This window comes from Cavia porcellus, unplaced genomic scaffold, assembly GCF_034190915.1.
Source record: "Cavia porcellus strain 051 isolate PalLab524CR breed Dunkin Hartley unplaced genomic scaffold, mCavPor4.1 scaffold_6, whole genome shotgun sequence".
In the NCBI taxonomy this organism is placed as follows: domain Eukaryota; kingdom Metazoa; phylum Chordata; class Mammalia; order Rodentia; family Caviidae; genus Cavia; species Cavia porcellus.
In genome coordinates, this window is record NW_026947489.1 from 22,263,470 (window position 1) to 22,370,661 (window position 107,192).

At 42.8% G+C, this 107,192-nt stretch overlaps 1 protein-coding gene, 2 long non-coding RNA genes and 1 other non-coding gene across 6 annotated transcripts; all 4 read right to left on the reverse strand.

Moving 5' to 3' along the window:
- Positions 1-790: 790 nt before the first annotated feature.
- Blm (BLM RecQ like helicase) lies at positions 791-81,878 on the reverse strand. Of its 3 annotated transcripts, none has more exons than XM_003475754.5 (22): positions 81,739-81,878; positions 56,934-57,035; positions 54,728-55,425; positions 52,289-52,445; positions 48,342-48,466; positions 44,928-45,060; positions 43,991-44,622; positions 41,525-41,716; positions 38,987-39,105; positions 37,730-37,843; positions 35,724-35,822; positions 35,263-35,411; positions 24,705-24,811; positions 23,387-23,547; positions 20,329-20,524; positions 16,262-16,452; positions 14,792-14,942; positions 10,684-10,883; positions 9,707-9,899; positions 7,046-7,168; positions 5,033-5,234; positions 791-1,616 (listed from the first exon to the last, which is right to left on the reverse strand). In XM_003475754.5, the coding sequence occupies exons 2-22, from the start codon at positions 57,029-57,031 to the stop codon at positions 1,439-1,441; spliced, it is 4,218 nt and encodes a 1,405-aa protein (XP_003475802.1). In that variant the 5' UTR covers positions 57,032-57,035; positions 81,739-81,878; the 3' UTR covers positions 791-1,438. The 3 variants fall into 3 exon arrangements, with proteins under 3 accessions (XP_003475802.1, XP_063106137.1, XP_063106138.1); XM_063250067.1 differs by lacking the exon at positions 81,739-81,878 and adding an exon at positions 81,039-81,694; XM_063250068.1 differs by lacking the exon at positions 81,739-81,878 and adding an exon at positions 81,039-81,691 and having other exon boundaries at positions 54,761-55,425.
- LOC111758507 (small nucleolar RNA U13) lies at positions 12,097-12,198 on the reverse strand. The gene has a single exon (XR_002792691.1). It is a non-coding gene; the product is annotated as a small nucleolar RNA U13 (small nucleolar RNA).
- A 1,183-nt stretch (positions 81,879-83,061) lies between the features above and the next one.
- LOC106028882 (uncharacterized) lies at positions 83,062-84,356 on the reverse strand. The gene is made up of 2 exons (XR_001202507.3): positions 84,123-84,356; positions 83,062-83,181 (listed from the first exon to the last, which is right to left on the reverse strand). It is a non-coding gene; the product is annotated as an uncharacterized LOC106028882 (long non-coding RNA).
- A 3,885-nt stretch (positions 84,357-88,241) lies between these two features.
- Positions 88,242-97,347, reverse strand: LOC134476383 (uncharacterized). Its single transcript, XR_010047972.1, has 2 exons — positions 96,961-97,347; positions 88,242-93,187 (listed from the first exon to the last, which is right to left on the reverse strand). It is a non-coding gene; the product is annotated as an uncharacterized LOC134476383 (long non-coding RNA).
- Positions 97,348-107,192: the final 9,845 nt, after the last annotated feature.

The window sequence follows — 107,192 nt, forward strand, 5'->3', positions numbered from 1 at the left end:
ACTATCCTGGGCTTCAACTGCCCATTCCCTTGGTTCGTCACTCCTCCTCCCGCAAGGCCCTCTAGCCACAGGGCACCAGTCCTAGTCCATTTCAGGAGGCACCGTAAAGGCGTGCGGGCCTCAGCAGACTCACCTGCCCAGGCCCCTTGGTGACAGCTGAGGAGGTGGAAGCAGGTGACTCCTCAGTGTGCCTGCCGGGTTCACCTCAGTCCAGAGCCCTCAGTGCCGGCTCAGGCTCTGACCAACTACCTTAACCACTGTAGCCCACACTGGGCCTCCCTCCTGAGATCAGGGAGGAGCCACCTAATGGGGCAAACTAAAAGAAATGTTAATATTTGATAAATTCTTGCTAAAAGAATCTGTTTGACCATGTTTGCTAATGGTAAGTTTTTGTGGGTTTTTTTTTGGTACCAGGCATCAAACTCATAATCTTGTGCTTGCCAGCCAGGCACTCATGCCACTGAGCTAAATCCCTGACCGTTTAATGTGCGTTTTGAGACAATGTCTTGCTGTGTAGTTTGGAGTGGCCTACAACTCATTTTGTAGCTGAACTGGCCACCTCCTGCCTCCAGCTGAGTGATGGGATCACAGCCCCGCAGCACTATGCCTGCAGTGCTGTTTTGCTCATTTTTTATTTTTTCTTGAAGGGGCCCATGTTACTCGGCCTCATCTTGAACCCCTGGGCTCAAGTGAATCTCCTACCTTGGCCTCCTGAGCACCTGGGACTAGTGGCACTTGTCACTACACTAGGCTGGTGCTGACAATTCCATAGGCAAAATAATGCACCTCATGGTTTTAATTTGTTTTTAATTAAAAGACAGCATTTTCCATTGATTTGTGGGTTTATATTTCTTCTATTCACAGCTTGTTTAGTTATCTTCTGTGTCGGCTTTTCCTTAATGATTTATACATACTGTCTGTACACTGTACACATTCATTCTTTACAGTACATTTTCTTTTTTGTTTTTTTGAGGCAAGGTCTAGTTCTGTAGTCCAGAATGGGCTTCCACTTACAGCGCCTCAGTGTCCAGGATGCTGGGATTACAGGTCCGCACCACCGTGGCCGGCTGGTGTGTCTTCTCTTTTCTGTGGCATCTGTCTTTTACTTCTCTTGGTGGTGGCTTATGCAAGAAGCTCAGTTTCACAGCGTCCCATGCGTGTCTGCCTTTGCCTTCATGTTATGCTTACAGTTTCTCTGAGATGATTCAGCTGCTGCTTCAGACTTTCTGAGAAACACATTTGCAAAAGCAGCAGCAAAACATGCTACTCAAAAGAAATTGTTTATTTTAAAAATAAAAACTGGCACCCAAGCATTTATTTAAATATTAATAGATATGAGTAAAGATTTCCAATGGTGTAACGAGACTGACAGCTCTGGAGTCACAGATGGTCAGATGCTGACAGCCAACAAAGCTCTACGTACACTGCGCCTGGGCTGTTAGGAAAACGCATATGAAGGCCTGAGAAACGGTCTATTTATAGGCTTTGGTGGCGCCATAATTCCCAATTTTCTACTGGTTCCTGATGCTGCTTGAGAGCTATGCAAGGCTGAGCTGGATCCAATGGTGTTGGAGAATTTACTTTTAGAAGACATCCTTCTGCATGTGGTAGAGCCCCTAAATGTGACAGAGAAAATTAAAATGGTAAATGAAAATACAAGCCAAGGGCCTTTTTCCTCAGCCCTCTGGAGCTACCTCCAGAATTTCCTTAGGCTCATGAATGCCTGTGTCTCCCTGCACTCCTTCCCGTAAGGTAAATTTTGTGTTCCCCAGGGATAAAGGACCACTGTCTATCATACAAATTTGTTCTGAACTTGTCTTTCTCAAATGTCAAGGACTGTTTCTTAACTCTGTAACTTGTGACCACTGTTCCCCCACCCACACATCCCACAGACTGCAGTCAGCTGAGAACCACATATCCTGACCTATTCCAACCATGTGCAGGAAGAGGAAACACCCAGATCCCTGGCTGAGTGGCCATGAGAGACTCTAGAGGTGCTGCACTGCAGTGTTGATCAAGGCAGCTCTGGGCGAGTAGCAATGGGCAGAGAGCTGGGCTCTGAGCCTGGCTCAGTAACAACAAAGAGCACAGCCTCTTCCCAGCCCAGCCCAGCCCAGCCCGGAGGAGGCTGCCAATGCAGCTCCCTGGGGAGGGCCAGGCGCTGCCTCATGCCCTGGTCTGGCACAACTGTCAGGGCCAGGCAGCTGGCAGCTTCTTTGCCTACATCCAAAGATCTGCCAGCTCTGCCCGTGCACTCCCTGCCTTCACGTGCCTGTGAGTGTGTTATATGTGCGTGTGTGGTATACTGGGGGTGAACCCAGGAATGCTCTACCACTGAGCTACATCCCTAGACCTTTTGATTTTGAAACAGGTTCTTGGTAAGCTGACCAGGCTGGCCTTAAACTCATGATCCTCCTGCTCTGCCTGAGTAGGTGCGATTTCAGGTATGTGCCACTATTCTGGGTCCCTTACTGCCTTTTTTTTCTTTTTTCTGGTACTGGGGATCGAACTCACGACTGCCTGCTCGCAAGGCAGGTGCTTATACCGCTGAACTAAATCCCCAGCCTCCCCTTACTGCCGTTTAAAACCAGGGGAAAAGCCCCTTCACAGTCTGGGGTGAAGTCCTTCCTGCACATCACTTGCCTTGCTGACCTGAGGATAACAGCTTTTGTCACCACAAGTAAAACAAAACATACACCCGTGGGCCAGCATCAACCCCAGGGACCCTTTCTGCTGGCTGGACCTCAGAGCACCAGGGTTGGTGAGCAGTCTCCTAGATCTCTTTTAGGGTCCAGAGAAACAGTGCTATAGTCCCTGAATAACAGCATTCCGAGGGTTCTAGGTGAAGAGTGGTTTTTAATATCTAAAACTCTTGCTGAAGGGCAATTTTATTGCAGATCTGCCCAAAAGGCAGAGGTGCAGCCGAAGTTTCCTTATGCTGATTTCCTGCTGAGAAGTAAAGCCCCTGCTGTTTATGCGGATTTCCAGAACTAATCTGCCAACAGCAGCCTTCATGTCTCCACTGGGCCCCATCTCACTCCAACCGCAGCTCAGCACAAGCGGCTCATTGTGCGCTGCCAACTTGGGGCAGGGTGGAGTAAGGGTCTCTGGCCAAGGGCCACACTCACTGCATCCCTGTGCTTATATGGGGATGAGCTGGTAAGCGGGCTGGGGACTGGGCAGCCGTCTGTCAGGGGCTGCTGGAAATAGGCAGAATGAAGTGCAGATGCGTGGAAGTTGCTGATGATAAAAACTTGACAAGAGGAGTGGAGAGGTGTGAGCCAGTGGGAAGCAGAGGAGAATCCCATCGCAAAGCACAGGCGGCTGAAAGGGCACAGGCATGGGTCCTGGCGGTGGGCACAGGCATGGGTCCTGGCGGTGGGCAAGGCTAGGTTTCACTACTTGTTAGGAAACCAGGCTCCAGGGACTCAGCAAGCATCTTACTCCCACAAACACACACGATGAAAATCAAGCAAGGGAGCCAAGGGTGGTGAGCACTGTCATGGTTTGCTTTGTTCTGAGTAAAACTGAGGCGAGAGACCACACACATTCTGAAGGTGATGGGCAGTGACGAAAGCTCTGGAGGGCAGGCGGGCAGCCTGCAGCCCACCTCTGAAATGAGACTAGGTCGCAGGCATGAGCACTCCCACGCCAAGCCCAGGGGAGCAGGAACAGATTGCCTTGCAAGGTCTCCTGCTCCACAAGAGCCACTAAGGAAATAAGTATTTCCTAAGGCAGAGAAATAAACGAAGGAAATAAGAAAATGTCCTCACTGAAGAGTATCTGGCGGTCACTTGCGCACTAAAAACCACAAATTAAGCTAACATTTAGAATGCCCTTAATTTTTGTACTCTGGCAGAAGGATTAGCACATACAAGATGTTTGTTTATGGATTTAACAAGAAATGAAAATTCAGTAACATTTGTCTTCCTTTCTCTTCCCCCACTTGATTTTTGTTTTTTTATTACCCAGAAGGAAAAGAGGTAGAAAAACTGCAAAAGCAAACACAACAGCTTGCAAAAACTGACTGCAGACTTGCTTCCCTATTTCTGCCAGTGATTCTGTTACAATCTGCAGTTATCTTGGGGCCACATTCTCCAGACCTTAGGGATGGTCTCCATCCTGCTAGGTGAAAGGGGTGTATGGGTGCACGGGCACCCTAGGGGGAGTCAGGTGAGAAGACTGTCGCCCGCACGGTAGTCACGAGGAACGAGCCTGCTCCAGGTTGTGAGCCCACCACCTCTGCTCTTGCTGTGGTGTGTGGGGAGCATCCCAGAGCAGACAAGGCCCAGAGGCCAAGCAAAGTGTGAAGGGGCAGAGGGAAACCATTTCTGCAGCCCTGAGGTGGCCAGCAGTGTCCACACCACACACTCCTGCCATACCTGACCTATGCGGTCTCAGCCTATGCACGTGCCCCACATGGTCTGTGCACATCATACCCCACACGCCTGACCTTTCGTGATCTCAGAAAGAACAGGGCTCAGCTGGCCTTTAGGCTGCGCTTTTGTGGCCTCTTCTCTGCTACCCCTGTAAGAGCTGGCAGTTGAGTCTCTTGGGTATTGATGAATAGCAGGGAGGGCAATCTGCCTCCATGAGGAGCATCACAGAATTCTGCAGCCATAAAAGTAGTACAGTAAGGGCCGGGGATTTAGCTCAGTGGCATAAGAGTCTGCCCTGCAAATGCAAGGTCGTGAGTTCGATCCCTGGTACAAAAAAAAAAAAAAAAAAAAAAAAGTAGCAAGTACTGGCAGAATCACAATGCCAAGCAAGGTGTGGTGACGCACATCTGTAGGAGGCTGAGGCAGGAAGACTGCTATCAGTTTGAGGCCAGCCTGGGCTACACAGAGTTCAGCCTGCACTATAGAGTGAGATCCTGTCTCAAAACACCCAAACCAAAAAACCACAAAACAAAACAAACAACCAAAAAATACTGAAGGAATGTTTGTGCTGTGGATTTGTCCTTGATTATCAGCCCGTTAGTGTCCTTTTTTTTCCTGAGACCCCAGGCTGCCAAAGACGTCAAGGAACATACCCCTTTGCTTTGAAGCCACCAAAACTAGTTTTTCTCCTTTTAGGTCTCTGGGAAGCTGGCATCTTCTTCCTCTTTCTTTCATTTCTGGCTCTATTTGCAAAGTAGTGGGAAGACACAGGAATTTCATCCTCCAGCTCCTCAGGGGCCTTCCGCCTGCTGCCGCTGTTGCCGGACAGGCTGATCCCTGGGGAAGTGTCCTCAGCTGCAGAAGGGAGACACAGACATTTACCAGTGACACTGGGCTGTCCCATCTCTCTGAAGACACATGGCTCAGGAGCCCAGTTCGGCCAGGACCCAGCTGCTTGCCTGGTACTTTCCTGCTATTCAGTTCCAATAGTTCAGTAAGAAACAAACATTTCTCTATCATTTCACAAAGCTCCAATATGCTCAGTGCCATTTTTTTTTTTTTTAACTAAAAAGGAGTCAGAAGTTGTTATTTAGAGAATGTGGGATAGTCTTTAAGAGATCACAGAGATACTCAAACTCCGCTGAACTTGACTTGTGTTCTTGTCACTGACTGGCAGTAAATCCTGGCGAGCATTTGAAAAATAGTGCTACACAAATGTTAGGCAACTATTTGTCACTGAAAACATGCTCAAAGAGTGTAACATAAGAGAAATAATAAACTATGTCCTGCCCATTATTCAACTAATATTTCTTAATTAACATGGCATCACAAAATTCCGAACCACGTTTTAACTCTTCAAAGGCAAAAGCATAAGCGCTGTAAACATGCTGCAGGGAATGCGCCTGTGTGAAAGTGCACATTTGCAAAGAAGACGCTCATTTCCATAGGGATTTGTATCCCAAAGCAATTCAAAAGCAAGACATTTCTTTCTAGGTCACCCAGTGACCCTGGCTCCATTTCCTGCTGGCCTGGTACACTCTTTGGGCTACCTACTGCAGAGGTCGGGATCCCACCATGGCACCTTCTAACCCTGATCGAATGGGAAGGGACTGCAGCTCCAGGGCTAAGCGCCCTGGTTTCCTAGTTCTGTGACTCTGGGAAACATAAGCTGCCTCCTCTTCACCTCCTACATGCACAAAGTGGGTGCTGTGAAGATGGAGTGGTACAATCATGTCCTTGAGGGCAGTGACCGCCACCATGCTGCCCGATGTTTCTCCAGAGCTGTCTTGTCTTATGTTGCAAAAGCCCCTTCCAGATCAGTTATCATATGGAACAATGTTAGGTTCCTATCAAGAGAATCTCAAAGATATCCAGAGCATGGCTTTTAATGAAACAATTACCATGTAAAGGAATTTATTAAAATCCTACTCTTCAGCACTTTGCCATTGGATAAGAAACCTGTGGAAAGACAGTGTAAAAGATCTGCTTACTTGTTTCTTGTCCTGCTCGCTTGCCATTGGCCTAGAGAAGGCTGCCCATCCTCAGCCCGCTCCAGAACAGGAGAAGGCTGGACCTGGCAGGGTCTTACAGCACGGTAATATCAATGGAGGGCAGACCATGTCCCACAGCCAAATACCAAATACCTCTTTCAGCCCAACCTTGAGGCTCAGGTGAAGCTACAGCCCAGGCCTAGAGTAGCCTCTGGGGAGGTTTGCTAACAATGCATTCTTATAACAACTAACCACAAGGGCAGTCAGTGATTCAACGTTCACTCTTCCAAAACATGTAAATTCTACTCCTCAGTTTTATCTTTAGATTTTTAGAGAGCACCTTTCTTTCTCTGCTAAGGACACAGAAGCACAGAAATGCTGTGTGTGCCCTGCCAAGGGTGGCTGATATGAGATGGTCACCAGGGCTCCTGACTCCTTGGGCACCTCAGTGGAAGTGGCAGTGCCTGAACTCACAGGCCCACATGTGGGCCTTATCTGTAGGTTTAATGAGTATCTCCTGTGGAAACCCAAATGCCTGCATCCTCTTATAGGTGCCTACTTGCCAAGGGGGCTCCTCTGAGGACTTTGACTTCAGTGTGACCAGGCGAAAGAAACCCTGTAATTCTAATCTGGTGAGATGTAGTGTTTAACACCCAGATGAGCTAAGTACTGAACCTGGCAAGGTCCACTGGGAGTATTTCTGTAGCACTGGAATCACTTCTGCACCGTACTTTTCCAGCTTGTCTTCAGTAACACCATCAATTTGAAGCAAAACCTCAGGATCAGATGATAAAGATTCTGTGCATAGGAATAAAATTAGGAATTTAAATTACTACCCATAGAAAACCCACTGAACTCATGCTCGTTCATTCATTCAGCTCATGTGTGTTCAGTGCCAGCTAACTCGGACACTGAGTGCAGGGGCTGATGTTTTAAAAGGCAAAATCAGTACTGCAGAGGCAGCAGACTGGCCCAGCGGGCAGGACCCACCATCCAGTTCCAGCAGCATGATGAGGAAGCCAAGGCAGCCAACAGCAGTGTGTGTATGGGTGGTGGCGGAGGGTGGGACCTGTGTGGGTGCTCACTTTCCTAGTACCAAGATTTGTCCAGCTGCAACACTAATGTCCCTGCTATTTGCTAAAAACACCCACATTTCTATTTCCAGCTCTGGCCTCTTCTGCACTCCAGATTTGTGCTTCCCACCCAAGGAGGCACGAGCACATGGCCGCTGCCCCCAGCCCAACTGTCCTTCCTCCAGTCTTTCCACAGGGCGTGGAGCAAAGAGCAGGCAGCTTTGAGTCCTCTGTAGAGGCGGGATCCGCCTTGCAGTCAGACAAGCCTGTCACTTAAAAGGTCCCTCAGGCTGTGGTACAGAAAAATGGACCACGAGGGGGAACAGTGGACATCGGAAACTCGGGGCAAGGATTTATTGACACACTGGCAATGGGGAATAAGGGAGCAGTAATTCCTTGAATCTGATTTGAGCGGAGGGTAGATGGGATTTCAGATTCTTTCCAATCTCTGATTTTCACATTGCTCCTATGTTTAGACAAAAGCAACAGACTGTGGGACAGAACAGAAGGGCTATCAGAGGGGCCAGTGGAAGATGAAATGGGAGAGGCAATCAGAAATGCAGACCCTTGTGAGAATTTGTATGTTATCTGAGAGCTGTTGTAGTTTTAATGATTTTGGAAAGATTAAAATATATATCATACCCACACTGAATGTAAAGAGACCAGTTAGGAAGCTGCACTACTAGCCTAGGGGAAACTACGCTGTTCCTGATTGATCTAGAGTCTCACTTTTTCTCATATTAGCATTCTTGAATTTAAAATGCAGCTTACAACTGCTGAAGACCAAACGGGTGCTGCTGCCGCCCAGGTGCATGGGTAGTCAAGGCTAGTAATCAGCAGTCCCTGCACTGCTGGCATCTCACACGCTGAGTGTGATTGCCACATGAAATGTCTTCAAGGCTGTCCTGTGATTAGTGTTACGCAGAAAGGCCAAGGCACAGCAACAGGCAATAAATTTGACACTAACCAAGTACCTTCTGTCTTTGAAGAAATGACCACAGTTTCATATTTTCTTACATGCAACAGCCAAATGTTTTACATGATCTAAAAAGACGCCCAGAGTAGATAAAGTAGGACATTTTGTCACTGAGAGATAGGCAACCTTCTGTTGACACCTGGTATCTGGTGCCATCAGCAAAGTACCACCACCCAAACAGATGGCTGGAAGTACGCTCAGCACACATGAGGCCCTGAGTTTCAGTCTTAGCACCAAGAGAAAGCAAAACAACAACACAACCAAAGCAAACCAATCAAATAAACAGACAAAAAATAAAAACCAGAATGGGCATTTTAGTGATGACCCAAGGAAAAATAAAATCAGAGATAACTCAGTCAGTGGGGCTGGGGATTTAGCTCTGTGGCATAAGCACCTGTCTGGCAAGCACAAGGTCATGAGTTCAATCCCTGATACCAAAAAAGAAAAAATCAAATGAGTCAAAAAGTGATTTGGTGGAAGAAATGGGAACACAAAAATAAATAGGACAGAATCTCATAAATAAGTATGAGATTTGTTTTAGTTTTTGAGACAATGTCACATTATGTAGCCAGGCTGGCCTTGAAATGGTGATCCTCCTACCTCAGCCTCGTGAATGGTGGGATTACAGATACGTACCACCATACCTGGCTCATGATTATGGGACTTTATGAAGGAAGAACACAGAAGGTAATGAACACCAGACCATTACGTTAACAATTTACTTCTCAGAGACTTGCTACTGAAATTCGGCATTGAGCTGTCTCAATCCATGGAAATAACCATGAGCAAATTATTTCTTAATGAATGAGACTGCAATATGCTAGGTCCAGATTTAAAGAAGAACTGTCTGTTTTTGTAAGAAACTTAGTTCTTCATTCAATGCCTTCACTGTAAAGCCATTTATTCAGTAGGACTTTTTTTTTTTTGGTACCAGGGGTCAAACTCATGACCTTGTGCTTGCCAGGCAGGCGCTTATGCCACTGAGCTTAATACTCAGCTAAAGCCATTTATTCAGAAATAAAGGTAATCATAGTAGGACAGGCAAATAATCAGCATGGGTTTCAATTTTCCAAATCCTACAATGTACCTTTAGAGGACGGTATACAATTAAAATTATACCACACATTTACAACTGCATATATATGAAAGAATTTATCTCAAGAACGAGTATACATGGTTTCTCTTAAATTTTAATCCAGAGATTAAATAACAATAATTAACTTTTGTTAATATTCATCACCTGGAAAGCCCCTCAGGAGATGTAGCAGGAAGTGCCCTTGTCCCTACCTGCGAGCTTCTTGAGAGTGGCGGTGTTAAAGATATTGAAGTAATGGACACCAAAAACCTTCCCCAGGGATTTGCAGACCTCTGTAAGTTCTCCAAGGCATTTCTTAACCACCTCTTCCCTCTGAGATACTTTTGCCTCTAAAGCTTTTTGTTTTTTTATGCTGCTGGAATTCTCTGTTTCCATAAAGTCCACCTTGTGAGAGAGAAAGAAGTCTCAGGAGTGGGGAGACACACGTTTTCACCTGAATGATGGGGCTACTTGAAGCTTAACTATACTGATTGTTGCGTTACTACTTTTTCTGTTCTGCCATGTACCTAGCAAGTCTCTTTTAAATAGTTGCTGTACGTTGTTCATCCTTCTATCTCCATGGCTTTGCACTGTGGAGCCTCTTGATAAATGCTTATTTAATGAGTATCTGAAGATTTAGTGAAACCTATTAAATTGATTTTTGTCAGATGGTACACTACTTGGTTTCAATTTTAAGATTTCTTTCTTTCTTTTTTTTTTTTTTTTTTGTCTTTTTCATTTTTTATTGGTACCAGGGATCGAACTCACGACTGCCTGCTTGCAAGGCAGGCGCTTATGCCGCTGAGCTAAATCCCCAGCCCCAAGATTTCTTTCTAATTAAAAGATCAGAATATGTTCTTTTTTTTTTTTTTTAAATAGGTACCAGGGATCAAACCCATGACCGTGCGCTTGCAAGGCAGGCGCTTGTGCCATTGAGCTAAATTCCCAGACTCCCAGAATACGTCCTTACAGGAGAGTATGTACACAGAAATTCAGTATCTGTAAGCTTTGTACTTTGCAGTAATATATTTTAGCTCACTGATCCTGAGACAATAAGATAAACATTTAAAGAGTGGGAGATTTAGCTCAGTGGCACATGCGCCTGCCTGGCAAGCGCAAGGTCATGAGTTTACTCCCCAGAATCAAAAAACAAACAAAAAAAATCCCAACAACATTTAAGATATTGTACCTTTAACTGCCCATTTAGTACTGCCGGGGCTTTAGTTCCCAGCATCAGATAGGCAACTGGTTGGTCATTGGCATTGATATACAGATCTTCATCCAAAATCTTGTCAAGTATTAGCTTCTTAAAAAGTCTTTCGGCATTGTGTCGTGAGTAAGTAGATCCTTTTCCAAAAATACCAGACTGAACTTTTGCACTCTTACTGCCTAGGAAGGAACAAAAAGTTAGGTGAGTAAAACTAGGGGCATCGCAACTCTCACATGAAAGAGGCTAAAAGGCCACTTATTAGCACGTTTAGACAAAAAGAATAGATCCTCTATTCCACAGGAGAACCCATGGCACAAATACACTTTCACATACTCATGTTTGTATGAGACGTGAGTAGAACTCTAAAGTTCCTTCCAAACCAGGGCTCTGTGCACGCTGAGCCCCCACTTTATCCCAGAGCTATACCTCCCGACCACGGTCATTTGTTCTTTCTTTTTTCCTTTCTGGTGCTGGGGATGGAACCATGGGGCTCACACATGCTAGGTGAGTTTTCTACCACTGAACTATATTGGCACCCGCTCCTCATCTTTTTGTAACACACACTTGATCAAAAACCACAACAAAATTATGTTTCTCTTTAAAAATATGAAGCTATTGCCATTTGTAGAAACTGTGATTTTTTTTTGCTCTAAAGTTTATAAAAATGGCAATAGCTTTATGTTACTGTGCCAGATTAGGATGATTGTGCATTATTGATGTAGTCACAGAAATTTTTTGATAGTCAGTTAAATTATTTTGCAGTGCTAGTGACAGAACCCAGGGGCTTGTACAAGCTAAAGAAATGCTCTACCACTAAGCCACAGTCCCAGCCTCTGACAATCAGCTTTATGACAGTTTTTGGTCCTGATGATTAAAACTGCTTGCAAGTTTATGATCCAAGTATTTAAATGTACTTTTTTCGTCACCCTTCCTAAGGAAGCCCATGCAAACTCCCAACTCAAAGAGCAAATTGCCCAGGTGCTCAAGGTAGGAGGTGAGGACAGGAAGGTGGACACAACCTCTTTCTGTGGCCAGCTAGCAGCATCCACTGCTTTGCCTCCCATCCCAGCATTGCAGTTACTAATGTCTCCAGCCTGAAACACAATTTCACTATAAAGATCTACTTTAAAAAGCCTGTGACATTTGATAACAATTCGAATTAACAGTTACTTTGGAAAGCCTTAACTTTAAAGAGGTCCAAATAATTACATTATTGCACATTTCAGATGGCCTTGGATAGCTATGCTGAATTACTGAAGCGTTTTCTTTCTGCAAGTGACCTGCATCAGGGCTACTGCTCTGGTCATGGTGGGTTGGGGGATGTGGACCCACCCTATTGTAGAGGATAACTGAGAAGCTGGATGAACAAAACCGATTTCCTGTTTTTTCCTACATCAGACGGGTAATGTGTCAATGTTGTAACAAGGTTTGAGGGAGGCACATCTGACACACATGGCATGAACAGCCAATCATCACACTCATGAACCGAAGGATCAGAAATGGTTTCCTTAAACATTTTAAGAGTAAGGAGAACTGGGGGTTTAGCTCAGCAGCGTAAGCACCTGCCTGGCAAGCATGAGGTCATGAGTTAGATCCCTGGGACCAAAAAAAAAAAAAGAATCTAGGAATCTATATGTAAGGAATACTCTGAGATAAAGCCAAAGGTTTAACAGTCCATTTATCATACAGTTCTTACAGTAGAAAAATATATCCCCTGAAATACAAGTACTTCAGATTAAAGAACCACTTGTATCTTGTGATGTGCAATGATACAATTTATAATTGCAGTATGAAAAGTGACTGGGGAAGCACAGTGTTTTTTTTTTGGTACTCGGGATTGAACTCACAACCTTGTGCTTCCCATGCAGGTGCTGTTACACCACTGAGCTAAATCCTCAGTAATAGTCTTTTTTTGAGTGCACGTATTTTTTGGTTTTCTACATTGGAATACAGAGCAACAAGTCAGTCTGAGGAACTGAGTGAACTATCTTCTTAGTCCAGGATATATTTTTTAAAAGAATGAAGCAATTAGTTGCCTTGTAGAATTTCAGGAAACCAATGCATGGACATGGGGGGAACGGTGTATGGAGGCTTTATCGTTAAAAGCAACATTCCTCTGTCCTACTTTCTCTGCCTGGCCTTTCCCCTCCAAGAAATTTATTTTTATTTATTTTTAAATTTTTCTTGCAGTCAGTGCTGTGAGTGGAAACCAGGGCCTTAACTGTATGAGGCAAGCTCCTACCATGAGTTGCATACCCAGCCCAGCAGTACCTTTTAAAGTTTTTATTTTATTTTCAGCTCTTCTGGTGGTCCCCTCTACACAGAAACCTCAGTGTCCCACTGTCCAGGGCCACTTGACATGAACTGGCCCCACCCCATGAATGACGGGACTGCCCCTTCACTGCCCCTATTCAAACTTGGTTTTTTGGTTTTTTGGTACTGGGACTGAACTCAGATCTTGCACTTGTGAGGCAGGGATTCATGCTGCTGAGCTACACCCTCCCCACTTTTTGCACTGTGTACTACTGGCTCATCTACTGACTATTCCTGTGCCATTAGAGAGGATCCCTGAGTATTCTTCCACTACGCCAGCATCGATGAGCACTCAAGGCCTGCCCATACTGCTTGTGTTCTTATTTATGCACTTTAATTTCTACATCATCAAGACAGCATTTACCTCCTGTCCTGCCCTGTAATTGAGATTAATCTGTCCCCTGGAGTTTCTAGGTACCCTTTTCCTTTTTTGGTTGAGAAGTCTGTTATTCACTGTTAGCAACACAGAACTATTTCTTACTCTAGCTACTGGTAGGGACCTTTCTTGACTCTGAACCTTAGGGTTTGGGTGGGTGGCGCCTCTGCTTGCTGTGTGTTCCCTTTCCTGGCTGCCCCCTCTTCCAGACTGCTGGGGTCAGTGCGATGCCAGGCTGGTTTTAGTTCCTGTTTTTCTTTCCAAAGCTTCCAGGATTGTCTCTGATAGGGTCCAGAATATGCCACTATGCCATAAAATTTTGAGAAGAAGGCATGTGAGTTCTTCCAATGCTTCATTTGCCAAAAAGCAAAGCCTCCCTCAAAGAATTCAAGCTACTGATTCCCTCCTGCGAAGAATCAGGGAAGGCTGATCTTAAGTCCCCACATCTCACTTAAACAGACTGGTCAAAGGCTACTGTGTGGCCCACCTAGTCTCCTAAGGACCTGTTTATCTTTCCTAAAAGTCAGCTGTTTCCCCACACATGCTGTTCCCCTCTCCTAGGATGGGGTATAAACCCATTTTTGGCTTTTGAGTCAGGGTCACAGTATGCAGTTCAGGCTCGCCTGCAGTGCAAGGATTAGAGAGGTGTGTGGCACTTGGGTTCTTTATTATCATTTTCTTTGTCTTTTTCCTTTTTATCGGTACCGGGGATCAAACTCATGACTGCCTGCTTGCAAGGCAGGTGCTTATGTCACTGAGCTAAATCCCCGGCATTTTGATGGGACCTCAAACAAAGAGAAGACACTTAAGCCCAGGCTGCTCCTAGGCTAGGAGGTCAGTTCCAGGCAGTTCTCCAGGCAGGTTACACCAGCTCACTCAGGTAAATGTGCAGAGGCTTTATGATTATTTCTCCTGTGTGGGAATTCCTCTCATCTTAGTGACTCACAAAACCATATGAAATAATTTGTGTAGCCAGCCACAGTGGCACCTTCTATAATCTCCACATTCTGGGAGGCTGAAGCAGGAGGATCACAAGTTCAAATCTAGTCTGGCAACTTAGTGAGATACTATTTTTAAAAAAAACTAGAAAAAGGTTGGGGATGCAGTTCAGTGTGAAGGCTCTGGGTTGAATCCCTAGTACCACAAAAAAACAATAACAAAAACCACACAAAAATATAATTCATTAAAATATTTCTTTTGTCTGAAAAAAGGGCTGAGATTAGAGCTCAGTGCAAAGGTCCTGGGGGTGCATTCCCAATACTTACAAAAAAAGTTTTATTTGGAACACCTTAAGTTTTATAAGAAAACAGGTAAGAGATTTTTCTATGTACTTATAATTAATTTTTTAGCTTTTTACTTTCAATTGATATAACTCAAATAAAAACACAGATGACTTACCCAAGAAAATGTCGACCAGCATGTTCATAGTAAATCTTCCAGAAGAAGGACCTACATATTTTGCACTTCTTGCTCCTTGCAATGAACTATGTTCTTGAATAAATTTTATAATGTTTTTCACATCACCAGTCACATCTCTTGTCTTATAATCCTACAAATAAAAACATTACCTTCTATTATAATTAAGATAATGATAGCTAGGTTGCTAGAGATGAACATTAACAGTGTGGTAGACTTACAATTCATTTCCAGACCGAAACTAAGATGAAAAAACTAATAAAGTTCTAAGTATTTATTCTTGACTGAGTTGTAGAATAATTAGAATGCTATCATAAGCTCCTTTATTGCTGTTTCACAGACAGGTATCCTTGTCTTTCAAGCACCCGACAGCACTCCGTGGGTAGGAAACACACACACACTCACCCACACATCCCCTCTGTCCTGTATCCTGTCTCCAACAGCATGATGATCGTCGGGATCAAAAAAATCCCAGGGGCTGGGGATTTAGCTCAGCGGCATAAGTGCCTGCCTTGCAAGCAGGCAGTCGTGAGTTCGATCCCTGGTACCGATAAAAATGAAAAACACCAAAAAAAAAAAAAAAAAAAAAAAAAAAAAAAAAAAAAACACCTATGCAAATGTGCAAGTTCTAACCTCTTCTGAGCGGTGCTATTGTCAATAGTTTCCTCTCATATTCCTCAGTTGTCCCCAAACTTTGCTCACTTTTAAAAGTTGCCCTTGCTAGATAATTTCTGTGCCTTCATTTACCCCATTTCTTTATCCTGGCAATAGTGAAAAGTGCTCGTGATTCTGAAAAGCTGCACCGTGTTCCCGTGTGGATCTGTCTTCCAATGGTAAAGTCACCCAGAAGCTATTAGCATGATTATTTATAGTTTTTTTTAAAGGAGTTTAAATGTTTTGAATTCAAAAAGTACATATTATTATTCTCCTGTTGAGAGAATAAACAGGTTACTGTTGAATTTAAAATATTCTACTTGTCTATGTTAGATCTTTTTGGATGTTTATACATTAGTGATATTTCTAAAATAACCTTCAACTAGACATGCACATATGTAATCTCAGTATTTTGGACATGTGCTCCTGACAGTTGTGCTGTGTAGTTCAGACTGGCCTTGAACTATGCAGCCCAGGCTGACCTCAAACTCAAGGTGATCCTCTTGCTTCAATCTCCCAAGTGCTGGGATTACAGGTGTGATTACACGCCCAGCACTCAATATATTTTTTATAGCCTTCTAATGCTAAAGAAAAGTGTTAGGGTTAGGGCTAGAAAAAGAAAAGATATTCCATATAACACTTTATAAATATTTGTATTTGAATGTTTGTATTTGCTTTGTCTCTTGGGACCCACACAGTGGAATCTCTCTTGTATCTACTTTTTTAAATCAAAAGAAGAAAGAAATAGGTTGGCCATTTCCTTAATTATAAAAGGATTCTAAAAATTTCTTGTTTTACCTTTGTTTTACAGCAATTATCACAAGAAACATCAGGGTGCTTCCTACAAAACTCAGGGTTAAATCCATTTTCACCAAAGTACGCCAAAAGCTGTATTCTTCTGCATTCTGTTATGTTTTCACAGTAATGTACCATACTATACAAATTATTGAAGTGAGTCTCTTTTGTATGACGGTTCCCATCTTTTTCCACTGCAAGAGATGAACAGTGTAGTAAAATATTACAGTAGAAAACTAGAGAATATCACAGATATTTGGAATAGATTCATAGAACATTATTATAATTATTATTTTTTATTGCACTGGAGCGTGAACCCAAGGCATGTTCTATCTCAAAGCCATATGCCCAGTCTTTTTTATCTGAAGACACAATGGGGCTCAGTCGTCCAGACTGTCCTTGGACTGTCAATGCTCCAGTCTGACAGGCGCCACCATGTACAGCTTGCAGAGAGCTTTTTTTTGGGGGGTGGGAGGGTGGGGTGAGAATCAAACTTAGAACATTCACTCCTCAAGATTTTTGTCTTATAGGAATGAATGTTAATTTTGTAAATTGGAAATTTTTTTTGCTTGTCTGGGATATTGAGGAATCCAGGGCCTGCGGTAAACTAAGCATGAGCTCCTACCGTTCTGCTACATCCTAGCCCCTACTTTAAAGTTTTCCCCAGATCTTCATTAGCCCCAGTGGTCTTTCATGTATTTATCAGACAAACACATACTGAACTGGAAAGTCAATGGACAGGGCCTGGCACTACGACAGTACCTGTGCACACTCCTATCTAAGGCCAAGACAGCTTAGCCAGTGCTGTCAAACTGTGTGCCAGCAGCTGGGAGTACAATCATGGCCGAGCACTTGTGGAGCCTGTGCTAAGCCCCTGTGTAAGCCCCAGCACTCACAGAAAATGAACAAATGAACAAACCGACCGACCAACCAACCTGCACGCCAGAAGCCTGGGTTGCTGCAGTGAGCTCACAGAGACATTTTAAATTCAGGAAACTGCATTACCTGACATTGTTGAATACCACACACACTAGCGGTCTGAGGTAGTTCATGGTTTTCTAATATCCCATCTTTGTAAAACTAGAATTTTGGGAGTTGCTATGGTTAAAAACAAGTACCTCAATAAAATGAATGTGAAACCAAAAAAAAAAGAATGTGAAACAAAATGAAAATGGCCATGTCTGATTTGATTCCAAGGTTTAAAAACCACAGGTGCACATTTTCTGTCAGTAAGCTATCTTGGCTATTTCAGAATAAAGTAGCTGGGCATGGTGGCTCATACCTGTAATCTCAACACTCAGGAGGCTGAGGCAAGAAGGTCACTGTGATTTCAAGGCCAATTTGGGCTGTAGAGTGAAGTTAAGACCAACCTTTCAACACTTTGTCTCAAAAAAAAATTTTTTTTTCCAGTTCACGAGTAATATTTTTTTAAATGGTTGCTAGGTTATGAGGTGTTAAACACTTGTTAGATTGTTTGGACTTACACAGATGCCCCTTGACTTATGATAGAGCCATATCTTGATAAATGTACTATAAGTTGAAAATATCACTTGTTGAAAAACACATTTAATATGCCTAACCAACCTGCTATACATGCTAGCTTAGCAACGCAGCACAGTATGGAACGTCAACGGTGTACCCTGTGACTGTGGCTGCTGCCCGGCACTGGGAGAGGACTGGACCACACACCACTCGCCCAGGAGGACATCAGAATTAAAAATTCCTGCTGCAGTTCCCACTAACTGTAGACAGCTTTCACATTGTTGTAAAGTCCCAAAATCATTATTGAAAAATCACCACAAATGGGGAACTGCATAGGATTTGTTAAAAATACAAATGGGAAAGCACATGTAAACACTTTTTAAAAAACATTTTGCTGAGAATCATTCCTATGTAGTACAAAAATCATGGATTCCACAGCGTCAAAATTAACCTGGGTGCCATTTGGCTCTGCCACGTACTAGCTCCTGATCCCATTTCCCTTCTCTGTAAACAAAGAAAGTAACAGTCTTTTCATTTTTTTTTTTTTCCCCTCCTCTCCAGTAGTGGGGATCAAAGCTACATCTGCAGGCCTTGTTAAAATTTTGAGATGGCGTCTTGCTAAGTGCCTGGGCTAAGATCTTCCTGCATCAATCTCCCAGTCAGCTGGGGTTATAGGCAGATGCCACCACCCCCAGCATTGTAATAGTTTTACCTTTTAGGATTGTGAAGATAACATGAGTTGACATATATAAAGTATTTAAAACAGCATATGCTCAAATGCTAATGAAACACTACCTATTGTAATTACCAAAACACCAGGGCCACTACTCCCACCGCTCCTGTTGCTACTCCCGTAAGCATTTGGGGGTAAGTTAGTTACAAAATCAGTCTGAAGCTTGCTTTTCTCACAAGAGTACTTCTATTTCAAAAGCTGGTTGTTATGAATAAATAGGGCAATAAGATGATACATTCAGAGTCTGGCATTGTGCTTGGTAAGTGCCACTTGCCGTGCTCAACATCTCTGCCAGAGTTAACGAGAAAGTGGTCTTCCATATAGAGAAATGTGTTTAGGAAATATATTTAACTATCACCACAGAGTAGGAAAATGGGCACAGGAAATCCTAAAATGTGATTCACTCTGACCCAGTAAATCTAAGTCTAGAAACTTATCCTATATACATAATAAGCACTAGCTGGGCATGGTGGCACACGCCTGTAATTCCAGCTCTCTAAATGTCTAAGGCAAGAGGGCTGCAATTGAAGCCCTCAGCATGGCCAACAGTGACTTTGCAAAACCCTGTCTCAAAATAAAAGATAAAGAGCTGGAAATGTAGTCCAGAGCAAAGCCCCTGGGGTTTAATCCTCAGTTCTGCTGACAGTAACAACAACAAAATTGCACAAATATTCAAAAACCATTGAACAAGGATGTTTACTACGATATTTCTGACAAATGAAAAATAATAAATAATCTAAATATCTACCAAGAAGGGATTTAATCCTTTGGAATTTGGACTAATTTAATGTGCCTTTGGAATGGCACGTAATTTTTTTTCTCTTCAAATTCTTGCTCCTTGAATTTTTCTAGGTAAAACATATGAACTGCATGTAAAAATTCAAAAATTTTTACAACTTTTGACATAAATGGGCTAGTAAACAGTAATTCCAATTCCAAAAACATAGTCCTGTTTTCTCATTTACTTTTTTTTTGGTATGGGGAACTGGACTCAGGACCTGCACTTTCCAGGCAGGTGTGCTGCTGAGCTATGTCCCTGCCCTCCATTTACGTTTTAAAATACGTGTATCTGGGAAAGGTAAACCCCAAATACAAGATGTTGTCTGCCTCTAATGAGGGAGAAGAGGGATGAGACAGAACTGGGGTGTACAGGGGCTCCAGCTCTATTGCTGTGTCTTTTCTTTCCTCAAGAAAGAGTCTCACTATGCTGCCCGGGGTGCCACAGACTTCACTCGTCAACTCTTGGCCTCATTCTTCCTAATTCAGCCTTGTTGGCAGTGATGACTGCAAGCATACACCACTGCACCCAATTCGGCTTTATTTCTTCATGGTGGTACATAAGAGTTCATTATTTTTCTCCCTTTTAATCTTTCTTTGGAATATGTGTTGCATGCAAGGATGCTTGAGAAAATTGAGTCTGAAAGATACAAAGGAATCCAATTATTGAAGTTATTTCTTGGGGCAAAACTCTATGGCATTATTTGGAAATTTTTTGCCTTGTATATATCTGCATCATTTGAGTTTATATATATGCATGTACTTGCTTTTATAATAAAAATGAACTAAAATAGAATTCCAATTTATATTCCCCCTCCCCCATTGAGGCAAGTGGTTTAGCACTGGGCTACATCCCTAGCCCTTTAAAATTTTTGAGATAGAGTTTTTGCTAAATTGCTCAGGTTGGCCCTGAACTTGTGACACTGGGTAGTTGGGACTACAGTGTGCACCACGACCAGTTTAAACATTTACTTTGTATTGCTATTTAAGGAAAACTGGACTCAAGAACCACAACAGCAAGAGTACATTAATCTCTTGGGACTAAACATGACAGCACATCCCTGAGAGCTCAGCTTACTCATTATCAGTCTCTTCAGTCTGGTCACATCATGGTAAGTGTAGAAAAGCAGACAGTGAGAGATTTCCCCATCTCTCCCAGCTCTGCCGGACTCTTGGTAGTAACCCTCCACGGACTTAGGGAGAGAGGCGTGAATCACAAATCGCACATCAGGTTTGTCAATCCCCATTCCAAATGCAATTGTCGCACAGATAACCTGATATAAAAGCAAAAGCTTATTAGACTCATTGCATTTAAAGGAACATTTTAATAACTGATGTTTCTAGCAACCGTGTCCTTTATTGCTTTTTAAAATGTACTTGAACATCTAGTTAGACTTGTTCCCACTATTTAGCACAACTAAGATGAATTTTTCTTTTTGGGAACTGGAAATCGAAGTCAGGACCTCACGCTTTGCCACGTAGGCGTCATGCCACTGAGCTGTATCTCTGGCCCTCAGATGAGATTTTCATATTGATGCCTCAAAACTCTAACGTGCCCCAGAAGGTAGAGAGCAGCCCAGTGTGGCAGGCTCAGTGCTCATGAGGGCAGGAATGGGAAGCCACTGCAGCTGGCCCGTTATGTGCCACCGGTGTCTGTCCTCTGCATCTGATACTGGGGTGTTATGGGGCTGCTCATGTGGCCCTGATACCATCCCAGTGGCTGTCCATAAGCAATGTACTGCTCAGGAGCTGTGGGGAGTCTACTGCTGCTCACTCCTCTGAGGGCTCAGGACAGCAGAAGGCAACAGCAGCGTCCTCCCTGCTCCAGCGCTGACCACCACCTCATCATCCCCCACCTCCTTTATCTGGTAGCTGATTTCCAAGTCAAGCTTGAGAAATTTCATTTGAAACACATATGGGTGAAAGTCTGAGAGCAGCTTATACTAAAAAAGAACAACAAAAACAAGGCCAGGGACTGTGGATCTTGGCCTAAGCAAGTTAGTTAGTGAAGCAAGGTGACAGTCACATTTCAGGGGCTCCAAAAATTAAAATACCCATTGCAACAATTGAATGAGATGTCTCTGGGTGAATGACTGGGGATGACAATGAGCAATGTACTATTGCCCCCTGACTGACGTGTTTTGAAATTTTGTTGTAGTTTTTTTCTTTTCTTCTTTTTAATCCTTGAAATAAAATGGCTTTGGGAAAAGAAAAAAAAGAATATCCATTTGGGTTGCCAGTTGAGGACCTACTTAACCCAGAACAAAATGCTGTTATCTTGGATCTAAAGGTCTTGGCAAAAAAAAAAAAACAAAAACAAAAACAAAAAAAACCAAAATGCTGTTATCTACAGGCAAAATTACATTATACAAATAAAGCTGCAAGTCCTTCATTACGGTTTAAAAAAATGAATTGTTGCTGCAAGAAAAGTATTTCAAAAACAACAGGAACATTGTTCAGCCAGACTGAAGCTAAAGGACATGATTTCAGCAGTGTTCATGAGTTCAGTAGAGGATCTGCAAGCACAGGGCCCGGGATAGCAACACCGGGAAGGCGTCGGCCTGTGCTCTTGATGAGTCATCCACGGAGGCTGATGGCACTGTGATCAAAGCATAGCTCCTAGGAAGGAGCCTACTACCGCTTCCGGCAGTGGGAGGCTGCACGGCATGTGTGGCCCGCAGCCGTGCGGCAGGGCAGAGTCTGCGGGTGGCACAAGGACACGATGATGCCAGCCCTTTCTTTTTTTTTTGTCTTTTTTCTTTTTATCGGTGACGGGGATCGAACTCACAACTGCCTGCCTGCAAGGGAGGCGCTTATGCCGCTGAGCTAAATTCCCAGCCCTGATGCCAGCCCTTTCTAAAAGCTCTGACTTCTTTAATTGGGAAAATTGGCTTTGGTGAACTGTAAGTTCCCTTATTTCTGTGCTTTTTAAGAAAACTTTAGGGTGGCATCATTTTTTTATGAAGAAAGACAATGAAGTTTTAATCTATTTTGTGAATCTAACAAGATCAAAGCCGTCCAGGTAGTATAAGCTTACATTACACTGTGATATAAGAATTAGCTAGTCTGATGGCAAACAAATTTGGACCTTACTAATGCTTTTTTTTTTTTGGTACTGGGCATCAAACTCACACCTTATGCTTGCCAGGCACGGGCTTATGGCACTGAGCTAAATCCCCATCCCTTTACTAATGTTTTAAACCCCACTCTCATCCCAGTACTGACACTTATACCCAGGACCTTTGCACTGAGCTACATCTCCAGACCTTTTTAAGATTCTGAGACAGTACTGACAGGTCATTAAATTGCCCAGGCTGGACCTGAACTTGTGATCTTTCTGCCTCAGCCTCCCAGAGTGCTATGGTTACAGGTATGCACCATTGGACCTGGCCAGATATATATTTTCATTATAAAAATATGTTTTTCTTAAATAATATGTATCTTAATTATAGAATACTTATACTAACATAAAGATTTAAAGAACTTGAAAAATGTTATCCTTAATTACATGATTATTTTTGCCAGATTCTTGGTGATTTTTCACTCGGACATTCTTCCAGGCAAACTTTTGAAAAATTTCATCAAAGGAAAGCCCACTGTCATTTTGACTAAATATATTATTAAATATATTAACTTGTTCAGGAAGATGGGAGCCTGTTACTTCAGTGCATACAGATCGTGTCTGAAAAGGCTGTTGTTGACTTCACTGCAAGCAGCAGTGAGCGAGCGTGAGGCTCTCCAGCCCTGTTGGTCTGCCCCGGCCTCTGCGCACGGCCTCCCATGCCCACCCAATGCATGCATGGATCTCTCCAGAGCACTATGTGACTACCCCGATGATTTTCACTATCCTGCTGTCTGCCTTGGGGACATCTACAACTCTTTTTCTTTTTTTAAATCGGTACCGGGGATCGAACTCACAACCACCTACTTGCAAGGCAGGTTCTTATGCCGCTGAGCTAAATCCCCAGCCCCAATACCTACAACTCTTAGTCTTAACCCCAGCTTCCTGTTACCAGTAAGCAACATTTCAACCCCCTTCCATGGCCTCTCATAACATTTCCAGGTTATTTACTATGCCATGGAAACAATTTCAGACTTATTTTGATGTCTGCTGCATTTAAGGTAAAATGTGGTACCTGGCAGCCATCCTGGTTGATCCACTTGTGCTGTACTTCATCTCTGGCAGCATCACTGAGGCCAGCATGATAAGCCAGAGCAGCAAGCCCATCCTTCTGCAGTGTATCTGCCATCGTGTCACACTCCCACCTGGAGAGGCAGTAAATGATTCCGGAGTCATCTGCCAAGAGACCAAAACTGACCAAACTGCCAAGAAACAAGGACTTTCCACAAAAACAATACGGTTTATATTGCGTTTTTTTGGGTTGAGGGATTTGAGCACGGGATCTCATTAAGTAGTTCAGGCTGGGGTGGAACTCATGGCCATCCTCCCGCCTCAGCCTCCAGTGTGCTGGGATTACAGGTGTAATCCACAATGCCCAGGAATATGTAACACTCTTAAAAATACTTGAACCATAAATAGATACCTATACTACTTTTAACAAGATGATCACAAAGAATAATTCTAGCAAGCCATTCATGCACTGGAAATGAGATCTGACTTTTAATCATGTCTCTGTGAATGATTTGTGACATAAACCTGGATATATTAGATATATTATTTAATATATTAGATCCTAGGCCTATTCCACATCAGCTCCAAAATGGGAAGTCATTCTTATTTAAACTCTGTAGAGATCATGTGGCAATACTTACCAAGAAGCTTAGAAATATCTTTTGATATTTCTAAGCTTCTTGGTAAGTATTGCCACATAGATATTTCTAAGCTTCCTCCTAGGAAACTAACAGGAAATAAAGTGATATAACGACTTTTGCTCAAAGTTTTCTTTTAATTTTAAAAATTAGAAAGATTTTAATGGGCAATAGTGAAGATTTTATGGGAACAGTCAAGATAGAAAATTATGGAATAAAATATACTATAACTGTTGAAAGTGCTTTCTAAGTTTACAAAAGACATGGGGAAATGCTCAAGATGTGGAAAAGAAGTTAAATGGAAAACTGCTATGACTTCAAATCTCACTTTAGTTAATATAACTCAAAGGCAAACACACTTGGGAGAAGCTACTAAAACAAAGGGCTGACTTATTCATGCACTGATAAAAACCAGAGGAAAGACACTGAAACCAGGAATTATAAGTTGGATGTGTAGGAGGGCGTATTTAATATATTTTTGTTAGAGCTTATTGTTATCTAACCAAATGAGGTTTTATAATTTCTAGAGTTGAGTTACAATATTCTACTCTATAAATAGCAGTTTGGTACAATCATAATACAAAAAGGAATTGTTAATATGCAATTGTATAAATTCTATTGTGGTGCAAAAAAGACATTTTATCCATTACTTTTAGACATAATTCATCACATGGTTATACTCACATGGGTGATGCTTTCTGATCCATTCTAAGCAATCAAATGCCACCTTTTTAGGCTTTTTTGGTAATACATAGTATTTCAGATTATGTCTGTTAAAGCTCATGCTAAACCTAGAAGAAGTCCCAAACATAAGATGCAATTATTATGAGAATGTACAGCTGTAGCCGCTGTCACAGACCAAATGTGTCTTCTATGTCCTAACCGTCAGGGCTTTGGCACTAGGAGGTGGGGGACGCTGGGAGGTGATCGGGTCCTGAAGCTCTTGGAGTTGTGAGACTAGTGTCTTCATAAAGGCAGGGATCTTGCTGGCAAGCCTTCCCCCACCCACGTATGTGGCTACAGAGGAAGACTACACCTAAAAACCAGCAAGAGGGAGCTAAACAGAGTGGGGACCTGTTATCTCATCTCAGGCTAGGGTGGGCTGTGCAACTGGCAGGAGGAATCTCCCCACCGTGGGGCAGCGGTTGTCTTTCAGGTCTTTCTGTCCCAGCTCACTGCTGGCCAGCCTGACTGAAGATCTATTGGCTCTCATTCTTGACACTGTCGTGGGGTTTTCCTTCACCTCTCTCCAGCTCCTGTTCCAGAATTTACTCCTTAAGTGTGAATCACACGGGCTGGGGATTTAGCTTAGTGGCATAAGCACCTGTCTGGCAAGTGTGAGGTCCTGAGTTTAATTCCCAGTACAAAAAAAAAAAAAAAAAAGTGTGAATCACACCCAAATGCCTGGCTTTTCCCTCTTCTCCTCCACTGACTGCTTGACAGCACACTCACTCATTTAAACTGTACCCACATAACATGGCCATGAACCCAGTTGTAATCCTCAGCTTAGACATCTTCTCAGGGCTCTGGACCACATTCCAACATCTATGTAGGCCAGTGTTCTAAAACTGGGGTCTGCATTCCTCTAAGGCAGTGATGGCAAACCTGTTAGACCTTTCAGCGACACAAACAACCTGTGGCATGCATACCATACGTTTGCCACCACTGCTCAAGGAGTTCACAAAGACTTTCTCAAGGTATGTGTACAGGTGATTTTCATGAATCCAGTCTCAGTTTTCTCATGTACTTTTCCCAAGAGCTGATGCAAAGATGCTTTTACAACTTAGACTCCCTGCTGGTTGCTCTTTTCCCATCTTCCCCTTTTACAATTGTCTTCCCGTGTTCAAAATGCAGTCAAATAAACCCGTTTTCATTCATTCTAAATCTCACCATTATGCCTTGTTCTAAATATAAAAACCTCCAGAACATCTAACAAAACAAACTGCACTATGGTTTGAATAGGAGAGGTAAAACTTTCTTTATTCAAAGCACCAGAAAGCCCACGTAGGGTTTCATGTAAGTTTTACCTATTTTGGTCAAGGCTGAAGAGTAACACTGGGAAGGAGGTACGCGGGCCTTTACTGGGAATTCTGATTCCAGATATATTGAAACTAACACAAAGGAAATTAAGATGATTTCCCACTTAGAATGCTGTTTCACCCTTGACTATGATCACAGAATGCTTTACGCTGAGACTTGTGGGACTACACCACACAGTTTCAGATGGTAGAGGAATGTGTAGCAGTTTGTCCACCACCCTATAAATGGATGGATTTTATCTGGATAAAGATTTTTACAAAAGGTGGTAGACAAAAGCCTGATACAGGCATGGCCTTTTCTTCTGGTGCTGGGGATGGCACCAGGCCTGGTACCTCACCATGCTAAGCACATGCTCTAACCCTGCCCAAGTCCCTCCAAGGATGACTCTGCTAAGTTAAGGAATTAATTACAACCACTGCTACGGCAAAGGGAACTGCAACCTGATAAAAACAACTGCACAGGATAGAAATGATGGAGAAAACCTTGGCATTTATTTGAGCAGCTTGGCAATGCTGAATGTGGGAATGCTACAATGGCTATGCACCAGAATAGTCTTGCCCTCCTTCTACTTTAAGCCACTTTTAATTTCATAAAAATGGGGGCTGGGGATTTAGCTCAGCAGCACAAGGGCCTGCCTGGCAAACACGAGGTCATAAGTTTGCTCCCCAGTGTGAAAAAAAACCAAAAAAACCCCAAACAAACCAGAAAGATGATCTACTTTTTTTTTTTTTTTTTTTTTTTTGTATATGTATTTTTAAAAGCTTTGGGTTGGAAGGAAAGACCAAAACAAGTATTGAGAAGGCCACAGAGGACTCAGAACCTCACACACTGCTGTGGGAATAATGTAAGTGATACAGCTGCATGGTACAGCAATTTTTTAAAGGAAAAATGGGCTGAGGATGGAGTTCAGCAGTAGACTACCTGCCTCGCTAGCAGGAGGCCCTGGATTCAGCTTCCAGCAAAAAAGAAAAGAAAACTAGAGAAGGTGGCATGCCTATACAATGGAGTATTATTCAGCAACAAACATTCAAGACATTATACTAAGTATAGTTGCAAAACACATCCTCTGATTCTATTTACATAAGATAACAAGAACAGGTGAGTCTATACACAGAAAGCAGATTCATGTTTGCCTAGGGCTGGTAGCAGGACATAAGGCAAAGGAGGTTGGCCCGCTAAAGTGTCAGGGTGTTTTGGAGATGATAAAATATGCTAACACTGTGGTGATGGTACACAACTCTAACTATACCAAGCCACTGGACTGCATACTTCTAAGTATGTGAATTGTATGGTATGTGCATTATATCAAAATAAAGCTGTAATTAGATTTCTGATTTGTGACAATTGAAAAAATTTACAACTGCTTACTAATTAATCAAATTACTTTTACTAAAAATAATGATAGATTAGAACAAAAAGTCATAGGTTACAAATGCAATCAAAGACAACAAATATCTCTACCACAAAAGAATGTGGGTCACTAATTAAGAGCAATATTCACATGCTTTGCTATAATGGAAAAATAAATAGACCCTTAAGAGTTTATTATACAAAACAAATCTTTACTTGTTGGAAAATAAGGTGTTGGGAATTATCAAATATCAAATTATACAGTTGCTACCAGTGGTGACTGGGTAAATAAAATGTGGAGCATCTATACAAAGAAATATTGTTGAATCATAAAAATAAGCAGAGCACAGGCCCAGCACTCCAGAGCCACAGCCAGACAGGTGCACAGCACAGGCGATGCTTGCAGATGTCCTTGGTTGGAGGAGTCAGGTGTAGGTGAGGGCCTGGAGAGCAGCTGCTACTAATGAGAATGAGATCTCCTCCTGGGGTGAGAAAAGTGGTCTGAACTTAGTGGTAGTAGGGGCACAGCTCTATAAAAGTATTTTTAAAAGTTTTGCTAAACTGTACCCTATAAATGGGTGAACTGTATATGGATAAAGATTTTTAAAAAACCAACTCAATTCTACACTCCCTTGACTAAGGTTGTACTACGTAGATGTGTCACAGGTCTAGGGTGTCACATTTGGGCCATGTGAAAATGAAGCAAGAAAATTGGGGTCAACAGCTAGGTGTGGTGGTGCACACCTGTAATCCTAGCAGTCATGAGGCTGAGGCAAAAGTCACAAGTTCAAGGTCAGCCTCGGGTACACTGTGAGCTCAAGGTCAGTCTGGACTACATAGTGAGAGCCTGTCTCAAACAAACAAACAAACAAACAAACAAACAAACTCCAAAACAAAACAAAAAGAAAAAAACCAACCAACCAAAACAAAAACAGAAAAATGGAGTCAACTTGTGCTCAGTTTTAGAAACAGAAAATGGAGTCAACTTGTGCTTTGAGAACTGAGAAAGTTGTCATAGGCATGTTTTGCTATATAATTTATGTGAACTGAAAAATGAAGGCAGAATATTTTATGTAGGGAAGTAAATCTAACTGGCTGATTGGTTTGGCAATAAAAACTGGCTTTGTTAATTCTATCAGCCATTCCCCCGCTCTTTTCTTTGAGACAGGGTCTTGCTATGTAACCCAAACTGGCCTCAAACTGATGGCTAGCCTCCTGCCTCAGCCTCCCGAGTGCTGGGATTATAGGTGTGCACCACTACAGTCAGCTTCCATTATTTGAAAGAGCAAATCTACAGGCACAAAGTTTTGACAAAACTGTATTTAAAAGCTTATAAAAAGAAAAAAAAAAGGCCCATGGATTTAGCTCAGCAGCACAAGTGCTTGCCTGCCAAGCACAAGGTCATGAGTTCGATCCCTGGTACCGATAAAAAGGAAAAAGACAAAAAAAAAAAAAAAAAAAGAAAGAAAGGCATATCACACAATAAAAGCATTTATCCAACGCAATCATTCGGGAAAGTACATTGGCACTAATAGGATTTTGATTTCCTCAATTCTTTCAAATACACTGTTGTACAAACTTATATTGAAAGAGTAGCAAAATAATTCCCTGTTAGGTAAGTCCTATGACAGGGAATTTAGCTTGGTGGCATAAGCGCCTGCCTTGCAAGCACGTGGTCGTGAGTTCAATCTCCGGTACCGATTTAAGAAAAAGGTGGTGGTGGGGGGGGAGAATAAGTCCTAATAACGCTTTTTTTTTTTGCAGGGGGGAATCAACCTCAGAACCTTGCATTTATCAGGCAGGTGCTTATGCCATGGGTTATATCCCCAGTCCTTATAATGCTGTTTTTTAAGAATGTATTTTCTAGAAAAAGTAAAGTAAGTAACTAATGATCTTGTTTACTTTTCCAGTTAAATAGTTTCTAATTCTTTGCCTTCCATAAAGTTTGGAGGACCTAACTGAGATGTCAGCTGACAGATCATTAATGATTTTTGATGACATTACAATGTAGTTTTGGCATATACTTCAGAAAGAACTCAAATAACTGAGTGTTACTACTACAATAAAATGCATTCCCGCACTCCCTCTTCATTTGCACGTTTATGTAAGCAAGCAACATTTCTCAGTACTTACATCTTTTTTTAAAAAAAGCAATATGAACTGTTTTAAATTTTTTTTTTTTTTTGTCTTTTTCCTTTTTATCGGTACCAGGGATCGAACTCACGACCGCCTGCTTGCACGGCCAGCACTTATGCCGCTGAGCTAAATCCCCAGCCCCGAACTGTTTTAATTAATCTGTAGATATGAGAACTACAAAACGAAACGTTATATTTAATTGAGGCTTTTTTTTTTTTTGGTCATGGGGACTGAATGCAAGGCTCACTCATGCTCGAGAAATGCTCTACCAATGAGCTATCACCCCAGTCCTTTTTAAACTGTATTTTAAGACAATGGTTCTCTCCATTGCTCAGGCTGGCTTTGAACTTGTGTGATCTGCCTGCCTCAGCCTCTCAAGTAATTGGTAGAGCAACATTCTCATTTGAAATTTTTGCTTAAGAAGTATTTTTATATTCAAGCTGTTCCAATCAATTATGTGTAATTATTTTAATAACTCAAATTTAAAAGCCAAAATTTTTTTAGTTTTTTGAGAGAGGGCCTCACTTTGCAATTTAGGCTGACCTTGAACTCATGGCAATCATCCAGCCTTAGCCTCTCTAGTGCTGGGATTACAGGCATGTGCAATCACCACACCTGTCTTAAAAAACATTTAAAAATATATACTTTCTCTTATAGGTAAGTATTACAGAATAAACAAAAGGAATTCATGTTAAAAAAAAAATCACTTCAGGCATACTCTGGGAAGCTGAGGCAGGAGGATCAAAAGTTTGTGCCCAGCCTGGGCAGCTGAGTAACTTAGCAAGACTGTCTCAAAATAAAATGCAAAGAAAGGACTGAGAATATAACTCGGTGCACAGGCCCTGGGTTCAGTTCCCAGTTACACAGAGAAAGACACACAAATATCCAAAAAACAAAACAAAACAAACAAAAAATTACATATCCATAGGATAAAATTTTATGAAAAAATGCTAGAAAAATGTAAGTTCAAAGAGAAAAAGAATACTGTAAAATATCTGACCACTAAAGAGTTATCCCCATGCCGTTTTTTGGCAGCAGTAGGGACTGAACCCAGGGTAAGCTGCATCCCCGGTCACCTTACTCTCCGCCTTTTAATTCTGAGATAGGCTCTTGCTAAGTCACTATGTTGTCTAGGCTAGATGCAAATGTGTGATCTTTCTTCTTCAGCCTTCCAGCATCCTGGGACTACAGTCACATCTGGCTGCTAGGTAACTATTTTGTTTACAAATGTTGACATTTAGCACATACAACATTCTATTTAAACTCTTGTTGAAAAACTTTAGGTGCCAAGTTAAAAATGTGCAAGCAGTAGGTTTCCCTGACACTCTCAGGAGGTACCTGTAGCAAGAACTTGGGACAGTGGCTACCTCAGTGACCAATAGTTGTTCCTCAGATACCCCAAACACCACACATCTGAAATCCAATTCTTTGTCCATCCTCCGCTCCGGGAATATAGTAGTCACCTGGCCCAGAAACTGAGTAAACTTTGACTGGATCCATCTCCCTGGTCTGAATTGCGCCAATCTCATAGATTCTGCTCTGCCCATCTCCTGACCTTTTCTTCCTCAGTTCCTGACACCACCAATGCCACTGCCACCACCTCTCCTAGGGGAGTACAAGGGACTCCGCTCCTCCAACCTCATCCTCCCTACTCCGTCACTCTTTCACAGCCTGAGCTGACCCTTGAGCTCAGATCAAGCCACCTCCCAGCTGAAAGTGCTTGCAAGGAAGAGTCCAGACATCCACAACCATTACACGCAAGGCCCTGCGGTTGCCCTGAGCTGCCCATCTCTTCCGCTTCCACTTACCACTGGATAAGGCCATTCTTTGGTTTGACCTAGATGTTCACGCCTGTAACACCTTCAGTCCTGGATTTTTATTCCTTCCCTACTTACACACTATTCACCTAGCACTTTCACAAGTGCTGAGGATGTGGGGAAACTGCAGCACCTGCACGCTGCTGAAGGGCCTAGAAAATGATGCAGACACTTTGGGGACATTTTGACAGTTTTTCTTTTTCTTTCTCAGTATTGGGAATTGAACTGGGTATACCCTCAGCCTTTTTTTTGAGAAAGGGTATGACACTGTGCTCAACTTAGTTTAGTGGTTTTTCAAAAGGTTAATCACATAAATACTACATCCAGCGGTCCTACCCAAACATATATATGCATATAATGTGTACACAAATATGTAAGCAGTACCATTTGCATTTCCAAAACAAAGGAAATAACTCAAACATTCATCAGTGATGCATGGAAGAACAAAATGTAAACTAATATTCATAAAAATAGAGTATTACTTGGAAATTAAAAACGATTATGTTGAGAAGCTGAGGCAGGAGGATCATAAGTTCAAGGCCAGCCTAGAATATTCTATTGTGAGATTCTGCCTCAAAATAAAAAATAAATACAAAGGGCTACAGGTATAGTTCAGCAGTAGAGCACTTGCATATCATGAGCAAGGCCTGGGTTCACTGCCCACTACTAAAAAGAAAAAACAAATCAAAACAGAAGAGAAGGAGAAGGGAAGGGAACGAAGTAATGATACACATTATAATATGGATAAATCTTGAAACACGCTTACTGAAAGAAGTTAATCATAAAAGGCCACAGGATTGTATGATTCTATTTAAAGGCTGAGCATCCTTAGGCTGGAAATCTGAATTGTTTCAAAATTCAAAACCTTTGAGTCTCAATATGACACCAAAAGTGGAAAATTCCCACATGCCCTCATGTGATGAGCTGCAGTGAACATACAGGCATCCTACACATATTTATTGTCAGGCTTTTTGCATGTGAGGCATAAATGAATTTGGTATTTAGACTTGGATACCCTTCCCTAAGATATCTCATCATGTATCTACAAATATTTAAAAAGCTGATATGTCTGGCCTGGACACGAAATGTCCAGAACAGGGAAAAGTCTGTGGAGGCAGAAAGCGAGTGGTTGGTTGGTTGTCCGGGTGGAGGGGGAAAGGATTCACTGCTAATGGGGATGCAGTCTCTTAAGGAAGACAAAAATGTTCTAAAATTAGATAGTGGTGATAGTTATACAACCTTATGAACAAACTAAAAAACCCCAGTGAATTGCATATTTTAAATAGGCGAATTTTATGGTATGCAAATTCTACCTCAGCACAGCTGTTTGAACTATTCAAAAAGCCACACCTCCTACAATACTCGCTTCCCTTATAAATGCTATCTGACCCCTCCTCAAAAGTTATTGTTCCAGGCAGACTCAATACCTCTAATCACTTCTTCTTTCTCCAATCTGGAATGGTATTTAGAAAGTTCTCTCTCTGGTTTGTTTGTTTGTTTTTTAGTATTTAGAAAGTTATGGAGCCAAATTGTGTTGGGGTTTTAAGCCCTCACCAACACTTGTTAGGGTACAAATCTGTCCATTTTCCCCTCTGCCTCCCTCTTTTTTGCCCACCTTGTACTGAGGATTGAATCTAAAACCTTCACACTGAGCCACATTCCTTATCCTTTTAGAGTCAGGGTCTCATTAAAACATTAAATTGCCTGGACTGGGCTTGAATTTATGCTCATTCTACCTCAGTCTTCAAGAGTGACAGGGTTACACATGTACACTACCACACCTGCTTGTTTATGCCTCAGTTTCTTTATCTGTAGAATGGTATAAAGAAAAGCTTACCTACCTCCCAAGACTTGTGTGGATAACAGGTATAAAATGCCAAAAGCAGTGCCTGGGCTCAATATGAAGCATTACCTATTATTAGTGCATGGTCATAGCCACCTCCCTCTGCTTGTCTCTTTGGTCTCTTCCAGAGCATCATTGAATGCCCTCAAGGAGTGGCACAAAGCCTGTGTTATGAGGCTTGTTTGGATCTCACAAATACTATCACAGACAGGCAGGGGAGAGGAACATAGGGTCACAGCTCCAATTCTAGGAATGCCTGACTTCAGGTCCATGCACAGCAACAGCTGGGCAAATTTAATCCATACAAGGTCTACTGTCAGAAAAAGATCAAGAAACAGTATACCAGAAAGTGCTCCTTAAAATCTTCCACTGTATGGTTTATACTCACCCAAATGTAGAAGTATTAAATACAGTAAGGCGCCAACAGATACCCCAATTTACACATTTTACCCACATTTGCCAAAATCCCCCCATGTTTCATTTATTCATTCTTACTGAGTACCAGTTACATACAAGGCACTATGTGCTAGCTCCCTGATCTGTACGATTCTGCTTTCCCAGGCAGATCTTCTCCTTATGGGGTCTGTCTCCAAATAAGTATGCTCCCAGTTTACTCAAACAAAATCCTAAATCCTCAAAAATTCTTGCACTTGAGTACGATAATTAGTTCTATAAAAAAAAAAGCGCTATTAGCAACAAAATATTTTAGTAGGAGCCAAAAAACCTAGAGGCTGGAAGAATGCTTGAGTTCCTTCCTTTAGATCAGATAATTCAGAAGCTGCCAATTTAATCTGCAGTTATCTTAATTTCATGACCGCTTTCTTATGGAACTTTCAGTTCTGCTCATGATTTTGAGAGAGATACTGCTGTTATTTTTATTTCTTACAATATTTATAGGCATATCTTATCTTTCTTTCTTCTTTCCTTTCTGTTTCCCTCTCTCCCTCCCCCTTTCCATCCTTCCTTCTTCAGATAGAGTCTTGCTGTGTTGCCAGGGGAACTCCTAAGTTCATGCAATCATCCCACCTCAGCCTCCCGAGCAGCTGAGATCATAGGAGGTACCACTATGTCTTTATTTTCAAATGAACAAAAGTTGGGTTTCAAATATTCTGGAGATACTTTGTTCAGTCACTCTAGTACTGTATTTATCTCAAACTCAAACCAATGCTGATGAATCAGAAGGAATTGTGTGCTGTGTATGTGCATGCGTTGCAGTGCAGTGTTGGGAACTGAACCCAGGGCCTCATGTTTGCCAGATAAATGCTCTACCCATCATAAGCTTCATCCTCAGTCCTTTTTATTTTGAGAGACAGCCTTGCTAAGTTTCGCAGACTGGCCTCAAACTTGTTATCCTCTTGCCTCAGTCTCTCAAGCAGCTGAGAGTGGCATTTGCCACCATGCCTGGTGGAAAATAGATTTTAATTTTGGTACACAAACAGATGTTAAATAAATACCTGATCAATGCACCTACTAAAGACTACATCTCTCTAAAAACAGGTAGATACAAGATAACTAAAACCTAGATATATATGGGAATATGTTGTTTTACAGTAGTTTTTGTTCTGGAGTAATTATGGAAACGAAGACAGAGGGAAAAGCTGTCCTACATGGTTTCTGGACTGCTGTCAGCACTCTGGATATAATGAGGACTTCAGGAGAATGACAAAGCAGAGTTATCTGATCACGTCGTGAAGTATACTCTGTGCTACAGGGAAGCCAAAATAAGATAAAAGCTCATTTATTGTTGGAACTATACCAGGGTCAATAGGTAGTGTATGCAATTTATTCTTATTTTCAAAGTAGGTTCTGGGATAGAGTTTCAAATTTTGTAAGTGAAGAAAAGCCCTAGGGTCCTGGTTCTCGGAATTTGCTGCACACTGGAATACTTCAGGATTTTCAAAAAACACCCTGGCTCTCAGCCCCAGATATTTTCTTTTGGAACTCGTCTTGGGTATGAGCTGGACATTGAGAGTTTTAAAGCCTCTCAGGTGACTCCAATGTACAGCAACTCTGACTGCCTCGGGGCCTTTTAAATACCTCACTTCCAGCAACTTACACCTGCGGCCTGAGGATCTTCAACTGAGTCAGGATGTCCGTCTGTACCCTGGAATTGGCAGTGGCGGTCAGAGCCATCACTGGAACAGAAGGGAACTTCTGGCGGAGCATATTCATTCTTTTGTAATCTGGACGAAAATCATGTCCCCACTGTTACAAAAGAATATTTCTTTTCAGATTATTTGGATCTTCCTTATATAAATTATCAACTCTGGTCAATATATTAAAACCACTTTATTCTTCAGTGAAACAGTAGAACAGTTCACTCAATATGGATTTTCCTCAGTTACAAAAAGATCACATTACTGAAGGTATAAACTTACTGTTATCCCAAGAGGGTCAGGGCTGTAGCTCAGTGGTAAAGTGCTTGCCTATTATGCTTAAGGCACTTGGTTTGGGCTCCAGTCATCAAACAAACCAAAAAGACACCCCAATATATCAAGATGCAAAAGCAATATTTACCTGGCTCACACAATGTGCCTCATCAATAACAAAACGTGCCAAAAGCTTCCTTTCATACAGATTCTCCAGGATAGAAATTAGCCGGTTACTCGCACAAACCTAGACCAGAAACATCCGTGATATCTAAATGTATTACCTTAGTAATTTTGTTGTCTCTTAAGTTCCACTACAATTAGGCTGTGTTAAAAACATCTATATAAAACTGTTTCTTCTTACAGTCTACCAGCAAGAAAGCAGAGTAACAAACCTGACACTTTAGAATGTCTATTCATATTCAGTAAGCAGGTATGGATTAGGTCAGTGGCTATAAAATTTTATTCTGCCTTGATACATCTGAGGAACATCACATGTTTATATTGGTGACAGGATTAAACATATATATTGTGTATGTATGTCTGGGGGAAAATTATATATAAATTATATATATATATATATATATATATATATATATTCTATAAAAGTTAAGTAGAATGTATTTTATAGATTTGTCCATGACAGAGTCTAGAACCAATCACATCCAAATACTAACAAGTACACCTGGCACACACATCTTGACAGGAACATGGGGAAAGGGCACAGACATCAGTTTGATAACCTATCTGACTGGTCAAATCTAGGAAAGTTAGCAAAATACATAGTGATGGTGGAGGATGTAGCTCAGTGAGAGAGCACTTGCCTAGCATGTGTGAGGTCCTGGGTTCAATTTCCAGCACTGAGAAAAACAAATTATATATATATACTGTTTTTATTTATATAAATATATATAAGATCTATTACATAATAAAATATTTATATATGACAACCATTACACTGATATAAACAAATATAAGGGATAAAATGGAAAGATTTTCCTTATGGAAGAATAGCAACTAAATTAGGAGGAAAAAAATTGTAATTTGGCATCCATTACAGTAATTACTGACTTGGGAAAGCATCATCAACAGATGCTAAAATTTGTGAGTAAAACTTTGATGTCTAACAGGCTATTTGCATAGTCTCAAAGTATTCCCAAACTGAGTATTTACTACTTGCCAGGGTGGGGAAACAGACACTACGATGGGGAAATCTTCAAGTCTAAGGTAAGCCTTGGTCAGTTAACAGACACGGGGTCAGTTAACAGACACCACCAGGGGAAACAAGAGATAAACTCAAACTGAGGAACAGTTCTTAGAACTGGCCTTCACATTTCAAAAATGCCAAAACCACAAAAGACAAAAGGGAGCAACTGTTTACCTGAAAGGAGATTAATCTAGGTTTTTATAAAGGGCATTACTGGACAACTGGTTAAACTAGAAGACGGCTTATAGATTAAGGAACATTATCTTACCAATGTAATTTTCTGACCTTGGTAATTATACTAGTGTTATGTGTGAGGGTTCCATATTTTTAGAAAATGTACAGTGAGGGGCAGGGGATATAGCTCAGTAGCACACTGCCTCTCTGGCAAGTGCAAGATTCTAAGTTTGATTCGGAGAGGAGAGGGAGGTGAGGGGAGGGGAGGAGAGGAGAGGAGAGGAGAGGAGAGGAGAGGAGAGGAGAGGAGAGGAGAGGGGAGGGGAGGGGAGGGGAGGGGAGGGGAGGGGAGGGGAGGGGAGGGGAGGGGAGCCGAGCCGAGCCGAGCCGAGCCGAGCCGAGCCAAGCCAAGCAAAGAAAGAAAGAAAGAAAGAAAGAAAGAAAGAAAAAGAAAATAAATGCATAGTGAAATGTTTAGGGTTAAAAAGATATCACGGAGCCAGGGATTTAGCTCAGTGGCATAAGCCCCTGCCTGGCAAGTGGACAAGCGATTCCCGATACAAAAAAAAAAAAAATCATGCCTACAACTTTCAATCAAATATTTGAGAAAAATATAGAAAGAAATAACAAAATAATTATAATAAAAGGTCACCATTTGGGTGTTTCTGGGTGAAAGTTAATATGCTGTACTCAACTACTCTGTTGAAGTTTTAAAGGCATACATAGTCTAGGGGCCTTCAATATTATATTTAAAATAATCATAGAATACAAACCTTCTCTGGAGTAACATACAGAAGTTTTATAATTGGATCCTTTTTTGATAGCTGGAGGTAAATACTTGCAGCTTCAGAGTCAGTCTTATCACCTGTCAAATATGTAGCTGGAATCTAAGTGTAAAAGTAACACATTTAAATTTTATACATTTATCTGAGACAATTACCTTTTTCTTTAGGTTTTATAAATACTTTACAACTCATATATCAAACCTATCAAAGGAAACATACATCTCATAATCAATACATATATTTCTTTTTTTTTTTTTTGTCTTTTTCTTTTTTATCGGTACCGGGGATTGAACTCACAACCGCCTGCTTGCAAGGCAGGTGCTTATGCCGCTGGGCTAAATCCCCAGTCCCTAATACATATATTTCTAAAAAGCTTTAATCAGGCATAACTAAAAACATCCTTCCTATTATTTACTGCCTTTATTTTTTTGTTTTTGTATATAACATAAATATGAGTTTAGCAGACAAGAAATTCCAGTACTAACTCTGGCTGCATTTTTTTTTTTTTTTTTTTTTTTTTGTTTAGTGTGTTTTCTAGGTCTTAAGGCACAGTGACAGCAAGGAGGCCAGAACAGTGGTGTGTGGCTGTGCGGAAGTGCTTTGAAAACATTAGACCAGGGTCTTGCTGAGGTGTGGTGACTGATAACTCTGCAATCGATTCTGTTGATGACAACGTGAAGAATTTGGCAGAGCACAGCCATGTACTTCCCTAAACTGGCATGAGGAAAAAAGACCTGCATGTTGTCACAGACATGTGTATGCATTTTAAGACATAAGGGAAGGAGAACTATGCTGATCTGGTAGCAGCAAAAAAATTCCTTTGTAGTAATATAAAATTAATTAGGAAAATGTGAATGAAAAGTTCTTACTAAAATATACTCATAAAATGAGATCAAATTAGATGGTTATATATATGTGGATTTTCCAACACTTGTGCTTAACTGTACAACTTAACTGTTGTTACTCTCTCTCTCTCTTTTTTTTTTTTTTTTTTGTCTTTTTTGAGACGGGGTCTCACTACGCGGTTCAGACTGGCCTTGAGCTCACTTTGTAGCCCAGGCTGGTCTCGAACTCACAATGATCCTCCCACCTCAGCCTCCAGAGTGCTGGGATTACAGGCGTGCCCGGCTCAACTGTTGTTACTCTTATAATTCAAGAACTTACTTAAAAGTTACCTGAAGTACTGAAATGTAATTATTTCTAACACCCACTTTTATTAGTGTTTTTGTCTTACAACTAACTTACGTCCAATGAAGTCAACTTTTGGACCTGATCTACTATTAGCGATCTCAAGGGAGAAATGACAATAGTGACCCCAGGCAAAACACAAGCAGGAAGCTGATAACACAAACTTTTGCCACCTCCTGAAAGACAAAAGATAGAAAAACTCTGTTGGCTTCTAGCTTGAGAATATAAAGGTAAAAGATGCAAAAGAAATTACATATAATATTCAAAAAATGCATAGGCTACCAAGTATGTTGTCCATAGTGTTGACAATGTGCTATACTGAGTGACACAAACTAGGCAATTTCAATGTGTAAAAGTGATCTTTTAGAACATTTTACTATAGGCACATGCAACAGCAGAAGCAAGATTCAGAGCAAGAAATAAATGCAATGGAACTGCTTAAAAAGTTTACTTGGAATAGCTAAGCATAATAACTTTTTGATTTCTGGCAGTATAAAAGGCTTATAAAAACCATAATACTAACCTAAAATAATTACTTTTTATATAATGCATATATTTTTAAAGAGTTGGAATATAATGAAATATACAGTACTAAAAACTACTAAACCACAACCCAGCACCTCTCTAACTAGAGGCACTTTCAAAACCCCAGCCCCCTTGGCGCTGTGGTGGCACACACCAGCAGTCCCAGCACGTGGCAGGCTGAGTGGGAGGACTTCTAGGAGTTTAAGCATAGCCAGGACTACACAGCAAGAGCAGATCTCAAAAAACAAACAAACAAACAAGCAAGATGTCAGCTCTTTTTTTATTATTAGTATGAGCTTTCCAACACTGGGGTGAGAAGCTTGAACTCTCAGCACTCCTATTAGAGTAATGGTCCTAACCTCCTTTGAAATAAAGATAGGACTATGCTTGGCTGTCCAAACAAGATGAAGAAAAAATTTTGAAATGTTCTTGCCACGTAACCCTAATTCAAAAAGCCAAGACAGTGAGGACACATTTTTCTCCGTCTCCTTCAGTGCTGGGTACAGAACTCAAGGCCATATACATGCTAGACAAGTGCTCTATTACTCAGCTGTGCTGTCAGCTCCATGTGCACACTTCAGAGTAACTGAAATGATCATGCATTATTCAATTTTCAATTTCACTAGTTTAAAATGACAGAAGCTGGTATTAAGCAGTTTTTAGGACCTCAATTTTTTCTTTTAACTATTCATTACACTCTTTTTTTCACATGAATAGTAGGTAAATTCACTTTGCTATATATGTGGAAATGTCAAGGAAAGAACAGGATGTGAAGAATAAAAAGAAGTGCTCTAACACATAATTAGCTATTTGTATGGAGACATGCCATTTACCCTTTAACAGACATTAATTTTAACATCCGCAACATGCGTTATGTAAATGGTTAAAGAATTTTTTTTTTTTTGGTCTAAAATAAACCTTATTTTGAATCGTTACATATGTATCAGTTAAGAAGCTGAAACTGGGGTGGGGACCTTTAAAATGCCAGGATCCTTCCAGTATAGAGTTTTCAAGGGTTAAACCAGGATTGAAACAAAGATATAGAATGATCAATGAGTTAATAAAATTTGAAGGGTTGATTAAGTCAATATTATCTTAATTTTAAAGTGAGCTGGAAAAAAATTCAGATGCCAAGTCAACATTATGTAATAATGATGGCAATATCTGACTTGCTAAAACAAAAGATAGAGAGAGGGCTAATGGTACTAACATTTCAGATTTTCCTTTGTTTTATCCTAATTGCTTATTTAATATTCTTATATACAAAAACTGTTATATGGATTACTATAAATTAGCAGTGTTACAAGCTTTACTGGCAGAGTAAAATCTTTTTTCTGCTTGTTGCTTTAATTTTTTTCAATCAGATTTTATGGGTACATTTTAGATATACAGAGATCACATTCATCAGCAGAGTGAAAAGTCTTAGACTCTTCAAAATAGGGGGGAAGGCCAGGGATACAGCTCAGTGGCACACGTGAGGGGGCCTGGCAAGTGCAAGGTCCCGAGTTCAATTCCCAGTACTAAAAAAAAAAAAAAAAAGTGGGGGACAAGAAGGCACACAGAACACTTTATAGTCACATCTCCACTGCAGACGAAGAGGAAATGGGTGGAGGTAAAGTGTCTTGTCTGAGGTCATATGGCTCAGCAGAAACAAGGCTGCCCTTCAAGCCCACGCTATTACTCTGCAGCCCTTGATTTCTACCACCAGTTACCACTAGACTATATTTTAAAAACTTAGAAACCATCAGGGCCTCTGATAATGATTTTTTTGTTGTTATTCACTTTCTAGGCTTATTTACCTCAGAAAAAAGAAAAATTCCCAAAGAAAAATTCCAGATCAAATCAATACAGTGAGCTTTAAATTAAAAATCTTAAAAGGGCTGTAAACTTTATCATGTCAATAACTAGAACAAAGAATATGAGATGATATACTTCTTAGGATGGCACGGGAGGTTTAACAGGTCTCTAAACGATAGAAATGCTGTGTAGGTGCTCTTTTATTTCTATTAAAGAGCTTTCATTTAACATCTGCCAATGGCTTCTTGCTAATTCATATCTAAAAATACATACCAGTGGGCATCAGGATAAAACAGTCTTCACCAAGCAGTGTGGCATTGATCGCCTCAAGCTGATTAGTTCTAAAATTATGCAGGCCAAATTTTTTGTGAAAAATCTTCATCATTTCTTTAGTATGAGGAAAACTAAGACTCTGGAAGCGCTCCTGGCTTGTATTTCTGGATGCTAAATTTTGTGTCAGCTTGTCTATGAAAACAATTAACATTAAGAAAGACCAGTGCATTAATGTAACTACAGTTTTAGCATTTAACCTTGCCCTGCAGAACCACTGGCACACCTACAGCACTGTGTTCTTTACAGGGCTTCTTCCTGACAGTCCCAAGGCTACCAGCAAACCCCTAAAGGCCCAAATCAAATCTTTGAGTTTTCTGCAGCTCCTACCAACACTACTTTTCCTCTTTTCAATGCTACTTCAACGTTCAAGGGCTTCTATTTGTTTTGTTTTATTTTATTTCATAGTGTGGCAGGCAGAACACAGGGCGTTGTGCATGCTAGGCAAATGCTCTATTACTGAGTTACACTTCCACTCCTCCACTGGCTTCAGATCCCCCTTTTGGGTGCACCCCACTCCTGCTTCTATCTCCTCCACTGGCTTCAGATCCCCCTTTCTGGGTGCACCCCACCCCTGCAGTACTGGGGATTGCACCCAGGGTCTTTGTCCTAAGCATCCCACCCCCTGCAGGGTCTTTTGAAGTCATTAAATTGCCCAGGGTGGGCTTGAGCTTCCCAGTGTTGGGAATACAGGGTTATACCACAACACCTGAATTTTCCTTCTGCCCCTTGAATTTGCCAGACTTCAGATTCTCAGGACTGGGCTCTTCACACACACATTGTTTTTTGTAAATTTCCTAAGTCCTGGTTTTTTTTTTTTCCCCCAAGAAAGTATCTCATTGTACAGTTCAGGCTGGGCTTGAACTCACTTTGTAGCCCATGCTGATCTCAAACTCACCATAATCCTCCTGCCCCAGTTTCCCAAGTGCTGAGGCTGAGGCATATACTACCACACCTAGCTTTTTAAATCCTATGATTTTAAATCCTGCATACAAAGAAGTTTTAGATCTCTCCTGATACCTTCTTAAACCCCCTCCCTACAGCCATCTCCCCCTGTCGACAGGAAATGTCCCAATGAGTGACTCAAGAACACTGCTCCTGACAAATCCAAAATAGCCCTCCTCAGCTTTTCTCCAAACCCACTTCTGCCTCCTGACTCCCTTGTTTTTGTGAATGGTACCAATGGGTCTGAAACCTCAGTTGTCTGAGTTCTCAGTCCTCTTTCACAGTGGCTCTCACAGTCGCCTCTGTGTGTCCCTGCAGGGGCTCCTTGGCTCAGGAGAGAACAGAAGCTCATGCCAGCTCGGCAGCTTCTCTCACCCAACACTCAACTACCTCCAAGATAATTGCAAGGATCACGTATGACACATTCTAACAAGATACCAAAATAAACCCATTAGGACCATTTTAAAGGTCAACAGCGTAGCAGTGAGAACTACCTCCAAGGTATTAAGTCATCAAAAAATAGGGAGGGCTGTACTTTATAAAACTGTGTATATACACTTATTTCAGTTAAAAACAGTGTGATAACTTTATAGGGATTATGTAAAGTTGAAAAATTCTATTTGGCTTTACTCTGGAGTCTTTACAGCAGCCAACTTCACTCCTTTAGAAGCTCTTCTCACTAAATTGGGAGCTCCAAGAAGCAGAAATGACTTGTTCTTTATCCTTCTAAAATCACCAAAACTGCAGCTGGACCTGGTGGTACATGTCTGTACTTAGGAAGCTGAGGCCAAGGCCAGCTTGGGTTACACAATAAATTTGAGGCCAGTATGAACCACATAGAGAGACTCTGTCTCAAGAAAACAAAAAACAAAAACAAAAAAAATCATCAGAACTAGCACTGGAGATAGTACATTGTAGGCATTCAACAAACATCTGTTGAACAAATGAAAAGGATTTTAGGTCCAAAGAATAATCTAGTTGCTTTTAGAAAATTTTTAAGTCATAACCTTCTTAGACCGCCCTATATTGGAGTATTTCAAGACATAAAATGTTGCAGTACTTTATAATCGTTTGTCATCAATCCAGAATTGTAACACACTTTTAGCGGACAAATTTACCTTTTCTTCTTCCCCATCGCAAAAATCATTGAAAACTTGGGCCTCATGAGCTTCACTGTTTTAGGGACTAAAAAATGTTACAGACAAAGCACACTGTAATGACTTTAGAGCTTTACTACAAAAGCTTATAATTACACATTTTATAAAACTACAGCTGCTACCGAGACAAAAGAGTTACTAGCTTTTAAAATTGTGATTTGTAATTCACATTACAGTAGAAATTTGCATAGAAACAATGTGGTTTTCAGGCAGTGATGACTTGCTGTGGTTTTTCTTACACCACTCCTATTTTGGGACAATTTTGTTTTCCTATAATATTTAAGCATTCAATGTATTTTAAACTTACCAGTGTGATGTGGAACAACAGAAGCCCCTGGGAGAGAGTGCATCTTGGCTAAAGCAATCTTCTCTGATATTGACTTAAGTGGCCCACCTTTCTGGATAGGCTGACATGCAGCTGTGGAAGTTTTGTTAGCTGTTAAGTCCTGCATTATTTTTTCCCAGTCATCATCATCATCAAAGTCATCGATATTGAAATTATCAACATCAGGGGACGCCTGGCTTTCTCTTTCTAAGTTATTTACTGAAGCAGCATGTTTTTTCTGATCTTTCACAGCAGTGCTTGTGAGAACATTTCCTGGGAAATAAGAGCTCTCATTTCTTTTTTCTACCCTTGGTGTTTCAGCCCAGTTGCTACTGACAAAGGACTTCTGTAAATGGGAACTGAATAAAGGTCTTTCAAAAGGAGTGCTCGAGGTGGCTGAGAATCCTGTCTTTCCTGGGGTGGTGTTCAGTAAACACTCCCTGCTGAAAAGAGAATTTGAGGGAAGGTGTGGAACATGCGGGCCCTTAATAGAACTCTCTGCAGGGCAGCAGTCATCCTCCACAGGGCTACCAAGTATATCAGGGTTGTGTTTCCACACTGAATCAAGATTGGCATCATTTCTAGCGAAATCTGCTTCACTTAGGAGTTTCCTTCTGGAGAGAAAAGAGAACACTATGATAAATATAAGCAATTTACTAGATTGGCCACAAAAGTTTATCTTCAGTTTTCAACCCAAACAGAAATTGTAATAAAATATAATCTTTTTTTCCTGGTCTCAAAAATGTGACTATAAATCCTAAAGGAAAGTCTGAAAAATAAATTCAGAACTTGGTCATGTGATGATCACCCTTCTGCAATGTCCAGGCTGGGAACCTGAGACACATTTGCCTGTCTATTTTCTGACTCACAGTGGTAGAAAGGCAGCCAGACATATCCCAAAGGAAAGAACTCAAGGTACCTTCGGTTCCGCTGCTGAAGCAGCTCGTCTCCACAATCCAAAGCTTTCAGTTCATCAAGAGGAATAGTGTCAACTAATTTACAGATGTGCTCCATCACAAGAAGAAGCTGCTGCTGCAAACTGATCGGTCTGGCTACAAAGCAATTAGGTTGTTAATATCTTTCACTGGAAGCAAAGACTTAAGACTCTGAAAGTCATGACGTAAAATGTGAAGCAATATAAACACAAAATCATAAACGACAATATATTGTAGTATGATCTGCTTGTGAATTAACTTGAAATCAGATGCTCTATTTTATAGCATGTTTTCATTTAATTTTAAGATAATAATACTCAGGGTAAGCAAAGTCACTGGAAGATACACAGTAATACGATTCTTTTACTGACTTTATGGGTAAATGTCACTGTGACAACACAGGGTACAAAGAAGCCCCCTGCTGTTTTGGCTGCCTGGCACTAGGCTTCCCCCTGATGCTCTCACCACAGTACAGTGCGTAAGTTTTCTTTCTGGAGACCTCCTCTCCCATTTCCTGGGTAAGCAGCTGATAGGAGGCAGCCTGATGAGAATTACAATAGTTCTGGAGTCTCTCAGCTAACTGAGAAAGAACATCTCTTTTCAACAAGCTTGAAAGATTGCTGGTGGCCACCTCTGCCACCACCCAGAGAAAGACAGTACAAAGGAAAGCAGAAAACAGAAACAGGTGGAGTTGAGATGGAAAGACAGGACGGAAGAGGACTCAAGGAGGCGATTCCTGAGATGATGCTTGGACCATGAATGTAGGCAGCCTGCCGACGTGTTTTGTTCTGTTTTTTTATTTTTTGCAGTGCTAGGGATCAAACTCAGGACCTAAAACACCCTCTATCACGAAGTTATGTTCTACTCTCTGGTGGTACAAACAAGATAAGTCACTTAATAAACCAGACATGCTAGTCATGCACATACCTCTAGTGGTTCAAGCTACCCATGAGTGAGACAAGAATTACAGTTCCATCGTGAACATGTTAAGTCAAATAACTAAGAAACAGAATTTCAAAGGAGTTAATGTTTTAGATGAAGGAGAAAGGAAGCAAAGAAAATGCTTAGATGCCTGTTCAACTTCTAGGGCTTAAAGTGTATGGTGTAAAATAGGTTTGTTTATTTTGGTACTGGGAATCGAACTCAGGACCTTGCGCTTGCCAGGCAGGCACTTACGCTGCTCAACTAAATCCCCAGCTCCTGTTTATTTTTCTTGCAGTACCAAAGAGCGAACCCAGTCTCTACACCATCCTACATCCCTGGCCCTCCCAGAAACCTGGGGCCACAGGTGTGTACCACAATAACTGGCTGAGAAACAGTCTACTTAGAGAACAAGGAGAGAAAGAAGGGGGAGAAAGTGTTCAGAGAAGAGAATGAGGCAACATGGGTACAAATTAGGAGCAGTCAGCTGAGGGGTAAAAGGCAGAAAGAAGGGAGAAGTAGAGAGCCCACAGCAGGGCCAACAGAGGACAGAGGAGGGGGAGACAATCATCTGCGTGAGAAATGGGCTTCTACCGTGACTGGAAAACAGGGACGCTGAGATGGTAGAAGTGGATTGCTAAATTCCTGTTACTTCTGTCTTCTATGCAAGGCAAATTAGCATCAGACTGGAAAGAAGAGAATGCACAGGGGCAAGGGGTTTAGCTCAGCAGCACAAGTGCCTGCTTAGCAAATACATGTTGTGAGTTCAATCCCTGGTACCAAAGAAAAAGAAAAAAAAAAAAATGGAAGAAAAGAATGCACAATGGTCTGAGGAAATGGAAGCCAAGATAGGCTCAGAGAGCTATGAATACCCCAGCTAATAGGAAGGGGCTCAAATCTCCTTCACAGAGATTATACTTCAGACTACAAAGGAAACCCACAAACAAGACGGCAGAGGCCTTACCGCTGATATGTGAGGCAGCTAATGAATGAGAGTTGATAAAACATGAGGCCGAGCATTGTTCTAATCTTTTTTTTTTTAAATCGATTGCAAAAAGCTAAAGGCTAGTGATCTTGATATTAAATCAAGCAAAATTCTAGAACATGTTAAGATATTGCCGCTTTGTGAGCCGTAAGAGTAAATAATTACAGAGTAAGCAGTGTTCATGAAAACAGAGTAGCCACCCTGATATAGTCCCTTCTCTGAAAGGATTACTAGACTAGCAGATAAAAACAGCCACCACTTGGCAAGGCCTACAGAATACCTCGAGTTCTGATAACTAGCCAGCAAGGTAGACACTGTTTCCCTTACTTCATAAAGAAAACGAAGGCCCAGTGAAGCTTAAATGATCTGCCATTTGCACACAGGAGAAGACAGGTTTCTGTGGCAGTCTGTGTCCCTCCAGGGCCCATGCTCCTCCTGCTCCCTCTTACTTCCTGGGACTCTCCAAAGAGAAGCAAGAAAAGCCTGGTCAGAAAGTGGATCTGTCACTAAGAGCGATACACGCAATGATCATAGCTAAGAGGGAGGCCCCAGTGACACGCTGGAGAGTTCTGCGTCCTTGGCCTAGGAGCTACTTTATCAGTGAAACTTAACAATACAAAACAAGATAGCCCGGTGGCTATCAGGGCCTTAAGCTGGCCACATTCGAGTCAGCTGCTATCTAACACTGTGACTGTAGAGAATAAGTCCGCTCTCCTGTACCTTAGTTTTCTATTTGTAAGGTACAGAGAATAGAGACTATATTAAAGGGCGGGCGTGAGGATTAAAATTACACTGAAGTTGACAATGTAGGGCTCTGAGGAGTGCCTGGGACACCAACTATTTCAGGAACATCTCTAACAATAAATTCAGAAGTCAAAATAAATAGAATTTCAGAGGAAGCAAAAACACTATATAGGTACATTAGGTACACATGCTATATGCAAAGTACGGCATCTTTCATACTAGATATTTAGTAGAAAAATATTTAAAAAATAATCAGAAACAATGAAAATAAATAGCCCAAAGAGTGTTAAACTTTGAATGGACATCTGGCCCCAGAATATATACAAGGGAGAACCACAAGGATGAAAGATCTATAAACCAGTATCTATCAAAGTTAAAAGACAATATTTAGCCTCAAGGAAACAAAACAAAACCAATTTCTAGAAGCTTTATCTCTACCTCAGAGGGTTCAAGTTACAGAGAGGCAAATTCTGGCTTAGTATGGGAAAGGACTGTCTACCAGTAGCATTTTTAAGATATAGAGAATGAACCTTGTGAGAGCCTTGAGTTTTTTAATTCAAGCAAATACTGGCTAACACATGAACAGGAAATGACTCTTTGATATTAGAACATAAGGCACAATATGTTTTTTGGTCATTTTGTTTTATATGGCCACAGGATGAATATGCAATCTTACTTTGTTTACACAAGCAATTATCTGAGATATGTGATATGTCTAAACATCTGATGGCTTAAAATCATTTTATACCATCACAGTCCATACTGATTTCTGGATTGGGCTCCTGTGTCGTCAATTTCTCTGGTTTCGACAAAAAGTCCTTTGATGTGTTAACGTTCTCCTCGTGGTCAGAGGCATCGAGATCCTTTAATGTACTTTAAAAAAAAAAAGTTCAACCAATCATACAACAGACCAAATAAATGTATAATTCCCCCATAACATTTTTCTATAACTAGTCAGACAATATATAACAGATAAAAGAAGTATGTTTTCATGTCTATGCTAAGCCTCTTTAGTTGGACCTCAAAGTCTTCCCATTTTCTGGTCCCAAGAGATATTTTTAAAGTTCTAAAGAGAATTATGTTCCTTCAGCAAGCCTAGGCTCCAATCATATTGCACCACATTCCTCATAACCCTGTGTTGTCTATTTTAGAGGTTTTTCTCTTTTCTTAATTCCAAAAAACTTCCATAAAGCTCTGTACACAATCAGACCTGTTCTCACAGGCCCAGGCTAAATGTTACTTCTGTTATTTTCAGCAAGGGGTTCCCAACATCTCTCTTTGGCTTCATCCTTGTGGCTGTCCCTCGCATATATTCTGGGGCCAGATGCCCATTCAAAGTTTAACACTCTTTGGGCTATTTATTTTCATCGTTTCTGATTATTTTTTAAATATTTTTCTACTAATATCCAGTATAAAAGATGCTGTACTTTGCTTTTAGCATGTGTACCTAAGAGATTCTAATTCACTTTGTCTGGATTTTTGGTATGTCAAGATGTATATATGTATAGTTGTGGGTCTGTATAAGATGACTGACTTATACAGATTATACAAACAGATATTAACTATAAACATGGTCAGTTGGATTGGATAGAAAAAAATTATAAACAACAAAAAAATTAGAACTGAGTGTTAAAAGAGAGGGTACTGTGGAAACTCAAAGTAAGAACCTGTTTTGGAGTTTGAGCAGGCTTTGCTGAAGAGATCAAATTTGAGCAAACCTTCAGTGATAGGTAGGGGGAAAGTGACTAGGAAGAAAGATAAAAAGACATTTCTATTTGCTTGGTATCCAGGCATCAGCTGTTATTTTCCAACACAGAATTCTGAAGTGCAGTTTTCTAATTAAATCAAAAGACTGATGACTATTTTTGTATTGATTTTTAAATAATAACATATTACCATCAAAGAAAATGGCTATATTTTAGCAATGCTTTTCTGGGGTGACTTGAGGCTCAAAAGAACTTTGGGTTATTGCAAGGGTGTGACTGGAGATAAATCTGAAAAATGAAGCTGGGCACACTCATGTGTGCCAGCACGCCAACTACTTGGTAGTTGGAGGCAGGAGGGACACTTGAGCCCAGGAGTTCACACCAGCCTGAGACACAACAAGGCCACGGGTTTTTTGTGGCAGGGGCAGTTTGGGTCTCACTTTATAGTGCAAACCAGCCTTGAACTGGTGGTAATCACCCTGCCTAAGACTTCTAATTGTTGGAATTATAGGCCCACACCTGGCAATGCCTCACTTCTTGGGAAAAATATTGCTAAAAAGAAAATTTGGAACTGAAAATAAAAGATTTTGAGAGCCAGTGTCTTACTTTTTTTTCATTGCTGAGACAAAATACCTGATACCCAAAGTTAAAGCAGAAAAGGTTTATGTAGCTCAGTTTGCAGTGGTTTCAGTCTATAATTAGCTGGCTCTAAGGCAAGATGGCATGGCAGAGGGGCATCACAAAAAAAAAGTTTATGGCAGGCAAAAGGTAGCCAATAACCCTAGCACTGCACCATGGATTAGTCGCATACTCTAGATTCAGCCACCTCTGATCTATGCTTGCATGAGGCTTTATGGGGATATTCAGACACAAGCCATAGCAGCTAGCTACAGAGGCATTAGAATACAGGAGACAAACATCTCTCTCTCTTCTCTATTATATACTGTCTGACATTCAACCTCAAAAATTCAGAGGATACAATGAGCATTAAAAAATAATGTATATTATACGTATCATTTAAAAAACTATTTCAGATTTATAACATATACAGATATGTATACTAGGGTACAATGTAAAATACAGAGAGAATCAACCTTGTATATAACCATTTTCTAACTGCCGACAATCTAGGTAAAGTTACTTATGCCATGACAATTAAATTGTATAGTCATTAAAGGGAATAAAAATGAGCAATATGGAAAATTTTTTAAGTAAAGAAAAAAGCAGAATATAAAATTATTGTTGCATCTTGATTATAACAATGCAAAAATCAAACACACATTTAAAGAGTCAAACACAAAGAAAATGATTTGCTGAATTCTGGGAGTACAGACATCTCCTCATTCGAAATAATGTATAAAGTGGCTATAATGTCATGTGTGCCATATGCACTTTTTAATAAACAAAGGAAAAAAAAAAAAAAGCGAGACATATAACAAAGTCCCTGGATGGCTTAGGAGGGAGCACTGCACTGAGTCTTTGTCCGTCTGTCATCAAGAGTTTCATCCCAGGCAATTGCATGCTCTTCCCTGAGCTCTGCTGTTTCTCATTAAATGAGAATGCTGATTTAGATGAACTCGTGCTCAGTATTCTACCTTTCTTCATCAGGAAGGAAAAGAGGAAGAGAAGAAAAAAAAAAGAGGAGTGCCCTTATGGTTTTTAGTCTTGCCATCAAACAATAACCACATTTAAACCTTTCCATATTCATGTTAAAAGCACAAAATTGGCGGGGGGGGGGGAAGCTGGGCGTGGTGGCTCACGCCTGTAATCCCAGCACTCAGGAGGCTGAGGTAGGAGGATTGTTGTGCGTTCGAGACCAGCCTGGACTACAAAGTGAACTCAAGGTCAGCCTGAACTGCATAGAGAGACCCTGTCTCAAAGCACAAAACAGGAGAAATGAAACTAGATTATATGATACCTTCTTCCTTCCTAAATTAAGATGATATGCTACAAGGATCTACTTCTCATCAAAATAATGATTAAATAGTATAGTATACACTCCACCACAGAAGTGGACTGTTAAATTAGATTGGGGGAGGCATTAACAGTAATTTTGAGCAGGGCATGGTGATACATGCCTGTGATCCAGCACTCAAGAGGCTAAGGCAGGGCCATTTCAAGCTTGAAACCAGTCTTGGCTACAAAATGAACTAAAGGCCAGCCTAAACCGCCTGCATAGGGAGATCCTGTCTCAAAAGACAAAAAAAAAGTAATTTAAATTATTGATAGGCCTGGCAGAATGTCTATTTCTCTCTTAGGATTCCCAATTAACAATATTGTCATTTACTTACTAAAATTCAGTGAATGACAAATAAATATTCACTTGTAGGACTAAAAAGCCCCAATATATATATATATATATATATAAATTCATTTCTCAAACAGTGAATTAGCTTTGTGAACAAATTAGCTGTGTGAATTAGCTTTTCAAGTCTAGGAGTCTGGAAATGCAATATTTTACATCCCTCATGTCAGAATCAACTACACAAGATTCATTTATGGCCTCATGTAATTAATCTTTTTTTTCATGTAATTAATCTAATGAGTGTTATAATGTTAGAGCACTACTAATTTTTCAAGAATATATAAAGAAGAATTTTTGATGCCTTCATTTAGATGCAAGATAAACTGCAGAAGCACAAGAAGCACAAAGCATGTTTATGTAGAAATGATACTATATAATATATATATATATATATATATATTTTTTTTTTTTTTTTGGGTACCAGGGATCGAACTCATGACCTTGTGCTTTCAAGGCAGGTGCTTAGGCCGCTGAGCTAAATCCCTGGCCCTGATACTATATAATTAAATTACATCACTTAAAAGTATCCCATAACGGCTGGGGATTTAGCTCAGCGGCCTAAGCGCCTGCCTTGCAAGCAGGCAGTTGTGAGTTCGATTCCTGGTACCAATAAAAAAAAAAAAAAAAAGAAAGAAAGAAAAAAGTATCCCATAAACAAATAATGTTTACCATTACTTATTTTACCTAAAGCATTTCAAAGAAGAGGAAGAGGCAGAAATACTTTGTTCTTCTGGAGAAGGTGGGACAAAATCGATATAATCATCGTCATTATGCTCAACACACGTAGCCTTCTCAGTTGAATATAGTTCAACATCTTCCTCATTGTGCTTTTCATTATTATCTAAAGTAAAGCAGGAGGCAAACACAGGCTATTTTAATAGTTAACGAGACAGAAAGAACATGGCACAAGCACTTAGGAGGGAGTGCTCTGGGCAAACCAGGAACAGTTGCAGCACGCCACAAGGAGTCCTGTCCTTTCCCGCATTAATGTTGGCTGACTTCCTTCTAAGAGATTAGTGAGTCAACTGGACTAAGTCCAGTGGACACAGAATTAAGGCTGAAGATTTGCTTAGGGATTTTTATGACTGTCTCTAGTTAAATCAAGAAACCCATTCTTAGTATTTTCTATTTAAGTAAGAGTAACATGCAGCAAACAAATCTATTAGCACTACACTGTTCCTTGTACAGATCTACTTTTCCTAGGCTCCCCAGTTACAGTGCTAAGTCTCTCTTGGACTCAACATAATGTCATGCTGGTGCTATCTAGTTTAGTGCTTACCAAGTGTTCGCTTCAGAAACAGCAACAAAATTCATTATAGCTCTGCTCAGTACTGATTATTTTCCAGAACTCATTTGCCCTACAGCAAACTTGATGAAATTCAGGTGTTTAAAACTCTGAGTGGGGTGTGGAGTTGTATGCTCGTAGTCCCAGCTACTTGTGAGCTAAGGAAGAAGGATGGATTGAACCAGGAGTCTGGCCAGCCTGGGCGAGACCCCATCTGTTCATAAAAATGTGTTTATCTCTTATTTACCACCATTGTCACTTATACATACGGCTATGTCAGTTATCAAATTTTGGACATAGACCTGTGCAGAAAATACTCTAGATATAATTTACAATATAGTCAAATACCACATTTCAGTCAACAGACAACATGAAACATATTTAAAAAATTCTTCTGGTGTTATAAGAAAATGCATTACTCATGTGTTTATGGTGATGCACTTATGCACAATACACAGTAGATGATGTAATGAAGGGAAATATCTATGTTACTGCCTTATGTATTCACTAGGCTATACATTTTATTATTTTAGGGTATATGTCTATTTATTTTTTAAAAAGTTGCTATGAAATAATCTCAGGTAAGTACTGTCATCTACCTTTGAGGAGTATCCCAAACTGGAAGTAGTGGTGCACCCCTATTATTCCAGCACTCTGGATGCTGAGGTAGGAGGATCTCCAAAAGTTTGAGGCCAGCCCGGGCTAACTAGTGGGCTAAGCCAGCCTGAATGACACAGTGAGATCCTGTCTCAAACAAAACAAAAAATGGAATTCTAGGAGAATGCAAAGGTGATGATTGTCCCAAAGACCTTCCAGTGGGACAAGATGTTGAGATAGAATGATTGACCTGGATGACTGGGCCTAAGCTAATGTGCATGTTTGTCTTAGTTTTTAACAATTTTTTTTCATGTAATATTTTAATTTCTCAAAAGCAACATTCACCTGGGGGTGGTAGCCTATGCCTATAATCCCAGCACTGGGGAGGCTGAGGCAGGAGCATGTTTTTGTTTCAAACTAAGAATAATTATAAAAAAAGTCAAAAAGTTAAAAATTAAAGCTAGTAAAGTAAAAAAGTTAGCGTGAACTAAGGTTAATTTATTATTGGAAGAAAACACCTTTCAACCCCGAGTGGCCTCAGAGCACAGTGTTTGTAAAGCAGGCTCCTCCTGCCCCGCCTCACCCACAGAAGCCGCGTCCTGGGCTGGGCAGCAGCAACGAGGGCCCTGCAGGTGCACCCCTTCATCCTTCAGCCTCCTTTTACTGCGTCTGCCCTGCATTTAGGTGTATGTAGCTCCGGGAACTTTTCCCATTGTGATCCAGGTGCCCACTGTGTTCAGTGCAGTGCAGGCCACGCCACACAGCCGTAGGGTGCGGCCCTGGGTTTGCTCTGTGGTGATCACAATTGCGAGATTCCTAATGACACAGTTTGTTAAATACATCATCATAATGACGTGGTGCCTGACTTTACTTCACGGGCATGATTATATTGCATCATTCATCCATATTTGGTGTATCACTTAAGGAATTACACATACTGCAAAGCTCAGGTTCACTTTCCAAGTGTGTCACTAACCCGACACTTTAACTTCCATGTACCTTATTTTCTTCATGTATAAAGTCACCAGGCTACTCTTGGTTTCATGGAAATATATCAGCAGCATAAACCTTCCATTTCATTGATATGTCCTACCTCAAGAATGTGGCCAACGGATTATTCAATAAGCATGTCAACAGATCCTAAAACTCTTAAGGATGAAAGTTGTATGTGTCACTGTCTCCAATGCCTTGTTTTAGATTAGAAAAGATATTCAATATATGGAAATGAAGATAGTTTTTACCTCTTTCATCTCCCAAACGATTCAAAGACTTACTTTCCTGAGTATCTTCACTTGTAAGCACTTGGGGAACAGAGTCATCATCAATGCAAATCATACTACTTTTTAACCATTTCAAGTCATGTTTTTCTTCCTTAGTCAAGTCTACCACCGGCTGGCTTTCAGACTGAGTCAAATCTGCCTTCACAATACTTGTTTTATGAGGTGGTGCCTTAACAAAAATTCTCTTGGCCTTTTTTGATTTCTGAGCAGTGCTTACTCTTATGAGGTGATTTTTAGGTGGTGTAGCAAATACTTTCGACGTTTCTGAGGTATCAAAGTCATCTAAGTCGTCCCAGTCATCCATAGTACAGAAAGAATCTTGGGAAGAACTAAATTCCAATTTCTTGAGAACAGCATCATAAGGTTTCTTTATAGCTGATGTGTTTCGAGTAGCAGGTAAAGCTTCCTGTGAAGTTTTCAACAAATCTACCAGTAACGGTTTTGAACCAAGTCCTTGGCCTTGTTGTCCTGATGTAGCATTTTTAAAGAAGCCATTCACCTTTGTCTGTTGATTTGGAGTATGAGGTGGAGGCTCAGTGAAGGAAAAGACCTCTGACACATTCACATCTTTATCACTTAACACTGGTGCTTTTGCTACTGACACACTAGTTATAGAAGCATCGTTATCTGAAGATGTTTTCTTTTTAAAAGTAAAACCACTGGAAAATAAAGAAATATTGGAATTAGATGAATTCATTTGTTGTTGGTGCTACAAGTTGAACCCAGGACATTGTGTGTGCTAAACAGACACAAATGAGTCAAATCCACAGCCCCTAGAATACTGGTGGCGAACCTATGGTCCATGTGCTGCAGCAGGTCACTGGTATCACTGAGAGCTCTGAACAGTTTGCAAGTACTGCAAAATGAATGCACAAACTCATCCACTCTACAAAACTAAAATTTTTTACTAACTTCTATGGCATGTGACATTAATTATATTAAACGAGCAAAGAATGTAACTCCTTGTGTGATTTGAAAATTTATCAGGTAACTTAAATTATATTTTGTGCACTCTGATCTTTCCCATTCAGAGGCTGGCAACTCAGTTTGGAGCATACCCAGGCCATCCTTATACTTTATTTCTCAGGCTGGGAGCCTTTTTATCAGCACCTCCGGAAGGAAGCAAAGCACATGGAGAATGGGGCAACTCAAATGTGTATACTCTTTGCTCCTCTGGTAAGAATTTCAAAGGGAAAAAAAGAATTAAAAACTGCTAGCTGTGCTGAGATCTGAAGGACACGCAAAGGAGGCAGGAGCTCTGGCTATTTGCCAGATTTTTTTGACACGAAGGTCAGTGGTGACTGTCTAAAGTCAAGCCCCAGCAGCACTGTGTGCCAAGTGCTAAGGGTACAGCATATAATACTAATTACTGTGTTGTTACATATCATTAGGAGCTTAGAGCGTAACTTATAGGAGAGGGGGAGAACTGGAGAGCTACACTTGCCTTATATATTCTTTTGGGAAGCATATTATCCATCTATTCAACAAATCTTTATTAAACGTGCATTATGAAGTATAATAAAAATATGAATGTCTCAATTGAAAGTAAAAATGTATTACAATAAGACACTTTGTCATTAATCCTCCTCAAAATACTCTCTGTCACTTGAACATCTGCCATTCTTGCCCTTTTCTGATGCAGTTCTTTAAGTCTTCTTTTGTGAATGTCTTTCTGTGGCTATCCCGATGTCCTCAATCAATTAAAAATGTTTATGGCAATTTACGTGAACTAAAAAATTTCTGTGTGTCCCATTCATTTACTTTATTCATCAGATCTGGCACTATGAGACTTTTGACTCTTTCTCAAAGTCACAACGACCATGAAAGGTAAACATTTTGAATCAATTCAGGACACTGAGGCAGCCATGACTGTATAACTAAAGGCACAGGAAAGGACTTCAGAGCTGCGACGGAAAGTGGGAAGAACACTGGGATGAGTGTGCTGAAGGGAGGGGACAGATATCCAGAGGAGATTCACGGCAATGTATCTTTTACACAATGAGGTTTCCTTAAATCATGCTCTACCATTGATTTGTAATGTGAGCAGTCACTGAACCTCTGCTTCATCTCATTTGTACACGGAGATGAAAGACGTGAGAGACCTCATTTGTCTAATACAGTAACTTGGTGCCTGTATTGGATGGTGCAAACCATCCAATGTACTTACCAAGATTTTGGTTTTGAAAGACTTGATTGATTATTAAGTTTTCTGGCTGAGTGGCGCTCTAGCTGCTCTTGCAGATTATTTAGAGGAACAGCAGCCATGTTCCTGAAAGGTGAGGGGAAAGCATCAGTAGAGTTAGGTATGTTGCACTACTCACAATGTTTGTAGAACCAGATTCAAACAAGCATTAGTCTCCCTTTACGTTAGGGTCTCACTACGTAGCCCAGGCTAGCCTTAAACTCATGTTCCACCTGCCTTAGCCTGCCATGTGCTAGGTTTATAGGCATGTGCTACCAAGCCCAATTCAAACAGGCATTGTTCTAATTGTGCCCACAGTTATGAGAGGATTCTAAAAATTAGTAAACTCCAGTACCTGGGAGGCTGAGGCAGGAGGGTTGCCACAAGGCCAGTCTGGGCTACACAGTGATTTCAAGGATACCACAAACTACACAGTGAAACCCTATCTCAAAAAAAATTTTTTTTGATCCACATATTGTTTTGATATTTGTATCTAGTGACACATAAAATATATAACCTTTCACTGAAAGCTTTTATATATATATTTTAAAGGTCAGTTTTGCTTTTTTTTTTATTTTAATTTTTTTTTTAATCGGTACCAGGGATCCAACTCACAACGGTGCACTTGCAAGGCAGGTGCTTATGCCGCTGAGCTAAATCCCCAGCCCCACTGAAAGCTTTCTTGAATAACAAAATGACCTCTTTCCCCTTCTCTTCCTCCATACACAAAGGCACAACAGATATTAGAGGAGGGATTTTATTAGGGAAGGGATCACAGAAAAACGGGCCCAGCCAAGGCTCAAAAAGTAAATGGAAATAAACAAGGAGTGAGACAGGAGGGAATGATCAAAGCAAACAGAAAACCCAAAGAACAAACAAACAATTGAATTCTCTGGCTGTAGGTGAAATGGGGAAAGAACTGCACCACCAACGAGTGTGAAGGGTCACCAGCAAGACATCATTCTAAACCTAAAAGAACAACTTTACTAAGCATATTTATTTATGTTCCTTATATAATAAACTGTTGTATTGTTGAGCTATTGCCTAGGAAAACGTATAGCTTATGTCACCTTAAAATTCCTGGAGCTAAAGAAAGATAGTTGTGATCTATGGTCAGCAAAACATTTTATTTCAGCTGATAGTTATAACCTCTTTTTCTGCTGTATCTTTACCAGACACTGGCTTTTACCTTATACTATGCATCTTAGGAGGATTAATAATGCTATATGGTATTTGTGAAGTTTTATGTAAGTTGTGTTTCACTCATTAATTATTAAATTACATCAGTTGAATAATCACCCCTTGTTGAATTTGATAAAAAGATTGTGAAGATTTTCTCCCACCATCTCTGAAAGAGGCATTATTTCTGCTATAGCTTCTTGATATTTAATCATAGAGTAAGCCATTGTGGTATGAGTTACATTTCAACAAAGTTCACACACACACACACACACACACACACACACACACACACACACCTATCATCTAGATTCAACAATTATCAAATTTGTCTAACATTTTTCATCTATACACACACACCCTGAGGTCCTCAGAAGTCCAACTCCAAAAATGGCAACATTCAGCCAGATGTAGTGGTGCATCCTGTAAACCCAGCACTTAGGAGGCTGAGACAGAAGGATTTCAGTGAGTTCAAGGCCTGCCTGGGCTACACAATAAGTTCAGAACCAGACTGAACTACACAGTGAGATCCTATCTCAAAAAGCAAAATAAAAATGGCAATATTCAAATGTAGTCCTACCTTATTCATTTGTTAAGCTTGAAAACATCAATTTCAAAATGATGAGTTCATTCTCTAACCACCTCCAACAGCTTTTACCCTCCCCTCACCCCCAAGCCATTCTGAACTTATAGGTCAAAATATACTGGGTCTATCTCAGCTCGGTAGCTATGGTACTTGAGAATCCTTAGGATTCCCAAATGGTTTTGTTTGGCTAGTGGAAGCCTTTTCAGGAAGGCTCTTCAGTCTTCATGGCATAATCTTAGCCATCTAAGTCAGATTCCATATGGTGGAAAGATGTTCCAGGCTTTTTTTTGAGACACAGTCTCACTATGCAGTTCAGGCTGGCCTTGAACCACCATGTAGTCCAGGAATCCTCACAGCAATCCTCATGCCTCAGCCTCCAAAGTGCTGGGATGACAGGTGTGCACCACCAAGTCCAGCTTCCATTTTGCACATGTTCTTGTTTCAGAGTTGGTTGGAACTAGCCACTTCCCCAAATAACACGCATTTTTTGTTTATTTGTTTTTGGCTGGTTTTGAACCCTCTATGTAGTCCAGGTTGGTCTCTAACTTGTGGCAATTCTCCTACCTTAGTCTTCCGAGTGCTGGGTTTACAGTCATGTGCCACCATGCCCAGCAGCACTGATTAATCCCTGCATATGCTAAGGTGCCTTACAAATTAAAAACCTTTCCTCTTTCTCTGTATGAATCTCTATCTTTATATCCATATATGTATCCACCCTCCCACTTACCTACCTTCCTATCTGCCTACACACTATTTTCCCCCACAGTACTGGGGAGCAAGCCCAGGACCTCGTGAGTGTTTAGGTGACTCCTCTACCACTGAGCTATACCCCCAAGGGCTAAAAAATTACCATGTTTTAATTGACACTAGTGATTATATACATTTATGGGGTATAGTATAGCATTTCAACACATGTATACAATGTGTAGTGATCATATCAAGGTAACTCACATATACTACCTCAAATAATTTATTATTTCTTTGTGCTGCGAACATTCAAAATCTTCTCTATTAGTTATTTTGAAATATTCTGCTAAATGTTGTCGATCACAGTTATCTTACTGTCCAACCATACTTCTTTACTCATTAACTGCCATCTCTCAATCTTTCCCTCTTCTCAAACCTTTCCAAGCTCTGGTAAACCTAGTCTACTCTCTTCTTGTCTGAGATTGGATTAGGCAGTTTTCCTCGAGCTGGGACAAAATACCTAACAACTGCAACTGAAGAGGAGAGGTTGGCGCATGTTTCTGTGGGTTCAGTACATGGTTGGCTGGCTCAAAGGCAGGAGCAGCATGATAGAAGGGCTTAGTAGAGGACAGCTGCTCACCCTGTGGAACCTAGGAAACAGAAGAAGAGGAGCTAACGACAAGAATACACCCTTTCAGGTCATGCCTCCAGTGACTCACCTCTTCCCACCATATGCTTTCAACTACAAACTCATCAGTAGATGAATCCACAGACAGTACCCCCTGCAACCTCAAAGCTCAATTTCTGAACACATGAGACCCAAGGGACATTTTAGATCCAAATCACAAACGAGATCAGCTTTAGCTTTCACACATATGTGAAAACATGTGGTATTTGTCTTTCTGTGTCTCACTTATGTCTTCCAACTCTACCCACATTGCTGCAAAATTTCATTTTTTGAGACTGACTGTTAATGTGCACATATATTTTACCCACTTATCCACTGGTGGACACCCAGGTTGATTCTATTACCTCAGCTATTGTACAAAGACCTGAAATAAACATGGAAGTACAGAGGTCTCTTCATACTGATTTCATTTTCTTTGGATATATACCAAGTTATGGTGTACTGGATCATGTGGTAGTTCTACTATTTTTGAAGAACTTCTATAGTTGTCCTTGATATCTGCACTAAGTTACATTCCCACACACAGTGGGCAAGAATTCTTCTTTCTTGCATCCTTGTAATTGTTACTTTGTCTTTTTGATAATCTTTTTGATAATACTTTGTCTTTCTGTAGATCTTTTTTTTTAAAATCGGTACCAGGGATCGAACTCACAACTGCACACTGAGCTAAATCCCCAATCCTCAATACTTTTGTCTTTCTAATAGGTGAGATAATATATCATTAGTTTTGATTTATTTTGCCCTGTTAACTGGTTGTATTTTCTATTTTGTTTTTTGAGAAAGAGCCTCACTATTTAGTACTTACAGTGATCCTTCTGCCTCAGCCTCCTGACTGTTAGGATTACAGATGAGTGCCATCATAACTAGGTTACTGGCCATGTGTATGTATCCTCTTTTGAGAAACATTGGTTATCCTTCCATTGCTTGTTTATTTGCTTTTCCTTTTTGAGACAGGGTCTCGCTATCATACCCCAGAATGGCCTAGAACTCAGTGACCCTCCAGCCTTAGCCTCTCAAGTACTGGGCTCACAAGTGTGGGCCACATCACCTGGCAATTCTTTCATTTTTAAAATAGGATTGCTTGGAGGTTCTTCATTTCGTTTTATTCCTTTTATAGTCCAGAAATTACTCCCTTATCAGGTGAATAATTTGCAAGTATTTTCTCTCCTGTAGGCTGTCTTCTCTGTGACTGTCCCCTTTGCTGTACTGAAACTTCTCAGTTTGATGTAACTTCACAGTCAATTCTCTTTTTCTGTACCAATGCTTTTGGTGTCACAATCTGAAAACTTTCCCCATACCAATTTATTGAAATGTTTTTTGTTCTTTTCATTCATAGTTTCAGTTTCAGTACTCGGAGATGATTTTGTATATGACATGTGATATGGATCCGATTTCTTTCTTCTGATAATGGATACTCAGTTATCCCAGCTCTATTTATTTCCAGCACCATTTATTCAGAAGACATTCCTTTTCCCAGAGTATATACTTGCTGCCTTTGACAAAAGCCAGTTGGTTGTAAATATGTGGAATTTCTTTTTGAGTCCTTTATTCTATTCCATGAGTCTCTGTGCCTATTTTTATGCAAGTATACGCTGTTTTGGTTACTATACTTATGTAGCATTGTTTGTTTACTGAGACTGGGTCTTACTATGTAGCCCAGGCTGGCCTTGAATTCTCAGTCCTAACATTTCTATCACTAGTGTTTCACAACTTTCACAGCAGAGCTCATTCCCTTAATTTATTCCTAGTGTGATGGTCAATTTGATGGGCTTGAAAGACATCTAGGAGATTTGTACCGCACACTCTGGGTGTGACTGGATGGGTCGTGGGGTCTGACCTTGGAGACTGTACCTGGTCCCAGGTCCTTCCTCTATGGTACCGCTCTCCTACTGCGATTCCTGGATACCATGAGTTGTGCCCTTTTGCCATAGCGGTCCTGCCTTGGAGTCAATCAACAATGGAGCTTTGAGATCACGAGACAAAATAAACCTCTCCCTTTAATTTGAGGGTCTCATGTATTTCATCCTGGAAACAGGAAATCTGACACAAGGATTTTGTGTGGTTGTTTTGGTGACTTGGGACTACTTTCTTGATTTCCTTCTCAGTAATTTTATTACTGATATACAGAAAACCTACTGGTTTAAAATCCAGTGACCTAACAGAGTTATTCATCAGCTTTAATTCTTCGTTGGTATGCCTCTCCCTGCTTTTCTTGAGACAGGATCTCACTATGCTGCCTAACTTGGCCTTGAACTACTGGTATCACATAATCCTTCCACCGTGCCTTCTGAGTACCTAGGATTATAAATGTTTCCCATGGTACACATTTTGAAGATCAACAATAGTGGTCTTTAGCCAGATGCAGTGGCATATGCCTGTAATGTCAGATTTAAAGTTTGAGGCCAGCCTGGGCAACTTGGTGAGATCTTTTAAATAAACTTTAGATAAAATGGACCAGGGATATAGCTTAGTAGTAAGAGTATATATTCAACAAAGGAGACTTCTTGAAGACTTATTGAAGCAGTACGAGAAACCAGTGCTAAAGAATAAATGATTGGGGCTGGGGATTTAGCTCAGCGGCATAAGCGCCTGCCTTGCAAGCAGGCAGTCCTGAGTTTGATCCCCGGTACCGATAAAAAGGAAAAAGACAAAAAAAAAAAGAATACATGATTGAAGGAGTCTTACCTGATTTGACCAGTATCTTAACACTAATAAAAAGTATTTAGACCAGAAGTTGAGATGAGCTTGTGAAGAAATACTGTTAGAGCATTTTAAAGTCACAGAAGGTAACTTTAATCATTAGCTGTAGCCTCACCTTTAAAACTGGCTATTGAGAATTGTTCCAAAGCTGAGAGTAGTGCTGGTATATGCCTATAATCCCAGCTACTCAGGAAGCTGAGGCAGGAGGACTGAGTATAAGGATAGTTTAGGCAACTGAGGGGGAACCTGTCTTAGGAAAAAAACTAAAACCAAACAAATAAAACAATTGTTCTCACAACAAGAATCACCTTAAAAGATTTTAAATGAAGGAACTGATGATCTGAATGAAACAGAATTAAACACACCCTAAGAATATTAATAGAAAAGGACCATCTCCAGGAAGTGCATAATTATTATAAGCTGTGTGTGGCGGCTTATGCCTATAATCTTAGCATTGGTAGCTCAGGCAAGAGGCATACTATGGAGCCCGGCATGGTGGCTCATGCCTGTAATCCCAGCACTCGGGAGACTGAGGTGGGAGGATCGTTGTGAGTTCGAGACCAGCCTGGGCTACAAAGTGAGCTCAAGGCCAGTCTGAACTGCATAGCGAGACTCTGTCTCAAAAAAAGACCAAAAAAAAAATGTTAAAGAGGCATACTATGAGTTCAAGTCCACCCTGGGCTATATACTAGGATTCTATCTCAAAAAACAAAACAAAACACAAAACATGCAAAAATATCTTAATGAAACAAAGTAACAAGGAATGGCAAAAACAGTTTTAGTGGGCAGAATTTTTTTTCTTTTTTTGTCTTTTTCCTTTTTATGGGTACCGGGGATCGAACTCATGACTGCCTGCTTGCAAGGCAGGCGCTTATGCCGCTGAGCTAAATCCCCAGCCCCTTCTTTTTCTTTCAAATAAATGAGATTAAATTTACTATTTTCAGGTCTATCAAAATTAGGACTACTTTTTTCGGGGGGTCAAACTTTTCCTTTCTTTTTACTCTTTTTGTTGTCAGAAGATGGCTATTTCAGGATATCAAGAGAGAGACAGCAAAAAAGACTATTCTAAGACAGCTGCTGCCAGGTAACATTCAGATGTTTGTTTCTAGTCTTCTGCTCAAAGTGGAGCTTCTGGGGGGTGGCTCCTGAAAAATGCAGCCCGTTCTAAAAGCCTTACGAGGTGCCTGTTCAAAGAGGTGAAGATCCCTTTCTTGGAAAAGCAGTGGTGAGTCTGACAGAGAGTAATTATAACTCTAAACCTGAACTTCATCTCAACTGGGCAGCAGGGGCAAGCCACTCTCTCTTCTGATCAAACAGATGGGAATTTTTTTTTTTTTTTAAGTAGCGCTGGGGATTGAACCTAGGATCTTGTGCATTCTAGACCAGTCCTCTACCTCTCAGCTCTGCCCTCAGCACCTTCCTCCCCACTTTTAGTTTTGAAGCAGAATGTCACTACTTTGCTTGGGATGGCCTCAAACTTGTTATCCTCCTACTTTAGCTCCTTAAGCAGCTGGGATTACAGGTGTGTACCACTACGTAGGCACCACCAGCTGTGAAATGGCATGTTTGGCACAGGGGCACTGCATGGTCCCCATCCTCCCGGAGCTGCCAGGTTTCCCGGAAGATGACTGACTCAGCTTTTGGGTCCTTTCAGGCCCTCTGAGCCTTGCTTTCTCTTGGTGCTCCCGGAAGGGTTAAAGTACAGAGGCCACATCAGTTCTTCCCCTTGCTCTACATGGTGGGAGGCAGCAGCCTCACAGTCAGTCTAGTCACTGTCCTGCTGGGTTTGTCACTGTCTCCAAGCCCTGGGAGAGGAGCTCTTTTTTTTTAATTTAATCAGTACCGGGGATCGAACTCACGACTGCCTGCTTGCAAGGCAGGTGCTTATGCCACTGAGCTAAATCCCCAGCCCCAGGAGCTCTTCCTATGGTTGGGATAATTATACTTAATGGGATGTTTGTGAAAATGGGAAAAGACCCACGTAACATGTACACACAGTGCTGAGTGTAGGGTAAATACCTAATAGTGTTTAGCCCTTTTCTTTCCTTGCCTTCAAAATAGAAATGCTTGCTTATGTGAGAGAAGCTAGGACAGAAGAGGGCAGATAGTGCAGTGGTAGAGTGCAGGGTTAGCATCGGTACCGGGGATCGAACTCATGACCGCACACTTGCAAGGCAGATGCTTATGCCGCTGAGCTAAATCCCCAGCCCCCGAAAGTTTTGTAACAGCCCCTTTCAATCCTTAGTTTTCCTGACCTAGCAGCAGTTAACTATACTGTTTTGAAATATAGTTGGTGCCTTCTTTCTGGTGCTCATTCCTGCTCAACCATCCCACATCCTCAGGAAAACCTGCTGTTGCAGCCACAGTGTAACAGTGGCTAAAAGCACAGGCTCTGAGCCAGAAGACACAGGTTTGCATCCCGTACCTGCCACTAGCTCCGTGCCTGTGAACACACCACTTAACCCCTTGGAATCACAGACTCCTCATCTATGAGATGCGGCCTCCCTGTAACAGCTGTGATGCAAACTGAAGAAATCAGTATTTTTGGAGTGCTGAGAATGGTGTCTGGCAGATGGCTGGCAATATTTAGTGTCTCATAAAGTCCCTTCTGATGTACCTTACAGAAACATGGCTTTCCCTGCAGTATATGGGCAATCTGGCATCCACTTCTGAATTATTTGATTGGCTGTTTTCTCCACTAGATTGTAAATATGGGCCTTTATCAGTTGTTTGAGCAATAACATTGTTAAGTGCCCAGAACTCCACCAATATTTATTGAAAAAAGAACAAAAAAACAGTATTAAGGAATACAAAAAAAGATTTTTAAGTGGTTTATAATGATATCAACCATGGTTATTCTCAGAAATGTGAAGTTGGAAATGATGAGTCCTACTCATATAAGACTCTGCCAGGCTCAGTATGGCGCCTGCCCAACATGGCGTCAACCCATAAAGCAACAGCATAGCTCTTTTACACTAACTCCTGTGCTTGTCTTCTGGTCCCAAAACAATAAACTTTCTGCCTCCTTTTCATGAATACACCAAAGGTCCTCCAATTCCCCTCCCAATTCCATTCACTTAGGTACTCCACCCTCTAAGCCAAACAGTCCTCCAGTTCTCTCCCAACATGATGACCTGCCCGCTCACATAGCCTCCACGCCATCCCAATCCTGAAAAAACTACTTCCCAGCTTAGTCCCCTTTGAGTGTCCTTGCAATCTCTAGCAGCCTCCTGTGCTTTTTTTTTTTTTTTTTTTTTAAATCTCTATCTTTGTCTCTCAACTGTACCAAAACACCTAACAGGAAAAACATTATGTGAAAACAGTAATATTGTTTACAGTATTATCTCAACTGCTTAGTAAAAAGTAGTATGATTAGATCAATAGATTTATAAAGCACATATTCACTGAGATATAATGTACATGCAGCAACATTAGCTACCCTGGTGTATAACTGAGTAAGAAACTCAAGGCACACAGCAGTCCCCAAAACACAGGATTCCCTGTACCCTTTCCCAGTTAGATTAACTTTGCTAATCTTTTTCTGACTCCTATACATCATACAACATCGATTATCAATGCATTTTATAAAGGCATCTGATAAAATTCAAACCATTTCTAACACAATAAATCATACATTTTTTAAAAAATCAAAGACCAGCTGGGCATAGTGGCGCACACCTCTAACCCCAGCACTTAGGAGGCTGAGGCAGGAGTATCACTGTGAGTTCAGGCCAGCCCGTGCTACACACAAGACCCTGTCTCCAAGAACATCTGTTGAGTCTTGAAAGCCTGAACATCAGTTTTGATAAAGCAATACTGGAGGAAAAGGAAAGTCCAAGGCATCAAAGTTTTAAGACCCACCTATAATAAGTCTTTCCCTGCAAACCAGCATTCCAAAGAGCTATATCCTTCAAGAGAAGTAAACAAAAGTCAAACCCAACTTCCACTGCCAGGAATCCTAAGAAAAAGTCAAGTTACCTATGGTTGAAGAATAGAAGATGCTGAAACCACAAGTTTTCAAGCAATTTTTATCACCTGGTTTTTAAAAAAAACTCTGCAAGTTATGAATTTAAATTAAGGTGAGCCTACCTCCAAGTTTCAACCTTCTTTCGAAGAATGTTTTTCCTTTTCAATGTATTTTTTAATTTTAGAGAATAAAAATAACAAAATGAAACAAAACAATGAGAGTGATGTTGGGTTTCAAAAACAAGACAGTAACAAATCAAGGATAGTTACTATATTGTGTACTGTTATCCTCTAAATAGTTGTTCAGACCACCAGATACAGGCACACAAAGTTAGTCAAACAATGTAAGCACTAAGCTGTTTCTTTACTTCAGTTGCCACTGGTATGGCAGATTGTGAGAGACACTCGCAGAGGCCCAGAGCTGATACAAACAAGCTTCATAAGCCGGCAGACTGGTCAGCAAAGCCAAGGCACCAACCATGAGGCTGTAGTCTCAGGGGTTTTTATACATTTAACAAGCTCCTCAGCAACCACAGCAATCACATTATTTCACTTGGAATCTTACAAAAGTGCCATAAGGTCTTTCTCAAACATCGGGTGGTTAATCAGGATGGGCACAAGGGTCAGGGGACAAGGGTCAGCATTTTTTATGGCTAACTGGGAGGGGATTTTGAGGAGTTCATCTAAAGATTAACTACAAGTTAAAACGGAATCCTAAAAAAATGGAGTGACTCTTTTTTTTGTAGTGGGAATCGAACTCAGAACTTTGGGTTTGCCAGGCAAGCGCTATGCCACTGAGCTATACTGCTGGCCCAAAGGAGTCACTTTTGCCATGTCACTAACATTTGAGAAATTTCAAGTGTGTGGCTTCTAATTTCTTCTGTGTCTATGTCTCCTGGACTTGTTGTGGGTGGGCTGGACGTCTGAGATTGCCTCTTGCTCCTTTGTCTTGACATTTTCCTGTGTTTCTGTGACTCAGCCGGTTGCTGAGTCCTGGGGACTTCCTGGATTGCCTGTCACATGGTGCAGGGAATTGGGCCAGGCACCTGAGTTCCTCCAATATGAGGTTCCCAGAGTGGTAGAGAGGAGTGGGGCAGTGGCTCACTGATGCTCCCAAGATGGCAGTGAGGCCTTGGGGCATGACCCATTGTGGTAGGCTCACTGTAGGGTACCAGGCCCTGATTTTTTTTGTTGCTTTTTTGAGACAAGGTCTCATGTAGTTCAGGCTGGGTTTGAACTGTGTAGCCCAAGCTGACCTCAATCTCACAGCAATCCTCCTGCCTCTGCCTCCCTAGTGCTAGGATTATAGACAATGTGCCATCATGCCCAGTTTGGAAGAATACACTCTTATTCTAGCCTGAAATAATTAGCACAAGTATATGTTCAAGGACAATGCATAGCAACACAATCATGCACACATGGCAACAGCCCTGGGAATGGACCAGTAGACAGAGACAAGTGCTATCAGGTTGGAAAATGAAAAGAACCATTCACTGCATACTGAGTTAAATAACAGACAAGCTTGGAACTATCTGCAGGAAACAGCTAGAGAATCACCCTGACAACAGAACTCCCAAGAATGAAAAATAATTAAAATTAACAAGACAGTTTTGCCACATTACACAAAGCTAAAGAGATAACCAGTAAACTGAAGGGAAAGGCAAAACCAAGTGCCAGAGTTAAGTTTTTTGGTGCAGCTGAGAGACAAAGAGAAAGAGTCAAAGAGGTTGTAGGCATGGGAGGGTTGCAAAAGAGTGCAAGTTCCCTCTAACTAGAACAAAGAAGTGGCTGGGCTTTTATTAGATCTGATTGGGGTGGAGTCTGGGGAGGCAGGCAAGGACAAATCAGCAGCTGATGGAGGAGTATTGGCATGGGACAAAGAGGAAACAGGAAGTATATTTTGGGCTGCAGGGAGAACAAAGAGGAAGTTGATATGCTGAAGGTTTTTTTCTTTTTTTTTTTTCTTCTTCTCTATGCTGGACCACCTCGATGAGTCAGTGAATTTCATATGGGCAGAAACCCCTCACTTAGGATCTATCCCTGTGGATGTTTCACATTCCTACTTGGTGCAAGGCTAATGAGTGGAGGACATGTTGAGAATACATGGCTCTGGAAAGATGACATCAACCTGGGGTTGCCCCACTGAGAGCCATCTAGGATAGTGCAGTGCAACGCTCTCCTGCTCTTCCCTGGCGACATTTCCTCACAGTGCAGAGACAGAGCCCGAGGCACTTCTCCTCTCAGGTCTCTCTGGAGGGAAGTGTCCATATCCAGCCCTCCTTTAACTGCTCAGCCTCCAAAACTCAGGCACCTCTTTGGCTCTGTCATGAAGTGCATGTGCAGGTATTCATTAGAGCTCCAAACATCACCCTGTGGGAGTGGGTCAGGTGGAAATGATGCAGGACACTGCTGCCTGCTTTTGCTGTAACATACAACTTGTATCTGATCCACAGTCATGACATGCACGCATGCTTAGGTGTGCATACATAAAGAACTAGCAGGGTAGGGCTATGTATGGTGGTGCATGCCTATAATCCCAGCACTTGAGAGGATGTGGCAGGAGGATCACTGCCAAATTCAGACCAGTCTGGACTGTAGTGAGACCCTGTCTCAAAACAACAAACAAACCAACAAAAAAACTAGCAAGCTAAAATGCTAGCTTGATTCAGGCATAGTGGTGCATTCTGGTACTTGGAGGTTGAAGCAGGAGGATCACTGCAAGTTTATGGCCAGCCTGGGCTACATAGTCAGTTCAATGCCAGCCTAAATTACATAGCGAGATGCTGTCTCAATAAATTAATAAATATCTTTAAAATGCTATCTTGCAAGTAGAGCAAGTACAATTTCAAGTCCTCTACAGTTTCCGACTTAATAGATACACACACCAGAGAGAACATATGAAAAGAAACAGGAAGACAAAGGAAAAAGTCTAACATAAATGTAGCCCGAATTCCAGAAAAAAAGAGAAAACAGGGCAGAATTAACATTTCAGAGTGTAACAGCTGGGACTTTTCCAGAATTCATTAAATAACTATTCAAGAAAGTCAACAAATTCCAAGGAGTGTGTATCACTGTGTAACATTTGGCCAAAAGCCCTGATTTCTCACTGGGGGTAACTGCATAGGTATGGAACACATGCTTAGGGGGGTCTGGGACAGACCTCCAGCACCAAATGAACAAAACTTTGATTTCTACTCAGCACAAATGGAAACCAGAACACAGCATGTCATCTTCACTATGCTGGTAGTGAATAATCTAGAATTCTTTTCCCTACAAAAATACCCTTCAAAAAATCAGCGATACTGTGCTGAGTGTAGTTGTGTACACCTGTATTTCCTGTAACTCAGGAGGCAGAGGCAGGAGGATTACTGTGAGTTTAAGGTCAGCCTCGGTTACAAAGGGAGTTCAAGGCCAGCCAGACTGCATAGGAAAATACTGTCTCAAAAAAAAAAAAAAAAAAAAAAAAAAAAAAATCAAGGATACTGGATTGTATACCTCATCTACCTACCAGAGCGATCTATTGGCTTCTGGAGACAGAGTCTAACTATGCAGTCCAAACCACCTTGAACTTGCTACAAAGCACAGCCCAAGTTAGCCTCAAACTCATGACCCTCCTGACTTAGCCTCTTGTGTGCCAAAATTATAAACGTGCACCACCATATGTGGCCATTTTAGAGGCGAAATGTATACTTTATTTTAGTGACTTATTCTATTGAACTCAGGGCCTCATGAATGGGCTCCAGCCCACTGAATCATGCCGCAGGAGGATGAAGGAGGAGAATGTAAAGTTCAAGCTCTGACAGGCCAACTTAGTGAGACCACATCTCAAAATTTAAAAAAAGGAGGGGCTCACACAGGCGTTATAGCTCAGTGTGAAGGCCAAGTTCAATCCTCAGTACTGTCAAAAGAAGGTGAAATTCATAGTATATGAATTATATCTCAATAAAGAGAATTATATATTAGAAGTTTTTAGCTGCTGTGGTGTAAGAAACACAAAAACTTATGAAATAGTTTTTTGCTCATGATATTGCTATAATTACTTATACAACATTGCTAATATTAGAAAAATAAATGTTTGCTCATTTATTAATCTTTTTACTCTAACATGGCCTCAACACTGTATTCAAAGAAAACAGAACCTCCACAAAAAGAATACCAGGGATCAAACCCCTGACCTCATGCTTGCCAGGCAACCACTGCACTAACCCAGCCATTGCTTCTTTTTTGTTGTTGGTTTTTTGTCCTGTTTTTTAAGACAGGGTCTTGGACCAGGTCTTGGCGGTCCTGAGCTCACTATGTACTTAAGGCTGGCCTTGAACTTTCAGCAACCCTCCTGTCTCAGCCTTCCAAATGCTAGGATTATAGGCATGCACCACCATGCTCTGCCCATTATGTTGTTTTTAAAAATGTTACTACAATAAAATTAAAAAATAAAGTTTTGCTACTTATGAAGTCAGTACACAAACATTAATCCTGTTTTCATGTTGCTGATAAACAGCTTGAAAACAAAACTTATGAAAGTTTATTTACAATGGTATCAAAACTTAAGCATCCCCTACACTACATAAAAAACTATGACCATACTTTTCAGAAAATTTAAATTATTTTATTTTTTCAAGAAACAAATGAACCAGAATCATGAGCAAAAGACAGTACTGTCAAGGGGCCAATTCTCCCCAAATCAATCTATTGCTTGATGCAATTCCAACCAAAATTCTGTTTTTCTAGAGAAACTTAATAGTGGAACCTAAAATTTTCAGTGGTACCTGGTTCACAATGTCGATTCTACAATTCTGGTCACAAACCAAACTGGATGAGAACCTAATCAAATTCCCCTACAACATCAACATTGAACCTAAGCACTGAATTTGACTTGGTTCTCAACTCAGTTTGCAACCAGAATCAAGGAGAATCAAGTTTGTGAACTAAGATACCACTGTATATGAAGATGTAAAATTCCAAAAATATTTAAGAGACTAAAAAATTACAGGGTGAAAAAAAAATTACAGGGTGAAAGATTTGCAAGATACAGAAGACCTGTGAGAAATCCCTTCAAGAACAATGAGGTATTACTGGTGCACGAATAGGCACACAGACGAGTGAAAGACACTAAAGGACCCAGAAACAAGCCCAGGTCAGACAATCCAAACCAAAGATGGTGCTGCTGGGCACCAGGAAGGATAGTCTTTTCATAACCGGTGCTTGGACATTGGATGTCTACACAGGAAGGAAGATTTCAACTCCATTTCAAGGTGGGCATGGTGCTGCTGCATGCTTGTGACTCTAGCACATGGGAGCTGTTGAGGCAGGAGGACCACAAGTTCAGCACCAGCCTGGACTGTATAGACCTTGTCTCAAAAAATACACACAAAAAACCAGTAACTCTTCTTCATACATATAAATTTGAAGGGAAATGTGTTAGGCTTTTTAGCACTGAGACAAACAGATAGATAAAAAGGCCTTTATTGAGGGTATGAGAGGATCAAAGAATGCAAGTTCTCTCTGACCCAGACAAAGAAGTGGCTGGACTTTTACTAGATCAGATTGGGGTAGAACATGGGGAGCCGGGAAAGGTGACATATTAGCAGCTGACTGGGGGAATGCCGGTGTGCATGTACACTAAAGAAAAGAAGTTTGTTTTGGGCTGAAGGGAAAAGAGGAAATGGATAAGCTGTTATCTCTAGCTCCTGTGCCAGGCTGGTGTTATGCTGTTGATTGATGACCTGCTGTTAAGCTTTGTGTCTAGGTGGCCCCCCACAAGCCTCATGCAATCAGATGCAGCTGAATCTAGCATTCTGAGTGGCTTATTGTCTAACACTGGGATTGGTGGCATGAGTGCTGCACCCATCCAGGAGCGGAGCTGGCATACAATATAAGAGTGGGAAGGTGTGTTTTTCCTCTTCTGCTGTTTGCACTTGCTGTTTGTAGTGGCCATGCATAGCTGCCCCGCCATGCTATCCTGCCTTGGAGCCAGCTGAGTATGGACTGAAACCTCCAAGAACTGTAAGAAATAAACCTTCCCTTGCTTCATGTTGAGTGTCAGGTATTTTGTCTCAACAAGAAAATAGTAACTAAGATACCTGGTGAATTTCATATGGGCAAAAAACCATCCTTCTCATCTTTTGGTTGTTTAGAGAGGTAAAGACTCCCTTAGACTGCTTTCTGTTTAACGGGGCATCGTGATAGGGGCTGATGTAATTGTTGGGATGATGGGTAATGTCCAAGTAGAAGCTGGTGCCAGGGGTCTCATTCAAAATGAGAAGTTCTTTGTTAGTAAAGGCCCATATCCTGGATTGGAGAAATCTCAAAAGAAGTTTAAAGGCACAGGGTGCTGAGAAGCAAAAAAAAAAAAATTATGGTGAGAAGACTACAATGGGGAGGAGGATGGGAACCCAGGAATCGAGGATGGGCCAACAAGTGGACCTGGGAGAGGAGCCAGTGGTCCTTTAGTATGTTGGCAGCCAGGTTTTGGAGTTTGTTTACCTCATTTTTGACAATACCTGATTGATTTACAAAGCAACAGCATTCTTTTCCCAACATGGCACAGGTACCACCTTTTTCAGCTGACAGGACATCAACTGCTCAACGGTTTTGGAACACTACAAGCAAATTGATTTGATCTTGGGGGAAGTCAACAGACTTTGAGACACTGTACATAGTTGTTCGTGAGACAACTGAGTATACAAATGGGTAGCTACCCCAACATCTCTGGCACCCATGTCGATGGCTGAGAAGCAGCCTGAACCTGTTAGAATCGTAGTGAGAGGTCTGCTATTGCTTGGAAGGAAGGTCCCTTTTTGTCCCAGAACTCCCACAGCATTATGTTCCTGAGAGGTAATCAGAATACAGGGTTGGGCTGAGTTTAGGAGAGCGAGGGCTGGGACCGGTAAGAGGAAGGGCCTCTTTTACAGAATGAATATAGACAGTATATAGAAGTGGTGGGTCAAGTGGCTTGGACAGGGAACCCTTGGATGCTTTATAGAGAGGTTGGCCTAGAGTTGCAAAGTTAGGAACCCAAAGGCAAAAGAAGTTGGCTAGACCAAGAAAAGACAGAAACTGTTGCTCTGTAGTTGACAATGGAAGGTCATGAAGGAGGGCTTTGCCATCAGCAGTAATCAAATGAGTGATGGGAGTAAGGGTGAGCTGCAAATATTTGACTTCCGGTGAAGCTATTTGGGGTTTGGTGGTGGACACTACACCACAACCTGTGAGAAAGCTGAGAAGGGTAACTGCGTGGCTAGCACATAAGATGGGGAAAAGAGAAGATCATCTATGTACTAGAGAAGAATCTGGATTTGAGATCAAGAGCTATGAGGTCAGCAGCAAGGGGTTGGCTGAAGAAGTGAGGACTGTCCCTGAAGCCCTGGAGTAGGACTGTCCATGTGAAAGTGAAGAGATCTTGACAATCATGGTGTAAAGGGATAGTAGAAAAATGCATCTTTAAGATCCAACACAGAAAAGTGGAAGGCAGACGGGATATGAGACAACATAGTATAAGGGTTTGGTACCCCTGGGTGAACTGGCATCACTGCATTGTTAATGACTCTGTGGCCTTGTATTAAGTAGTAGGGACCATTGGGTTTGAGTACAGAGAGAACAAGAGTATTGCAGGGCAAGTGGGTGACCTTAAGAAAGCCACTGGTTAACAAGTGATGGATTTAAGTTTGAGTCCTTTTTGGTGTTTAGGGGCTACTAGGTACTGGGGGACTTGGGGAAAGACCAAAGAGTTTTTGAGGCAAATCAGCCTCAAGGGGTGGCATGAGTAGGGTTGGAGGTGTTTTAGACTATAGGGTCAACAAGGGGAGAGGGAAGAGGAGAGGTGGAGGGAGCAGCATATAGCAGTTGGGTCTGAAATATGAGAGCCATGGAGAGAAAGTATAAGGAAAATTGAGTTTCTGGAGGAGGTCTCTACCTAAGACGGGTTTGGGGCAGGTTGCGATAATAAGAATGTTGTGAATAAAGAAAAGGGTTTAGAACCTACAAAGGATGGGTCCTGTCTGCAGGGTGGCCATCAACCCTACAAGGGAGGCTGCGGATCGGTTACATTAACCTGAAAACTCAGGAAGAATACTACAGGTGGCCCCAGGTCAACAAGAGTTTCACCTGCAGCAAGGTTAGGGCTCTGAGGATACCTTTGGCCTGAGCCCCGTCAATCCCCTTCAGCGGCGATGCCAAGTAGTTCAGTCAACGACGATGCAGTGACACTTCCAGTGACCCTCGAGACTGCAGATGTGACATGGTCCAGGTGGTGGCCGTGGGTTAGGTCAGTCATGTGCCTAGTGTCTTTCTTTGCTGCATTGAAGCATGGTCCTGGGGGGCTCAGGTTTTAGATAAGCCTTTGGCCAATTTTATTTTGAGCCCCGAGTGCCACAGTTAGAAGTTGGCATTTAAATTTAGCCTTTTCAAGATTACCCTGTTTTTGTTGTTCCTCTCTACTGCTGAAGACATGGAAAGCCACATTTAGAAGGTCTCCCTGAGGAGAGTCAGGGCTAAGGTCTGACTTTTTGAATTTGGCTGTAATACTAAGTGTCATTTGGGAGATAAAATGGGAATTAGTAAGATTGGTCCCTTCAGGGGTAAAGGGAATCTACATCAGGAAATTTGGTGAGGGTTTCAGTGAGGTGAGTTAGAAACTCAGTGGGGTTTTCATCGGTCCGCTGTGTTTGTTCCTAAAGTTTTCGGTAATTAGCCTATTTACGTAAAATTTTTTGGAAACTTTGTCAGGATACAGTCAATCATCTGGGCCATATGCCATGAGCCATTGGCATTGGATTGTGATCCTACTGGGGGTCCTCATTTGGCATTGCAATTGCTTTGGAGGGGTGATTAGGATCTGTGTGATGTTTTGTTTTGTTTTTGGTACCTGGGATTGAACTCATGACCTCACACTTGCTAGGCAGGTGCTTATGCCGCTTAACTGAATCCCCAGCACCTATTTGATGTGTGTGTTCTGACACAGTTTGAGCTGCCTGTCAGAGTTATATATATATATATATATATATATATATATATAATTTTTTTTTTTGAGAAGAGTAGAAGTAAGAACATAGAGCTCTTTGTAGGCTAAATCATAGCATTGAATGACAAACCTAAGTTCTTTGGCGTAATTATATGGGTCAGCAGCAAAGGATCCTGAGTGTTGGGAGATACAGGAAAGATCAGGGAGGAAAAAAGGGACATGAACATGGCCTAAGTCTTTAGGACCTGCCACTTCACAGAGAGAAATGAGAGGTGGAGGTGAGCACCAAGTCAAAGGTGGTTGAGGCAGGGAGAAGGTTGAGACGGTGATGTTTGGAAGGGGCAAGATGGTGGCAGATGGGAGGGGCACAAGATGGCAGTGGGTGGGAGGAGCGAGATCTGGTGTGGTGTGCTGGCAGAGTATGGCGAAGGCAGAACAGGAGAGGAATGGGAAGAAGAGTGGTGAGGAGTGGGGGACAAAGAAACGGAGACAAACATATTAGCAGCAGATTGGGGGAGTGGTGGTGCACATGCGTGCGAAAGGAAGGAGGATGTTTGTTTTGGGCCGAAGGGAAAAGAAAGAGGAAATGGATACGCTGTTATCTCTGGCTCCTTTGGTGTGCTGGGCCACTGCCATAACCTGGTGAATTTTATATAGCAGAAACCCTTCAAAATGCACATCTAAATGTAAAAGAGAAAAATAATAAAGCTTCTAGAAAATAATAAAGAAAAGTAACTTCATAACCTCCAAGAGATTTTCAAAATAAAACAGACCATTCTCACATCCAACCATGTTGGGACTCATGGGACTCAGCACAGCGGCTATAGGTTAAGATTTAGACAGCAGCTTTCCTGATGAGTGTGGAAAAGGACATCAGGAGGCACCTACTGAAACCTGGATGTTCTGACCCTGACACAGTGCACTCACCAGGAAAATGCAGCTCCCTACTCTTTTTTTCTTTCTTTCTTTCTTTTTTTTTTTTTTTTTTTTTTGCGGTACCAGGGATCGAACTCAGGACCTTGTGCTTGCCAGGCAGGCGCATACACCACTAAGCTAAATCCCCAGCCCACCCCATTCTTTTTCTAATGAAAATCTAGTAAGCAAACTGTTTTCCTTGATTTCTATGAGATTTTCTAGCAAATTACTGAAGCCAATATGGAAGGAGTTTGTGAGAATCTCAACTTTGCAGCCAAGTTGGACAGAAGTTGTGGGTACTGTGGAGATTCTCTGCTTGGGCCAGGACTCTGAAGCAAAAGCAAAGGATGCTGGGAACCACAGTTGTGGGACTGAGTCCTTGGCATACTGGGGTCTTGCACAGTGCTGGACCTGAGCTAAGCTATAGGACACATAGTCATTAGAAGGCAGTCATTTATGAGGAAAAAGCCCACTAGTATTCAGAAAGTGGAATTGCTATGACAGGAATGAATTATTACATGGGTATAGATAACAAGTTTTCCTTTACATTGGTATACACATACAACATTAGCCTTTAAAAAGATGGAAATCTGGAGCTGGGGATTTAGCTCAGCGGCATAAGCACCTGCCTTGCAAGCAGGCGGTTGTGAGTTCAATCCCCGGTACCGATTAAAAAAAAAAAAAGAAAAAAAGATGGAAATCCTACAACATGAGACAACACAGATGAACACTGAAGATTTTCTTTCTTCAGTATGAGGAATCGAATCCCAAGCCCTCACGCTGAGTTTAATTGATAGTCTTTTAAGGTTTTGTTTTGTTTTGTTGAGACAGGGTCTAAATCACTAAGTTTCCCAGGCTAGTCCCAAGCTTGTGATCCTCCTGCCCATCCTCCAAGACTGCCGGGATCAAAGGTATGTACCACCATGACCAGCTTTGAAGATATTTATGTTATTTTATTTTTCAGTCTCTAGTTTTTTGGAGACAAGATCTTACTATATAGTCCAAGCTGGCCTCAAACTCACAGCAATCCTCTTGCCTCAATCTCCCAAATGCTGGGATTGTGAAGTTTTTAAATTAAAATACTGTGTTTATATCACATTTTTGTCTCCCACCATTTCTATGTCTGACCACCACTACCATACCCTATCGTAACATTCCACACATACTTAAAAGCAAGCCAAGTGTGGAGCTTCATCTTGAAAAACTATACACAGGCAGTCTGGACAACACTTTCTTGGCGATGGAACCTGGATGACAAAATATTGTGGGGAAAGTTCTCCCTTTGCTTTCTAGAGACAGATCCTGTTACAGAAATACAATATAACAGAAAATGTTAACAGTTTAAATTATTTCCCTGAAGACTTTCCTAAGAGAAATATAGCATACAGAAGGACAAATACTGGATTCCACTTCTACAAGGTATCTAAACAAGTCAGACTCAGGGATGGTGGCTGAACGCTCACAGGTGAGGTTTGGGGCACACTGACAAGGGTCAGCAATGCAGGGTGAGAAAGTGCTTGAGATCAGCAGTGCAACACTGTGCTTATATTGAATCGTTCAAAATCTATTTAAAGAGTAGATCTGATGCTAAGTGTTCTTACCACAATAAAATTAAAAATTCAGAATTGCTAACTGTGGCATAATTACATAATGGAATGTCTTACAGCAGTAAAATAAGCGCATTAGTAAAATTCATTTTAAAATTATAAAAAATATTTAAAAATTAAAAAATCAGTATCTGTAATATAGAAGAATCTCATAAATAAGATGTTAAACCAAACAAGGCAGATGTACTAAAATACATGCAATATCATCACTTTTACAGAGTCTGAAACCAAGAAAAACTAAGTTATATTGTTCATGGATACACAGAAGAAAGTACACCATGAAGACAAGAAGATTATTATCCCCAAAGGCAGAGAACAGTCCATTGTGAGGAAAAGGTTATAAAGGAGACATTTCTAGATTTTTCTTTTTTGGCAGTATTGAGAATTGAACTCAAGAGTTTTCACCCTGAGCTACATTCTCAGTTCTCTTTTAGTTTATATTTATGACCATCTCACTAAGTTGCTCAGACTGTGCTCACACCTGTGATATTTCTGCTTCAGCCTCCCAGAGTCCTGGGCCTACAGCTATATGCCACCACATCTGGATATGTTCTATTTTGTTTTGTTTTTTTGGTACCAGGGAATGAATTTATGACCTTGTGCTTGCCATGCAAGCTCTTGTGCCACTGAGCTTAACCCCCCGGCCCTGTTTGTTTTTAAGACACCCTTCTGCTCTGTAATTCAGGATGGCCCTGAATTCACTATGTAGCCCAGGCTGACCTAGAACTTTCAAGGATTCTCCTGCTTCAGGTTCCTAAATGTTGGGATTAAGACATGTACCACCACGTCCAGCTATTATTTGGATTTTTGAGACAAAGTCTGTGTAGCCCAGTGAGAATGTTTCAATAAGATACAGGAATTTTTGAACAAATTAAACTCAATAGTTCCTTTCTATTGTAGGAAATGAGTCCTTACATTGTAAGTCCAAGAACTAGTACTTTCTGACTTTGATTTCTATTTTTCATTCGGCTAATATTTACCCCTATAACCAGTCTGCGCCAGGCAGCATGGTAGAGTGCAAAGATGAGAGATAATTACTGCTTCCTAACTAGCGGGAAATAGACACACCAACACATAATTACAATGCAATGGGATAAGTCTGACATAAAATGTTTTCTTAAAAGTCTGATAAGCTCCCAGATGAAGGAAAAAAAAAACAAGAAAACTGTTAGAGAAGCTTTACAAAAACACAGAATTGGAGAGGAACTTTCGAGGCAGGATAGGGCCTGTGAAGAGTAGTCTGCACTATCTGGACAGAGACTAAGGTAGAGGAGTAGGTGTGTGGTTAGGGCAACAGGTACTCAAAGGCCTCATGATTCCACAGTATAGTCAGCTAAGCTAGAAATTAACAGGCAGGCAGGGAGGGAGTCAGCACAGGACTTGGCACACATGCAAACTGGGTGGAGATGGAGGGGAAGGCCTGCCGCCTCCTTAGAGAACGACAGCAGCCTGGAATTGGCACCACCTGGCCCACTGAGCCTACCTAAGGTGTCTGATGCCTAGGTGGGTAACCCATATTCCTTTCTGTTCTCCCAAAATGCCTTTGTTCTTTCTACATTAGAAGTGGAAGATAAGCTGATGTTAACAATGCCCACCGCACGTCCTTGCTACATGACGCGCTTCTTCCCATTGGATATTAAACTACTATACTTGTAGTCCTATACCTTGATTGTAGTTTGACCCGTAGCTACTCAGGTTGTGATTTGGTGTATAAATTACCCATGGACAAAGCCTCAGCAGCAACTCACTTTCAGGATCTCTCGTCTCTCAGTAGCTTTCTCTCAATAATCTTTTCCTATTGTTAATCTCCTTGGTCCTTGTATCCACTCTTTGGTTAATGAGAGATATGAATGAACTCAGCACATCTGACCTCTAATAGGCTGAGTCACTTTCCCGTAGCACTAAGGGATTTAGATTTAATCCTACAGGTAACAGAGATCTCAGAGGCTTTTACCATTAAGTTCCCAAAGTAATTTTACAGCTACCTTTGACCTCTTTATCTTTTCCTTCTTTAAGGAAAAAAAAAGCTAAAAATACAGAAAAGTATAGAAGATAGACTGAGACCCATGTACTCACCAGCCAAATTTAAGAAGTTAAATTATGTCCCATTTTTCTTTCAAAGGCAACGAAACATTTCAGATATATTTTAAAATCTCACTCCCATTAGTCTCTCCCCTCTTCCTCCCACAGGTAACACTGACTAATCTACATACTCATACTTCCCCCCATACTGTTATCTCTCTTTCCTTTTTTTTTTTTTTTTTTTTTTTTTTTTTTTTGGTGTTTTGAGATAGGGTCTTGCTATGTTTTCAGACTGGCCTTGAACTCACAGCAATCCTCCTGCCTCAGCCTGAGTGCACCACCATGGCCAGCTACATTTTGTTCTCTTCTTACATATCTACCACTATGACTATCAGTTTTTTTGTTTTTATAGTGCTAAAGTTCAAACTCAGGATTTCATGTATGCCAGGCAAGTCTGCTACCACTTAACTACATCTCCAGCCCTAAATAACTCTTAGCTTCCTCATCAGTAAAATAAGACAATAGCTACCTCTCAGGGTTATCCCTAAGGTTGCAAATTATATGTAGAAAGTGGCCACCATGGTGACTGGAGCTGGAAGTGATTCAAGACCTGGGAAGTTCATTCCCTACTAAAATCCTATAAATTACTTTCTGTGAATGGAGCAACTCAGCTTACAAAATGCTGGCTCAGCTGAATCTACTTACTATTTCCTAGACTTCTGCTCTCTCACCGTTCCTGCCCCTTCATCTAGACCGCGGCACACAGGTGCTATTGACTTACACTGGTGGCATGGAACCCACTCCACCTCACACCATTAGTGCTCCATCTCTTGTAACTTGAAAGAGCCCGAAGAAAGCCTGATGTTACGCGAGCTGCTTTGGAGTCAGGCGGCTGTTAGTTCAGATCCTTTCTCCCACATTTAATCATCAACTGGACCATAAGCGCCTGCCTGGCAAGTGCGAGGTCAAGAGTTCAATACCCGATACAAAATAACAACAATAATAACGAAAGTAAAAATAAACCCCAATTGGTCTTTCAGCAGTGAGCCCTCTTTGTGCTTCAGACCCTCCATATATAAAAAGAGGGCGATTTTACCACTTCTCTGGGTAACAGAACCCTTACTCCGTATTTCGCACTCTTTGAAGCCATTTATTGCAAGTATTTAATCCCAGCAAAGCTGTAAGCAGAAACCATCTCTCCCACGTGACAGACGACAGCGTACTTTACACCAGCGATACACTGGGTGACAGGAGGGCGGGGGTCCTGGTTCTCGCTCAGAAGGTTAGCAGGGCGGCGCCGGAGTCTGGCCTACGACCACCCGCGGCCAAGTCCTGAGGCCCTGGGTACCGAGAGCACTCAGAAGGCCCAGGCCGCCAGCGCGAACCAGGGCACCCTCGAGACCTCCAGCTCAGGGACGGGATGCCAACAAAAGACCTGGGCCACAACTGGCAGTTCGCGGTCTAAGGCGCGCCGCACTCACCTCTCTCGCCGACTTGGGCCGGGCGGAACCAAAATCCAAACTCCGCGCGTAGACACCACGTCCCCAGAGCGCTCTCCAGCTCACTTCGCGCCGCCGAGCGGGAAATCGTGATTGGCTGCATCCAGAGGCAGATGTCCAATACCATAGCCCCTTTCATTTCTCCCCGCCCAGGGCGGGGCCGACGTATGGCGTCGGGCGGGCCACGTATTCCCAAAGCCCAATCGGAGTCCCTAAGGGCAGGTCAGGTGAATGTGGTATTAGCTGATTTCCGGTGCTGGCGGAGTCCTTTGTTTTTATGTTTCTCTGTCTGTAAGGGATTTAACTGAATCAGGAACTAGGACCGTGGTGTTATTGGCAGGAGCTCAGACTTCACTTTTCTCGCAGGATAGGCCAAGTCGCTGGGTCTTTAGATTCTGATCGTCTAGCCCTGAGGATTTAGTGAATAGGTCTTTAGGTCCCCTTTGGTAACGCTGGCCTCTGCCCTACCCTTATTCTTGCGCAAGCAACCGTAAATTGTCATTGGTGGGGAAGTGGGATGAAATCTCAGATGCTTCAAGGGATACTGAAGTTCCTGAGTGGGGTGCTTAAATTGCATCTGACTGTCCCCCATCCACAATGCGGAGCCTGTCATACCGGGAGATCTTTTGTCCTCTATTTCTTCCCACCTTGTCTTCTCTCTTTTAAGAAAAACCGAGGGCATGTAAATTGATGCAGCCATTATGGGAACTAGTTTCTAAATAAATTCTATCTAGTGGTTTCTAAATAAATTAAAAATATAACTATCCTGTGACCCAGCAATACCCCTACCAAAGGAAATGAAATCACCTCCTAAAAATATCTGTACTCCCGTGTTCGCTGCAGTGTTATTCACATTAGCCAAGTTTAGAAAACAAGCTAAGTGTCAGATAAGGCATGAATGAATGAAGAAAATTATAACAAAAAATAGTAGAATATCGGCCCTAAAAAAGAACACGATCTGGCCAATTTGTCACAACATGGGTGAGCCTGGAGAATGTTATACTAAAGGAAGCAAACCAGTCACAGAAAAATCTTAAATGATCTTTTACGCGAAATCTAAAAAAATTCAAAGCACCTCAAATACACAAAAATAGAGAAAACCATTAGCGTGGAGAGAGCTGTAGGTGAGAGGATACAAAAATAGCAGGTATGTCCAGTGACTAAATCTGGAGAGCTGATGCACAACCTGAAAACTATAGATAATAAACACTTTCTGAATATTGTATTCATACTAAATGAGTAGGCTTTGGCTGCTGCTGCACAAACATTTTTAAAAAGTACTGAAAAGCCAGGCGTAGAATTCAGTTTAATTATCTTAATTGGCTTTATTTTTGACTTTAGAATCCAGCTGTTAACACTTCATTCCATAAACTAGAATGGGTGTTGTAGAAAGATGGCTTCATAGACAGGAAAGGGCTGAAGACACTGGCAAAAAAACAGAAGTGAATTGGTTGGGGTTTGCTTGTTTGTTTGTTTTGTTTTGTTTGTATTTTTTGTTTTTTATTTTTGAGACAGGGTCTTGTGTAGTTTAGGCTGGTCTTGAACTCCAGGGGATTCTCCTGCTTCAGCCTCCTAAGTGCTGGGCTTACAGATGGGCATCACTATACCCAGCTCTCAACTGGTTCTCTCAAATCTCTGTATAAGGCAGAGGCTGAGGACAAACTAGAAAACTTGTTAGTTAATATCATATTACTTTAGGTTATTTTTGTAATGTGTAAAGGGTGTAAAGATTAAAGCAGAGGGAACTTCATTATCAGCCAATTAAAACTTGCCTATTGAGGAAATTTGGTTGTCTCTCTCCTCTTTCCTCTCTCCTCTCTCAGTTTCTAGGAAGGTCAGACATGGACTTTGTTCTCAATGACTCCATTTTTATTTTTAGGTTTGTCTCCTGGGCCCAGTGCATGACCCTAGTCCAAAACAACGGGGTCCTGTCATTTTTATTTAACAATAACAAAAACATACATGTATATATACTCCTGTATTTATCTAACATTTTATTCCCTTTTATTTTCTCCTCCTCTGTCTAGGGTTGGTTTCTTTTTCTCTACACCCCTCCACCCACCCGTTTGTCCTTCCTCTTTTAGTAGACTGACACCATGGACCTTAGTTTTTGGCTTTCCACTAAGAGGAAAAGAGTGGGGGAGAGCCTGCCACCACATCCTTGCATCCTCTGCAAGGAATTAGATCCTTGCAGAAGCCTCTATCTGCAACCTAACCCTTTGCCTCCTCACACTTTCCTCTTAAAGACTTTTAGAGTAGATTAATATCTCTGGGTAGGTAAAAGTTTTCTTTTCCTTTTTGATCCTTTTCTTTTCTTTTCTTGGTCCAGGACCATTTTCCCCTTTCCCCAAACTCTGGGCATTTACCTGGCCAGCTCTTGGTGGTCTCACTGGTCTCAGCGGTAAGCAGTGACCTCCCCAGCTTGTCCCATCAGCCTTGGAGGGCTGCTGTCTATATCCTAAAGGGCAGTGGTGCTCCATCCTGATTTGCTGACAATTTGGTTTTGTCAAGATGTCTTTCTTCGCACTCCATGAATGGGCAGCCTTCATTGGACAGAAGAGAATGGAGACGCCACGGATTGACAGCAGGGACAGGCTTCATATGTGAGAACCAGGAAGCAGAAGTGCGGCAGAATAACCCGCAGACTCACACAGTCAGCCCTGCGTGCTCCGTGAGGTTGGGGCACAGAACCCTCCTCCTTACACTGCTGCTGGGGGTGCCCCTGCTTGTGTGGACCGAGAGTTCTTACCTGACAGCGGGTCTGTCTTGAAAGTGAACCTGGCTACCTCTTGCTCTCTCTTGTGCTTCCGCCACATGTCACAGGATAAAGTAGCATGAAGGGCCTCGCCAGCTGCAGGCCCCTTGGCCTTGGACTGCCCAGCCACCAGAGCTGTAAGCAGTGCATCTCTGTTCTTTATAAACAGTCTATTTATTATTTGTTTTGTGGTATTTCGTTTTCTTTTTTGGAGACAAGTTCTCTCTGTATAGTTCAGGCTGACCTTGAATTCACTATGTAGTCCAGGCAAGCTCAAGCTCATTCTCCTGCCTCAGCCTCCTGAGTGCTGGAACGACAGGCGTGCCTGCCTGCCTAACTGTGGCATTCTATTGTAGCAACACAAAACGGACTAAGACGAACTGTCACTTAATTTCTTATTTTTGGAACAATACCATCACCTCAGCTATAAGCCTCGGATCCTCAGTCCTCGGCTCTATTTCCATTTCAAGGGACTGGAATCTTCTTAGCAGAAGGGGAACCACAGAGGACCTCAGGATCTCATCACATCTACCTAATCCTCCTCATTTTGGACCTGCTCTTCACTGCAGCTCTAGAAATACCTGATCTCATCTGTTTCTGTCTCTTTTTAAGACACCAGATGATGTTATGTGTCAACTTTCCTGGGCCCAGGCATGCCTGGAGACTCGATAAAGCATCACTCTGGATATTTCTGTGAAAGTGTTTTGGATGAGACTAGCATTTAAATCAGTAGAGGCGAGTGAAGTGGGTTAGCCTCTGTCTTCCAACACGTCATTCACTGGACACCGTAAGCAACAGAAATGTACTTCTCATAGCTGTGGAGGTTGAGAAGTTCAAGGTCAAGGAGCCTCTTGCTGGCCGGAGACTCCTCTCTGAGTCTCAGGTGGTGGGGGAGGGAAAGAGCCCTCTCCTGTCTCTTCTCACACTGGCACTGATCTGGACGTGAAAGATGCCATCCCACACCAGGGTGGGCAGCACTTCAGTGTAGGGTCTGGGGACACAGAACAACCCCAATAATGTGAGAGGGGCGCAGCCCACTAGAACCAAAAGAAAGAAAGGAGGCGTGTTTATTAAGAGAGAAATAGCTCCCAATAGTTGGGAGGGTACCCAAATGTGGGCAGCCACAGGACTCTTTCTCTAGCTATTATACCCAAAAATGACCAGGGCTCGGATCACTCTGAGTTAATGTCAACTTGTAAGACTCCAACCGGCTTACTTTACCTAGAAACAGGCCCGTGAGGAGTCAAGATATACAGTAAGCACACATCTGCAGGGGCCTGTTGGCCTCTATTCTATTCAAGTGGATTGTTAAAAGGACAAAGTGAGAAGGGAAAAAACATTTTCCAGATAGGGAGGAGCAGGAGCTGTCATAGTGGGCATCTGTCACCTCGCTGTTACCTTGCTGGCACATCCCTGGACTTCCTGGTCCTCCTGGTTCTCATTAACTCCTGTTTATCTGACCACACCCTGGCCAGCCTGACTCTGCCGTGGACCTCTCTAGCCACGTGCCTCTCTAGCCGCCTGCTGTCTTCTCACTTGTCTGCCTATAATGTGCTGTTGGCTCTTCCTGTCTTATGCCTTCAAATTAGAACACTAGGTCTCGTCTTCCACGGGCTAATTATAGGCTTTGGTTTACCAACCTAGTTATTGTGTGTGAGCCAATTTTTAAAATAAAATCTCTCTATTTTGAGATTTTGTATTGGGGGGGTGGTACTGGACCTTCCCACTGGGCTACATCCCCAGCCCTTTTTAATTCTGGGACATAGTCTCCCTTAAAGCCAGGCATGGTAGCACACACCTGCAATCCCAGCACTCGGGAAACTGAAGCAGGAAGATCACTGTGAACTAGAGGCCAGCCTGCGCTACACAGAGAGTTCAAGGTCAGCCTGAAGTATATAGTGACACTGTCTTAAAAAGACCGTAAATAAGTAAACATTAAGAGTGTCCCTAAATTGCCCCCGCTGGGTTCAGACTTCTGATCTCCCTGCTTCAACCCCCTAGAGCGCAGAGATGATAGGCGTGTGCCACCACACCCAGCTTCACTCTCAGTCCTCTTTCTCTGGAGAACTCTGTCCACGGCTGGCCCCAGAACTGTCCCTTCTTGTTTTTGCTAATGCAATTAGTTCCACACAAAATTGTTGCCGCTGCCCTTCCTGTTTGCCTCATCTTTGGTGATTTATTATCAATTTTTACAAATCCGTTTACCGAAGTCTTGCAGAGCTTTGGAGGGAATGAACCAAAGAAGTGTGTGTTTAATCTGCACTTTCAGCCTAGAGTGCGTGTACTTCTTAATTCTTAAAAATGAGTTAAATGACATTTCCTGTAAACTGTGTTCTCATCTAATATGTCAGCAGCCTTTTGTGGGTCTCCCCCTCATAAAAAGGCCTCAAACGAGGTTTCCTAACCTCCCTTTCTTCTGTGTTCTTAACGGCCACAAAGCTGCTGAATGAATTATAATTACTCCTGTCCTCAGCCACTACTTAGACCCGCTGCCTCAGCCAAGGCAGACACTCACTTTCTGTAGAGGAGCTGCTATCCTGAAGACCCAGCCTCACAGGCGTTCACAAATACCTTCTTAAACAGGCCTGGCCTTCACCGACAGTAAACATTAAAGTGCGCTTCAAAACCCAAACCTTTATTACAGCTGCCTCAAGCTAACAACATTAAATAGCTACCTCGCCCTTCACACCTAAAAGGCTTTTTCTTCTCTTAAGCAGTCGTTGGTTGGCAGCCCCGCCTTATGTAGCCCTGGTTACAGTAACCACCTTACTCTCTCTACCATTAAAAACAAATTTTTGCCTCAAGTTTTATTTATTTATTATTTTCCCCCAATCAGATTTTATTGGTACATTTTAGATATTCACAAGAATCACACTCATCATAGACAATTTGTACCTGTACGTGATATAACTTGATTCCTCTTTTTTCCCCTTCCCTCCCCTCACTTGAACCCCTTTTCCCTCCCTATCCATTAAGAACAATTACCTTGGCCGGGCAAATGGAGCAGCCCCCCACTGCCTGTTGGAACTGTCCTCATGCTGGTGACATCTGACATGCCACCAGCCTGCGTCCCATGACGGGGACACCCATCCTGGAGGAGGGCCCTTCTGTTTTCTTCCTGGCTCCCCTCTCAGGAGTGTTGCCCATCAGTCCAGCCCTCCTGAAAAGTAAAATTCAGCTCCTCTACCTGGCAGGACCCCCAGTGGTCTCTGGGGTCCCTACTGCCACTGTGCAGCAGGGCCTGGGTGTGGTTTCAGGGTGTGAGGCAGCAGGACGCGCCTCTGTGTCATCTGACAGGCCATGCGGTTGGGGAATGGACTGCTTTCATTGACACATGTGCCCTTCCAATACATCTGTCAATATTTTCATTGATTCCAGCTATAATGTCTGGATCGTTAATATTTATGGAAAAGCAGTGAGAAGAAATAGATCCCCACATGTCTTTGGATTAGTGAGTTATCTGTGGTTAACAAGTATGTTCTTTGGAAGCCTTGTGATGGTCCGTATGAAAATATTGTGGCATGGGTTTGAGGACTTCTTAGAAATAACACCACAGGCATGATCTATGAAAGAATTAACTAGGTGGACTTTGATAAAGTTAAGCCTTTCTGCTCTGCTTGTACCTGCTTGTTCCAGCTAGTTGGGAGGCTGAGGTGGGAGGATCTCTTGACTTCAGGAGTCCAAGACCAGCCTGGATTGCAAAGGTAAACAGAAACACCAAAACAACATCCAGAATTTGGAAGCAGATTTATTTACATTTTCAGGCACGGATCCGGATCATTCCCAGAGTATCAGGCCCTGATCTCTAGTGGTTTAGGGCTTTTATATAATGCACGAGCAAAAGGTACAAAGGCGAGACACAGCAGCCTGGCAGTTCTTGTGACCAGCTTGCAGGTGAGAGATCATTGGTTACAAGAGTAGATGGATGATCATCAGTTTGTGAAGCTTGGTGCAGTGGTAGAATCTGGCGTCTTGCATGTTCACTCATGGGTTACAGGGGTCAGAAAAGTAATCACAAAGCCATGAAGCAGTTACAGAGCCAGGCAGTTTCAAAAGGACGAAGTTTAAAAAAAAAAGCTCTTTTGTACAGTTTTTCTCTTTCAGGGCAACATGGCTTTAAAAAAAAAAAAATCTACTCCATGAAAATTAAATGCCTGCATCTTGAAGTCTGAGTAACTAATTTAAAGATAATAGTATGTAATGTATTAATCATTGTTACTCTCCTATTATCTTGTTTTGAAATTTTGTGGAGTTTTTTTCTCCCTAAAATAAATTTTTAAAAAAATATACTCCATGAAAGACACTCTTGAGAGAATGGAAAGACAAGCCACAGTCTGGAATAAAATATTTGCAAAAAAACATATCTCAAAATGGATTCTCATTCATAATATACAAAGAGCTCTTAAAACCAACAATAAGAAAACAATCTGGGGATTTAGCTCAGTGGTGTAAGTGCCTGCCTGGCAAGCGTGCAGTTGTGAGTTTGATCCCTGGTACAAAAAAAAAAATCTGATTAAAAATGGCTTGAAGATCTTGACAGACATGGCAAGGAAACACAGGGAAATGTGGTCCACATTCTATGCCATAAGAGGGATGCTAATTAAATAATAATGAGACCCCACTCCACACCGATTAGAACCTCCAGGATTCAGACTATTTGGCAGGTGCGGTGGTGCACACCTGGAATCCCAGCACTTAGAAAGCTGAGGCAGGAGGATTGCTGAAAGCTCGAGGTGAGCCTAGGCTACATAGTGAGCTCAAGAGCAGCTTAGAAAACATAGTGAGACCCCATCTCAAAACAAAACACAAAAAAGATCCAGTGACAACTCCCAATGCCAGCAAGGATGTTAAGCAACAGGGACTCTCATTCATTGCCGCTGGGAATGCAAAATGGCATCGTTATTCTGGAAGACTGTTCAGCAGTCTCCTATGAAACCAAACACACTCCTACCATAAAACCGAGCAATGGGATTCCTCGGTATTTATCCAAAGGAGTTGAACACTTATGTCCATATAAGAAACCTGCAACAGAGAAACAAACAAACTGACACCTGGGTATTTATAACAGCTTTATTCTAAATTGACAAAGCTTACGAGGCACCAAGATGTCCTTCCATAGGTGAGTGGATAAAAAAGCTGCAGTCCACCCAGCAGGTGAGATAGTGTTGAGTGCTAGGGGAATAAACTCTCAAGCCATGAAAAGCATGGAGGAAACATAAAGGCATATTTCTAAGTGAAAGAAGCCAATCTGTAAAAGCTGAGTATTGTACAATTGCAATTATATGACAGTTTGGAGAAGGCAAAACTCTGGAGATCAGTGTTTCCTAGCAGGGAGGAGGAAGGAGCAGGCAGAGGACAGAGGATTTTTAGGGTAGGGAAAATACTTGTGGTGATCATATGTTGTGCATATTTGTCCACAGACTGTACAGTGCTAAAAGAGGTTTTTTCCCTTCTTCTTAATTCTTTCTCCCCCTGCTCCAGAACTGGGGGTTGAACCAGGGTTTCCCACACGATGCCAGGTAAGCGCTGTACCGCTGAGCTACATCCCACTCCAGAGAGTGAATCTCAGTGTGAAGTTGGACTTGGGGGGGGGTGATGTTGTGGAGGGCTGCACTGTGGTGGAGGGTGGTGACGATGGAGGAGGTGGGCATTGGGGGGCAAGGGGTACACACGGGGCGATTGAAAAAGACAGCGAGTAGTTAATTTTCAAAAAATGTGTTATACATTTCTGCTAACCTCCCCTTAAAACCCTCTCCCTAGGGGCTGGGGGTTTAGCTCAGCGGCATAAGTGCCTGCCTTGAAAGCAGGCGGTCGTGAGTTCAATCCCTGGTACCGATAAAAACAAAAAAGACCAAAAGAACAAACAAAACCCTCTCCTTCACCTCAAACAGTTACCCTTTTTTCAGATACGCGAATCCCATCGTTCTTGCCATGTTCCAAAGCAGTTCTGGAACCTCTCTTTCTTGTCTTTAGTTGTACTGGTGTGGCTGCTCCGTGGCCTGCACTGATTCGAAACGCTGACCTTTCATGGTCATTTTGATTTGCAGGAAGAGCCAGAAGTTCCACAGTGCCAGAGCTGATGAGTAAGGTGGGCGAGGACACAGTGTGATCATTTTATGTGATAGAAATCACCATAAATGTTTTTACTCCATTCAGGACACAAGGCAGCCATGAAAAGACACTCAAGAAACAGGACTTTCAGAACTGCTTCAGAAAGTGGCAAGAACAATGGGATGAGTGTGTTTGCAAAAAAAGTATTTTGAGGGGGAATATGGCAAGTGGGTCCTTTGCTGTCATAATCTTTAAATTTTTAATTTAAACATTCAGTGAATTTTTTGATCATTGCCTATGAGTTAATTTGGTAATTACCTCTTTAACTTTGGTATAAAACTAAAGCTCCTCGATAAAACAATCTTTTAAAATATCCTTAGCTACTGAAGTCATTTTATTCACTTTTGGGCCATGGCCTTGTTTTTAGCTTCATGCTACAAAAGCAGACGAGTTTTCAAACGCAGGAAGAACTTGGGTAGCTGCTGATGCTTTTAGACTCATTCAGAGTAGATTTTCCCAGGATGGACACTTGGTGGCGCCCAAGAGTCTTCTCCCTCACCTTGCTCACCTGATTAGTACCTGGCTCACCTGAGTATGGGCAATGATGAGGGGAAGGGTTTGATTACTCATTATATGCTGCTGACATGTTCCTGTGCGTCCCACTGTGGGCTAGAGCACTGTCATATATGTCATTTTAAGCATATAGTGGAAGGATATTTACAACAGTATTATTATTATTCTTTTTTTTTTTTTTTTTTGGATAGGGTCTAGCTGTGCAGTGCAGGCTGGCTTTGAATTCACTTTGCAGCCCATGTAGGCCTCAAACTTGCAGCGATCCTCCTGTCTCTGCCTCCAAGTGCTGGGATTACAAGCATGTGCCACCATGCCCTGTGATTCCGGTTAATTTCATCCAAATGAAAAGCTGTTGACTACATAAATAGAAATGTACTGGGGGCTGGGGATTTAGCTCAGCAGCATAAGCACCTGCCTTGCAAGCCCGTGGTCGTGAGTTCGATCCCTGGTACCGGTAAAAAAAAAAGAAAGAAAGAAATGTATGTTCACAGATGCATAAAAGTGCCACCATATAAAAGTCTGTTACATCCATTCTCACAAGTTGAGGTAAAAAATAAATAAATAAATAAATAAAAGTCTGATACACTGTCATCACCAAGGAGTTATTAATTGTTTTCATTATTAGATCTGAAATATCCCTGCTATCCAACTAGATATAGACTTCATAGGCCAAACAGGAAAGAAAGTCTGCGGATCCTCTGAGACTTACTAAGACTTTCCCAACAGATTCAGCATAGGTGAGTGGGAAAATGATTTATAGGGTGGTGAGGACTGAAATGGCCCCGATGTGTACAGAAGCCTGCTTCAGATGGCCTAGATCTTATCTCGAGTTCCTACAAGTATAACACGCATCCCTATCAGAGGTTAGATTTTTCTCATCTTGGAGCATTAATGGATCTGCCTGTCACACTTTCCTGTATGCTCCCAGGGAACCCACTTAAGTGAAATCACATATTAGACCACAGCCCACTGAATCAGGGCAAAGCACCCTCGGGGCTTCTTGCAGAGCCTCCGGCCAAGTCCTGCCGCTGCACACGCGCCAGGCTCCCCGCACACCTTCGGCCCTTTCCCCATTCTGCACTGTTATCTTCAGCCTCTGTGCTCTGTGGTTCTTTCTCTTTTTTTTCCTTAGCGCTGGGGGCTGAGCCCAGGGCTTCACGCACTGAGCTCTTGTGGCTGTGCCTGCTCAGGGGTCCCCGGGCCGCTTTGCACCCCCATGCCCAGAGGAAGCAGGACTGTTGTGGCATTGCCTATGCGGGTGCCAGTGTGCGAGGTGGGACAAACGCCTCCGCGTCAGGCAGAGGCTGGGCCCTGGCCAGCCTCACACCCTGGCCTGGCTTCTTTCCCTCCCTCTGCTTCTTTCCCCGTTCCTTTAATTGTTTCTCCTGGGAGCACTTCCTGAACAAATGCTTTGCACACAATTCTGGTCTCAATATTTGCTTTCAGGAACTGGACCAAGAAGCCAGCCATCCCAGGTGAGCCATGCTGCTGCTACAGCCTAAAGATGGGATATACATCAGCACTGGCCAGGAAGAAACCTCCAGAAATCTACTGGGAGGACCTCTGGCCTCGAAACCTTCCCTGCAAAAGCACTTCTGCTCCGATGCAGGCAGGAGAGGAGTGTGGAGGTACGTGGGGGCGCTTGCAGCTTTGCCCTTGACAGAAGGAAAGAAGTAAACCTAAAACCCAGAGATGCTGCGGAAATAACCACTGCAGCCACTTATGCTGGCCAGGAGCAGTCCCCGGGGCTGCTGGTCGCAGTTTCATTCTTCCTGGCCGCTGTGGAATGGTGCTTGGTCTCCGTTTTAAGTTTTTATTCAGTCCAAGAGGGTTTGCAAAACAAAGACATTTTGCCGATCCAAACTGGCTGTGAAAATCCATTGTGCTCTGAAGTACTGGCCACCCACCTGGTTATAATTACAATTTTCTCACGTTGCATCTCTCCAGAGAAAGAAAACAGTGCCTCACTCTGGCAGACACACCGGGACGGTACAAACTCGCACAAACTTGCACGGCCTTTCTTGTTGGCTCTGCTCACGTGCAGCCACAGTTCTGGAAGTTACAACACGAAGAACAGGCACTTACAGATAAACAGAAGGCAAAAAGATTCATCCTCATCAGACCTGTGCTGCAAGAAGTGCCAAGGGTTATTCATCAGCTGAAGAGCAGGTACCAGAAAAAAACCCAGAACTACAGGAGGAATGAAAAGTTTACCGACGAGTAGATACAAAAGACCATGTATATTTGTTACTTTTTCTGTAATTACTTTAAAAGAACACTGACTATTGCAAGGAAAAATAACAATTATTTACTATAGGTTTATGAGTGTAAAAGGCTAGGTGTGGTGGCACATGACTGTACTCCCAGCACTTTGGGAGGCTGAGGCAGGAAGATCACAAATTTGATCCTTGGGTGACTTAGTGACAGAGTGAGACCTACGATAAACCTAAAATGAAATAAAATGACTAGAGATGCAGCTCAGTGGGAAGGCCTCGGTTCGGCCCCCAGTACAAAAAAGTGTAAAGGTAAAATACCCGACGTAACGGCACAAAGATGGAGTAGGTGGAATTACTCTTTTGTAAGTTATAAATATAGTAATTGGTATAAACTGATCTAAGCAGAATGTGATACATGAAGGGTGAATCTTATAATCACCTAAAGCTAGACTTTCAATGTCATATAAAAAGTTGGAGCTAAAAAAACTAATAGAGGAAATAGAATAGGCTACTAAAAATATTCAATTAATTGAAGGCAGCAAAGGAAAAATAAAGAACAAGAAACAGGTGGGAGAAGCAGAAAATAAATAGTGGGATGGGCAGATTAATTCAAGCATATCAGTCATTACATTAGCTATAAATGGATTTGACATTTCAGTTAAAGGAGAGAGATTATCAAACTGGATAAAAATAACCCAAATCTACTTTATCTTAAGAGACTTACTTTAAATATAGAGAGGAAGATTAAATGAAAGTAAAAGGAGAGGGAAATAAATATATACATAATGCAGCTGAAATGTACAGATAGTGAGAACAAATACAGAAAGCACAGGAACAAATATGAAAGCTGGTATGGTTATATTAAGATCCAATAAAGCAAGTTTAAGATTAGGGGTACTATAGATAGAAGGAGAAAAATTCATACAGATAAAAGGGCCAAGTCACCAAGAAGGCCAAACAATTCTTTCTTTTTCTTTTCTTTCCTTTCCTTTTCTCTTTTCTTTTCGAGACAGAGTCTCCCTATGCAGTTCAGGCTGGCCTTGAGCTCACTTTGTAGCCCAGGCTGGTCTTGAACTTGCAATGATCCTCCTGCCTCGGCCTCCCTAGTGCTGGGACCACAGGCGTGAGCCACCGTGCCCAGCTTTTTTTTTTTTTTTTGTCTATGGACCAAACAGTTCTAAATGTGTACACTTATAGCTGTATTAGTATTCCAGGGTGGCTATGACAACGTGCTACAGACTGGGTGGCTTCATCAATGAAAATTAATTTTCTCATAGTTTTGAAGTTTGGAGCTTTGAGACAATGAAGTTAGCAGGGCTGTTCTTTCCAAATTGATCTTCTCCCTGTGACTTCACATTATCTTCCCTCTGTTGGTTTCTGTGTCAAGATTTCCTGTTCTAAGGAGAGCAGTAGTACTGTACTAAACCTCACCCTATGACCTCATTTTTACCTAATTACCAGTGTCAAGAATCTATCTTCAGTACGATCATGCCCCAAAGTGCTTGGGGTTAGGACCGCAAAATAAAACTTTTTTTTTTTTTTTTTACTGGTACCGGGGATCAAACTCATGACTGCCTGCTTGCAAGGCAGGCGCCTATGCTGCTGAGCTAAATCCCCAGCCCCTAAGATAAAACTTTTGTGGGAGGCTATGATTCAGTCCATAGCAGAGGAAAGGTGCTGGGGATGCAACTCAGGATAAAACACAGGCCTCACACGCACAAGGCCCAGGGCTCCATTCCTAGCACTACAAAAAATGAAACCAAAACTTCACTGAATATATGAGCCAAAAACTAACAGAACTAAACAGATAACTAGGCAAACCTACAGATAGAGCAAGAAAGGAAGAACCAGTAAGGATACATAGAAGACTTGGTAACTATCCTGACCCTGGTCACACTTAGGAAACACTAGGTCCAATAATTGCAGAATGCACTTTTCAAAGACACACGGGACATTTGCCATGGGAGACTGTGTGCTGGACTATAAATAAATCAATATGTATTATAAAGCTGACACCTAATAGGTTATGTTCTCTGACCACCATGAAGTTATATTTAGTAACGTAAAGAAATCCATGTATTCGGAAAGCCCCACATGAGGCCTGTGATAGGGTCCCATGTGTCTGAAAGTTAGACAGCATACAAGCCAACTCACAGCCCAAAGAAGATTTAAATATATTGCACTACCCGGATGTGGTAGTGTACCCCTGCAATCTGAGCACCCTGGAGGCAGAGGCAGGAGGATCACCAAGGAGTCTGCGGACAGCCTGGACTACACAGTGAGTTCAAGATCAGCCTGGACTACATGCTGAGACTCTGTCGAAAACACCAAAAAGAAAGAATGAATGAATAAAAATATCTTGCACTAAAAGATAATGATAACATAAGAAAATATGGGATGCAGGTAAAGCTAATTTACAGGGAAACTTATAGTCTTCATTGCTTATATTCTAAAAGAAAAAGTCTCAGTGGTCCAATTTTTCACCTTAAATAGCTAGAAAAAGAACAATTTAAATTCAGAGTGACCAGAAAAAGAGAAATAATAAAAAGAGGAGCAGACATAGAAAACCAACAAAAACAAAGAAAATAAAAATTTAGACTTTTGAAAATATTAATGAAATTAGTAACCCTGCTGGGTGTATTCATGCATGCCTGTAATCCCAGCACTCAGGAGGCCAAAACAGGGGGATCATGAATTTGAGGCCAGTCTGGGCTAATAGATTTTGGTTCAAAAATCCAAATAATAGCTGGCATGGCGATGCATGCCTGTAATCCCAGCATTTGGGAATCTGAGGCAAGAGGATCACTGCAAATTCAAAACCAGACTGGGCTAGAAAATGACTCAAGGCCAGCCTGAAGTACATAGGAGACCCTGTCTAAAAAAGACACACACACACACACACACACACACACACACACACACACATGCCCCAGCATGTGGCCCTTCTGACCTGGGTGTCCCCGTCACACAGAAGGTTCCAAGCTGTAGTCAGGTAGGTGTCCACGTCAGCTTGTCCCCTCCTCAAAGTCCCTTAACTATCACTTACGCTCCTCCTGCAGATCTAACCAAAACATCTTGTAAAGCTAAGTTCTTTCCTACACTATTATGGAGGAAGAGGATTAAGGACGAAGAGGATTTGCAGGAGAGAAGAGGAGTGTTTAAATTTGGATGTTGTGGATAAAAGTATGCCTCGCATTGCATCTGAATCAGACGTGAGGCAGAGGCTCTTCTTTATTCTAAAAACCAGCAGCTGCTGAGAGGAGCAGATTGAACCACTTCCTCCCTGCTCAGAAATTCTCAGAGTAAATACAGAGAGAGACCGAGAGAGAGAGAGAGAGAGAGAGAGAGAGAGAGAGAGAGAGAGAGAGACAGAGAGAGAGAGAGACAGAGAGAGACAGAGACAGAGAGAGACAGAGACAGAGAGAGACAGAGAGACAGGACAAAGAAAAGGAGGGAAAGAAAAATAGTTCATGATGTTATTTGCTACTTCAGAAGACAGATACAGGGGTGACTGGAAAATAGGTGTGTGTAAATTTTAAAAACGTACTACAGTAAGACACATTGTCATGAGAGCCCTCCAGTCTTCCTTCTCTCCTCTAACACACTCACCCCGTGGTTCTTGCCAGTTTCCGAACAGCTCTGAAGTCCTCTTTGCTGAGTGTCTTTGCAGTGAGTGCTGCTGCCGAGTGCCACGCGATAGAAAGGCCCACGTTCACACGCGACAGTCCGTCCTTGCCTACCGCACTGGCCAGATCTGCTATGGTATGACTCTGGCCCTTCCCCAAAGTCAAAATAACCACAAAAGGGAAATGGTTTTAGTCCAGCCGGCACATTGAGCACAACTTCAGACACTGGTGAGAGAGGACTTTCAGAGCTGCTTCGGAGAGTGCAGAATGAGGGGATAAGATGAGGGAGGGGAGTATTTTGAGGAGATGAACAGCAATGTGTCTTGTACGGTAATAAAGTCTTAAAATGTAAGCACACCCGATATTGGTTGAGCACGATGCGCGTATGTCTTTTTTTTTTTTTTTCCCCCTTTTTATCAGTACCAGGGATCGAACTTACGACCGCCTGCTTGCAAGGCAGGTGCTTATGCCACTGAGCTAAATCCCCAGCCCCCCCCCTTTTTTGATGCGCGTATGTCTTATGTCACCCAGTTTCGCGTGAGAATGCCCGTTCCAGGCGTGCAGGCGGCTCAGAGTAGGAAGTTGAGGGTGCCATTGCAGATGGGCGCTGCGGCGTGCACGAAGCCCCCTGCATCCGCATGGTCCAGGCTGGACACTCCCAGCCTGTGGAGTGGGGGGACTATGAAGGAGGAAGTTGCGTCCGGGATGCAGAACAGGGAAGAGTTAAACTCAGTGCTCCTGGGAACTTGCTTCAACTCAGTCAGCTAATCAGAGCTCTTTGCTGGATTTCCTTATCGGCATAAAGAAAGGCCGCACGATCTGCCAGCTGCACCGTTTTCACAGCCCGGTCAAACACTTAGGCTCTGTTCAGGGCCCTTGTCTTAGCTGAGTCCTTTTAAATAAGTTGGGGAGGGGAGAACAATTTGTATTATATCTATATTTTTTTCTACCCAAGTGAGAGTTATATTTTCTAACCCTACAATCTGCCGTGTTGGTGACGGTGACAGGGAACCCACATAATGGTAATCAGTGATCCCAGGGAAAGCAGATCTCAGGGGGGCTCGGGGAGGCTTCTGGGGCTGGGATTCTGGAAGTAACACCCCGCAGCAGCCCTCCGTGGTGATTTCAGGAAAGACAAGGCAGAGGGTGCATCCGGCTGCAGTGACCTCTGTGGGACACACGCTGGGGATGCAGGAGGGACAGGCAAGCGCCAGGCCACGCAGCGCAGGGTCCAGGGGGACAGAGGTGCTGAGAGCCCCTAGGATGAGGCAGGGGAGGACACGGCAGAGATGGAAATGGATTCCCTCCAGTTCTTCTCCCTTCCCCTGCGCTCCCCACGTCTGGGACCCGTCCTGGGCCTCTGTCATCCAGCTCTTTCCTTCGTGGACTGGCTGATTCTTGCTCATCCACAACATCTCAACCCCAAATCTCTCCTCTGGCCTTGCAGGGGAGATCAGATCCCAATTCACACTGTGCTGTTCCCTCCCGCACAAGTCCCGGATGTGTGAGTGAGCTACTATGGGGAGCTGTGAAAGCAGGGCCAGCCCTGAGAACATGGAGAGCCCCAGGCGAGCCACAGGAACAAGCTGTCCCAGCTCGGGGAAACACAAGGTGCCCAGGCCAGCCAGGCCAACCAGTCGCCAGGCGGAGGGGTTGAAGTAGTCAGCAACCTCCAGGTGTATAAATACAGGGCTAATGTTGGAACTTAGGACTCTGGGAAGCCAAGCTAGCACCTCCCCTCCCTGGTAAGTGGAGGCAGGGTGGCAGACTGCAGCCCTTCCAGGGGGAGAACCAGCAGTGTCTCCTGAGATCCGTGCCATGTTGGAACTGAGGACACTGTGAAAACCAATGACCGGGGCTGGGGATTTAGCTCAGTGGCATAAGCACCTGCCTTGCAAGCAGGCAGTCGTGAGTTCAATTCCTGGTACCCATAAAAAGGAAAAAGACCAAAAAAAGAAATGACCATCCTCCCTCCCTGCTTAGCAATAGTGAACCTACTGCTAGTGGCCTAGAGTCAAATATCCCACTTCCCCTATCCTCCTTCTCTCCCCCGCCCATTAGCAAATGGGAACCAGAAATCTGAGCGTCTCCTGGTAGGTTGACCATAGCAAATAAGGGGGACTTCCTTCTACCGTTTCTTTGAAGGCAAATATTTTTATTACTGTTTTGCTCTTTTCTGATTAATGGTAATGCTCTATTCAATATTCTGTTTTGATAAGTTCTATAGTGTTCTATATTTCACTCATTTTGATATACGTGATTGAAAGAACAACTATTATAAAGATAACAAAATATACTGTGATACCTATTACTGTTATCCCGGTAACCCGCTGTGAAGTTCTGTACCAATATCACTGTACGATCTTAGTTGGCTTTATTCTGACTTGTTCTGTTGTATACTTTCAAAATAAAATTTAAAAATAAATAAATAAATAAATACAGGGCTGCAGCTGCTGGGCAGGTCCTTTCCTCCCCCAGGAGGGCTCCGCCTGACTCCAGCTTTCTGTACTTTGTCTATTTCTTTACCTTCTCACCACCCTTCATGGTCCTCACCCGGGGACATCTGAGACCCGAGGGGGCCACGGCAAACCAGTCTGTGTCATTTACAGAGCAGAGTGCATACCAACCCAGTGCTCAGTAAGGACCCGAGGCAGGAGTGAGGGCACGCGAGGAGGCGTCCACACACCCCTGGGCCGGGTGTTCTTCCCTGGACTTCGAAAAGTTCCCTTTTACCATCTCAGTTTCCCTGATGAGCCTGCCACATGTGCCCCATGGCCCTGTCCCCCTTGGAGGCCCGGGCCAGCTCGGTGTGCAGGCAGCCCCAGGGCACAGAGGCAGGTGTTTTCTCAGAGTCTGGTTGTGAATGGGAGGAGACAGTTATGGTGGTGCCTCTCGGAGGTTTGGGACCAAAGCAGTTCTTTTTCAGTTTCTAAAGTGACTGCAAGTGTGTTTCGGGTTAGGAAGGCGAGGTGGAGGGAGTGGGAAGCTTTGTCCCAAGATGGGGAGAGGTGGTGCCACTACCCAGCACCGGGGGTCAGCATGGGGCTTTTGCTGCCCGGGTTGGCAGAGGCCCCAAGCTAATGGGCCGCCCCGCATGTGGTGCCAGGATACTCTGAGGGATGTACCTTGGGGGGAGCAGTTTTGAGTCACCCACCTGTGGCTGCTTGGAAGAGGAGCAGAGGATGGAGACCTGTTCTCTTCCTTCAAGTACTGAGGATCTGCGTGGGGTGCTGTACCATGAGCTATTAACGGTCTTGCTAAACCACTAAGTTGTGCAGCGTGGCCTCAAACTTAAACCCTCCTGCCTCAGTCTCTTGGGTGCTGGGTGTGCATTACCACGGCTGGCTGGGGAGAGAGCTTTTAGGGGTCCCAAGGTGGAGCTGAATGCACTGAGGTTTCTTCTCCCCCTTGGTAGCGTGTTGCTGGGCGTAGGGTGGCACCGAGGTGCTCTGCTAACAGTTCCGTCCTCCCTGTGGCTGCAGGTCTCAGCAGTCCCTAGTCCCAGTCTGGCGTCCCTCCCTGGCTGGGCCTCCATCAGTCACCCCAGAGAGCTCTTGCCGCCTCTCCTATGATCCTGCGGTCTGAGGTGCGTCTCGACAGCTGTTACTAGCACTGCTGTAGGTCTGCGCATCCCAGCTGCTCTGAGACAGTGGACACGGGAGAGGCCAGCCGGTATCTTCAGAGGACATGGATGGCTTGACGCTCAGGTGACAAGCAAAGGACACTGACCCTGATCCCGAGGAAGCTTCACCGGCTGGATGTGGAATTCTCACAAAAGGGAAAGGGGTATGTCCTTCACCATAATGAACATTTAAATTCATCTTTAAACAATCACTGTATGTTTCGATCACATCCCCTAAATCTGTTCCAGATCCACAATCCCTAATAATGCCATACTAACAATGACCTGCCTCCTGCCACAGGATCCTTTGGGGATGAACCACGGCAGGCAGTTACTACACTGAGCCTGCGATGCCCTTGAAGCTTGGAGGACACAGAGTGGGTGACAGTGTGGAGCGTAGTGAACCCACGTAGTGGACTTTCTCCTCCTGGAGCCCTTCCCCCACCTGTGTCTGCCTGGCCAGGCCACACACACTGCCCCCGAGGTCCTGCACTTTGTCTCACTTGCTGACACATGGATTACACAAGCAGTGATCTAGGCTATTTCTTAATCTTGAATTTTTTTTCTGAAAGTGGAATGTACTGTTTTAGTCACTGATTCACAGGGTTAAAAGCTCCTGTTTGTCCTTATGATTCATTTGATTAGCTCTGGGGTGATGTCTTGATTCACGACGCACGACGACTCACTCAGCATCTGAAATGAATTAAATGGGACTTTTTCTGGGTGACAGTAAAATGAAAGATCTTAAACAACTGGAAGGGTCCCCGTAGGCTTAGGGGACTTCTAGCACCTTCACGACCCCGGTCAGATCATTGAGATTCAGCCCCGCTCGGGAAATTGCAACACGCCGCCACATCAGTGCTCCACTTTCTCCCGGGGCTGCCTTAAAGGTCACAGCTATATAGTGTAGCCATTAAACACCACTGAACACATGGGGAGACTGAGGCAGGAAGATACCGTGTCACACCAGGACTCAGACATCCTGGTTTGTTCCAGGAAGTTTTCCACATAATCTCAGAGAACACCCAGGGGTTTTTAATGGAGGGTGATTTTCCACCTAGAGGGGTGCTGGGCAGTGTCTGTTTGGGTCACCACAGCCAGGGAGGGGCAGCTGGCATCTGGGGTCGGAAAGAGGGCAGCGAGGCAGCTGGGTACCCCTGAGTACCTAGTCAGCCTCAGCCAAGAGAGCTGAGACTGGCACATCCTCGATGATCCCAGCTGACTCAAGTCCCAAGTGACCTGAGGGCTGTCACTAACTGACTTCATGAAAAGGCCTCCAGCTATGGTGAAAACATAAAAAATCATGTCTCCTTCAGGTTTATAAAGAGTACATTTCTTGCCGAGATCTTGGCTTCTAAATCCTATTCTCCACTGAAAGAAACAGGGCCTCTGAGCTGGACGGGGACAGAGAAGGTCAGAGACAGAGGAGCCTGATGCCAAGGACCCAGGAGCCAACACGAAGCCATATCTGGCCCAACAGAGGACAATCTGAGCAGCAGGAGGGGCCACAAGCAGGTATCACGCTGAGGGGCGAAGCCAGACTGCATGCATGCTAGGCCAGCGATCAGCCACTGAGCTACATCCAGTCTAGCAGCAAACTGTCAAGTCCATGGTGAAAGAGGAGCAGAGAATCCAGAGCTGCCTCAGAATCATGTGGCTTCTAGAAGCTTCCTGCGGTATTTTTTTTTTTTTTTTTTTTTTTTTTAGTGGTACTGGGGGATTGACCTTGGCCTTCACACTGAGCCTGCGTCATCCCCCAAGCTCTTGTTTTATTTTTTATTGAGAGACAGGGTCTCACTAAGTCACTGAGTTACCCAGGCTGGGCTCAAACCAGTGATCTTCTCCCGACTCAGCCCCATTTTTCTTGAGAGTCCTCCATGATGAAGGGAGCGGGGTTTGTGTCACCCAGCTGAGCAGCGTGTTAAGCTTCTCTGGAAAGGGACCTTGGGTGAACGTGCACAGTACCCACACTGTCACCATCGGTCTGACTGTGGCTGAGCACGGCCCTCTGGACAGGTGGAGCTCTGGTCCCTTCCCTTCACATTTCACACCCATCTGGAGACCTTGCCTACTTCACTGTCACCTGAGATAATTCAGTGGGGACAGGGGTTCCCCCCACTTGAAATCTAGGGAACCTCACAGCATGGGCTTAACGCCTCCCCATGTGTCCTCTGAGTCCCAGAGGCTCCGGCTTGGTCCACCCTGGGGCCCAGCTTCCTCCGCAGGCTCACTGTCTGCACCAGATAGGCTTAGAGGGTCAACTCAACCTCTTCTTCAATTCCCCCATATATTTGAGGCTGCTAAAGACGGAAGCCAGCGCCTCATGAGTGCCAGGCTCTTCCCAGGGCTTAGCCCCATTTCACTGTGGGCTATGAGACCATGAGGAAGGTTTTGGGGGCCTGCTAGGCCGCGCGCAGCCCCCTGCCGTCTTTCTTTCCTGCCTCCCGCCTCAGCTCCCTTCCCTCTACCTCCGTTTGTCTCAACAATGCTGGAGCCTGCTTGTCGGCTGAAGCACCTTCTCCTCTTCTGAGTCTCAATCTCTGCTGAGTCCTGCCCCTTCCAGAGTGGGAGTTTCACCTTTTCAATTAAAGCAACTTCTTAGCATGACATTTTCCCACACAGAGCCAATTTTTTAGCAGAAACTCTAGAACCAACTAGTAATTTAAAAGCATATTCCCCCACCTTGTTCCAGGCTTGATTCTTTCTCCTCAGCTCCCACCCCACACATCCTACTCGCACCTCAGGCTCAATGGGTCTGAGTGAGAGCACACCCTCCTCCTTCCAAGCCAGGCTTTTCTCCTTCCGTCACAGTTGGCATCTTTCTCCGACCAGCTGCTTTCTGGGTAGGCCCTGCCTGTCCCCTCTAGGCCAGAGTCACTTCTGACCCAGGCAACTGTATTGGAGCACACCCTCTGTATTAGTCAGCTTTCTTGTTAATGGGACAAAATATCTAACATCTCCAGCCTACAGTGAAGGCTTACTTGGCTTATGGTTTTAGTGGGCCCAGGCCATGGTTGGCTGATGCCAGGGCAGGACTGGTATGGTAGAAGGGGGTGGTGAAGGAAAGGTGGTCACCTCATGGCAGCCAGGAAGCAGAGAGAAGAAAAGAGCCAGGGACAAGAATACACTTTTCCAGGTCACATCTCAGGTGACCCAATTCTTCCAAAAGCACCTATCTCCTAACAGCACAGGCAGCTCCGAAGGCATCAGCGGATGACTGCACCCATGACCCACTCACCTTCTGAAGGCTCTCCTCTGAACATATGAAACTTTAAGGGAACATTCTAGATTTAAACTCTAAAACCTCTTCTCATGCATCCTCATGGGCGCCACAGGCATCTTCCTAAGATGCAAATCTGACACACACAGCCCTGGCACTGCTCTGTGTTCAACTCCCTGGCCTCACTGTCCCCAGGTGCAGGCGGCTCCCTGCAATGTCCAGCTGATCCTTTCTGCCATGCCTTCCCAGGGACCGTGCTTTCTAAAATCCTCTGGGCCTTTGCACTTGCAGTTTCCTCCCACCTCCCCTGTGTTCCTGCTGTCTTAGGCTTGCTCTTCATGTCTCTTGGTCTCTGTTACGTCTTCTGAAAATCTGTCCTTGACCCTTTCTGGGAGGGAGGTATTAATAGCATCTACTGTAGTCATAATAACATACATTGTGGACTCAAACATTCTGCTGTTACTTAGGAAGATGAGGGCAAGGTGAAAATATGTGAGGTTGTGGGCACCGATAATGTGCAAATGGTTCTTAGCTCCAGCGTGTGACTGATTGAGAAGTGACTCCTGCAGGTCACCCAGAGCCATCCTGACCCTTCCTAGGGGGCTGGAGAAAGAGCTCCACGGGCACAGCCATCTCTGATGACATGGAGAATTTCTGAGATAAAATCTTGGTCACATGATATCCAGGAAACTTCACATTTTGATTCAGTTCTTCGTGGGCCAAGTTTTTACACAGACTCCCAGCAATGTCAAGGCTGATCCTTAATTATAGCATCTTTAAATTAGGAAGCGGCCGTGTGGAGATGCTGATGTGAAAACTTTTCGACTGCAGTCTCAGGGAACAGGGCCATCTTTTTACTGCCTTATTTCACGGTCACATGGGAAACCAGTCTTGGTAGGCCTTAGAATGTATTTACAAAACCTGCAAAGGGGAGCACAAAGCACCAGGGGAGATGCAGGCAGGTCTCCCCCAGAGATTCTCAGCCTCATCTCTTTTTGGGGGATTCAACACAGAAGCTTTCTTTCGTAATATTTTTTTTAAATTACAGAGAAACTGATCCTTTGCAAACAGGAAGGGGACCAAGAGGTGGGAGGTGTAAAAAGACTTAAGCTCTGATATATTCATGTCGCAACCTCCCTGATGAATGTACTATAAACATGGACTAGTAAACAGAAAACCATTTTAAAATAACTTTTGCACAAATCTTTTAGACCACCAATTATATATTCACAGCAAAATGAAGAACTAGGTACAGAGAGCTCCCACACCCCAGGGCTCCACATGTGCATAGTCCCCCTTAGCAACACCCCACCAGAACAACACCCCACCAGAGCAACACCCCACCAGAGCAACACCCACCAGAACAACACCCCACCAGAATAACACCCCACCAGAGCAACACCCCACCAGAGCAACACTCCACCAGAACAACACCCCACCAGAATAACACCCCACCAGAGCAACACCTCACCAGAGCAACACCCCACCAAAGCAGTGCGTTTGTCACGCTCAGTGAACCCACAGGACCCACCACAGCCCCAAGTTTGGGCTTTCCATGAAGGTTTACTCCCATGTGTTCAGTTTGCACAGTGCGTGACACTATGCCCCCATCATGACAGCGCCACACAGCACTTTCTCTGCCCTGCATGGCCGCCTGCCTTGGTGGTGGCCCCAGACTTGCTTCTTTATCTGAGAGCTGTCACACCCACCGCCCCTGCCAGAAGGGCTCTGAACCACACAAACTCACAAGAGCACAAAGGGTGCTGTGAAGTGTCCCACCGCAGCGTTGACTGTCCTCTGCCAGTGACATTTGCAACAGGGACCCTAGAGGACAGTAAGTTGGTATCTGTAGGTGCCAAACTCACCAGGGACACAAAAACGAGAGCTGGCCTTTGGGGCAGGTGGGGGTGGGGGAGCAGCAGATGTGCAGGGAAGCGAGGGGAGAGACCTCCGTCCTGAGAGGTGGAAACTGCGAGTGCCCGTAAGGAAGAGAGACCAAGCGGGCGTGGGAGCTCATAGCTGCAATCCCAGCATTCTAAATCTGTGGGCCTAGATCCTAAATTTGGGGCCAGTCCAGGCAATTTTATAAGACCCTGTCTCACAAAATGAAACGGGCTGAGGACATGGTTCAGTGGTACAACACTTCCCTACTGTGTGAGGCCCTGGGCTCCGTGGAGAGGGGCTGGGAGGGATGAGGAGAACAAGGAGACCCCGCCTTAGCTGCCACCATCTCCACCCTTAGCCCAGGACTGTGGGCACTGGCCCTGGCCTGGCACGCAGATCCCCGTTTCTTAACCTGGAGGAAGAGACTCTGCCCACATTGGCATGCTCCCTGTGAGTCACCCAGCAGCCAGCACTCCGACTTCTGGGCAGAGAGGGCTGCTGTTTCATGTTGGTTCTGGGAAATGATTGTCTTTTGGTGGGTGGCATTTGGTGCCTTTCCCCCAGAACGATGGGACTGTCGTGTCATTCAGGATAATGAAGTTGCTAAGTATGTCTCTTTGTTCAGACACCCAGCATCCCCCCCCGCCCCGCCCAGTCATGAAGTCAACACTGTTGTAGGTGTGACACTTAAGTGACTGGGTTTTATTTTTGTCACCAAGGTACAAGCAGTACTGTCTCCTTTCTGAATCTGCCCAGGGTAGTGACGCATCCCAGGAGACCACTGGGGAGCAGTGGACAGCTCAGGCTATAGCTCTCACGCAGGGTCCCTGTTGGTGAGCAACAGGGGGTGGGGGCAACTTTTCTCCACCAACCTGTTGTTCTAGTAGGCACTCAATGGACACAGGTTGGAAGCAGGAACAGAGTGTCCCTAGGTGTATGACACCCCCCACTGCAATGGGAGAGGAAAAGAGTAGGTGAGGATACAGGTGCCAGGTGTTCCCACTTCGGGGGGCATCTCTGAGAGCATCTGCGTGAGGCTGGTTGTGAAACACATCTGGACAGAGCTAGAGACCCTGCTGCCGTCCCTGCTTCCCAGGTGCACTGAGCTCCAGCCTAGTCTTCTCACCTCCTTCACAGTGGCAGGGGACACAAGCATGTCCCTGTCCCACCTCTGCAGTGGGCATGTCCTGAGTCTGACTTGGAGGCACACATGTCATGGGCTCTGGGAGGTCTACAGGCACCTGCTAGGCTGGGCAGAGCTGGCACTTCCCTCCAGCTGTGGGTCCCCCATTTGTTCCCTTCACTGCTGACTGCCCAGGAGCCACAGGACGAGGACAGGAAGCCCCAGAGGGCTCTGTCACCAGCCGCAAGGGCGAGGGCTGCCCTGCCCAGGGTCCTCTAGGATCTGTGCTTCTCTGAAGGTCCATAGGGCCATTTCCCTGGGTCCGACAGCCAGCCTGGCTTTGGGAGCCCAGGGAGACATCTCTTC

What these genes read in the sequence shown, in the direction of transcription:
- Blm (XM_063250067.1), bottom strand. An exon ending in CTTTCAAAACCAAAATCTTG is followed by an intron (nt 55,426 to 56,933) that starts GTAAGTACATTG and finishes TTTATTTTCCAG; the next exon opens with TGGTTTTACTTTTAAAAAGA. An exon ending in TCAACCAGGATGGCTGCCAG is followed by an intron (nt 20,525 to 23,386) that starts GTACCACATTTT and finishes CTTTTATATCAG; the next exon opens with GTTATCTGTGCGACAATTGC.